The sequence below is a fragment of the Saccostrea cucullata genome, unplaced genomic scaffold, assembly GCF_032062105.1.
Source record: "Saccostrea cucullata isolate Sc308-1 unplaced genomic scaffold, CSIRO_AGI_Scuc_v1 ctg5148, whole genome shotgun sequence".
Classification (NCBI taxonomy): Eukaryota; Metazoa; Mollusca; class Bivalvia; order Ostreida; family Ostreidae; genus Saccostrea; species Saccostrea cuccullata.
Genome location: NW_026923811.1, coordinates 85941 through 223505, shown reverse-complemented (window position 1 = coordinate 223505; position 137565 = coordinate 85941). Strand labels below are relative to the sequence as shown.

Genomic DNA, 137565 nt, shown 5'->3' with positions numbered 1-137565 from the left:
CTGTATGCTAAAAATAGCTTTTTCCACTGTCTGTCATAACTTTTTAACCATAGGAGATAGGGACTCCATATTTGATATGCATACTCCACCAATAAAGTCTTTTCAAAGGACGACAAGGTCAATGATCTTGTGACCTTGACTGTGACCTATATGCTAAAAATAACTTTTTACACTTTTTGCCATAACTTTTGAACCATAGAAGACAGTGACTTCATATTTGGGATGCATACTCCACCGATTAAGTGCTTTCAAATGACACCATGGTCAATGACCTTGTGACCTTGACTGTGACCAATATGCTAAAAATAGATTTTTTGAACTTTGTTGCCGGCGGGCGCATAGTGTCTCACAAACACATCTTGTTTTTGGTTATGTAAAGGTGTATTTCTATTTCTACATTTACAATTATATGACTGACCAGTGTCCGATCACGGACCGATGAAAATCACTATACCTGTACTAATTTTTATGAATGTTTCTTTTTCAATTATCCATGCACTTCATTAGGTAAAACCCCCTCCAAATTCTCCACCCCAAGCTTTTTTTCCTCTACAGTAACAAATTGATTCTAGTATTCGACATTATATTCAATCAATGTTAGTTTTTTTATGCCCCCGTAAACGAAGTTTCGGGGGCATATAGTTTTTGTCGTGTCCGTCTGTCTGTCTCTCTGTCTCTCTGTCTGTCTCTCTGTTTGTCTGTTTGTCCGCAAAAACTTTAACCTTGCCCATAACTTTTGATTTAGTGGAGCTATGACTTTCATATTTCATATGTGTATTCCTTGTGACAAGACCTTTCTTTGGGTACCACCAAATTTGACCTTGTGACCTTGACCTTTGAGTTTGACCCACTTTTACATGAAAATTTAAAAATTCTACTTTAGCCATATCTTTTGAACAGTAGTCACCAGGACATTTATACTTCACATATGTAATGTTTGTTAAATGAATTTTCACTTGATAGCAACAACCTTGACCCTTTGACCTTGACCTTGGAGATTTTTGTACCTATAAAAAAACTTTAAGCTTGGCTATAACTTTTGAACAATAACTACTACGGCTTTTATTTTTCACATATATAATCCTGATAAAAGACCTTTCATTGGATACCAAGAACTTTGACCTTTTGACCTTGACCTTGGAGTTTGACCTACTTTAAAAATACAACATTGACCATATTTTTGAAGGGTTCGGGCTAGGGCATTCATACTTCACAAATTTAGACTTTCATATTTCATATGTGTATTCCGTGTGACAAGACCTTTCTTTGGGTACCAACAAATTTGACCTTTTGACCTTGGAGTTTGACCCACTTTTACATGAAAATTAAAAAAATTACTTTGGCCATATCTTTTGAACAGTAGATACCAGGACATTTTTACTTCACATATGTAATGTTTGTTAAAGACCTTTCATTTGATACAAACAATCTTGACCCTTTGACCTTGACCTTGGAGATTTTTGTACCTATAAAAAAACTTTAAGCTTGGCTATAACTTTTGAACAATAACTACTACGGCTTTTTTTCACATATATAATTCTGATAAAAAGACCTTTCATTGGATACAAAGAACTTTGACCTTTTGACCTTGATCTTGGAGTTTGACCTACTTTAAAAATACAACATTGACCATATTTTTGAAGGGTTCGGGAGAGGGCATTCATACTTCACAAATTTAATCCCTATTACAAGACCTTTCATTTGATATCAAGAACTTTGACCCTTTGACCTTGACCTTGCAGTTTGACTTACTTTTTACAAACTTTAACCTTGACCATAACTTTTGAACAGTAGGGGCTAGAGCTTTCATATTTCACATGTGTAATCCTTGTGACAAGACCTTTCATTGGATATCAAGAATCTTGACCCTTTGACCTTGACCTTAGAGTTTGACCTACCTTTTACAAACTTTAACCTTGGTCATAACTTTTGAACGGTAAGGGCCAGCACTTTCATACTTCCCATACGTAATCATTGAGACAAAGCCTTTCTTTAGAACCCAACAACCTTGACCCTTTCACCTTGAAATTTAGTTTGTCCTGTATTATAAAATGTTAACCTTGGTCATAACCCTGGAACAGGTGTAGCAAGCGTTTTATATTTCGCATTTTTTGTAAAAAGGCCTTAATTGATACCAACATATTTAATCTGCATTTGATAAAGCTTAACCTTCGCTATGTTGCCATACGGGGGCATCAGTGTTTCACAAACACATCTTGTTTTTATTTACAACTTTAATACTGGATGTAAGGTAAGTTAATCTTGTCTTTGTAAATACATGTATATTTAATAACGATCTTCTGACAGCCGTATTGATAATTTATATTTATATATTACTGGTATTATTACTTTTTGTTAAAGTTTAATGTCTTTATGTTTTATGTTTGTCCATGTCTGCTCGTCTGTATGAGTGTTGTGAGCGTGTTCTTAGATTTTCTTCTTTGACGAATAAAACATGTAACAGGTGAACTAACCAGAATTTTTGTATCGGGGGATTTTCTTTCCTCTTTCTTTAGACCAACAAAAGAAAAAAAAAGAACGTGTTTTGCGGTTGCGTCGCATGTTCAGGATATTATTTGCGGTAACATTTATAAATTATTTGAGGATTAACCCTATGCTTTTTTTATTTATTTTTTTTTTTGTACAAAGAAAATATTACATTGAATAAATATATTAATATGAACTGATGCACTTGAGTCAGTTTTAATTCCAGGCTCAGACCAACTAACTATTTGCTTTGTCCTTCTATAATCTCAGTACAGACCGGACACAACCATTAATACCAAAGCAAAACTCATAGGCGAACCTTTGGTTACGGATCCGTTTTGGGTGGGCTTAGTGTTCGTTGTTCTTCGCTCGTTGTTCGCTTTGGGTTCGCTAGAGCGACCAGGCGATTGCTTTCACTCAAGCATGAAGAGAACCCTCGTTTTATTTTACCGCGTGTTAGGTTTTTCAGATCAAGTATCTATACTGTAGCTGGAATCATTCATTGCTGTAAAGTGTCGATCGGAAGCATGAAATAGATTCTGCAAGCGACAAAAGTAGATTTTTAATAAAAAGAGCATAACATTATCACATTATATTGTTCTACGAATTATAATCCAACAGTAAAAATAGCATTTGGATGAATGCAATTTTGGTTTGTTTGCTATTGTTTTCATAAATATTTTGATGACTGAGTTAACAATATTTGCTGGAAAAAACATAGTCATATACAAGGAAATAAACATTTTCTATGGCAGACGATATCATTTATTAAACAAAGACAATTAAAATACTTCTTATTAATTTCATATGACCATTCATAATAGGACAATGTGATGCACCGTTTATACACGGTCTTACACTGTGCGTGGAAACCCTGGCTTCAAAGAAATTGACATGGATCCAGATCTACGCATAGGCGTGAACTTTCGGTGTACAGGATCCCTAATCCGTGATTCCTCTGACTCTAACTCCCACTTTTATATTATGACTTGTGCGGGGGAGAGTCAGAGAGGCCATATTGAAAACTGGGAATTTGGCGACACCAGTTGGTGTCGAAACTCTGTCCACCTTTTACAAACTTATTTCGCGGAGCTAACTCCCGAGACGCGAGAAACAGTAAAATAATTATTTTACTATTTGTTAATCGACATTAAAAGGATGCTTTCGCCGTTTAAACGGCCCTATCACCGACAAATGAAGAATCACTTCAGTTAGGTCGCCTACTCGCCATTCTACTTCTTTGCGCATGACGTCAGCACACAAATACTGCCTACATGTAGATATTGAAAATATTGAAAATATTGTTCAAAGATTGTAATTCATCAAGGAGTGGTTAGGGTTTTGTTCAGAGGATATTCGATGTCCCGAGTATAAAAGTTCTTTTTTATGGCTGTCTTACTAGCTATTGTCTTGCCACCTACACCAATACATAGTACTCTCCGTTGATCTTTGAACCCAACATTGCACGACCCTCCAATCAACGTATTCCTACATAAATATTATTTTATAGGCTCAGCCACTGTCTTTGCATTAATCGAGTTTTTAAGCGGTTAACTTCGCTAACCACTTTCAGCTAACACAAAAACATTTTAAAAATGTTTTTAAAACTTTTTAAAAATGTTGCAAAAACATTTTTAAAAATGTTTTAATCACGTGATTTTGTATGGTTCTTTAAACGTTTTTAAAACATTTTAGCGAAATATTTCAGCAAAATGTTGTCAGAGAATTTTCTTGAAATGTTGCAAAAACATTTTCAATAATGTTTTAATCACGTGAATTTGTATCGTTTTTTAAACGTTTTTAAAACATTTTAGTGAAATATTTCAGCAAATGTTTACGAAACATTTTCTTAAAATGTTACAAAAACATTTTTAAACAATGTTTTAATCATGTGATTTTGTATGGTTTTTTTTAAATGTTTTTAAAACATTTTACAAAATATTTCAACAAATGTTATCATAACATTGTTTTTAAATGTAACAAAACATTTTCAAAAATGTTTTATTCACGTTTAATTTGTTTGGTTTTTAAAATGTTTTCAAAACATTCAAGTCGAGGTTACAAAAGGATTTTTCCTCAATTTTTACTTTTTCTCATTAAATTATGATATATTTATATTTTAAAAGAAATTAACACAAATTATATTTAATTTTTGAACCTTTAACTCTTTGCCTATCACGCCATCTGTGACGTAATAGTAGCATTACATTTGTTACTTTTTGATGACGTTATCCTTTTCCCCACAACGCACTTGCGATTACGTGCTGAAACGACGTGTTTTTGAAGATGAATATTCACATGGTGTATGTGGCAATGGTTGTTCTATATAGATACATGTCGCCATGATATCCATGCAACCATCTTTAATGTTGAATTCAAGAATTAAGATGGTGATTTTATCCTGTTTATTTTGTTTAAATAACTCTTTCATGTGGAATGGTACAGACTTAATTTATTATCTTATCTTACAACTTACTTATTTTGAATATTTGTAAACCTAAAACTTCAATGAAAAAAATATTTGATTTTTCAGACAGGGTGTCATTTTATACTCGTGTTAAACAACGACCCCCCCCCCCCCCCCTATTTTTTCAGTCCATGCATATAACGATTTTATCTAAACTTCCAGAATCTTCAATTATAAATAAAAATCGAAATGAGGTCTTGAAGAGAATGATTGCAGCCCGGAGGACCGGGCTGCTCTATACATATAAGTTTAAGTGTTGGTGTATGGGGATTGGGGTGGGAGTAGTTATGTAGAATTAAAGGTTTTCTAAACATTGAAAAGATTGTTAATCAGAATATTCTTTCCTTTATAAATTAAGAGATACATAATATATTTACTTTCATAAGGTGAATCTGTAAAAATATGAATGTTTTTATCATATTTAATATATAAAGTTACTTATCATTTACTATCGAAACAACGACAGGTCCCTTTTTTTAGAACATCGAATTTTACTTCTCGGATAAAAACGTACTCTGCAAAGTTCGTGTTTTATATTCTAAAATTGAAAATTAATACATTTTTAAATATAAATGAAGGGTGTGTCTAACATCAATTTATATTTTATGCAGCCAACATTTACTTGAGGAATTAATCAAGTTTAAAATGGTATCGTTTTTGATTGATTTAATTCCGACTACCATTTTTTTTTTTTTTTTAAATATTTGCGACTTTCGTTTCCGTCATATTAGACGCATGCCTTTTTACACATATCGAAGCGGTTTGTTGATCAAGACTCATTTTCATTGTTTACTTTATATATTTCCCGGGCGACAATTGATGGTTACATCAATGTTTTCTTGTTATCACTTGTGAAGATTTTTATAAAAGTTATTGTACCGATTTTTTTAGGACAAAAAAGAAGTTATAGCTTTCAGCATATTTGATTTTTTTTTTTATCAAGAGTTATTTGTTTTTGCAAAACAAATATTGTTGGAATATATCACTTATTTTTATACTGAACAATAAAGAAGCGTATTGATTGTTGAAAGGAAACGTTTCATTTTTTAAGTTAAAATTTAACTGATCACATCTTCTTTTTAATGTTTTGACCAATATACGGATGAGATACCGCCTTCGGACTCGGCATTAAATTAATCAGTCTAAAATTAGCGTTATTGCCTGACGTCACGGCGTCAGGCTGTATAAGGATTGATATTTCCGAGGTGCGAAGAGAAAAGGTCACAGTTAGCCAGCAAAATTTTGTGCATGCTGATTATCACTGGAATTTCACTGGATGAAAAACCAGGTTTCCCAAATTTGGATACCCGATGGAAACATATGGGAATCGTGACATCAGTAGTTTCCATATAGTTTCCATTTTATGGAAACCACACAGTGGTTTCCACGTAGATTCCCGACATGGAAACAATCAACCTGTGGTTTCCCGTAAGTTTCCCAAGATAGGAAACCGTGGAAACATGCCTCCGTGGTTTCCATGTAGATTCCCGACATGGAAACAATCAACCTGTGGTTTCCCGTAAGTTTCCCAAGATAGGAAACCATGGAAACATGCCTCAGTGGTTTCCTTATAGATTCCCGACATGGAAGCCATCAATCTGTAGTTTCTCCCATGTTTCCCGGGTAGGGAAACTTTGAAATTATATCTCATTCTAATTTCCAACTACATGTACTTTTATTTTACAAAAAAGTTAAATATTTTCTGAGGTTACCATATTTTTTCCCGATTATAGATTTTTTTTTCAAACGTGTACACATACTGTATCAAATGAATTAACTCGGTCTCCCCCTTCAAACAGTTAAAATAACTTAAAGTGTATTTCAGTGTGATAAAATTTAATATTTCATGACCTTGAACGCAAATTAATTTTAAATTGGATTTATCACATGAGTCTTGGTAAACTCGTATAGAATGCGTGAAATGGAATAGAGAAGAATAAGTGCAGTACAGAGAGAAGTTGTGATTACTGATTAAAAGACATTGTTTAAGATATTATATTTATTTATTTATTTATTTTTTTTAACAATCATTTTTATTATTTGCTTGTCTTTTTTTTCTTGGGAAGCCCCCCCCCCCCCTAAAAAAAAGCATATTTGAAAACGTTGGTACGGCCTGTGTAACTACGAGCAACTTTCCTCACGTGCCATATCAGGTGGAGACACGTGCCGCGAAGACACCTGGAGACAGGAGACACCTGTCACTGTGTATTGTTTGTATATTCTATGTGATTTGAGAGGGTTTTTTACTTACAGGGAACAATGGGCTGTTGTCAAGCATGTATACACACAGTCTCCGCAAATTAAGATGATGATTTGTGTTATTTTTTATCATTAAAAATTATTGTAAATAATCAGTTATACAAGAGAAAATAGTTTATTCAAAAAATAACCTTCATTAATTTTAGAAGTTCAATGAAAGAACAAGCTATTTAGAATTTCGATTTCAATGTTCATAATTGATTTAAAATAAAATTATCCCGTTTAAAAATTAAATAATTTTCCATAGCTATAGAATAAATATAAATACTCGTCGTGTATAATTATATTAAATCATAATCACTTAATGTAGATCAATGAGATTAAAACGGTACTTAATAGTCTTGTTGATGTTTTGTGTTAAATTTGTAATCCAACTACAAAGACATCTATAAAATAATGATTAAAATATCAGAAAAATATTCATATAAAAACGTTTTTTTTTTCTTAATTTCTTTTGAATTTAAATATGTTCGCAGATCCCTGTGTAGTAAACATCTGCACTTTTCGCATGAAACAAAGGTCCTAAATGCACATGTATAATATTAACAAAACCATTTTCCCCCTCCAAAGGCCATTGCTCTACATGTACATGTAACTAAAGAAAAATCTATAAAATTTTACATTATTTTGTTTTTTCTTAAGAACAACGGCTTTTTGGTGTGTAGTGCATGCTAAGGCAATCTATTGAAAGAATTGAGTGTGTTTATTGTATTATTGTGCATTTTCTGTTGATGTCTTTATATAAAGATGAGAAGGTTTTTAATACAACTACAAACATTTCTTTATCTACGTTGTCCACTACTTTATTTTTTTTTCTACATGCTGTAAATTACTCTTTTATATATATAAAAAAAAAAAAAAAAAGAAAAAAAAAAATATGCGTGTTTTTAAATTTGACTAGACTAGGCCTGTAGGTAAGTAATTTCAGTTTGGGTAATAAACTAACCGGGAATCCTTTTTTTACTTGCATGCTTTACCAAATTTCCTGAACGAAAAAAAGTACATGAGAAGAGATACAGGGCGGGACCAGCTAAAGTTGTGTGCATAAACTCACAGCCCTTCAAATTAACAAGTATCTATCGACAGTATATGAATGTTGACAAAATCTTTCCAATGACCCAATTATACCAGTCACGACTAAAATACTGAATTAATATATATACTGTTAATTTTTCCTGCCTTTGATTAGATATTAGTTTTGTTCCACCTTGTGATGACCTGTATTATTTTGTCTTAATTTTCACAAGTGTATCGTATTCTATCATACCTCAGGGTGATCCTTTCTACTAAAAGCGTTTTTGATTAGCAATTAATTTTTAAACATGTTAAACACCGAACTTTTCAATTATCACAATTGTAGCTCATTTTGATGCCTTTTAGCACAATTTAAAAAATATACATCGTTTTGATGTGACATTATAAAATTCATAATTACAACCGTTAAAAGAAGCGAGGAGTGGGGGGGGGGGGATATTACTTTCAGCTAGGACGGCCACTATACTTACAACCAAGCCTCGAAACCCCCACCCCAAAATCAAATAATTTTAGTTGTTATTCCAGAAAGAATTTTTTTCTCTAGGTGGCACATGCATTTTTTTTTTTTTTTTTTTTTTTTTAAACGTTTTCTTTCTATACTAGGCCGACACATCGTATCGACAAAAATATTTAGGAGCCCCCTTTTTATTCCATGAACAGGAAAAACTTCATTAAATTCTAATGTAAGATGTCATAATCATACTTAATCATAATGAATTTTTCCCCCATCCTGCATCGCTCTGCAGGCGCTTTATTTTCATTGGTCAATTTACCGAGGCGCCATTTTTCGAGGATTGAGAGAGGAATGAGAGGGACGAAGAAGAAGGTGTAAGCAGCTGGTAAATGTGAAAAGTTAATGATGTTTTCACCACCCAGTGTCTTTGAGACTGTGATAAATGCAGGGAACAACAACCAAGGATTAGTGTACGTATATTTTTGTTAATTTATTACGGTAAATAATTGTAATATTTGGCAACAACAAATCTTCACTATCGGAGACAACTTTTGTTCTGACGCCATTTTGAAAAGTTGGAATATCTAAAATTCTTAGACTTTAGTACATATATTGCAAGACATGAAAGGGAAATTTGAGTGATATGACATACTTAATTTACTTCCATGCAATAAACAGACAACGTAGGCCTCAAAGCACCGTACATGTATGTGTTCCATACTGTATGTTGTAAAATGGCTACAGTACGTTTCGCCTTTTAATAAAATGAATGCTCAATATAAATAGTTCTCTGTGTGTGTGTACAAATGAGTTCTTTTAAAGCGGATTTTTTTTATTTATTTTTTAATTTTTACCACTTCTATTTATTCGGATGATAATATTTATACCGAGCACGGTTTCGTAGTTAAATACAGAATGCAGTATATCCGGTTTGAATTCATGTGTTCTCGATCTCGGATAGCGAACTCTTTTGATGTTTTGGAACTTATGACTTATGACAAGGTATAGATGAGCTATTTTTTTTTCAAAATTATGAAAAAAACATCAATATTTTTCGAAAAGTGTCTTCAATCGCAACTATCCGATTATTCATGAAGGATAACATTATCAGAACAGTTGAAATAGATTGTAGCTTAGCATAACCCTTAATCATATGCATGAGAATGATATGTAGGAAAACATACATTTAAAAAGTGGATGTAGGCGAAAGCCCCTCCACTTATCTGAAGAGAAAAAGTTAGTATATTGAAATACTTTACTGTTCAAAAGAAAAATTTTCTAATGTCTGACCTGCTGACAGTGGCTGAGATGAAGATGTTAAAAAAAGAAAAGCCTACATAGTGAATTAATATTGATAGTATATCAAGTAATGCAAATGAATCATCAGCTTGAATTATCAGTTATTTCACAATTATTGACCTGTGTAGGCCAACATGAAGTTATAAGGACCTATGTCAAGTGATACTGACCCGCAGTGAAGAATAGGAACCATGTGTGAGAGGTCATGTTCATTTTTTCCCCCTGTTTTACTGAATAGTCATTGAATAAGTGTTTTATTACCTAACTTACTATATAATAAATTAAATTGGAAAAAAAACACGCAGACAATCAATAAAGAGTTTTAAGAACTGTTTATTCACATACTTGTCTATGAATTAGCTGAACACATAACATAAAGATTAAATTAATATTTAATAATTCAGAGTAATACTTAATAAATTGATTGATTGATTGTTTGTGTGTTTTATTTCAATTTACAGGGTTCCAAATTAACTTTTTTTAGCACTAGTCCGCATGGACTAGTGACTTCTAGCTTCCACTAGTCCGCAACCTATTCCACTAGTCCGCCCTATAGTATGTAAAAAGAATAATACAAATCTTAAAATTTTATCAATTAATTCAATGAAATATGTGTCCACACATCAGTTGGAAGCATGTGGTGAAAGAAAGAGGGTTTTCAACTTTCAGAAATCTCCACATGGTCACGTCTTTGCCTATTGATCACAATGTAGAAAACGCTTTATTGTGGTTGTGTTTATCATTTATTTTCAAACATCTACGAGACTCGGAAATGAAATTAATAAAATGTGAACCAATTCAAGACTTACCGGTATATCTGGATTTGCACTAGTCCGTAAGGACTAGTACCTTAAAAAATCTGCTAGTCCGACACAATTTTTACTAGTCTCAGACTTACGGACATGAGTTAATTTCGAACCCTGATTATTTAATTAATTATAAAGTAGGTAAATACTAATAGTGATGTCGTGATCATAAAAAATCTTGAATATCACGATGATGCTTTGAACAGACAACAGTTTATTCGGTGACCCGTGAAAAGTTGAAAATGCCTAATTACAAATAATACAGTAGGTTAGGTATTAACGAATATTGTTTGTGGTCCCAACATTAGAAAAGTAGAATGGTACAAACAAGTCGATGCTTGAAATTTTGTTTATTACTCAGGTTTTTCTCCCATCCTGGTACATATGTAGGTGCTGACGCCTGATGCTAAATTACATACTTAGTTTAAATTAGAATGCGATAGTACATGAACATACTATATCCTTTCAGAGAGAAGAAAACTGACTTTAAAAGAAAACCAGTCATGAGTGAGATTAAATCATATGAATGTATGATGAATCAGGATGTGATCATTTGGTAAGTGGTAGTTAATTCAATCATGAATTGGAATGTATGAAAATTGCATGAAAAGAAAAGAAAAAAAAAAGATACCAAATTTATAAAAAAAAAATTAATTGAAATACTTAATTTTGGTTTACTGTATTAGCTACAAGTTTTATGTAAAAGCTAGGGCTGAATATGCCCCCTCAATGATATGTGTGTATTGTCGTGATTGACATACATCAGTAAACTAATACATACAGTCAAACTTTGTTTAACTCAAACCTGAATTGAACAGGAAAGAACTTCGATATCAATGAAAATAGGAAAATTAAATACATATTTACTGATTCTACATGTAGCTGGTCAGTATTTCGTTGACTTTAAGGAAGCTCTAAACACTGCGCACTAAAGAGCTTAGCCCTTAGATGTGAGATTTCTGCTCACAAATAGTCCAATGTCTTTTTGAACATTTTCCTGGGAAATGAGGCACATACAGTATCCTACTAACTTATATTTATTTTGATAAGTTTGTAAAAAAAGTCAAAATTGTCAAATTGAAAATATGACAAACAATTCATGTTTTAAGAAGGGGTACAATCGTACATTGGCCACTCTTGTCGCCTAGAGGAGATGCATCCAATTTCAATATTGCATGTTGAGCTATACCCGGTGATTTATCAGTTTTAAGTGAATTTGTCTAAGACAGAAACATATCAAAAAAGCATTTCAGAACAAAACAGGGCTTCAACTGGGAGTATGGCATGTTGTGACAACATAGAGAGTCCCCTAAGATTGATCATTGTGGTGTTTTTTTGTTTCTTTTTTTGTGTTTAGTTTGTTATATTTGAGTTTTTATATATTTTAGAGGCATTCACCAATGTCATTACTAATGACAAACATAAGAAATGGAGACGGGAGAATGGAAAGACTGATCTTCACAGACAGCAGTCAAAACAAAGCAAAAGAAAGCGTTCAGTAAGTCTAATTTACTAAAATCCTATATGAAAAAGTGATATTTTGGGATTTATTTTTAAATTAATTTGCCTACATTTCAAAGATATTTGTTAATTAACAGTCTTCTTTCATCATGTATAGCAGGGTTGTAGAGGAATTAAATATTCTTTGAAATTTATGTTTTGTGTCAATGGGTATTTCTACAAAAATAAGGTCACATAGTTCCTTATCATTGAGACTTGTACAGATATTTTTTTAAATAGTCTGTATGATTAACTATGCGCTTTTTCCCTCAGGAACTGGAAAGAAGAAAGAAGACCGTGGAACATCTTATCTAGACAAGTCATGCCTATCACGCCGTCTGTGACGTAATAGTAGCATTACATTTGTTACTTTTTGATGACGTTATCCTTTTCCCCACAACGCACTTGCGATTACGTGCTGAAACGACGTGTTTTTGAAGATGAATATTCACATGGTGTATGTGGCAATGGTTGTTCTATATAGATACATGTCGCCATGATATCCATGCAACCATCTTTAATGTTGAATTCAAGAATTAAGATGGTGATTTTATCCTGTTTATTTTGTTTAAATAACTCTTTCATGTGGAATGGTACAGACTTAATTTATTATCTTATCTTACAACTTACTTATTTTGAATATTTGTAAACCTAAAACTTCAATGAAAAAAATATTTGATTTTTCAGACAGGGTGTCATTTTATACTCGTGTTAAACAACGACCCCCCCCCCCCTATTTTTTCAGTCCATGCATATAACGATTTTATCTAAACTTCCAGAATCTTCAATTATAAATAAAAATCGAAATGAGGTCTTGAAGAGAATGATTGCAGCCCGGAGGACCGGGCTGCTCTATACATATAAGTTTAAGTGTTGGTGTATGGGGATTGGGGTGGGAGTAGTTATGTAGAATTAAAGGTTTTCTAAACATTGAAAAGATTGTTAATCAGAATATTCTTTCCGTTTATAAATTACGAGATACATAATATATTTACTTTCATAAGGTGAATCTGTAAAAATATGAATGTTTTTATCATATTTAATATATAAAGTTACTTAACATTTACTATCGAAACAACGACAGGTCCCTTTTTTAGAACATCGAATTTTACTTCTCGGATAAAAACGTACTCTGCAAAGTTCGTGTTTTATATTCTAAAATTGAAAATTAATACATTTTTAAATATAAATGAAGGGTGTGTCTAACATCAATTTATATTTTATGCAGCCAACATTTACTTGAGGAATTAATCAAGTTTAAAATGGTATCGTTTTTGATTGATTTAATTCCGACTACCATTTTTTTTTTTTTTAAATATTTGCGACTTTCGTTTCCGTCATATTAGACGCATGCCTTTTTACACATATCGAAGCGGTTTGTTGATCAAGACTCATTTTCATTGTTTACTTTATATATTTCCCGGGCGACAATTGATGGTTACATCAATGTTTTCTTGTTATCACTTGTGAAGATTTTTATAAAAGTTATTGTACCGATTTTTTTAGGACAAAAAAGAAGTTATAGCTTTCAGCATATTTGATTTTTTTTTTATCAAGAGTTATTTGTTTTTGCAAAACAAATATTGTTGGAATATATCACTTATTTTTATACTGAACAATAAAGAAGCGTATTGATTGTTGAAAGGAAACGTTTCATTTTTTAAGTTAAAATTTAACTGATCACATCTTCTTTTTAATGTTTTGACCAATATACGGATGAGATACCGCCTTCGGACTCGGCATTAAATTAATCAGTCTAAAATTAGCGTTATTGCCTGACGTCACGGCGTCAGGCTGTATAAGGATTGATATTTCCGAGGTGCGAAGAGAAAAGGTCACAGTTAGCCAGCAAAATTTTGTGCATGCTGATTATCATTGGAATTTAATTTGTTACCTCCGTTTCAACAAAACATTTAGCAGAAAAAAATAACCGTCTTACTGATACAACATATTGATGTGTTTATTTCCCTTAGTTTTTTTGCATGAAACTGTTTATTTCATGCGATTTCATATACGGACATGTCTGTTTGACCTTTTTTCTGCATTTCTGTACTATTGGATGAGTCCATTTGTCTTCGAGGTAAGGGGTGTCACAATCATTTTGCGCCAAATGTCACGTGTATATCTTCGCGCCCCTTTCCTGGATGATTCTACTGCACTGCGGTGAATGGAAATGAAAACTTCAAGTCTGTTCTTTTTATCGGAATTTCGAACTTTGGGGAAAAAAAAACATATCGGTGATATTGTGAAAGAAGTTAGAAGTTACATCAATTAAAGTAAATAAAACGACACGGAAAAAATGTTCTTCAGAGAAAAACTGGCCAAAAATACATAATATTTCTGATCATATCTCGCCTGCACTCGCACCCCCCCCCCCCCCCCCCCAAGTTTTGATCAGAGGTAAAATTCTTCCTCTTATGAAACACAGAAAATAGACTTAGGAAAAGTGTCCCTCCTATTTCAGGATTGAGGAATACTAGTATAAGGAATCAACGTCAAGTTCGTTGGGTCATTTATGCGTAGCGGGCTGTTTCCAACAATCGTTGATGCTCTGGCATACCAAAACAATCTAGTACTTAAACATATTCTGCATGTTAATCTTGAAGATTCATTTATTTCTTGTAGTTATCATATTCTCAGCTGTCTTCCCGGTAGTCTATGCAGTTGAATCTAATTCTAAATTTTAATTTTAAAATCGATATATAATCTTTACATAGGCACGGCTTTCCAGCATACATTAATTCATTAGTTCATTTCCCTTATTTAATTACTACATCTTCTAAAACCATTATAGAGTTGCGGAATGAGGAGCTGAGCTTTACCTCACGGGTTCGAATCCACTGCAGGACGGTGGAGATCGGTCCTTAGGATGAGACTGTTTAAAACCAAGCCCGAGTCGCAGTAGGTTTAGCACGAAAATATTACATGAAACTGCTCATTGGTCCTGAGTTCGAAGTATTTGTAACACTCCACATGCGTCCTTATACAACAAACGAAAAACAGATCAAAACCAATTTAACACATACAAAATATACCTTTTAAATAAAATATCACTGTTCCTTTTCCATCAGACACGTAGCAACAGGAAAGGGGGAGGAGGCTGTCCCCCCACTTTTTTTCTCAACCTTACTTTTACTATATATAGGAAATGTTAGTTGAAAGGTTGGACCACCCCACCCCCCTGTATATAACAGGAAATGTATTAAAGAGAAATGCAGTATTTAATGCTAAAAAAGTTATACAGGAAGAACTTTACACTGAAAAAAAGTTGGTCACGACCCCTACCCCCCCCCCCCCCCCCCCCCAAATAGGATTTTCAACTTTGGGCATATTCCTTTTTTTTCAGGTGAATGAAAAAAAATTCTCTAGCTGCCCCCCCCACTTTCAAAAACGAGGCTGTCCATTGCCTCATAAGTAGCAAACAACTTAAAATTAATGCATGATGTTTTGTTCGACGTCTTCATAATTTACTCTAATGAAATAATTACCCCTCACACCAATGTAAACGTTTATATAAATAACTTATCATGATTATAGGTTCTATAGATATTGATTGCATTAGTCAGGCAAGCTTTTTTGAAAAGCTATTACTTGTACCGGTTTATCTAATCCTTACTGGCCAATTTAAAGTTTTCCGATCCGAAATCTACTGTGGTGGATCGGAATCTTTACACCTACAGGTACATGTGGACTACTAAAAAAAATCACGTTTAAGAAGCCATGAAATAAACTTTTTATTGGCTAAAGGTGAATTTTCAAAAAAAAAAAAAAAAAAAAAAAAGAAGAAGAAATAAATAAAAAAATTCAAAATAAAAAATTCAATCGAATCGCAATATTTCATTTGCTAAGAATGGAATTTTAACACAATTCTAAAAACAATGCAAAAGTTTACAAGAGAGGCCAAGAACTTCTCGGACGTAGCGGTCAGTAGCGGACGTAGCGGTGCCCGAAGTATTCCGATTATTTGTGGGGCAAATCAAGAAGTACTCCTAAAAAGGTTTCTTTGAAAATGCATTTATTTAATTGTATCTGTAGTTACTGAGAAATTGTATTTCCACTATTTTTCCAGATGTTGTCAAAGGAATTAATACATTTTGCATTCATTATCATATTGAACGCGATGAATTTTATGATCATGCAGAGTCGATGCAGACGAAAACCTGTCCACGTTTAGAAAACGAATAGTGTATCTAAAAAACTTGCAGAAAATAAAGTCAGATTAAGAAATATGGTACACAATAAAATTTAATCACTCAGGATCTATCATGAGTTGGTGCGTAGTAGATACACATATTTTTCAATATATATCCATTACTTTTGTGATTGCTCGGTTATCCCTATGATCATCATATTATTAAAATATACAAGTTAACGGCATAAAAAATAATTGATTGTGTTTGTAAAAGATATGCAATTCTGACCGAAATAAATGTTCATATAAATCAAAATGGAGAATAAACAGATTATCTTAGCTTGTTATACCTTTAAAAAAAATTCCTATACAAATCTATACGAAAAAAAAATCAAAATTATCACTTCGCGGATTATAAAAAAAGATCTAACATTTTTAATGTTTTGCCGAGCGGGCATAAAAAAATCGATGTCGGAACGCTGAGTGAGATGTTGGACCACTCGGAGAGATGTTGGACTGCTTACGTCACAGAATGGGCGCAGCTTAATCTCATTCTTCGGGCAAAATGCGTTTTGTCGGACCCTCCAACCTAACGGCCTCAGGCAGACAGTTTGGGTCCGACAAAACGCATGTTGCCCTCGAACTAGTCAATAAATGTATAATATTTCAGTAAGGAAAAAATATATTCCTACTACTTTTTCTTTCCGATATTTCATAGTTTACTTGGCAATTTTTAGTAAACTTTTATTTTCCAACATTCATGAAAAAGTAAATTTCAGGTAATAAAACTGAAACTGAATCAAATTAAAATCGAATAATAAATCATCGACATCAAAATAATAAAGGTAAAAGCTTTGCTTCGTTTTTAAAGACAACCATGTTTAATTTGAGATCAATATCATGTGTCTCGGACAAAGTGCACTCACTGACATAATAAATTCAAGTGTACTTAATTTTTTTTACCTATCGATTATTCACAAACTTGGTAGACATAAACACCCCCCCCAAAAAAAAAAAAAAAAAAACGGAAATGCAAAAAAAAAAAAAAAATGTCAAACATGCTGAACATAATTACTGAAACTTTATAAATGAAGTACACAATTTCAAATCAGTCCTTCTATAAAACAAGCTGTTGATCGAAGAAAACAAATGCTAGAATGCTGAATATATCGGTAATTCCGGAGATTGATGTAGGAAATAATTTAGATCGCTGTTGGTCAAACCCCCCCCAAGAATGGAGTTTTTAGCGCCTAAATGCATTGCTCTTCATACAACACTTTACATGAATAAAGTGACGAGTTAACTGGCCATTCACAAGGTGGATGTCAAATGGATTTTTTTCTGTGTAGAACGTAAACATATAGCCGGTGGAAGAATCACATCAGACTAAATCATTGTCCTCGTATGGAAATATACTCCCCTATTCAGATTTTCTTAAACCTATCACTTCTAATGTATGCAGTGTTGACAAACTTGAATCTACAGAGTACACGCATATATATTCAAAAACTACATGCGAAAGCGGATAAGTGAATATTTCTAAATATACTGACAATACAAACGTACCCAAGGTAGGTTAAAAATATTCCTAAGGAACTATTTACCCCCTTATAAAACTAATTACGCTCCGAAGCCAAGGAGAGAGGAAGGGGGGAGGGGGATGGAGTATACTGTTTTACCCTTGTGTGTTTGTCCGTCTGTCTAGCTGTTTGTGTTTAGTTCGTAAGTTTTGATCACAGTTTTCGCAGCAACTACTCATCACAGATGTTTGAAATTTTCGCACATTCTCCACTAAGGCATGATACATGTTTATCGGTGGATCCATTTTTAAAAGAAAATCTTATGTCAACTGCCTGTTAATCCGTGCGTCTGTTTTACAATACATAACACATTTCTGTCGCAGTTTTTTTCTCAGCAACTACTTATATTGCAGATGCTTGAAATTTTAGCACATACTTTGTTGTGGCATGCCATATGATGGAATTTATTTTTGTATGAATCTGATGTCAACTTCCTATTTGTCTGTGCATATGCCCGTAACTGAACTTGTGTAAATTTTAATTAATATATCAGTGTATTTTCACATCAAAACATAGTAAGTGCAACATGCAATTTTTTACGAATATTAGAAACGTTGACTCGATAACGAAATCATTCAAATTTAAATTAAACTACATCTTCTTCAACACGATATTGCCGTTTCTTAAGTTTTTTTTTCCTTTCTAACTGTGTATATATCTATGTATTTTTTTTTATTGCTGTGTAAGGCGGAAACAATAAGGTTGTTTTTTTACGAATTTGAATTTAAATCGAACAAGAAATAAATTAAAACAAAGCTTTTTTATATGAACAAAACCTCTTTTCTCTTCAGTTGTATGAGCATGAATTAACTTTTTTTTTGTATTTTTATCCGTTCCTTCCGTCAATTTCTGCACACACTCTTATCAATTATTTACATAAAAAATTCATGTGTGGAATTTGATAAATTTTGGATCAAGGATCTCATCTCACACAAGATTGGGGGATATCTACATCACCAACCCAGTGGTTCAAGTGGTGAGCTTATTAAGTGTAAAAAAGACCTTCTTAATTTGTCTCGCATCCCAAGTTTTGTCTAATAAATCGAACGACTCGGGCATATTTAAACGAGAAAAAATATTCTTATTAGCAAAATATGTTAGAATGGAATTAAAAAAATATTTTATTTCTCATTTATTGTCATACAATCAAAACTTTACGCAATATCAGAGCAGAAAACGTTAAAAAACGCAATGTGCGTTAAAGTGCGTGATTGTGGGGTAAAGGTATATGCGTTAAAATGCGTGATTGTGGGGCAACGGTATATGCGTTAAAATGCGTGATTGTGGGGAAGGGGGTTAATACAAACCCATATTCAATATGTTTAAATTATCACATTTAAATTTCATTCTCGGTACAAGTTTTAATTTATTTTCTTTCAAGTCACCGGGTTTTTAAAGGTTGAAAACGGCGTCTAATCCATTCACTGAATTTTTGAAAGAACAGAATCACAAAAATCCTATGTTCCCTGTATAGGTAGAACAGAGCGGCGGATCTATAAGACTTAGTTAGAATCACATACACTGAAAAGGCTGATAAGGAATCTGCCCCTCGGAAAGAATAGCACAATCTGTAAAGATAAGGAAAATTGTGTTTGTATTAGCGTTCTACATCTAATGTATCTTAAGATGATCAATGAAAATATACAAAAAACATTTTAAATAATTATATCAAATTTAAGTTCTCTCCTCATTTGCATTGAAAAAAGCAGAAATATTATTACTATGACAATATTATTGAAGAGTAATAGTATTTACGTACACCTTTGCCTTCACCAAAGGCGGGTCTTTTGAATGTGGGAATTTGAAAATACGGATGATGAAACCAACACCATGCTGTAAAGAAATTTCATTTTTAAATCAACATATTGTTTGATGATTAACATTTCACAAAGACAACGAATACTTGAATCAAGGATATAATTGTGTTGCCTTAAGAATGAAGTATTCAAATTAAATACATGTATATAAATTAACGCCTTGTCATTTCTACATACTTTTGTACAAAGATATATAATTGATCATGCACTGGTAGTATAGAAGTCATTTTAAATGATCTTTTAAAGTCTATGATAAAGGAATAATTCTTACCATTCAAAGTTAATAAATCCCGAGGTTATTATTGTGGTTTATATGGTGCAACGTCTTCTCATTCAAATCGACACGGAGTAAGCGCGCACATCTTGTTTACCAGAATTCAAAATTTTGCCTAGATAAGCAGCAAACCACTATACTCTGTAACGCGCTGCCCAGCAGGAGAATTGCATAATAGGTTATCATGACACTGAACCTGACCAGTGTGCCAATCCCCATCTAATGCCACAGAGTAAAATTCTGGGAGTGGATCACAGATTTGATGAAGAACATTTTTTAAAAACAGACATTAAGAGTTTTATATAATGCTTATGATTTTATACATTTAATTATATTTTAAATTTTTTTGTTTGTCTATCCTTTCATTTATTGATTTTTTAATTTGTTTAATCAAAGGACTTTATATAAATTATGTCTGTTTAATCAATAAGCCAAAACTAGAAATCATTATGAAATACCGGAAAAAATCTTTCAATTAAAAAATTACAAAAATTCCTCATTTTAACACTATTCTTTCTATTTTTTTTTTTATTTTTCTCCATTAATTAAATTTAAGAAAAATCGCAATCATACATTATTTGAATGTTTTAAGATAATTTTGAAAATAACAGCAGCAATTTAATGAAAAATGAAGTCTTTAAAAAAAGAAAACTCATTAAATTGAATGTTCTAAAATCATTCTCACAACATACTGTAAAATCACATATTTTCGTGGGGTCAAATTTTCGTGTTTTGAGGAAAAAAATGTTGGTTTGTGGGGATTTGATTTCGTGGATGAAGAACTTAATTAGTAGTTGTGCATATGAAAATTTACATTTCGTGTTGGACATAAATTCGTGGGTCTCTTCATACCACGAAAATAACGAAAATTAAACCCCCACGAAAATAAGTGATTTCACAGTACTCTCAAGTTACTAAATGATTTGAATTTTGCCGCAATTACATAAATGTTTCAGAAACATCTTGAAAATATTTCCAAAAAATGATATTAAGAATGTTTTAAAAATAGTTTTAAAATGTTCCTTACAAATGTTTCAGAAATCTATATCTGCAATGTTTCCAATTTACAGAAAAAGAATGTTTCATTTCATGTTTTAAGAATGTTTTTAAAATGTTTTATAAGATCCTTAATATTTGGAAGCTATAAATACCCTTAAATGAATTAAGAATGTTTCAAAAACATGTTGACAATTTTCCTTCCAAATGTTTCAGAAACGTATTTATGCAATGTTTCAGATTTATGGAAAAGGAGAATTTCATTTCATGTTTTTAGAACGTTTTTAAAACGTAATATAAAAATCTTTGATATATGACAGCTAAACATACCTTTTGAAACATTTTTAAAACGTTTCAAAAATATTTTAGAAAAATGTTCCAAAAGGATTTCATCATAAGCTTCTTGAAAACATTTTAAAAATGTTTTTGAAATGTTATAATGAGAAAAGAAAATGTTTTAAAAACATTTTTAAAATGTTTAGTCTGAAATGTTTCGAAAAAACCTTTTTACAACACCAATAAAATGTTTTGAAAATGTTTTGTGCTACCTGGGATGGCATGTGTCCAACAATATTACGCAATTTTTATAGACACCGGAAACTTCCATAAGGCGCTACCTATCGACAACAGAAACTTCAACAAAGCATCTACCTATGATTTGTTTCTTGCATATATAACATATGTTAAATAAAATCAAGACTCTCAAAACAACATAATCTTTCGGTTTTTAATTTTTTTTTTCTGATTTTGTTTGTCAATTAAATAAATTTATAATTGTTGTATTAAAAAAAGTTTATGTATAGGAGCATTTGGTGTCGAGATTAAATTTCCGTGACGACAGCTGATTGTGATGGGGCTCTGTGACAAAATTCGAAGTCAGCATGAAGTTTAGCTGATAACATTATCAACGCGTTAGATTTAAACTTTAGGAAGAAATGTATAGAAATATCATATTTGAACCCAATGCTACACGATATCCAGAAGGCATATCCGTTTTATGTGTTAAATTGAAGCCTTAATCGAACAGGGGGTCAAAATTGCGTTTGTACATTTATATATAGAGGGGGTAAAATGTTTCGATATTTGGCTAATTTAGAGACTAATTGATAAAAATTCAGGTGCCTGTGATTAATTGTAAGGCACCCTTCATGAACAATAACTATTTGACCGAATTATGCTACTGGGCACAGGGAGGACGGGTTAATTACAGGCTAAAGGGATTGAAGGTTATTACTGACTGCAAAACATCGTAGAATCTCTCGATCGAGTTTCATTTTCGTTGCCAAAATATTAAGGCATCCCATTAATTGAATTAAGTAATACTAGTACACGAAGAAAGCCTTTTTATAAAAAGACTGAATACATCTGTAAATTGCACAGTTATGGAAACAATAGCATTACTTCCATTATGAAACGTTTGTTTTCTTCTTCTTTTTTTCTCAGTTGAAATTATTTAAAAGATGATAAAAGCTTTGTTTCCGGGGATAAATTCTGTACCCAGTCTAATTATTACAAACGATTATAAACGATCACATTTTTATATATAAAAAAAATAATAATGGGACTCTGAAAATACTAAAATTAATTTTAAAAAATTTAAAAAAAAAAAATAATCGGCATTCCATCCTCTTCTAAAAATCAATCGATATAAAGTATGCACAGAAAAAAGAGGAAAGAAAAAACTTGACAATTAGCACAAATTGAAAATTATATCTAATAAATGATAGAAGTCCTTTTCTAACACCCTGTTCGGATGCATCTTCAATTAAAATGTTCAATACTTTTAGATATAAAATAATTTTTTTCATCCTACTTATAGAATCTATTGATTCTAAATGATATCATACACAATGTAACTTGAAGGTCAATTTGATATAAATTAAAATATTTTAAGTAGTTCAATTTTTTCATAAGTTGTAAAAAACTTGTTTAATAAAGAAAAACATAGAGAAATCGTATGTTTTCAAAGGGAGAAAAATATAATATACATGACGCAATACTATCGGAATTGAAGAAATTTGATCAAATATCTAACTTTATTATCCTTTTTCAAACTGTATGTTTTAAAGTTTCAATGTAGAGATAAATTAGTACTTTTAAGTAAACGAAAAAGACCAAAAACTGTCCAATCTGTGAGAGAAAGAACTAATCTAGGCCCGAGATTAGTTATTTCTCTCACTGAAAGGACAGATTGACGCCTTTGTCCTGCGTAAAATATAGTTCTCTTTTTACTGAGAATAGTTTTTTCAATGTGCAAAACAGGTAGCAAACATACAAAAAATTCAATGTTTACAGAATGGACAGATACAGTTAAGCTTGGGGAGCACATCAATTTGTTGAATAGCCATTGTGTTTCCAGATGCGAATAACAAAGGGTTTTGTCTAAAGAATGGTCAGCTACGGGTGAATTTCGGGGGATGGTTGTATTTTATTCATATCGTAATGCAACCCCTTAAAATCAGTTAATATTTTGCGTTGTAAAGGAAAACATGTTTCCTTCCGCTGCAGAAAAAATGTGAACGAATTGAAATCAAATTGGAACCAAAAGATGCACAAATCTAATGATATTTTTACCTGGAAACAGACAATAGTTAGCGTAAAGAAAATATTCACCAAACTTTGATCCCCTTAAAACTTCTTAGACGACAAAACATGTAGAGATATTTCAAACTTTTTTTTTCAATTTGAACTCAGTTTTTGAGGATATATATATTAATTGCAGCCGTGTAATAGTGAAATGAAAATTGTGTTCTGAGTGTTGGATAGCTATGAGCCAAACTTCGACCTGAAAATGTATTTCAAATCAATCTAAAATGGTTCGATTTTCATTATTTTCTACCGAAATATTCACTACAGCAGTGTATTTTCATGGTGTTAACTGTTTTCTGGGTAATAGATTTAATAAAAGCCTACTTAAAGCTTAAAATGGTTTCTTCCCGGGGAAATGATGCATCCATACATTTAATCAAATGATTGTGAGATTGTGTTATTTTAATTCAAGTTTTGTGAAAAAAAAAGGTTTAGAGCATTAAACAAATGTGTATTATTTATTGATTTGATGTGTAAAATCGGACAGATCCGATACAAACACTATGTTCTGGATTAACTTCATTGTCCAAGTTTGTTATTTACATGTACATTAAATCGTATTTATGCATTTGTTGTTGTTTCCCTCTTTTGCACATGCCAAGGATTATCTGTGACTCTCCTTTCTGTTTGCTTTAACTGTCTATTCTTTTTGTAAATTGTCCATTCTTAAATACTATGGACACTACTATGGACAATACTTTTTTCCAAAAAGAATAGACACTTACGGGTGTGACTTAATGGATTGTTAGGAGAGTTAGTTCAAAACTCAGCCATAAAACGGACAATACAAAGGATTTACATCACAAATATGTTTTTAATAAATGTAGAGACATTCATCAATGTACACTATAGGTAAGTCGGTTGCAAGTTCAGCCCACAAACTATTAGATAACCAAGCACTTCTATTATCCATATGATGTCAAGCAACTTTTTGATTTCTTGATTGGATTCTTCTTAGAAAGTGCAATATTTCCCAATAAAAAAAATAATTTAAGAATTATCTGCTTCTCTTTATTCTTATCAAAGGACGAAGTGTTGTAACATTTTTACCTTTAACACCATCAAGTGGTCCCCATGCATGATTTTAAACATATTGATGATGGTTATAAATGAAGCATTATTAACATTCTTGGTTGCAAACTATCACCAATGAAACGATTCTCTACTTTTTAAATAGAAGAAAAGGGGTTCAGATTCGGATTTTACATACCAGGTCTCTTGTTGAAGTTAGATCATGTCGTACTATTGTATTTAATTGATAATTTAATTAGATTAATAATTAGATTATAGGTGTTAATGACAAAGTTGTAATTAAATTGTTTTATTACTACATAAATGTTGTGCATACTTATACGTATTGTATTCTGACTGGCGAGCAATACCAATCAAAGTTTTGCAGGCATGTGAGAGCCATGTGCGAGTGTTTAATTTTTTACAGGCAAATTTGTGTTTAACTTGACAATACGTATGACTGAATATACGTTTGCCATTATGTATGAGTGACTAATCATGGACCAATACATTGCACTGTACTAATTTTTATGCATGGTTTTATTTACTCTTGCACTATATAAAATAAGAATTCCTCATCCCAAGATTTTCTTCCTTTATGAGAATGAGATTGATTTTAATACATGACTTCAGATCGATTCAATCGATATTTGTTATTTTAATTGACAACTTAAATTACGCATGCATGGTAAGATGCATATTGATCTTGTATTTCATTTACTTGCTAGAAATATGTAATGACGATCCTCTGCCAGCTGTATCAATATCTTACCTACGCGGGTATGTTAAGGAAGCATATAAGTCATTTCTCTGGAAATTTAGACTTCTAAAGAAAATTAATTTTGATAATTTACCAAAACCTATGATAAACGTAAACTATTATAAACTATTGCATACAGATAAAAGATAAGTATAATGCAAAGACGTGCCACCACGGCATCATGTGACTTCTATTTATAGCGGAATTTTCCGTAATAAAAATACTAACAGAACAACAATACCCCGGAGATCAATAATTTCTTTGAGTATATTATATAAAAAAAAGTGCGTGCTGCTAGAATCTTACTGTCCTGTCAGTAAAATAATTATTCCAAACATTGGCACGGAACCTTACCCTATGTTTTGAATCTTATACATACGAATCGAGATTTCTCGTAAAACCATGCTTATCTCGGGACTCTAGAAGCATTTTTTAAGTTTGTCAGAAGGCAAACTTTCTATCGGTACAAATCTGATGCTTTGAAATCTCCAGCTTATTGTTGAACACAGTTATATGAATATTTACTTACAACATGTACATTGAGTAGACTCTTTTCTTGATCTTAATTACATTTCAAGAATTCAATCCCGATAATGATTAAACTACCATATTTACATATGTAAGTAATTATTTGTACTTGAACTGATCTGAATTCTCCTTGATTCAGCAAATAAATTATTGTTTAAAGTAAATCAATTAAATACAATTTAAACAGGATCTGTTTGTGAAACACTATACGCCCGACGGCGACAAAGTTCTAAAGATAAATTTTCAGCAAAGAGGCCACAGTCAAGTTAATCGATCATTGTCATTTGAAAGCACTTAATTAGTGGAGCATGCATACCAAATATATGTTGGTAAACGTTTCCCGAGTACCATGAGATTTGGTGCCGAGCGATGCGAGGGACCAAATCGAATGGCGAGGGAAAAGTTTAACAACATACTTAGTATATGCTTCACACGAGAATTTAAGCCCTTTGTGTCTCTGTTTATTTAATCACAAATCTTTGTGTGTTTCTTATTATTCAATTAAGATTAGTATAGTTTGACTCTGACTATTGCCATTCTGTACAGACCCAGATGTGATAATTATACCAGCGGGGTAAAATTTACCTGTCAAATGACGGTTTACAATGAGTAGTTTTCAAACACAATACAGGTTCGTATCAATAGATTCAAAAATCTCTGTATGAATTAAGATAGTCATGTCATTTTGATGGATTTAAGTCAGGGGCATTTTATTTTTGTGGGCATTATTAAACTTTTTTTTTAGGTAAAATTAATAAATTTCTCCTGAAAGCAAAGAATTCCACAGAAAACGAAAAACAGGAAAAGAAAGGTTTACGGTTGGACATACATGTACACTACTTAAGCAATATAGGATGGTTCCAACGTATTTGAACTTCAAAAAAGATCATATTTAGACTTTTTGCTGTTTCCCAATTAGCCCATATCTGTTTAATTGGAATTAAAGAAGAAATTGAATACAGTAAGTCAAATGTTATTGTTCTCTATATCACTACTCAATGCGATAATTCTGATTAAAGTAACAAGGTAAATGGAAAATCTCAAATAATTACTAGACATTTCTTAAATTTATCTTTTACTTTTGATTTTAATCAAATTTTCTCACGTTTTAATTTCGGCTAAAGCTGAATAATTCAGGAAGAAAGACAGGGGAACAGAAAGAGATTTTTTTTCCTGCATGTATTAATTTATGTTACTATGTAGTTTTTTTTTAGTGTTGTAGCACATCAGGTCCATTATTCATTGTCTGGTGACCTTGCCCAGTGTCCATGATTGTAACCTATCATTGGTAATGATTCGCTCAATAATTATGCACACAATGGCAGAGTCAACCAACCATGAAGCTTGGGCTTGGGGTGTACCAAGTGATTTGGTAGCAGCAAAATCCTTTGTTCGAGGTGTGAAACATGTACTAAATATAAAGTCTCTATCTCCTATGGTTCAAGAGTTATTGCGAAGATTCGGAAAAAAGCTATTTTTAGCAAATAGGTCACAGTCAAGGTCACAAGGTCATTGACCTTAGTGTTAATTTGAAGTGGTTAATTAGTGGTTAATTAGTGGAGTATGCGTAATAAATTTGAATCTCTTTCTCTCACGGTTCAAAAGTTATGGCGAGGGTAAAACAACAGACATACAAACAGACGAACAGACATACAAACAGACAGATAGAACAAAAACAAAATGCGCCTCGAATAAATTCAGGCGCATAAAAATATTTTGGTAATACTTGTAGGTTAATAGTAGTAAAATGTAACAAAAGACCAATTAATGTTATTACTTTCAAACAAAAGTAAAAAAAAAAAAGGTAAATTTTTCAATATATAGGTAAAACAATTCTTTATAATACAAAAATCAAGTAAAACATTTGAATTTAGTAATTGGCGTATATTTAAGCAATTGATTTAAAGTTTGAAGTAAATGCTTAGTAATTCTAGTATAAAAAATGACTACAAAGAAAAACTTTTTTAAGAGTGAGATAATTCAAGATATTTCTGGGTTGAATGTTTTTCTTTAATGGAGTGGACCCTTGGATCAGCACCTGTTCAATACTTTTACTCAGAGCCATTGAGCAGTGAGGGATCTTTTTCGTGCCAAAATACAGGGGACACCGATTTATACGATCTCATCCGAACAGTCTCAACGTCCCATAGTGGATTTAATCCCTAGAAATACATATAATGATTAGGTCTGAAGGGAGGGGGGGGGGTCTTCATCAACTCAAAAATATTGTAGTTATATGTTTATTAATAACATGAATTTTTAAAAAATCAATATACATTTAAAACAATTTATTTCGAGGTCCAATTTATAGAACTAGTTTAGGCCGCAGTAGTGGTCGATCTATTTGTGGTTGTGTTAGAAAATGCACATGAGGAAAAGAGACGTTATTTCATTTATATTATATTTATAAATGTTTTTTTATAACTATTCATTATTTTGCTTCAGAGACAGTCTGAAATAATAATGATCACTATTTCAACGTTGGATATCTTGTGCTTTCTTTGCTTGGATACTTTTAAAGTTGTGGAAAAACTTTTGGAAATGCTAAATTTTCTTTGCGGCCGATTTTATGCTTTGCAATAATTCTACTCAAGGTCATGAATGTGTGCATATTTACAAAATACACAAGGAGCGCAGACATCACTTATTCCCATTTAAATATATTTTTCGAATTATCAAAATAAAAAAAAGTTAAGTAAGTCCACACAATAATATTACATGTGTATGTAATTCAAAAGAATAACACGGACACTAGAATTAAGGCTGAACATCCCCTCGCAATTATATAGATCAAGGCAGCATTGGACATCGATCCCGATGCAAATTACATCACTTCCGATTTGGACAGATTCGCCCACATACAAACACACACAAATGCGTTGCTTATATCCCTTAAAATTCCATCGAAAGAAATAATTACATGACATGTACATCTTTTGATATACACAAAAATCCTAAATGAAGTTCAAAAGCCATTTTTTATTGACGGTATTATAAAAGATCTCTCCCCTTATAATGCATATATTTTTATTCATAAAAATTATAAATGTCATAAATTGATTTATATTTTAAACATTCGGAAAAGGACACCTGTATTTAGAATTTTATATTTATTTTTGAAATTTTATTACTGTGATTAGATTTTTCATTTTATGCATTATTTATATTTGTACCACCCTGTGTCATATTTTGATTTTATTACCTGAATAAATCTACTACTATTACTACTACTCATTTAGAAAAAAAAAATGTTTTCAATAGCGGGCGCAAAGACCGTCGCAAAGAGAAGCCTGTACGCAAGTACGTTAAAGCTAAATATGGGATTTTCTATGCAAACTAGCAAATTAAACTGCATACATTGTGTATTTTATGTACACATAAAGTTCAAATTGATTTTCTTATCCGTACGTAGTACCCACAGTATATTAATGCAAGTGTACATTATGACGTCATATTATGACGTCATTGTTCTTTCTTATTCAAGGTAATAAAACACCTCAACAAAATAATGTCGACGGAAGGGCATATCCTATTCACTTTTAGATAAATAATGTATATTATTAAGGAGAATATTATATTAAAGATTAATAAAATTGCTGCACAAATCCTTTGCTCTTCTTCAATCGATACAAATTTCACTAAACTTTCACTGGACTGTACATTTTTACCCTGTTTCAACTTAGAACTGTACGAATAGTAGCTAAACAATTGCAGTGTCGACATTTGTGCAGCATTATCTTAAATCTTTGGAATATTCTGTTTTTCTTTATATTTTGTTTTTGTAAAACAAGGTAAGGTATGCCCTTGCGCCGAAGCGATTTTGTTGATGTTTCTTAAAAATCTCTGTAGTAAAGGCTAATGACATGATAATATGACGTCACAATGAGTACTGGCAATCGCATATTTGCGGGTACCAAAAATGTATTAGAAAACAAGTCATACCATTTTCTTTGCGGTATGTATAGCAATTTTGGGTCTAAATTAATTATTTGGCATAAAAACCTACATACGTAGCCTTAACTCACTTGCATAACTGCGAGCTCTAACGAAAACGCCTATGCGAAGAGAAAATTCGGACTTCTGCACATTCATTCCATAGCAATTTTTGCCGCAGTATTTTTGACCCACAATACATCGCTTCGAATACAAACGCGGGAATAACGACAACAGTAAAAGGAAAAAATAAACTTGCCTATTAAATGAATAGTCATAAACTGATTGAAATCGGCCCTGTTCAGGCTTCGGTTTGGTAAAGCAACAATGCAAACAACGTCATGTGAAGTCAGAGTCTTATATGCACCTAATGTCACTTGCGGTTTGACAAGTCCGATCTAAATGAAAACTGGATAAGTATCTGCGCTCAAATTAAATACTGAACAGGATTCTTCATATTAATTTACTGATGACCTCTTCTTTGCAACAAAACACATCTACGTTTTGAAAATAGAAAAAAATCGTTTTTAAAAATTTTACCTTTCTGTTATTAATGCAGTCAGAGACATATTTATGAACATATGTCGTTGCTATGACAACCATTAGATTATCATCATTACACCTTGATAAAAGATTGATTTATTGATTGTATATTGTTTAACGTCCCTCTTGAGAATTTTTCACTGATATGGAGACGTCATCGTATGCCGGTGAAGGGCTTCAAATTTAGACCTATACTCGGCACTCAGGGCCATTGAGCAGTGAGGGTTCTTTATCGTGCCAGCGCCTACCGTGATACGCGACCTACGTTTTTAAGGTCATATCCGAAAGACCCATGACTTTCACTTTTAGTGCCGAGCGCTTGGCGAAGGAACAGTCACTACCTTTGTTTACGTCTTGGGTATGTCGCGGCGCCTGAAACGAGAATTGAACCCGGGCCTCCCGATCACGAAGCGAACGCTCTACCACTAGGCTACCGTGACCGGTACGTTGACAAAAGAAATTTAGCGGTTGTAACCTATCAAAAAGTTTTATTGCTGTTATCAAAATAAGTGAGTAGGTTTAACTCAATGACCTCAGAGGAAGGTAATGAGTAACTGTGTGTGTATTACGTAATGACGCTACTTTCTAACGTTTACGTCAACAAAATGGTGATTAATTAATTCTTTAGTTATCTTTTTAAATTAGGATTCTCGGACAAATTAATATTTCTAAAAAAAAAAAAGATATCCACAACATATAATCCAAAAAATAAAATTTATTTTTAAGCTGGGGCCGATTTTCCCCCATGGAGCCCCTATCTCTTTGTTTTTTACTTGAAAATACGTATGACAGAATATACGTATGACAATACGTATGAGTAAACAATCATGAAATGGACAAATGAATTGCTCTATACCAATTTTTATGAATGGTTTTAATTACTTTTGCACTGTATAATGTAAGATATCTGCTATATTCCTTATCCCAAGATTTTCTTCCTTTATGATATCAGATTGATTTAAAACTTGACTTCAGATCGATTAACTTTTTGGGGGGTTGTGTTTGCTCTACACCTAATTTGTATTGTATTATGGACTTTGATATTGAATACTATTCTTTATCTCCATATCCTTATTAAATGAATGAAGGGTATGGATATAACGAACAGCAAATATATTCCAGGTTAAAAATGTTTAAATAAAACACTTGTTCTAAGCCCTATAAGTTACACTTGTTTTAAAAGTACGTGTACTAAATCCAAGCAATACGTTAAGAAAAAAAAACAATTTGAGCAGTAATGTGTGGAAAATACTTTTATCCTTGTTTGAGTTTGAACTTATTAATGAAAAGACTTACTACAGAACTTCACTTGTCACTCCTCAAATATAAAAAAATCCCAATAAAACATTGTACATGATGTTTTGTATTTTAGTCAAATGAAACAATTGGAAGGAAGTAATTTCTTTCACCCTTGGCAGTAAACATTCAGGGCCCTTCATCATGAATTCTATAGAGTCAAATAACCAACTCATTATCTACTGGTTTTCTTTGTGTTCAGTACATGTGTCGACATGCAGAGACAACATCTATTGTCTTTTACTCACTCCACTGAATTTCCACATTTTTTTTTAAATGTTGTAAGCAAATTTTCTAATACATTAAATTTCGGAATTTGCTAATAAATTAAATTTCTTTCAATCTGACATATGAAAAAATTGATCAAAAACTTACAGTGTCTGTAAATTTGGCAATCCTTTAAAGGCATTTTCTGGAATGGTGGTTATCTGGTTGCTACGTAGAAATCTGAAAGTATATTTGTTCATTGATTTATTGAAATGTCTATTTTACAAATATAAGTTTATTTACATCTCTGTTTACCAACATTGTAAAAATTGAACTCTTTGCATTAGATTACAGAATTACATGAATTGAACCTATTTCGTCGAAAGGTATTTTTTCGACATTGATGATCTCAAAAATTTACTATAAACCATTAAACAAACAGTAAAAATCAATAGAAGAAATCATTGTTTAGTTCAAAAAAGTTGTTTTTCTTCGTTTGTGTAATTCTTTGAAGATGGATAAAAGTACTTTTCTAACACCCTGTTCGAATGCATCTTCAATTAAAAGGTTCAATATTTCTATATAAAATAAATTTTTTCATCTTTCTGATAGAATCTGTTAATTCTAAATGATATTATACACAAAGTAACCTGAAGGTCAATTTGATATAAATTAAAATATATTAATTAGTTCATTTTTTTCATAAGTTGTAAAAAACTTGTTTAATAAAGAAAAACAGAGAAATCGTATGTTTTCAATGGGAGAAAAATAGTATATACATGACGCAATACTATCGGAATTGAAGAAATTTGATCCAATATCTAACTTTAGAATCCTTTTTCAAACTATATGTTTTAAAGTTTAAATGTAGGGATAAATTAGTACGTTTAAGTAAACGAGAAAGACCAAAAACTGTCCAATCTGTGAGAGAAAGAACTAATCGATGCCCGAGATTAGTTATTTCTCTCACTGAAAGGACAGATTGACGCCTTTGTCCAACTAAAAACATAGTTCTCTTTGTTCTGAGAATAGTTTTTTTCAAATGTGCAAAACAGGTAGCAAACATACAACTAATTCAATGTTTACAGAATGGACAGATACAGGTAAGCTTTGGGAGTACATCAATTTGTTCAATAGCCATTGTGTTTCCAGATGAGAATAACAAAAGGTTTTTATCTTAAGACTGGTCAGTTACAGGTGAATTTCAGGGGAAGTTTGTGTTTTATTTATATCGTAATGCAACTTCTTAAAATCAGTTTATATTTTGCGTTGTAAAGGCAAACATGTTTCCCTCCGCTGCAGAGAAAATATGAAAGAATAGAAATCAAATTGAAACCAAAAGATGCACAAATCTATTGATATTTTTACCTGCAAACAGACAATTGTTAGCGTAAAGAAAATATTCTCCAAACTTTGATCCCCTTAAAACTTCGTTGACGACAAAACATGTAGAGATATTTCAAACTTTTTTTTTTTGAATCTATTTTTTGGGGATATATATTAATTGCAGTCGTGTAATGGTGAAATGCAAATTGTGTTCTGAGTGTTGGATAGCTATGAGCCAAACTTCGACCTGAAAATGTATTTCAAATCGATCTTATATGTTTCAATTTTAATTATTTTCTACCGAAATATTCACTACAGCAGTGTATTTTCATGGTGTCATAGTTTTAATAAAAGCATACTTCAAGCTTAAAATGGATTCTCTCCGAGGAAATGATGCTTCCAAACATTTAATCTAATGATTGTGAAATTGTGTTATTTTAATTCAAGTTTTGTGAAAAAAATATATTTAGAGCATTTAACAAATGTGTATTATTTATGGATTTAAATTTGTAAAATCGGACAGAACCGATACAGACACTATGTTCTGGATTAACTTCAATATCCAAGTTTGTTATTTACATGTCCATTAAATCGTACTTAATGTATTTGTATTTGTTTCCCTCTTTTGCACATGCCGAGGTCTACCTGTAACTCTCCATTCTGTTTGCTTTAATTCTCCATTCATTTTGGAAATTGTCCATTCGTAAAAATTATGGACAGTTTTCCGAAAAGAATGGACACTTACGGGTGTGACTTAATGGAATATTGGGAGAGTTAGTTCAACATTTAGCTATAAAATGGACAACTCAAACAAAGGGTTTCGTCATAATCCTGTTTTAATAAATGTAGAAACATTCATCAATGTACACTATAGATAAGTCGGTTGCAAGTTCAGCCCACATACTATAATATAACCAAGCACTTCTTTTATCCATATGATGTCAGGCAACTTTTTGATTTCTTGATTGGATTCATCTTAAAAAGTGCAATACTTCATAATAAAAAAAATAATTAACAATTATCAGTTTCTCGTTATTCTTATCAAATGACGAATTGTTGTAAATTTTTTAACTTTAACACCATCAAGTGGTCCCCATGCATGGTTTTAAACATATTGATGATGGCTATAAATCAAGCATTATAAACATTCTTGGTTGAAAACTATCACCAATGAAACGAGTCTCTACTTTTTAAATAGACGAAAAGGGGTTCAAATTCGGAATTTACATTCCTGGTCTCTTGTTGCAGTTAGATCATGTCGTACTATTGTATTTTATTGATAATTAGATTATAGGTGTTCATGCCAAAGTTGTAATTAAATTGTATTATTACTAGATAAATGTTATGCATACTTTTACTTATTGTATTCTGATCGAGGAGCATAATCAATCAAATACAACAAGATTTCCAATCATGGACCAATAAATTGCACTGTACTAATTTTATGCATGCATATATGGTTTTGATTACTCTTGCACTATATAAAGTAAAAATTCCTCATCCCAAGATTTTCTTTCTTAATAGAATCAGATTGATTTTAATGCTTGACTTCAGATCGATTCAATAGATATTTGTTATATTAATTGACAACTTTAATACTGAATGCATGGTAAAATGTATATTGGTCTTGTATTTCATTTACTTGCTAGAATTATGTAATAACGATCTTCTGTCAGCTGTATCATTATCTTGCCTACCATTATTGTTTTCGTTTATGTTTTATGTTTTTATGTTTTGTGTTTGTTTTTGTTTGCCGTTTTATATTAATATTGGTTTTCTTTCCATTTTTCCATAACAAATAAATATATAAAATGAGAACGAACCAGGTATGTCTTTTTTTCAACAAATAAGACCGTTATTCTGTGACATTCATATCAGGAGGATTCTTTTTTTTTTCTTTAGACCTACTATAGAAATAGGTAATATTTTGCGGTTGCGTTACAGGGTCAGAAAATTGCTTGGAGAGATTAATATAATTCATTCGAGAACTAGTGCTAATTGTAACGGGGACCGTTACAGATGTTCCCCAAACGCTCCCCAACTTCCTTTTGGTGCCATATTCCCTGTAATCTCTATTAAATAAAAAATACTTTATGGAATTTAGACTTAATCAAGGTCTTCCCAGAAAAATACAAAATATAGTTAAAAATAGGCATTGCACGCGTGTTCATGTGCGTAACGACCATATTATCTTGTCTACACCATCTAAAATTTTAATATACTTAATATCAAAGCATTTAATCCAAAAGTATAAAAAAAAAAATACACTCATTCGAGTGTATTTTTAATTTTAGTCATTGTACGTGCACGCACGTGCAAGCACGTGCATAATGACTACACCTTCTTGTAGGAGTCCCTTATATTTATCTATGTTCTAAATCCCATCCTGTTTGGTGGAAAAACAAGGGAGTTATAGCCATTTGAAGTTTCAGCCAATCAGATTGCAGCACACATACATGCGCGTGATTTCATTAATTTTAATCTCTATCGGATTGAAGGATATCTATATGAATGACTATATTTTAAAATTCCAAACATTGCGTCAAAAAACAAAGGAGATATAGCCATATAAAGTTTCAGCCAATCAGACCCAGCACACGTGCATGCGCGTGGTTTTATGAATTTTTTCCTATATCGTATTTTAGGATATCCTAATGCATGACTATGTTTTAAATTTCAAAGCATTTCGTCAAAAAACAAAGGAGATATAGCCATTTAAAGTTTCAGCCAATCAGATTGCAGCACGCGCGCATGCGCATGCTTTCATGAAAATTTTTATATATCATCCAGTAGATCTTCATAATGTAGGACTATGTTCAAAATTTCAAAAGATTATGACAAGAAACAAGAAAGATATTGAGACTTTAGTTTCAGCCAATCAGAGCGAAGCGCACGTGCATGCGCGTGAGATCTTGCTATTTTGACCATGCCATCTTGTCAATACTACTAATGTATCCTTACATTATGAGTTTCAAAAAAAATCATCCAAAAAAAGAAAAGTTACAGCAATATCAATTATATTGGTCATATCACGTGTTGCACGTGCGCGCTCTTGCAAGTACGTGCGAGCAAAATGACCTTCGTTCGGCAAATCTGCATAACATGTCTACTGACCCTAAAAACATTTTACCTTAGTGGGATGTGTAGTTTACAAGATCATTCGTGGACAAAATTTTCCCAGGAAGAAGAAAAATAATAATAACTAGAGCCGAGCTCGTTGCAAAGCAACGAGTAGGTCTTCCGTCCTGTTCTACCGGAAGTAACTTTCATTTTAAAAAATAAAGAGTAATGAAGTCAAAAAATGGTTTAATCCTCTAAATCTAACTTAATTATTGCAAAATTAAGCCATTTCTGGCTACTTCCGGTTTGACTGGAAGCGAAGTCGACGGACGGAAAATTAAGATTTAAGCTTCCATTGACATATGATATCCAAAAACCTGTCAAGAACAGCAAAAATATGCAATTTTTGACTACTTCCGGTTTGACCGGAAGTGACGTCGACGGACGTTTTTTGACGACGCTTTTAGATAAAGCTTGATATTTTGAACAACTTTGCTTCTTTGACGTATTACAAATTCTTAATTCTTTTTGAGATATAAAGAAAATACTTTTGGCCCCTCTAGGCCCTTAATGTTAGGGGCCAGCCCTTTTTTCGAGATGTCATTTGAAAGATCTTGTAATTCTACACTTCTTTTGTTCTACATGTCTTAACAAAATATTTCTAGGTAAAAAGTTATCTTTGAAAAGGTGTCAAAATTTTTGAAATTCTTCATAGGACAATTTTCGCGCCATAGCGAGCGTCAGCGCTTCGTATTTCCGGAAGTTGTAATATACTCAATTCACTTTTCCAAAGGTTGCTCTATCATCACTGAAAATTTCATACTTCTATCTTCAACGGTTTTTGAGAACATTGCCGGACAAAGTGACCCTCTAAAAATGACAAAATCGCGAAAATCTCCGAACCGGAAGTGACGTCATCAAAATAAAAAAATTTATTTCTAGATTTTTTAATGTTCTATCAGACCTGAAAGTTTCATGAAAATCCATCCAGCCGTTTCCGAGAACTCGCGTGCACAAAATCGGTAAGAAAAAAAATAATAACTAGGAGACTTATTGTTCACAGAACAATAAGAGGTCTTTCCACCTTCTTTGAATTTTAAATTTGTTTTAAACCTGACTCCTAAAAATTAAATTCCATGAAAAAGAAACCAGAACTCTCTTAAAGCATAGAAAAATTGAAAATTTAAAAAAAAAAAAGAAGAATGACCTTGACCTTTGACCTTGAAAAAATATTCAAGGTCAAAGGTCAAGGATCACAATGCAGTTGACCCCATGCTTCTATGACTTATATTTTTCAAGTTATAAGGTTTAATAGTAAGTACAAAGAACTTAAAGGGCAATAACTCATATAAGGGGTCATCAGATCCATTTGCACTTATACAGTGAAGTAAGGCCTAAAGACCCTTAAGATATTAGTGAAGGTTTGGTGTCTCTACAGTCTATGGTTTCGGAGAAGTAGCGATAACAAGGTTTTTCGCACAAGGGGCAATAACTTTTAAAAGGGTTAATATTAGGGTACAAGAGTGAAATCTTTGAAATAATTTTAAGAGTACATATTAATGATGCATAGACAATAAGTATATGTTAAAAGACAAAAGAGATATGAAAAGACCTTAATTTCTCATTTTTGGAATGACCTTGACCTTTGACCTTTACATGAATTTGAAGGTCAAAGGTCAATGAATCATATGCAGTTAGTCCCATGTCTCTACAACTTATTGTTTTCAAAATTTTTAATTATTTGTTAAATTCAAAAAGTTTCAGGGGCAATAACTCATTGAAGGGAGCACCGAATGCTTTCGCAATGAATAGATTGAAGAGTCCCCTTAATTAGTCAAAGACATTTGTGAAGGTTTCATACCTCTACGGTTTACGGTTTCAGAGGAGTAGCGATAACAAGCATTTCTTGCGAAAGGGGCAATAACTTCGAAAGGGGTCAAGGTTCATTTACGCAGGGTGAACTGCAATAATCATTTAAAGAGTACATTCTTATGGACTATAAATCTTTTCGATAAATCTTCCAACAAAAAAACATGCGGCGGAAAAATAACTAGGAGACTTATTGTTCACAGAACAATAAGAGGTCTTTCCACCTTTTGAATTTCAATTTCATTTAATATTTATCTATTTAAAATTAAATTTCATAAAAAAGAAACCAGGAATGGCTTAAAAGAAAAAAATGAAAATGAAAATTTTTTTAGGTGACCTTGACCTTTGACCTTCAGATCATATTCAAGGTCAAAGGTCAAGGGTCACATTGTAATTAACCCCATGTCTCTATGACTTATAGTTTTTAAGTTATAAGGTTTAATAGTAAGCACAAAAGCATTTAAGAGCAGTAACTCATTCAAGGAGTCACCAGATCCTTTTGCACTTGAACATAAAAGTTTTGCCTAAAGTTCCTTAAGACATTAGAGAAGGTTTCATGTCTTTGCGGATTACAGTTTTGGAGCAATAGCAATAAAAATGTTTTTCGCACAAGAGGCAATAACTTTTAATAGGGTCAATCTTAAGGGACAATAATGAAATCTTTGACACAGTTTTAAGAGTACATATTAATGATGAATAGACATTCAGCATATGTTGAAAGACAAAAGATATATAAAAAGAGCTAAATTTCTCAGTTTTGGAATGACCTTGACCTTTGACCTTTACATGAATTTTAAACTCAAAGGTCAATGAATTCCTATGCAGTTGGGTTTATGTCTCTACACCATCTTGTTTTGAAAATTTTTAATTATTTCTAAAATTCAAAGACTTTCAGGGGCAATAACTCATTGAAGGAGTCACTGAAGACTTTCGCAATGAATACATTCCAGAATCCTCTCAATTAGGCAAAGACTTTAGTGAAGGTTTCATATTAGTACGGTGTACGGTTACGAAGTAGTAAAGATAGCAAGGTTTTCCGCAAAAAGGGTGATAACTTTCAATAGGATCAATCTTATGGAATACGAATTGAATCTTTAAAATAGTTTAAAGAGTACATATTAATGATGCTAAGACAATTTGTATAAGTTAAGAGATAAAAAAGATATAAAAAGAGCTTAATTTCTCAATTTTGGAATGACCTTGACCTTTGACCTTTACATGAATTTTAAGCTCAAAGGTCAACGAATCTTATGCAGTTGGTCTCATGTCTCTACACCTTCTCATTTTGAAAATTTTTAATTATTTGTAAAATTCAAAGATTTTCAGGGGCAATAACTCATTGAAGAAGTCACTGAAGACTTTAGCAATGAATAGATTCCAGAATCCTCTCAATTAGTCGAAGACTTTAGTGAAGGTTTCATATTTGTACGGTTAACGGTTATGAAGTAGTAGCAATAACAAGGTTTTCGGCACAAAGGGCGATAACTTTGAATAGGGTCAATCTTACGGAATATGAATTGAATCTTTAAAATAATTTTAAGAGTACATATTAATGATGCTAAGACAATTTGTATATGTTAAGAGACAAAATAGATATAAAAGAGCTTAATTTCTCAATTTTGGAATGACCTTGACCTTTGACCTTTACATGAATTTTAAGCTCAAAGGTCAATTAATCTTATGCAGTTGGTCCCATATCTCTATCACTTCTCGTTTTAAAAATTTTTAATTTTTTCTAAAATTAAACAAGTTTCAGGGGAAATAACTCATTGAAAGGGTCACCGAATACTTTCGCAATGAATAGATTCCAGAGTCCTCTCAATTAGTTGAAGACAATAGTGAAGATTTTATATTTCTATGGTTTACGGTTTCGAAGGAGTAGCGATAACAAGCATTTCTTGCGAAAGGGGCAATAACTTCGAAAGTGGTCATAGTTCATACGCGTTGGGTCAAATTTGTTCCTAACTTTTAATGACCTTTACGATGAACAAAAAGTCTTTTCGATTAATATCGAAACAAAAAATCAGCGGAAGAAAAATAAGAAGAAGCGGAATAATAAGAAACAGAAGAAAATCAATAGGTCTTTCCACAGAAAGGTGGAAAGACCTAATAAAAAAACATAACTAGGAGACTTATTGTTCACAGAACAATAAGAGGTCTTTCCACCTTTTGAATTTCAATTTCATTTAATATTTATCTATTTAAAATGAAATTTCATAAAAAAGAAAACAGGAATGGCTTAAAAGAAGAAAAAAAATGAAAATGAAATTTTTTTTTAAGGTGACCTTGACCTTTGACCTTCAAGTCATGTTCAAGGTCAAAGGTCAAGGGTCACATTGTAATTAACCCCATGTCTCTATGACTTAAAGTTTTAAAGTTATAATGTTTAATAGTAAGCACAAAAGCATTTAAGGGCAGTAACTCATTCAAGGAGTCACCAGATCCTTTTGCACTTGAACATAAAAGTTTTGCCTAAAGTCCCATAAGACATTAGAGAAGGTTTCATGTCTTTGCGGTTTACAGTTTTGAAGCAATAGCAATGAAAAAAATTTTTGCACAAGGGGCAATAACTTTTAATAGGGTCAATCTTAAGGGACAAGAATGAAATCTTTGACACAATTTTAAGAGTACATATTAATGATGCATAGACATTAAGCATATGTTGAAAGACAAAAGATATATAAAAAGAGCTAAATTTCTCAGTTTTGGAATGACCTTGACCTTTGACCTTTACATGAATTTTAAGCTCAATGGTCAATGAATTTTATGCAGTTTGGCTCATGTCTCTACACTATCTCGTTTTGAAAATTTTTAATTATTTCTAAAATTCAAAGACTTTCAGGGGCAATAACTCATTGAAGGAGTCACCGAAGACTTTCGCAATGAAAAGATTCCAGAATCCTCTCAATTAGTCGAAGACTTTAGTAAAGGTTTCATATTTGTACGGTTTATGGTTTTGAAATAGTAGCGATAACAAAGTTTTTCGCAAAAAGGGCGATAACTTTTAATAGGGTCAATCTTACGGAATACGAATTAAATCTTTAAAATAGTTTTAAGAGTACATATTAATGATGCTTAGACAGTTTGTATATGTTAAGAGACAAAAAAGATATAAAAAGAGCTTAATTTCTCAATTTTGGAATGACCTTGACCTTTGACCTTTACATGAATTTTAAGCTCAAAGCTCAATGAATCTTATGCAGTTGGTCTCATGTCTCTACACCTTCTCGTTTTGAAAATTTTTGATTATTTCTAAAATTCAAAGACTTTCAGGGGCAATAACTCATTGAAGGAGTCACCGAATACTTTCGCAATGAATAGATTCCAGAGTCCTCTCAATTAGTCGAAGACTTTAGTGAAGGTTTCATATTTGTACGGTTTACAGTTTCGAAGGAGTAGCGATAACAAGGTTTTACATAAAAGGGGCAAGAACTCCGTAAGGGGTCATAGATCATATACGTTGGGTTGTTTTTCGAAATAACTTTTGATGTCGAGTATCATGAACACAAAAGTTTTTCGATAAGTCTTTCGGATCAAAAGTCCATAGCGGAAAAATAATAATAATAATAACTAGGAGACTTATTGTTCAAAGAACAATAAGAGGTCTTTCCACCTTTTGAATTTCAATTTCATTTATAATTTATCTCTAAAATTAAATTTCATAAAAAAAAGAAACCAGGAATGGCTTAAAAGAAGAAAATGAAAATTTAGAATTTTTCAGGTGACCTTGACCTTTGACCTTCAAATCATATTCAAGGTCAAAGGTCAAGGGTCACATTGTAATTAATCTCATGTCTCTATGACTTATAGTTTTAAAGTTATAAGGTTTAATAGTAAGCACAAAAGCATTAAAGGGTAGCAACTCATTCAAGGAGTCACCAGAACTTATTGCGCTTGAACATAAAAGTTTTGCCTAAAGTCCCATCAGACATTAGAGAAGTTCTCATGTCTTTTCGGTTTAAGGTTTTGGAGCAATAGCAAATAAAATGTTTTTTGCACAAGGGGCAATAACTTTTAATAGGGTCAATCTTAAGGGACACGAATGAAATCTTTGAAACAGTTTTAAGAGTACATATTAATGATTCTAAGACAGTTTGTATATGTTAAGAGACAAAAAAGATATAAAAAGAGCTTAATTTCTCAATTTTGGAATGACCTTGACCTTTCACCTTTACCTGACTTTTAAGCTCAAAGCTCAATGAATCTTATGCAATTGGTCTCATGTCTCTACACTTTCTCATTTTGAAAATTTTTAATTATTGCTTAAATTCAAAGACTTTCAGGGGCAATAACTCATTGAAGGGGTCACCGAATACTTTCGCAATGAATAGATTCCAGAGTCCTCTCATTGAGTCGAAGACTTTAGTGAAGGTTTCATATTTCTACGGTTTACGGTTTCGAAGGAGTAGCGATAACAAGCATTTCTTGCGAAAGGGGCAATAACTTTTAATAGGGTCAATCTTACGGAATACGAATTGAATCTTTAATATAGTTTTAAGAGTACACATTAATGATGCTAAGACAGTTTGTATATGTTAAGAGACAAAAAAGATATAAAAAGAGCTAAATTTCTCAATTTTTGAATGACCTTGACCTTTGACCTTTACATGAATTTTAAGCTCAAAGGTCAATGAATCTTATGCAGTTGGTCCCATGTCTCTTTCACTTCTCGTTTCAAAAATTTTTAATTATTTGTAAAATTCAAAAAGTTTCAGGGGCAATAACTCATTGAAGGAGTCACCGAATACTTTCGCAATGAATAGATTCCAGAGTCCTCTCATTGAGTCAAAGACTTTAGTGAAAGTTTCATATTTCTACGGTTTACGGTTTCGAAGGAGTAGCGATAACAAGCATTTCTTGCGAAAGGGGCAATAACTTTTAATAGGGTCAATCTTACGGAATACGAATTGAATCTTTAATATAGTTTTAAGAGTACATATTAATGATGCTAAGACAGTTTGTATATGTTAAGAGACAAAAAAGATATAAAAAGAGCTAAATTTCTCAATTTTCGAATGACCTTGACCTTTGACCTTTACATGAATTTTAAGCTCAAAGGTCAATGAATCTTATGCAGTTGGTCCCATGTCTCTTTCACTTCTCGTTTCAAAAATTTTTAATTATTTGTAAAATTCAAAAAGTTTCAGGGGCAATAACTCATTGAAGGAGTCACCGAATACTTTCGCAATGAAAAGATTCCAGAGTCCTCTCATTGAGTCAAAGACTTTAGTGAAGGTTTCATATTTCTACGGTTTACGGTTTCGAAGGAGTAGCAATAACAAGCATTTCTTGCGAAAGGGGCAATAACTTTTAATAGGGTCAATCTTACGGAATACGAATTGAATCTTTAATATAGTTTTAAGAGTACATATTAATGATGCTAAGACAGTTTGTATATGTTAAGAGACAAAAGAGATATAAAAAGAGCTAAATTTCTCAATTTTCGAATGACCTTGACCTTTGACCTTTACATGAATTTTAAGCTCAAAGCTCAATGAATCTTATGCAGTTGGTCCCATGTCTCTTTCACTTCTCGTTTCAAAAATTTTTAATTATTTGTAAAATTCAAAATGTTTCAGGGGCAATAACTCATTGAAGGAGTCACCGAATACTTTCGCAATGAATAGATTCCAGAGTCCTCTCATTGAGTCGAAGACTTTGGTGAAGGTTTCATATTTCTACGGTTTACGGTTTCGAAGGAGTAGCGATAACAAATAATTGAATGCAAGGGGCGAGAACTCCGAAAGGGGTGATAGGTCATATGCGTTGGGTATTTTTTCGAAATAACTTTTAATGGCGAGTATCATGAACTGCGAAGTTCTTCGATAAGTCTTTCGGTTCAGTTTTTGATAACGGAAAAATAATAATAATAAACAGAAGAATTTCAATAGGTCTTTCCACAGAAAGGTGGAAAGACCTAATAATAAACAGAAGCATTTCAAGAGGTCTTTCCACAGAAAGGTGGAAAGACCTAATAAAAAAGAATAATAAACAGAAGAATTTCAATAGGTCTTTCCACAGAAAGGTGGAAAGACCTAATAAGAAAAATAGTGGAAAAGAAACCTAAGAAAAACAATAAGGTCTTCCGCTGAAGACGGAAGACCTTAATAATAATAATAAGAAACAGAGTAAAAACAACATGTTCCCCAACTTCGTTTGGGAAACATAATAACCCCTATGTTTTATATTTTTTTCTGTACAAGGAAAATATTACGTTGAACTGGAATACCATTGCTTGTTTAATTCATTAGAAGTACGAGATCCATCATGGTTATAGATATATTTTTATGTGTTAAAATGCAATAAACACATTTAAAATGAATTAAATTGAGAAGAATATGAAGTTTGAAATAAAGCATTCGCTTGTCCTGTTGGTTGATAAAATTATTATGTTGTTTAATAAGGAGGGTATCTTTCAGCCAAATATGAACTAAGCTCCTAATGCATGATAATAATATACCAGGTATAGCCTGATTTATGTTCAGCATAACCCTTACAACTTACAATATTTGCATTTTTCCTGTTAATCAACAAAGCTGGAACTGGTATAACTTTGCTTCCGAGCCCCCTCCCCCTTTTTGGTGAACAAATCAAAATTAATGCCTTCTATTGCAAAAGCATTTTTAAAATGCCTTTGTTGTATAAATTGAGAATGTTCAATTGAATAAAGGCTGTGAAAATTGATAAAAACCGATTATAATGGTTTTGAACAGTTTTACTGCTATTACCCCCCCCCCCCCCCCCCCCCCCCCCCTTATATAGGATTATTTTTCTTTTTTAATTAATGCACAATTTGTAATTTTTAAAAACACAATTAGAAAAATATTCCTCATTCTGATATATGTCTATGTTTGCTTGTAAAACTAAAACGTAACTAACCAAGTTTTGATACAAATTACGCAACATGTATACCGACATGTAAAATTTCAATCCAAACCAATCTCAAATTATTTTCGAAAAAGAATAATCCATCCAAGCAACTAATCATCAAATTAGATATTTGTCGATAATATTTTATGAAATTATTTAAAAACAATGGTGATTGAAAGCTTATTTTTTAAAATGTCTGTCTGCTACAAAATTCGTATACCTTTCGTTTTAGTATCCAGTGCAAAGAGGTTTTTTTTAAGATATCCCGATCCCGATCTAATTTATATTCTAGCTAACCCAACTCAAATAGCAGCAACAGTTTTCCTCATACAATAAGTGCATCTATTCTTTAAATTAATAGATGCTAATATTAAAGATGTCTGAACACCTAGAAAATATTATTTTACTTTTGAAATTATATAATATGTATAAGGTCACGTAAAAAAAACGTTTAAATTTACAAGTATATATCACTATATGTTTAAGCTGTCAATTTCAAAGAGAAATAGCCGTCTTTTTCTTTCATAATGTGATTAAAACATTAGCTTGCGTTATGAAGGTATTTATGCAAAAAATTTCTACGCATCACATCGAATAATCATACCGATTTTGATTCAATGTTACCCCATATAAATCATTATTCAAAGTAAAATGCATCTATAGAAAATTTCTCGGTACACTGAACTTTTCAATGAAAACACCTAATTTATGTTTAATTACTGAAAAAAAAATTTGTTTTAACTTTAACATGTTCAACATGTTTGTGCTCGACAGTGTTGACCCTACAGCACCTGACCTCTGTACTTCCCAGTGTCTGATTAACAGGTAAATGTTAATTAAGCTGTGTCGAAGCAAACATATTATAAATACTTACAAAGAAGTTGCAAATATTTAAGATATCAGTCTGATCACGCTCGTTTCAGATTAAAAATGGCGCGGATATTACAAGTAGCCCGGATGTTGTCTACCCATGATGCTCAGCCAGATTCATGCTATATAGAGTCGTTGCCAATTCTCCAACAAATATATTTTCTCCTGATAATAGTTATATGATATAACACCAACGGTTAGTCCAACATTGGCCCGATTATACATAACCAACTATCAATATTCCGTGGACCACCGTTGGCCTTATAATAACCCAACAGCGATAATACAACCATAATGTAAGATGGGGCCAACGATGTTCTGCTATTTGGGTTATAGAGCCTCGGCTCTTGAATAATGTTATCATTGAAAGTCAAACACAACATTATATCGAAGCCATTTAACTGATGCTAATAAATTGCTTAAAATTTGCAACAAGTACCAGGAACTCTTAACACTATTTTAAAATTCTTAAGTTTTTTTGTAATTCGATTAATTTTTTCAAGACATTTGGCTAATAAGCAAAGCTAATTAACTTTCAGAAATGTTACGTATAGTTTAAGAGTATCGACCAGAATTGCGTATGCTCTATACATGTAGAACATGTGTATTTGTTTAACTATATGTACGGCCATACCATTTGTGTAAAGAATAAAAACGGAATTTTTAAAGTGTGTGCATGTATTCTTGTGTACATATAAAGAATATTGATTCAGTTGGGATGTTGATCGCGAAAATATCGTGAAATTTTAGTGCTTTGCGTAAACTCTGCAACAAAGTAAAATTTTAAGTGATGGATAACCCTGTTTTATCGATCAGAAACTCAAGATGATTATGGAGATAACGAACGGTATTCAATATTAAAGCCCATAAAACAATACAAAAAGGAGCAGAGCTAGCACGGACCTCCAAAACATCAGAGGTGGGATCAGGTGCCCTGGAGGAGCAACTTTTTCATGTCAATTTCAGAGTACTTGTGTGTGCAATCAGAATGTGTATCAAAAAAAATAATAATAATGCAAATGACCCATGACGAGGTTATTGAATTTACAAGTTTATATTTTTATTGAAAACGCAGCTGTCAATGATATCCTAAGAAAGCATGGACTTTTATTTATCGTGGGGGATGGTTTTGTAAAAAGTTGAAAAGTCGTGTTTTTAAGCTGAATATTCTGGTAAACTCTTGTTATTTCAAATTGTCCAAAAGTTCTTTGGAATTTTTGAGAATCCACATCTGATTCACATCACAAATATACTGTTGCTCTCAATACTCTCAATATCTTGGTGAGCAGTAATGAACTTTATGCTTAGGTCACATTTAAGCCGATGGTCGGGCAACTGAATTTTTTGGTCTTGTTGCCGACATGAGTATTGAGACTCACGGAGCAGTCACATTAATTCATAGGAACACCGATAACTCGGATAAATGACACAAAAATATCTTTTTTTAGAAATAGGCAATATTTTCATAGATTTCATACTCATATAAGTGACGTGAGTAATATTTGCCAGGCAAAGTGGCAGAATTTTTTTAAAACTGCAACTCAATGTTGAAAATGTGTGCAAAATTTTGTATAGAATTGCACAGGAAAAAAGATAAATGGTGCACAGCTAAGCAGCAAGGAATACTCAAGATTTCTTTCATCTTACGGATTAATTATTTATGTTATTTTCTTTCAAAAAATGTATATTAATCCATTCATCAAAATTTTGCTTGTGTTATGCATCCTTAAAAGTTTAAATATTCACAAATCGTCCAACCGTCGCCCAATCTTCGAGCTACACTTTGATTTAAACCGTCGGCCGCAATTTTGGACATCCTTATTGTCAAACGACGTACGACCAACTTAGTAAACTGACAGCCGATGGTTGGAGGATGATCGAAGGTTGGTCGATGGGTAACATTAATTGAAGAAATCGGCCACTGATGCAGAAAAAAATATTACTTCAACCGAGGAACACAAAAGAGAGGTCAAAGTCGGGCAAGACAAGGCTTTGATTGGAATGTTGTTATCTTGTTGTAATATGGGGATTTCTAAATGTTTTAAAAAATAAATTCATACAAATTGAAATTAGACAAACAGTCAATTTATTCCCATCGAACTGAGTTTCCGGATTTTATATATATTAGACTCTTGAAAGGAGATTATTAGCATATAATCATATGATTGAACCATAATATAAAATCATTAAATGTATTTCTTCGAAATGTATTTCCAGGACATTGAAAACCTAAAAATTTTGTTCAAAATAATTTCGTTTAATTGTTTGTGTAGTATTAGAGCTAATATTTTAAATGATACATTGGAAGTATTATAAGATAAGTGACAAAGGAAATTCCAAATATTGAAAATATACTATAAAGATTACAATCAATCAAGCAGGGGTTAGGGTTATGCTTAAAGGTATTCGATGTACCGGGTGTACAAGTTCCTTTTTTACTAGCTATTGTCTTGCACCTACACCAATACGTAGTACTGTCCGTTGATCTTTGAACCCAACATTGCACGACCCTCCAATCAACGTATTCCTACATTAATATTCTTATATAAGCTCAGCCACCGTTTTTGCATTATTCGAGTTTTTAAATTATCTACTTTAAAGTTTCAAATTTAATTACTATTATAGTGTTCCTTGTAATCATCGGGAAATGACGGGAAAATCTATGAAAAATATTCAGTTTGTGGATAATGGCCTAACAATTATGTATTATGAAGCATGAAATAAGTTAGTCAGCATTTGACGTAATGAAAATTTATTTTTGTTGAAAATGTCATTGTATGGATTATAGGACTCATAAAATTATGATTTGAAACGAGACTGCTTGTTTCATCACTTGCTTATCTCGTAATCTAGTCATAGAAATTGTTCATACGTAGAGCATGCTTTGGAGTTTTGAATCAACTGAGAGATATAAACTAATAATTTAATTGTGTTTGTATTCTTGCCTCTCATTGGTTGATTTCCAAAAAGGAATGCAAACTATTTTTCATATGGTTTGGTATGAAGACAAACCCCCTTGACGACCAGCTTAATCATCTTATCCATGCAATCCCCTCGGAATCTATGGAAAACTCTATATTTAATAAATGTATCTCTTAATCCAAGCAGTTACTCGTTCTAATATCATGAAAAAAAAACCTCATAGCTGCTAGATCTATGTATCAGTTATTACTTCCCTTCGCTTCAAATCACTCCCCTTAATATACTTTTATTATTGCGCGGTAAATTTGAACTCATAAAAAGCTTCATAATTTTATATCCAAAGTTGTTTGATTATCTTAAAATTAAATAATAAGGAATTACTCTAATTCTTGGACATATTATCGAGTATAATCTGGTTTGGGTCAATTTACGCTTTTTTATAATCCGATTCGCGGATTATAATGGGTAAACTGACCCAAACCAAAAACGGATTATAAAAAGCGTAGACAGAAATAAACCAGATTATACACGATAAAATGGCCAAGAATTAAAGTCATTCCTGAATGATTGCAGGTGATGAGGGTATAATCCTGCATAAGTAAGAAAATTTGACAATTGAAAAGCTAAAGGGTCAATACGCTTATTATAATGCTTTGTTGGTAGATATTAATATATTCCAAGCTTAAAATATTCTAATAAAACATTTGTTCTAAACCCTATAGGTTAACACTTGTTTCATAAGTACGTGCACTAAATCCAAGCATTAAATTCAGGAAAACAAGTTGAACCGTAAAGTAAGGAAAATAATATTATGTTTGAGTTTGAACATGTTACTGAAAAACTAACTACAGCACTTCACCTGTAACTCCTCAAATATTAAATGACCAAAAAACCATTGTACCTGATGTTTTATTTAAGTCTGACGTAACATTAAGTAGGAAGGAGTTTTTTCACCCTTGGCAGTAAACATTCAGGGCACTTCATCGTTCATTCTTAAGAGTCAAATAACCAACTCATTATTTACTGGTTTTATTTATGTTCAGCACATGCGTCGACATGAGAGAAACATCCAGCTGGATAAGCACTAAATCGCAATATATCAAATCTAAGTTGAAACTATTCATTATTGGCCCTTATCCTAGCCCAGTTATAATTTACAAGAGTGTGTGTAATTGTATATTTATGTGCTTTTGTTCACTTTCGTCATTTATCTGGTCAATAAATGACATGTTAACTCTATTCAAGTTCTCATGTCTTCTCTAGTGGTTCAAGCAACAAGAAAAAAACTACGGAAAGGATTTTTTTTATTTTATATGATTTATTATTATAAGTGGAAAAGTTGTGGATATAAAAAAATACCTCATACGTATTTATAAAACAGCCCGTTTGATAAACCTATGCATTATCTAGATGGCTAGATGCTTTATCAATAGCATTTCCGGTTTTGACACGAACCCTCGCTTCGAGATTTTAATATATTGAAACTTTTGTTGTTTTTTTAAATGACTTGAACTTTCAATATGAATGATGAAAGTGATATTGCCGTTAAATGCAAAAGAAAAACTCGTATATTTAAAAGAAGAGTCTTCTTTTATCAAAGTACCTTTACTTGCTACTTCAAGACGGATGTTATCCCCCACCCTTCCTTAAAACCGTTTTTGGATAAAGTAAAGCATATAAGTTAAGTTGTTGATATAAGACTCCTTTAACATCTCCAACAATGTTTTCTTACATTAAACTATGTTTGCCAGACAAGTAATGTAGGTATAACTTACCATGGTTCAACAATGAATCTACAAGTTGCCTTGCCTAGCACGTTTTGTACTGGCATCGTACAATGAATTTATTTTCACGATCCCATGGTCCTTAAAAATTTCAGTCAGAACAGTATTTGATAAAAGCTCCAGTAATTGTCAAATAATGTTTTCATTTTTTTTTTTCAAAGACGCAGATAGCAAAATTTCTTAAATTTTAACACGATCTATTTTTTTCGAGGCATGTCAACATCAACAGTGCTACGTCATCAAGTTATACGGCATCAATTTGAATAAGAAATACTTCATGCAGTTTCACAGGGAAAGTAACAAAGTTTTGTAAAAACGAAAGTCGTATGAGATAGACAGAACATCTATAATTTTGTGATTTGATATTGGCTTTATCCAACGAGTTGATATGGTATATATTCGCTCGGCAAGGTTCGCAAATATATTCACCATTTCAAATCGTTGGACAAAGATAATATCAAAAAATACAATACAGATATCCTGTATATATCTTTTTTATCCTTCCTATCAAATGAATTATTCTGAAAGATAATTATAATGAATAAAGGTAGAAACATTCATCACTGTAAGTTACATGTAGTATATTGTAACTTTTGGCGTCAGCATACAAATTATTCGATAAGCATTTCTAATAAGATAAAATAACTATATCCATATGCTTTCTGGAACCTGTTCGACTGCTTGATAGTATATTTGTTACAAAGTGCCATCCTCTCACAAAAATCAGAAAAAAATCTTTTATCCCATCATTGGCATAAAATAGGATTTGATTCTCTGCGATGTCTTATACGATGTCCGAAAAAGCTGAAATTGATGAAAATACGAATATCCTCATTTTTGTTATTTATTCCTCAGGTTTAAAACATTTTTTTTTCCAAAAATAATAGGAAAAGGCATTCAAAGCTACCAAACGCTTGACTATATTCCAAAATTTACTTATTTCATGGATCAGTATGAAGTACGCCTTGTGTATATAAAATCTTAGATACCCAGCTAACACAAAAACATTTTTAAAATGTTTTAAAAACATTTTCAAAATGTTGCAAAAACATTTTTAAAAATGTTTTAATCACGTGGTTTTGTATGGTTTTTTAAACGTTTTTAAAACATTTTAGTGAAATATTTCAGCAAAATGTTATCAGAACATTTTCTTAAAATGTTGCGAAAACATTTTCAATAATGTTTTAATCACGTGAATTTGTATGGTTTTTTAAACGTTTTTAAAACATTTTAGTGAAATATTTCAGCAAATGTTTCCGGAACATTTTCTTAAAATGTTAAAAAAAACATTTTAAAATAATGTTTTAATCACGTGATTTTGTATGGTTTTTTAAATGTTTTTAAAACATTTTACAAAACATTTCAACATATGTTATCATAACATTGTTTTAAAATGTAACAAAAACATTTTCAAAAACGTTTTATTCACGTTTAATTTGTTTGGTTTTTAAAACGTTTTCGAAACATTCAAGTCGAGGTTACAAAAGTATTTTTCCTAAATTTTTACTTGTTCTCATTAAATAATGATATATTTATATTTTAAAAGAAATAAACACAAATTATATTTAGTATTTGAACCTTTAATACAAACCCATATTCAATATGTTAATCACATTTAAATTCCATTCTCGGTACAAGTTTTAATTAATTTTCTATCAACATGATCAAGTCACCGGGTTTTTAAAAGTTGAAAACGGCGTCTAATCCATTAGAACAGAATCACAGAAATCCTATGTTCACTGTATAGGTAGAACAGAGCGGCGGATCTATAAGACTTAGTTAGAATCACATACAATAAAAAGGCTGATAAGGAATCTGCCCCTCGGAAAGAATAGCACAATCTGTAAAGATAAGGAAAATTGTGTTTGTATCAGCGTTCTACATCTAATGTACATGTATCTTGAGATAATCAATGAAAATATGCAAAAAATATTTTAAATAATTATATGAAATTTAAGTTCTTTTCTCATTTGTATGAAAAAAGCAGAAAAATAATTACTTTGACAATATTATTGAAGAGTAATAGTATTTACGTACACCTTTGCCTTCACCAAAGGCGGGTCTTTTGAATGTGGGAATTTGAAAATACGGATGATGCAACCAACACCATGCTGTAAAGAAATTTCATTTTTAAATCAACATATTGTTTGACAAAGACAACGAATACTTGAATCAAGTATATAATTGTGTTGCCTTAACAATGAAATATTCAAATCAAATACATGTATATAACTTAACGCTTTGTCATTGCTACATACATTTGTACAAAGTTATTGATCATGCACTGGTAGTACAAAAGTAATTTTAAATGATCTTTTAAAGACTATTATAAAGGAATAATTCTTACCATTCAAAGTTAATAAATCCCGAGGTTATTTTTATGGTTTAAATGGTGCAAAGTCTTCTCATTCAAATCGGCACGGAGTAAGCGCGCACATCTTGTTTACCAGAATTCAAAATTTGGCCTAGATAAGCAGCAAACCACTATACTCTGTAACGCGCTGCCCAGCAGGAGAATTGCATAATAGGTTATGATGACACTGAAACTGACCAGCGTGCCAATCCCTATCTAATGCCTCAGAGTAAAATTCTGGGAATGGATCACAGATTTGATGAAGAACATTTTTTTAAAAGACATTAAGAGTTTTATTTAATGCTTATAATTTTATACATTTATTTATATTTTCTTTCATTTATTGATTTTTTGATTTGTTTAATCAAAGGATTTTATATAAATTATGTCTGTTTAATCAATAAGCTAAAACTAGAAATCATTATCAAATACCGGAAAAAATCTTTCAATTAAAAAATTACTACATTTCCTCATTTAAAAACTATTCTTTCTAAATTTTCTTTATTATACATTATTTGAATGTTTTAAGATCATTTTGAAAATAACACAAGCTAGCAATGAAAAATGAAGTCTTTATAAAAAGAAAACACATTAAATTGAATGTTCTTAAATCATTCTCACAACATACTCTCAAGTTACTAAATGAATTAAATTGTGCCGCAATTACATAAATATTTCAGAAACATTTTGAAAATGTTTCCAAAAAATGTTACAAAAACTATAATTGAAATGTTTCAATTGCAGTGAAAATAATTATTTTAGTTTAACTTAATGTTTTAAATAAACATTTCCACTACTTAGGCCGAAAAATATTCGGAATTGAATGTTTCTAACTAACAGCTAGCGATATTAAGAATATTTTAAAAATATTTTTAAAATGTTCCTTACAAATGTTTTAGAAATGTATATGCAATGTTTCCGATTTACAGAAAAAAGAATGTTTCATTTCATGTTTTAAGAATGTTTTTAAAATGTTTTATAAGATCTTTAATATTAAGCTATAAATACCCTTAAATGAATGAAGAATGTTTTAAAAACATTTTGAAAACGTTCCTTCTAAATGTTTTAGAAACGTATTTATGCAATGTTTCAGATTTATGGAAAAGGAATGTTTCATTTCATGTTTTTAGAACGTTTTTAAAACGTAATATAAAAATCTTTGATATTTGAAAGCTAAACATACCTTTTGAAACATTTTTAAAACGTTTCAAAAATATTTTAGAAAAATGTTCCAAAAGGATTTAATCATAAGCTTCTTGAAAACATTTTAAAAATGTTTTTAAAATGTTATAATGAGAAGAGGAAATGTTTTAAAAACATTTTTAAAATGTTTAATCTGAAATGTTTCGAAAAAACCTTTTTACAACACCAATAAAATGTTTTGAAAATGTTTTGTGCTACCTGGGTATGTCATCTTGTGCCTAATGTTTTCAAAGGGAAAATTAAAATAAACAAAATGTTATATCATTAAAACTGAGGAGTTCCTGTAGAATTTAACTTTAAAACCATTTGGTGGGGCCCGTGTATGCTAACAAACAAAATTAATGCTGGATAAAAACCAAGTATTATTTTTTTGGTTGCAAACTATTACCGGTGAATTTTGTTTATATTTTCAATATTATAAAACGGAAAGGGTCAAATTCGGCATGAAAATACCTTTTGTTTCGTTGCAGTAAAATCAATTTGCACTTTTGAATTGAATTGCGAAATGTATGATAAGTGTTTTATTCTAACTAAATTGTTTTATTATTATTATATACATGTATATGCTTTGCACAATATTACGTATCGTATTCCGATTAGTGCGCATTTCCAGTCGATGTTTGTGAGCCAAGTTCGGGTGGTTTTTTTGTACAGGTGAATTTGTAGTTTTAACTTTACTTTACGTATATGTATGACTGAAGAGTAAATAAATATTGATCAATGCATTTCACTATGCCTATTTTATGCACGTTTTTCATTACTCGTGTAATATTTGTAATAACCTGACAAAATAATTATATTGTGTATATTACACATTATTTAGTAAACGTTATTATTGTTTATTTTCGTGATATAATGCTGTCAACATTTCTTTCGTGACCATTTAAAGGGGGCGAAAGTGAAGTTTGAAGTATCATGGAAGTGAATATTTTTTTTGAAAAAATAAGACAACATTGTAATATTGTTCAAGTGTTTTATAACACAACTGTGGTACGTGTCGCTTTTCCGAGAGGCAAGGTGACAAAGTTAGGGTATATTAATCATTGACAAGGTGACAAAGTAACGGCATATTAATCAGTGAAAAGGTGACAAAGTTACGGCATATTAATCAGTGAAAAGGTGACAAAGTTACGGCATATTAATCAGTGACAAGGTGACACAATTACGGCATATTAATCAGAGACAAGGTGACAAAGTTACGGTATATTAACCAGTTATAAGGTGACAAAGTTAGTATATTAATCAGTGACAAGGTGACAAAGTTATGGTATATTAACTAGTGACAAGGTGAAAAAGTTACAGTATATAAATAAGTGACAAGGTGAAAAAGTTACGGTATATAAATCAATGAAAAGGTGACAAAGTTACGTTATATTAATCAGTGATAAGTTGACAAAGTTACGGTATATTTACCAATGACAAGGTGACAAATTTACGGTACATTAAGAAGTGACAAGGTTACAAAGTTTCGGTATATTAACCAGTGAAAAGGAGACAAAGTTACTGTATATTAACCAGAGACAAGGTGACAAAGTTACGGTATATTAATCAGTGACAAGGTGACAAAGTTACAGTTTAATGATCAGTGCCAAGATGACAAAGTAACGGTATATTAATCAGTGACAATGTGACAAAGTTACGGTATATTAACCAGTGACAAAGTTACAACATTAAAGTATATTAACCAGTTACAAGGTGACAAAGTAACGGTACATTAACCAGTGACAAGGTGACAAAGCTATATTATATTAACCAGCGACAAAGTGACAAAGTTACGGTATATTAAACAGTGACAAGGTGACAAAGTTATGGTACTTTATCAATGATAAGGTGAGAATGTTTCGGTATATTAATCAGTGACAAGGTGACAAAGTTATGGTAAATTTATCAGAGCCAAGGTGACAAAATTATAATATATCAACTAGTGACAAGGTGACAAAGTTACGGTATATTAACCAGTTATAAGGTGACAAAGTTACGGTATATTAATCAGTGACAAGGTGACAAAGTTATGGTATATTAACTAGTGACAAGGTGAAAAAGTTACAGTATATAAATAAGTGACAAGGTGAAAAAGTTACGGTATATAAATCAATGAAAAGGTGACAAAGTTACGTTATATTAATCAGTGATAAGTTGACAAAGTAACGGTATTTTTCAATGACAAGGTGACAAATTTACGGTATATTAAGAAGTGACAAGATTACAAAGTTTCGGTATATTAACCAGTGAAAAGGAGACAAAGTTTCGGTATATTAATCAGTGACAAGGTGACAAAGTTACGGTATTTTAACTAGTGACAAGGTAACAAAGTTATATTATATTAACCAGAGACAAATTGACAAAGTTAAGGTACATTAATCAGTGACAAGGTGACAAAGTTACAGTTTAATGATCAGTGCCAAGATGACAAAGTAACGGTATATTAATCAGTGACAATGTGACAAAGTTACGGTATATTAACCAGTGACAAAGTTACAACATTACAGTATGTTAACTAGTTACAAGGTGACAAAGTAACGGTACATTAACCAGTGACAAGGTGACAAAGCTATATTATATTAACCAGCGACAAAGTGACAAAGTTACGGTATATTAAACAGTGACAAGGTGACAAAGTTATTTTTTTGCGCTCTTTTGGGGAGAATTTCTCCACTTTCCAGCATCGGTCAATTAACTAACTTTCGCTCCTTTATTCTATGTATTTTATTTAACTATAATCTGTATATTTTATTCATATTCCAACCCTTTGTCATGTTTATCGTCGTCTCTACAAGTGATAAACTCGCTTGATTAAAATTATTTGTTTGATTGCTGAAAATTCACTTCAAGCGAGTTTATTGCCTATAGAGCCAACAATAAAATGTTGGGATGTGTATACAAATACTGGCTACAGAATGTGTCTGGAATTAGGGAGTGAAAGTTAGTTAATTGACCGATGCTGGAAAGTGGAGAAATTCTCCCTTAAAAGAGCGCAAAATAGATTGCGCCGTAAATTGCACCTTTTTGCATTACGGGATCTGTAGCGTTATGGTCAAATATATAAAACCCTAACGCTACATATCTGCAGCTATATCAAATGAAGCTTCCAAACAGCATGTCTAAGTTTTATTTTTACTTAGAGACTTTTATATGACCCACTGTCTGCTTTTTTGCGAACACGACGTGCAATTTAAATTACTTCCCCCTGTGTCACCAGCTTACACCGGCAGATTTTGGTCCTTTATCCGCTATAACATTTGATATTTATTAACAAACATACAGTATGATTGAAATTGTTAAATTATTTAAAAAAAAATATTAATGTTGCAAGAAAAAAATTATGTGGGATTTGTTCGCAGCAAAAATATTTTGCAAGCTTTATTTCAAAATTTTACGGTCAACATTTTAATTAATTTTCACATGAAAAACAATGACTTTGTTTTACTATATCGTTAAAAATCGTACACATGTAATACATTCAGGTTATATTCTGTATATATAAAGGGTGTTAAGAAAGTCATTCCACATATTTCATTCCTTTTCGAAAAGAAATACGATGATAAGATAATAATTCTTGCTTCTGATAAGGTTTTATTTGTCTTATCTTACTCAGGACCTTTGAGCAGTGAGGGATCTTTTTCGTGCCAGCACCTACTGCAACACGGGGCCTCGGTCTATACGGTCTTATTCGAAGGACCGGTCTCAATGTCCCACAATGGGATTCGAAACTGCGACGTAAGGATTGACTCCTTACTTCGCGACTCTAGAGCAGACGCTCTAACCACTGCTCCACGCGGGCGACTGAACGAGATTAAAAAAAATAACAAAGAAAAGGTAACATTAGGTAGCACTTCAAATACTCAACATTAAGATCAAAGGTTTAATTCCAGTTTAATGATCATTATCTTTTTTTGTTGTCAAGACACCAAGTCAGATTGGTTTAGGAAGAAGGCATTGATGTCTTTCCTGTAAGGAAAAGAGATTTTCAGGAGAAAATTTTAAAAGCTTGTTATCAGAGAGAAGATGACTGGGTGTTAGAGGAAGGATCGAGTCCATCAATGACTTGCATGCTGCGAATGCATTGTCTCACCAAATGTGCAGCGTTAACTTCAGAACCGGTAAAGACATGTTGATAATGTTGGGAGGAAAAGAGGACGGCCAGTGAGTTGCATAGATGCTTTTCTAGAAATTGTTGAGTATTTGAAACAACATGTGGATGAGCAAATCACAGTAATTGATCTTGTGAATAAAATGAAAGGCATATGTGGAGAAGAAGCATATTCTTCAGTAAATATGAAGAAAAAATTGAAAGAACATTTTGAAAATGAAATCATAGTCACTGATGTAGGCGGACAGTCAAGTGTGATTACTTTGAGAGATACAGCCACATCCATACTTCATGATTTCTATAATCGACCAAAATTTCAAGATTCAGAAGCTGAGAAAAGGTCAGTTATCAGAGCTGCCGCAAAACTTCTCAAGAATGACATTAGAGCATTGCCGGTAAATAAAAAATATTGTTATACCTTTAAAAAATTATTCCTATACAAATCTATACGTAAAAAAGTCTAACATTTTAAATGTTTTGCTGAGCGGGCATAAAAAATTCGATGTTGGACCGCTGAGTAAGATGTTGGACCGCTCGGAGAGATGTTGGACCGCTTACGTCACAGAGTGGGCGGAGCTTTATTTCATTTTCATTCGTTGGTGTTAAAGAGTGACAAACCTGATGTTACATGACGGAATAAATTACAAAATACATGTATGTCAAAAAATATAAAATAAAATGAAAGGTATAACAAAACATTTATTGACAGAGTTCTCGGGCAAAATGCGTTTTGTCGGACCCTCGAACCAAACTGTCTGCCTTCGGCCTAACGGCCTCAGGCAGACAGTTTGGTTCTTGGGTCCGACAAAACGCATGTTGCCCTCGAACTCAGTCAATAAATGTATATTATCACCATTCAGATTACTCTTGGAGTACAATTACACCACTGTTTTGCATCACGCTTTCTTATTGAAACTCTTTCCAACTTAATATTTTGTTCTTCATATCCTGAAGTTCAAAAATTTGAAACCTCCGCAGTATTAACTAAAGGCATTGATATTCCAGGTTGTACTGATCAATGCTTCATTCAATTTGCTGCATGATAATGTCGATCACAAATATCAGAACTTTAGATTGAAATGACACATTTCATGGGATGGGGATGATAGCAGGAATCACACCTGCAACAATCCATCATGAACAAATTTCTAGATGTGTTGTTTTTGGAGAGGAACTGAAGCAACTAGCAAAAATATACGTAACATACTACAGACCTCCATTAAATTTAATGTCGAGTCTTTATAACAAGGAACTCGATGACTTGAATGTCACGGACACAGCCAGACTGCTAGACTTTCTATCAGTTATCACTTGGCCATTAAAGGCTCCCTCAACTGGATGGCCTGGGTTCATGCAAATGATTCAGGATGGTGACTTTCCTGGAAAATCTGATGTTATCTTCCTACCCATGATTGACATGAGTGCAAGTGATATTTCTTGTGTTTATTCGATGTTGAACTTCATTTGTTCCAAGGCAAGACGTTATGATGTAACACCAGTAGTTACATTTGACCAGCCTCTTTATTGGAAATCATACACAATTATAGCCAATGAAATGCCTGATAGTTCCCTCAAATCACTTGTTTTTGCGTTTAGGTGGTTTTCACACTTAAATGAGTTTTCTTGGTTGCATAGGGCAAATCATGAGTGGGACTGGCCTCCAAGAAATTTTGGAAATTGTCTATGAATCCAATCAGATCCTCATCTGTTGAGCGAAAAGGCTGTTGCCAGAGCGATGAGAGGTCACATAATTGTAGCACAGCAGTCCATGCTTTACTTATGAGAAAAAAAATTAAAGTTTATTTAGATACAAGTATGTTGGATACCAAAGCACAGACTACAGTAGAGAACACTGATTTTAAAAATATAGTCAATAAGCAAGAATATGTTGAAAATGTGTCTGCAGAAAAAATGGAAAGCAGAATGTACCATCAGAGGAACAGTCTATTAGCTAGCGCAACTGACATTTATGACAAGTTATCAAATGGGGATATGAGTATTGAGGAAGAATGCCAAAATCAGATTCTGTTGGAAACAAGACAGACATTTGAAGAAGAAGTCAAGGCTTTAAGAGACAATCGTACAGCTCAGATTTGGATTCCATATTCTGAAATGGTACAGATTTTGAGTACATTTATAAAGGCAGAGAGAACAAAAGATTGGTATATTCATCTTTAAACCATGTACAATATCTTACCATTCAATTGCCGCAGATGGACATAACCTTTACACAAAATCTGCTTATGTCTTTCTGACATCAATGCACATCTTACCGTCTGAACATCCTAAAATATTTAGTGGTTTTCAAGGTGGGCAACATGTTCTGAGAAGGAGTGAAAGATATTGGGCTGGACTTTCAATAGATTTAATGATTTTTGGTTTTAATGCGAACCATAAAAACATCTGGTGGAATGACCCGGGGTCGAGGGATGGGTGAAAACCAGCGTGCTCAGTGGATCATGTCAATGCCAGCCTGTGCAAAGATAAATGAAGCATTGCAAGATTTAACTGGTACAGGATTCCAAACATCTGACATACATGAAGAAGCATCACCAGCAAGAATGTCGAGAGACAAGAATGACATCTCCGCAGTTTTAGAGTTACATAGACTACGCAATCCATTTGAAGGTGACAACAAACTGAGAAATATTCACACAGGGGAAATAGCTCACAAATCTGTCAATGCTGACACTGCAAAAGATGTTGGATAGAAAATCATTATAACTTTACCAAGACAAAATATAAACACCGATTATGGAGCTGCTGCTGTGGTTGTGTTTGATGGCTATCAAAACAAGCCATCTACCAAAGACATCACGCAGATCCAGAATGATGAAAAATAACCAAGCAATAGACTTCGTGGAAGACATGCCATTTATGTCGAAGAAGGGTATATTTCTTTCAAAGGAAAAAAACAAACAGAAGTTCATTGATATGTTTCGGAAGAATTGAAGAAGACTGGAACAACAGTCCTTAATAAGCCGGGGGATGCAGGCCTCCTTATTGTAAAAACTGCTATCAATCATGCTAAAGAAAATGAAACAGTGGTAATTGGTGAAGACAAAGATCTTCTAGTTCTCCTCCTTCATCGTTCTGACATTGAGATGAAGCACATTTACTTAAATCAGAACAAAGACAAACATCACTTCGTAAAGTAAAGGTATGGAACATCATAGAAGGAAAGAGAAGTCTTGGGGAGGTCATCTGTCAAATTCTTCCATCAATCCATGCACTGGGTGGGTGTGACACGACATCAAGATTTTACGGTATTGGAAAAGGGACTCTTCTCAAAAACACGAAATATCCAGACTTCCAGACACTACTAATGCAGTTTGTCAATAGCACATAGCATGACGACATTGTGAAAGCTGGAGAAGTAATTCTAGTTCTACTGTATGGTGGCATTCAGTATGAAGATCTAAACCTTCTGCGCTACAGAAGGTTCACAGCAAGAGTATTAGAGGGGAATTTGTATGTTCAGGTTCACTTCCTGCCCCCAACATCGGATTCAGCTAGGTTACATGTTTTACGGGCTTATTTGCAGAACAAGGTTTGGATGGATAAGGGGAGTCAACTTGACCCACTTGATTTTGGCTTCTTTATATCCGACAACAAATTAATACCTATTAAAGCCACACTCCCCCCAGCTCCAGAGAAGTTACGTCAAATAATCCACTGTTCGTGTAAAGTCAATTGTGATTCAAAACGGTTACCTGTAAGAAGCATGGAATTGATTGTTCTAGAAATTGTTGAGAGTGTCGAGGTATATATTGTTCCAACTCTTCTTCTCCTACTCTGGATGACATACAAAATTAACTGTAGATCAAAAACTGATGTCTCTAACATTCAATTGATCAACTTCATGCAAAATGTACATTGTATTTTACATGTGATTAAAGTATTAAGAATAATTGGTAAGAAATAGGTTGTCACTTTTTAGACAAAATCTTGTGGGTGGGGGTTGAAAGCAAAAAAAAAACTGTTTGGACAAATATATTTTTGTAGAGTTTTGATAATTCAATGGAAGCATTACAATTTATAAAAATCAGCTGTATAATTTCTGTTGTAATATGTTTAAGGTTGGGGTAATTTATAAATAGATTGAATGCATGCATTAATCGCTATGGGGAAGATATGTCACGGAGGGGGCTGAAACCCCCCCCCACCCCCCCACCCCACAACAAAATTCCTTGAATGTGTGTGTTTAATTGTGCCCTACATTTCTTTCTTTTAAAAATTTCTTAACAAACTTGTTATTCCTATTATGGCTACATATTCTTTGTCGTTGCTCAAAGCAATACAAAGGAATTGAAATAGATTTATTTTTCAATTATGTCCGTCACCATGGGAACAGCAATCATAGTAATGAATATAATGAACTAATCATCAGTTTTAGTTTGCAGGCACTTTTTTGCATGGCATGTTAAGAGAATTTAAGATTATAGATGGTAAAACTACCCGTAAATCTGGAAATTTTTACGTCGATTTTATTTTGCGAATTCGGGTCAAAATGGTGTTGATTAATTTTTACGTTTCAAAATTTTGCGAATTACCACTGCTTTGTTTACATTTTCTTATTGGTAATTTATTTTTAAGAAAAATATTTTTGCAAATGCAATGAACTCGCTAATTTTCTAAAAATTTATCTACAGCAAAAATTTCCAGATTTACGGTAATTTTATGCATTAACAGATTTTATCTTTAAACAGTGATTTATCGAATTTTTAAAGAAAAAGGGGATATTTTTAAAATTGAAAAAAAAAGATGTTTGGACAAATATAATTTTCTAGAGTTTTGATATATCAAAAGGCATATTCTAAATAACTAAATTCCACTGGAATTATTTCTGTTGCAATTTGTTTGAGGTTGTGTTGTTTTTTAGCTAGATTGACTGGACTTTAAACATCCGATTTAATACACGAAAATGTACCCTAGGACATAAAGATTCAAATGCCTCCAGGGTCGAAATATTTTTTTTACATATATAGGAAAATATTTTACGCACTACGGAATGAACTAGGGCACTTCATTAAGTATTCCTAGTACGTGATAAGTCTCTGTACTTTACACACCAATAACTTCCACAAAACTTTAAACCCTCCTTAATTATATTTGGAAAACACTAGCTTTCTCTTATTAGTCTCCAACTGGTGAAACAAGGCAGTCTAATATATGTTTTATACTTCTCTGTATTTCTGTCTTTCTGTCTGTTTGTCCCACTGTCTAGCTCTCCCTTGTCTGTCTGTCAGTCTGCTAATTTGTTTTTTTTTTCACTTCTTTTCTAAACGCTTTAATATGTTTTGCTGATTTTTGATACATAAGGGTATCTTGATGTATTACTGATCACATTTGGATTTTGTTCTCCTTTAATGATTTTCGAAGAAAAGATTGCCCTTTTAATTTTTTTTTTTACGATGTTCAGTTTTTTAAACGTTAACTTTGCAAATATTGAGCTATTCTTGTTTTTTCACAAGTTTGTATACCTTGTTGTGCTATAGATCCAGTTTGTATTGCGTTCTCGTTCAATGATTGTAAACTAAATTACGGAATTGTCAAGTTTTAATGGGAACCAGATAACACAGTGTTACCGGAAGGGGACTGTATGAGTAATGCAATGCTCTCGAAATGTTTGTTATATTTTCCCACTGAGAGGTAAGTTAAAGATATATATGCCGTATTAGTGTTTTATTGCCAAAGAAATAAATATATGTGGTGTCTCATCAAGTTACATAAGTTATGTGATTTCTGCAATTAAGACAATTCCACTCCATCACTTTTAAAAGTTATGAAATATTATTTTGTAAAAATTATTTCTCTCCGAATCGGATATTAAACAGCCTCTTATTGAAATATTCATGAACACGCGGTCTCGCATGCTCACAGCAAACAATGGTCCAATCTCGTGAATGAGCCGAAAAGCATGATGGTCTACTACGTTTTCACTACAAACACGTGGGTTAGGGAATTGTACGCTGCGATTTCAAATGACGGCTGGAAAGCCAATTTGCATTTTTTTTAAACTTGTTTTAGAAAAATAGGAAAAAATAGTTACCAATTGAGAATTCCCATGCTCACATTAACAAACAAATGCAGTTTTTCTTGTTAGCATACTGTATGTTTCGAAGTTGTACACACTGTAAACATTGTCAATACGTGAGCACACCTCAGAGCTAGTTGCTTTTTGTACCGAGGAATATATAGTCACGTGAAATTGTCTTTTCACTGTCAGTAGAGCACGGGGAAATTGTAAACGAATGGACCTGTACTATAGAGTGGGAAAAACTCTTATTTTTATAATTGTTCATTTGTATGCAAATGTTAGCTTGGGATTTGTAGATGATAATGTACATAATGCGTTAAGCGTGTAAATGCTTGGGAAATATACCACGTCTTTCTGAGAGCGATTTAAAAAACTAGCCTGTTCGAAAAACACATGTAGTATTTGTGTACTGAGTAGTGTAACCCATAAATGCATTAAATACAACTCATTGAGCTGATTTGTCGATTTGTCAGTCTTATGTTGGTTCCTCGCTGAACAGACGTCACAAAAAATAGTTTCCTCGACCTGATGATTCTCGTGATGCTTTTCCCGCGCACATGCGCAGATCCAACATAAACGTCAGTCCTTTATAAATATGCATGCGAATATCGTGTTCCTTCCCCGACCAGTATTTTGTTAATATCGAATAATATTTCGTCGAATTTGCGAGAATGCTTCATTTTTGATAGCTTATCATACTTCAGAAATTTTCGTTTGGTTTCAGCTGTGAAAAAATACTGTTGAATACAGGCATACATAGCTTTAAACAGTTTTAATAATATTCCTACTACCTTGTGTTTAAGGCTAACACCTGCTTCTAAAAATTCTCATGACCATCGTTACTTGCATTTATTTCGTTACTATTTGGCAATTCTTGCGTTAAGGCGATAAAGTGTTCGAATATAAATTGGATTATGCAGGTTTTTTTTTTTTTAGATTTGAATGTTGCATGAACATGTTTCAGAATATTTAAACTTTTTAAATCACGTGATTCGTTGGAAAAAAAATATAATACGGAATTAATGTATTAGGAGTAAAACGATTTTTTTTTAATATTTCACCACAATATCAAAAAACAGAATATAAGATCTTTCCTTCTAAAATAGATCTTAGAAATTATTTAATAGTATAGTTACATAGTATATATATATATTTTTTTCAATATCATAGCTCAAAATCTTCAATATAGGCCGAACAAATAAACGTTATTTTGATCAGTACTGACAGTAGGATCGAACAGGTAGAATAGTTCCCGATGTGCATGTCAATGGTGGGGCACACCTGGCTACATGTAATGTCGCGATGAATTGACCGCAGTTCTTTGTCACACTAGTACATAAACTAGTGGGAGGGAGTTACATGTAATTCATAGTCCTTACGGAAAGTTTAATTATAAGCTTAACTATTACATGAATTTTATTGCATCGATGTAAAGAATAAAATGTATTCGTAAAAACGTATGCAAAAATACATTTACTGCTTTGTTTTGTTTTCAGACATACATTTAGGCATTTACTTACAAGAAACATGTATCTGTGGGGATGTTGGTAGGAACTTCAGTTAACCCTTTATATTCACAGTTTACATATTTCCCATTACAGGAGTTACTCCTCTCACAGCTACAGCCACTAGGACAGGCCTCAGTCACAGGTCCGTACAATAAAACACAGAGAAATAACGTCCACACAATCAGAGTCATTCTTATCAATCAAGGATATTCACATCTAGGAAATCTATATCATACAACAAATCTACAAATCAGTCCCACAAAACATATTTTCTCAGTGTTGGCATGTAGTACAGTGAAATTAGGAAGCAGATCAGATTGGGCACATCTTCACACATGCACAAGGAGAAGCCCCTCCCCTTTTCCTTTTAAAGAAGAGGTCATGAACATAAAAAGTCTTTTTTATGAGAGAACATAAGCAATCTGCATACATTTCTTTTGTTGAATATGAAATAAAAATCTGCATATATTCATGACTGGTTTCCTTAACTTTTCATTGAAAATGACCGTTTAAAATATTGTGTTTTATCCTGCTTACCCCTAAAAATTATTCATTGTATCACTTATTTGGCCAAGCTTAAATAATAAAGGATCATTAAAGGGATTTATCTAAATAAATCTGAAGACATCTCTCATCTAATAGATCTTGACCTTTGGTTATGTTTTAGATAAATATACAAATCAATCTCGCAAAGTTTAAGCGAGGCCGACAAGGAATAAAATTAAAGAGTTGCATTCATTCTCTCTCAGACTAAGATGCAGGTTCCACGTTCCTTTCTCTTTCAGACACTACTACAGTGGTTTTTCCTAAGATTTTTAAAATTGGGTAAAATATAAATATCCCAAAAATTGATTGTATTTTCTTTGTCCTTATTAGAGAATTTAAAACTCATATAGAAACGACGCCAATTACCGGTTCCGGGCTTCTATTTTAACCTTTAATCTTAATGAGGTCGATTGATCATTGACTGATCCCTATCATGCATCCGCCAGTGGTGACACAGGACCTGATCACATCCGCATATTCCACTTTAAATTGCCGAGCGCACTGTAAAGAAATAGCTGCTACGTATTTCTTTTAATCAGGTCAGTCGCAGCAGGGGTTAATAACCGACAACTTTCTGTTTACGAAGTCGCACTCTATTGGCCGAGCTACCGAGTAAATTATTACATGATTTCTCCAAAATAAACGAAGATCAAGAATAACTTTTAGTAAAAACATATCACGTTTAAAAGAAAAATGTTTGGGCAATCATTTTATTGGAATAATGTAAACACGCGTACTGTTTATCGTGCAAATTACAGTAATTTTGTGCGAGCCATGGACAGAGATGGATATCAGAACCTGTAGTAAGGGGTAATGAAGCAGTCAAAACGAGACGTATTTTTACAGCTAAAACAAAGGAAGAAGACTTAATAATCATATTTAAATATACTAAAAAGGGAGCAAAAACGCGTCTATTCCACTGGCAGATATAAAGAGAAAAAAAAAATCAGCAACAGTAGGGTATTTTTACATCATTACGTAAGCTCGTTCATTATTTATTCAAATAAGCTCGTTCATTATTTATTCAAATAACGGAAGACTTGGTGTGCCAAGAAAAAAACATACTTAAAACAAGATGTGTTTGTGAAACACTATGCGCCCGGCGTTCTATAAAGCACTTTTTAGAAAAGAGGTAACATCAAGGTCACACGATCATTGTCCTTGGGGTCATTTGAAAGCACTAAATTACTGTAGTATGCATACTAAATATAAAGTTTATATCTCCTATGCTTCAAAAGTTATGGCAAAAATAAAAAAAAAACTATTTTTAGTATATAGGTCAAGTCAAAGTCACAAGGTCATTGACCTTGGTGTTATTTATAACTGCTTAAGTAGTGGAGTATGCATACTAAATATGAAGTCACTATCTCTTACGGTTCAAAAGTTATGGCTATGGTAAAAGTTGACAACAGACAGACAAACCGACAAATAGATCAATAGACAAACAGAAAGACAGGAAAAAACAATATGCGTCCCGAAAAAATTCGGGCGCATAAATATAACAATGAGTGGTTTGATTATAAATTATATGTATAAAATAGAATTAATAAAGATGGCTATAATTGCATTTAAAAATTTCATACTTAATAAGATTCTTTTCTTCGAAGTAACAAAGTATATTGGTACTAAAATAATATTCCAGGCGTTTGTTGACGCTTCTTATAACCTTTGTATGTTAGAATATTAATTGTCCTTTTATATCTCACTATGTGCTTTAAGGCGCAAGGGGAGGGGGGGCTTATTTATCTAAATCTCCGTGCGAAATATGTACATGAAATAATCAATAATTAATGCAAACAGATATTTGAAATACAACCCTTGTTTAATAATTAAATTGTATCTCGACTGCGACCTATTTTGTACTAAATTTCAATTCCACTCTATTTTAATTGAAAGCAGGATATGGCACAAATCAGAACATATCCCAAGTAGATGTAAAAATAAAAGGATATTTTAAGTTCAAAAAAGTTTTTATTGTGACACATAATCAAACAATATTTTAACCATCTCTAACATTATCATGTTAATTCTCTCTTCTGTCAAATTAATGTGTATCTCCTTTCAAGAGCTTTTTGATTTTTCACAAAATCGGACAGAAAATCAAAAGTATTTTTTTTTATGAACGTTTTTAGAAAATCCAAAAACAGTTCAAATCTTATTTGAAAAAATTATAAAACGGTTAGGAAATGATTAAAACCGCAAATAATTATTAAAAAAATATGATTTTATTTGTTCAGATTTACGAAAGAAAAAAGGCACAAAATATAAAATCATAATGTCGCACTTCGTTGATCAATAAATCCTAACTGCGACGGCGATGTTGTCAGTGCGTTAGACTAAATGAGGGAGTATTCAATGAGTACAACATGTTAGAAAGGTGAAAGGTAATATATGATATTTAAATTTGCTGTGTTTTCCCAGTAAGCCAACTGTGAAAATGATTTGAAAACCATTCTCGTGTAAACTCACGCGTAAAGATATACATGGAGAAACGTGCGTTAAAGTGACGTCACAATAAGGATACAGCGACGTTTGGAAAAATGCAACGATATAGGGCAGAGAGAAATTCAAATATTGAGAATATTTTAGTTGCTTTCAGTCATGTAAAATGTAAATATAAGTAATGTTTTTAAGTTTAGTGTGATTTATTGGTGTGTGAATCACACAGACTTGCACGTAGGCATATTTTTCATGAAGCGCTAGCGCGCTTCATGAAATATGCGTACGTGACAAGTGTGTGTGATTCACACACCAATAACTCACTCAAAACTTAAAAACATTCCTTAATTACAACCCATCTGAGCTGTGAACCTCGGATTGAACAGGTATAAGAATTCTGTATTCAGGACAAGTTCACACCTAACAATTATCAATTAGAGAACTTGAGTTAATGAATTAAATTGTACCTCGAACCCGACATCTTTTATACTATAAAACTGACGCGGCTTTCCTTAGGAGTTCAAGAGAGCATAAGTTTATCTGGCAAAACTCTGGCGATCCATCCTTCCAGAATTTTCTTTTAAAAGTGCATTTTTTTTTGCTCTTCTTCAATACGATAATGTAAATGAACATTTGATTCTGAAATGATGGGGAGGGAGTTGTGAAGTCAAATATTTTGACTCCGGACCGTGGAAAGATAAAAAAAAATATATTAAAAGTTTTTATCTGTATTAATCGTATTCTATTGAAATTAAAATGTTTCGTCTTCTAGATTAATCTTAAACAATGTGCGCGTGAAAAACATTTAGGTGGTTTGAGTATCAATTTCAGAAAAACCCTGTGGTTTCACAGACGTCTACAACGATCATCAGTTGCTCATTAACGTTAACGTTTACCTAACGGTAATTATTGTAGTACAAACAGAAAGAAATAGGCCTAAATCATACGTCAAAGTCGGCATATAATGCCACTGTTACCTTGTCTATCTGGCTACGAAAGTTTTTACGAAGCAATTTTATGCACCTGGATCGATAGATTTGAGGTGCATAGTTTTTCTGCTGTCTGTTTGTCTGCAAAAATTTTACCTTCGCCATTACTTTTGAACCATGTCAGATAGAGATCTAATATTTAGTATGCATACTTCACTAATAAAGCTCTTCTAGATGACACCAGGGTTAATGACCTTTTGACCTTGACTGTCACTATATACTAAAAATAGTTTTTTTTCTGTAAACTTTATCTTCGCCGTAACTTTTGAACCATAAAAGACAGGGACTGTATGTTTGGTATGCATACTTCTCTAATTAAGCCCTGTAGCAACCTCTAATGATTAAACGCCGTTTAATGATACAAATAGCATTAAGCGTTGCAATTGCACGCTTAATGCCATAAATCATTGCATTTATAGCTGACATTATCGACCGCTATTGCTAAATCGCCGCTTAATGACAGAATTATATCATTAAGCGTCACAAATGCAGTGCAACACCGACGCTTAATGAAAAAAGCAAATATCGACATATTCGAAGCTTAATGACACACACAAGTGTATCATGTAAGCGTTGCAGTTGCAACCCTTAATGATATAAAATTTAGAAATCGCTTGTTATATCTAAGAGAAACACACATCCACCTTTCCTGAACAATGAGATATCACTTGTCAAAATATTTATATATGCCCTTGTGCTATATAAATGATAAGTATTGAAGTTTACTGTGTTTTCTATCTAGTCAAGGGAACGTCTTTAAGTCCCGTATGTTTAAGAGACAGACAGTCAGATAGCTGGAAGAAAGAGATACAAACAAAGGGATGAATAAAATGAAATTCAAATCCTTTACAATAACCATTTTTTTTTTTACTGAAAATACAAAAGCAAACAAGCAATCAAATTCCTTTTAATTGATACAATGATTTTAATAGTCAACCTGAAATATAGATATATATATTATATTTGAATATTTTCATCGAAACTTTGTATTTTAGATTTGATACAGCTTAACACATATCACTGTTAACGTTTCAGATATACGTATCGAGATTTTCACTATTGTATTTTAAATCTGCTCCGTTTCTCCAAATTCCGAAAAAGAGAGACATCAATATTGACAACTTACGTGAAAGGATATATAACAAAGAATACAAGTACATGTAATACGTAGAATAATATATATTGTGTTGAGGTTTATTTATGCTTTATTTGTGAGCAGTGTAACTTGAATACATCACAATTGCATAATTATTTTAGAATCAATTTTGAATTCTAGTATATATCAAATTACAGTATACATATTGACTGAGGCTGAGGTTGAAGAGGCTGTTTTCTTTTTAATTTTAAATGACGCATATTTCATTTGTAGTATATTTTTTTTTCTTTCGATATATAAGACTAACTTTACATCTGACTAATATTAAAATGAAATAGATTTAAATGAATAGTTTCTTTTTCGGTACAAGAGAGACCTTCTCTATTAATACTAGTATTCATTAGAAGTATTTCGTTCACTGTGAATGGGTATTGAAAGGTCGCATGAAAGGTCCGACTATGCTTTACTTGCATTGGTTAATACTTTAATGAGCTACAAAATATTCTCGTCTCATGCAACTACGGCCAGAATTGGAGAGGATCGAACATCTTTAACCGTGGTTTGCGGCGTTCCAAAGTTTTCACTATAGCAAATCAAAGTTTTAAAGTCTTTACTTTGCTTCTCTAGTTTAAAATTATATTAAACTATAGTAAACTATATAGTTTTTTATAGTATTATTTTGTTAGGGACATGTCCGCTATTTTACGTCAGCCGTGAGTGAAAAACACTGTCTGAATTTCAGACATAAGCAAAACCAGATAACAGACGAGTATAAATTGTACATGTATACCGAAATAGATCATTTTTACTGACAATTGCAGTGGAGACAGACTGAAATCTTTCTAGTAAGGAATAGAATTAACCACCTTTGAATAATATAAGAAATTATCGTTTCTAATTATTCTAAACTTAAAGTACGACGCTTAGATATGCTTAGACTTTTTGTATGTAAGGCATGGTATTCTTGGCGCTACACAATTAGATGTTAAATCGGTTCCACTTGGTCCCTAGCTCATCTGATTCTATACATATAAAGTAGCACAAATGCAAGAAAGAAAGAAACACAGAAGTTTTTCTATGTGCTGTCTAGTTGGCAAAAATAAGCACGAGTTAGAGTTTTTACTTTAAGACCCTGGGTAGCACATGTAAATTAGTTGATAAAAAGAAACGTAGGTTGCATATAAAGCAAGTCTGTGGCAACATTTTCCAAGTAAAGGGGAATAAAAAATCCCTAATCTTCCCAAAAACATTTTTGAAAAAAAATTAAGGATTCTTCTCTGGTTTCTGACTAGATGGAATATTCAAAGTATATTTGTTGATATGTCTTATGTATTTAGATGTAAGAGGTTTAAAAGACCATATTTTTCTTTCCTCATCACAATTATACAACTTGAAATAGAAATAGTAAACTGCGTTTGAAAATTAGCAGGGACTATATTTTTGGCGGAATGGTGGCGTATGAAAATATCTTTTTCCTGCCTGTAAAAATTATTATAGAACATTGAATTTAGTTATAACTTTTACGCAATCAAAGACAAGACAAAATTTTCACATGTAAATTAAATTGATAATAAGGGACTAAAGTTTCAATATTAATCAAGTAAATAAGGTTTTTCAAACATATTAGAACTATGTTTACTTTTAAATGTTTCAAATCTATGTACAGATTTGAGCCAAAAATCCGTACAAAGTGTTATTTCTCTCTAAGTAAACGATCAAAACTATTAGTGTTTGTATCATTGTGTACCTTTATGTGACATTTTTACTATATGTCAAAATTGGAAAAATTTAAATATAGGAAGCATATAAAAATAACTAATAAATCCTAAAAAAAGAAATCAGAGAAATAGAGGAAATTCAGATTAGCAAATATCCATTTTATTTAAATTATCCATGTCAATTTGGTAATATCATCTTATAGGCCCTGTATGGTAGAATCTTTTTTATGCAAAAATTAAAAAAAAAATAATCTTTTAAACTACAAGTAGGGATCGAACTTTTGAACACAGTAATTTTTAGCGCTACAGGTCAGAGACCAGAAGAGCTTTTGCCATAGTAATGCGTCCGTCGTCCGTCCGTCTGTCTGTCCACAATTTTTTTAAACGCTACTCCTCCTACAGTTTTGGACTGATTTTAATATAACTCGGCACACAAGAAGACTACACTAAGGTACATAAAACATTGCATCGTTTTTTTTATTTCTTTGCACGGTGTTGCCACGGTTACTAAAAATAGTAATTTCTGTGAAATTTCTTTAAAATGCTACTCCTCCTACAGTTTTGATCTGATTTCAATATAACTTGGCACACAAGTAGACTACACTAAAATACATAAAATAAATCATCGGTTTTTCATTTCAATACCATGTTGCCATGGTGACTAAAAATAGAATTTTCTGTGAAATTCCTTTAAAACACTACTTGTCCTACAATTTTTGTCTGATTTCAATATAACTTGGCACACAAGTAGACTACACTAAGAAACATAAAATAGTGCATTGGTTTTTGATTTTGATGAACAAGGTTGCCATTATTAGTAAAAATAGAAATGTATGTGAAATTCCTTTAAAACGCTACTTTTTCTACAGTTTTGGTCTGATAGCAATGGTTTCTTTTTTCATCCTTTGTTATAAGTACAAATCAGTAGAGCTACAATCTTGATGTTAAGATCAGACGACACGTTCCTCAAAAATATACAATGTTTCTTAAGAGATTGTCATTGAAGTATAGGTACTTAAACAAGATTCCTCGCAAAAAATAATGGTACCTTACCAGTCATTTGGACCAGATACCAAAGGTTCATATTCCTTATATATAACCCTTATGGGTAATCTTCTGAACGACCTATCTCACCAATTTTGGTGTACCTTTATTTCAAAACATTTTTAAAACAATATAGAAATCATAAGAGAATGCCAAATATGAATATTTTTTTTTATCATATTCCAAGAGATACAAAACATATTATTAAGGAACGTGTCGTCTGACCTTAATGTCCAGGAAAAGGTAATGAACTTAACCTGACTTTGCCTCTACTATTAAACGGTCAAATTTAATCTCACTGATACCATTACTGAGTGATACTGTACTCTTGATTCTGTGAAAATTTCATTGATTTTTGAATACAGGAAATGTGAGAAGAATCCTACCTTAACCAACGTAAAATATTTACTAATGTAAATAACCCCCACCCCATCCCATCCCGACGCTTACAAACATACTTTGTCGCATTACTTCTCCTTAAATTGAAAACTTCCATTAAACTACAGCGTAGTTTGATCGGCTATTTTTTTATTTTGATGAGAAAGTCGGTGATGTTACATTGGACGACAAACTGAAATTTAGAGGATTTTTTTTCAAGGCTAGTGTAAAAAAAAGAAAACATCCTTAAAAAATACTACAGTAAATTATAGTTCACTTTAGTTAACAATAGTACCAAAGTAAACATTTAGAAACTTAAATTTACTATTAATAGTGAAAACTTTGGAACTTTTAAGTACTACAGTGAAAACTTTGGAACTTAATTAACAAGAGGTCCATGGGTCACAACTCTCACCTGAGCACTGTGACTAGGAAAAAGTAGTAATTGGTTTATTATTCAGAAGTTTAAATCCCAGAATAGTCCCATGATCAATCATGCATTTGTTATTTTTGAGAAGATTTTTAAAAGAATTTTCCTATATATTTCTATGTAAAACTTTGGTCAACCAATTTGGCCCCGCCCTACCCCCGTGGGTCATGATTTGAATAAACTTGAATGTACACTACCTGATGTTGCTTCAATATAATATGATGAATTATGGCTTTCTTGAGAAGAATATTTTTAAGGAATGTTCCTATATATTTCTATGTAAAACTTTGTTTGTCCATTTTGGCCCCGCCCTACCCAAGGAGGGCATGATTTGGAAACTTGAACCTACACTACCTGAGGATGCTTCCATGTATATATGAGGCATTATAACTTGTCATTCTTGAGGAAAAATGTAAAGAATTTTCCTATATGTTTGTATGTTAAACTTTGGTCGGCCATTTTGGCCCTGCCCTACCCCCCGGGGGTCATGATTTGAATAAACTTGAATCTACACTACCTGAGGATGCTTCCATATAAATATGATGAATTATGGCTTTGTCCTTCTTGAGAAGAAGACACTGAGGAATTTTCCAATATATTTCTATGTAAAATTTTGATCGGCCCTTTTGAAATCAGACAAAAAATGATAGATAAGTAGCATTTTATTATGTCATTTCTATTTTTAGTAACTAAGGCAACACCGTTCACAGAAATCAAAAACCGATACAGAAATTAAGTATCTTAGTGTAGTCTACTTGTATGCCAAGTTACATTGAAATCAGACCAAAACTGCAGGAGGAGTAGCATTTTGAAAAAAAAATTACAGACAGACGGACAGACAGGCAAATATACTACAAAATGAAGTATGCGTCATTTAGAATTATCATCAACTTTATTGGACATGTTTTTTTTTATTATTTGATAATTATATACATGTACTAGTTTACAAAATTGATTCTGAAATAATCATGCCACAGTCATGTATTCAAGTAGAACTGATAACAAATAAAGGATAAATGAACCTTATTCTCAAAATAATATATTACTACTATTCAATGAATTGCATTCATTTGTATTCCTTGTGTTTTATATACTTACACATAAATTGTCAATATTGATGTCTCTCTTTTTCAAAATTTGGAGAAACGAAGATGATTAAAAAAAATTACATGTATAGTGAAAATTATAAATTTATTTCTCGATACGTATATCTGAAACGTTAACAGTGACATGTGTTAAGCTGTGTCGAATCTAAAATACAAAGTTTGGAATATCTAAATATATTCTATATATATTTCAGGTTGACTATTAAAAGCATTGTATCAAATTAAAAGGAATTTAATTGCTTGTTTGCTTCTGTATTTCAGTAAAAAAATGATTCTTTTGAAAGGAATTGATTGATTGTATACTGTTTAACGTCCCTCTCCAGAATATTTCACTGATATGGAGACGTCACCATTTCCGGTGAAGGGCTGCAAATCTAGGCCTATGCTCGGCACCTAGGGCCCTTGAGCAGGAAGGGATCTTTATCGTGCCACACCTGCTGTGACACGGGGCCTCGGTTTATACGGTCTCATCCGAAGGACCTCCATTTAGTCGCCTTTTACGACAAGCACGGGGGTACTGAGGACCTATTCTAAACCGGATCCCAGCGGGACAAAAGGAGTTGAATATATTTGAATAATTCCTTTGTATCTCTTTCTTCTAACTATCTGACTGTCTGTCTCTTAAATATCCATGGTCTTAAAGACGTTCCCTTGACTAGATAGAAAACACAGTAAAACTTCAATAATTACTATTTATATAGCAGAAGGAAATATATTATTTTGACAAGTTATATCTCATTGTTCAGGAAAGAAGGATGTGTGTTTTTCTTAGATATTACAAGCTATTTCTAAATTTTATATCATTAAGGGTTGCAACTGCAACTGCACTTGTGTGTATCATTAAGCGTCCAATATGTCGATATTTGCTTGTTTCATTAAGCGTCGCTGTTGCACTGCATTTGTGACGGTTAATGATTTAATTCTGTCATTAAGCGGCGATTAAGCATTAGCGGCTGATAATGTCAGCTATTAATGCAATGATTTATGGCATTAAGCGTTGCAATTGCAACGCTTAATGCTATTTGTATCATTAAGCGGCATTTTATCATTAGAGGTTGCTACAAAGCCCTTTTTGAAGACAGTAAAGTAATTATAAATGACCTTGTGACCTTGACTGTGACCTACATGTATATGCTAAAAGTAGATTTTTGTTAGCAAACTTTAACCTTTGCAGTAACGTTTGATTCATGAAAGACTTCATAGAGACTTCATATTTGGTTTGCATATTCAACTATTTAGGTATTTTTCAATGATATCAAAGTCATTAACCTTGTGATATTGATTGTAACCCTTCTGCTAAAAATACATTTTTTGAACCTTCACAATTACTTTTGAACCACGAAAGATAAAGACTTTATAATTGGTATGCTTACTCCACTAATGAAGTTCTTAAAAATGACACCAAGGTTAATGACCTTGTGACCTTGATTGTGACCTATGTGCTAAAAATTTTTTTCTTCTATTTTTTTTTCTGTCGCCTTGTGCATACTGTTTCACAAACACATCTTGCTAAAATATAATATGACTTTTAAATTGCCTTTCGATATTTGTTATACTGTTTCACAAACACATCTTGTTAAAATGTGACTTAAAAATTGCCTTTTGATGTTTGTTATTCTAATTGATGGTGATGATATAGAAACTACAGCAAGGACCGGTGCTGAATGAGATATTTGTTTTGTTTTAATTGACTAAAGTACATTTACACTATTAAGGCAAAGTTTTCACTATCAATCCAAATCAGTTGTGTTTACGCCTTAAATGCGAGTAAGTGTACCAATGTTTCAATTTGTGAAATCTTGGATCCACACCATGGCTTATCTACTCGATGTCATGTTTATAGTGTAGAACCCACTTTAGATGCACATATACGCGCTGAACAACGTTTACGCAATAGCACATATGACTATATTGTACAGATGCACCACGTACCCTGAAGCTCTTCTCTATTTGACTTTCACAATTCCTATGCAGATTATTTTTTGTTTAAGATGACCTGTTTGTTTGATGAAAAGACAGATCGGTTATTCTTTCGGCAGTTAATTAAATGATCAACGGCAGCATGCTCTGAAATCTCGCAGAGAGAAATGACAAAAAAGCATTAGTGTTGTTTTAAAAAAAGGAGACGAAAGTGTACGTCCTACTTTACAGCTGCTGAGCTGTAGCTCCCTGGTCTGCATGACGGCGGAACAAATTAAAACGTTACAGGGCCGCCTATATATCAAAACTGCATATTTAATGCACAGAAATTGCGCTGCTTCTCTGTTTATTTCCCAATATAATTAAACGCATTCAAATTCACAATTTTCATTCAGATAATTAAAAAAAGTTACGAAAACAAGTCTTTTTGACAATTCACAAACTAATTTTCTCCATTATTTTCTAAGAATACTTATATATTGGAAAGAAGATATCTAATTTCGTACATGTACCTGCTTGGTAGATGAATCCGATCTGCATCGTTGCTAGTTGTGCTGCTCTAAAAGTTTTCGTTTATCAAACGACAAGAAAACATATTGACGCAAGCGTCAAAAATCGGCCGCAAACCAAATTGTTCCTTTCTTGAAATTAAGTACTAAATAATTAACGTAGAAACTGAAATTTGCGTGACCTGTTATTACAATTTCTTTTATTTATCTGTTAAAATATTCTCGTGACATGAAACACTTCCATGCGACATTGCTAAATTTCTTTATGCATAATACATGTACAATATTCCATGTATAAGCAAACTGTCGATAATCATCTGCGTCTCCAATCTGATTAAAATCAGCTGTTCTGATACGCTACCGCTTACGAACGTAAGCGGTAGCGTATCAGAACAGCTGATTTTAATCAGATTGCTGCGTCTCTACACTCAGTTTGGTACAAAAGAACTCTGACGGAAGGTTTGATTTCTTTTAACTTTGATAAAAACAAAACAAATATTGGTGGGTCCTCGCCCCGCTCTCTCTGAGAGGATGTTACCCCCTCCCCCCCTCCAAGTCCCTCTAGATTCACCACTACTCTTCTTCTTTTTCTGTCTCTTTGTTTTGGTATTGAAATGTGGCGGGAAAATGCTTGGTACATTGTAAACCACGCTTTATCCTAGTCTCCTGGACCAAAATCTCGTAAGATTCTGTGCTTTTAAGAAATAGATATTTCATCATATTTTTGAAACTTTTCCATGAAAAATGTATAAATGCACACATCATTTTACAATAAATACAACAAATTTTGTTTTATAAAAAGAGAAAATAAAATTGTTGATATACAACGAGGTCTTTGTTTTAGACTATGCCTAACACTCGTGCTAATTTTCTCTGAACTTCAGTAATGTCAATCAGGATTGGATGAATCATCCATTATTTATAAAATTTTAATTTTGCTTTTAGACAATCTGTCTTCAATATTTTATAACATAGATGTTAAATTTAATATTTTTATTTAAATTTTTTTAAACTCCTGCCGCAGAAATGCACGACGACTTCAAACTTTCATATCAAATAACCGACCACCTCCTGGCGGCCGGTAAAAATTATTGCGGAAAAAGCAAGAGGTTTTAGAAGAGATTGAACATGATGGATAGTATGACGACGGAGGGAAATATGACGTTTTATGGTGCTGTCAAGTGACTGTGTTCTACCAGGGGAATAGCTAAACTGCATAGACTCGTCATATTAAAACAAAAGTTTTATCTACTACTTCTTTTACAACTTTGAAAAGGAATAAAATACAAACACTATTCAACTTGATATTAGTATAAAAATTAGACATGAAGAATATCATTTTCATTTTTCCTTTTTTATGTAATAATGAGACTTATTTGCTATCTTTGAATTGTAAACTAATTAAAGGATTTTTAAGCATAAAATGATATTATTATATAATATGAATATAAATAAATCAGGGATGGGGTCAATTACATAGGAAAGTAATTAATTAAATTACAATTACTTTCCCAAAACCTTCAATTAAATTTCCATTACCATTTCATGGATTTTGAAATGTAATTAATTAAATTACAATTACATTGCAAATGTTATTAATTAAATTACAAATTACATTTAAGAATACACGTATAAAAGTACATAGTCATTTATATCTCTTTACATTTATAACAGATTATTTTACAACATTTTTTACAATAATATTATTAAAAGCTTCATACATTTTTCAAATACTGTGTCCCCTAACCTAATATATCTTCGATTAATTTGAAGATTTTCCTGCCATGCTGAAGATTCTTTCCACTGGGGTATTTGTGAGAAAAATTCAGACATGTACATACTGACTTGTAGAAAGTTTACAGATGGTTTTACCTTAATTCATGTGTTTAAATTTTGGAATAATTTTTAAGCTTTCCCATAAACAAGTGATGAATTTATGCTAAATGTACTTTTAAAGCTTTGCCTTTATATTTCCTTATTTCAGCATTATAGGTTTACCTCAAAATGTGGGTATTTGACTTATTCTGTACCAAACTAAAATTTAAAGTCAAAGAGTATGTATTAAAACACCAACAGACAAAGTCAAAGGTGTGAAAAATGTTTATTTAGGAATAAGTATACGACCATGATGACCCCATTAGACACTAATTATTACCTGTTAATAACTTCCAACACAAGCTGAAGATATGGCCAACAAAAGGATTAGAAGCCATTGGACTTCTTATTTTCATATGGATTAATTAATTAAAAAATCAAAATATGAATTTTATTTGTAAACTTTACAAAAATTAATTTGATTTAAAAGTTTTTTTTTAAATGAAAAGGGGCATTGTATTTAAACAACAATTAACATAAAAAGGAAAGTTCTTCTCAAGAAATTTTACTAGTACAATGTAAAATTTTTGGTCCAAAATATAAGTTATTAACCTTTCATAAATAATGTTTATGAAATTGAGGGAGAGGAGACTATTTTTTCATTTAATTAAAATCAGTGTAATTGAATGTAATTGAAAAGTAATTGTGAATAACATGCCTTTTTGGAAAGTAATTAATTAAATTACCATTACTTGTAATTGAAAATTTGGTCAATTACACATTACTTTCAATTACATCGAAATTTGTAATTAATTACAGTCAATTACCATTACACATTACCATTACCCCATCTCTGAAATAAATCACCACAATTGTCACAATATTGTAAATAGTTAAAGTTAATGTGTCTGTCACGAGACAGTGTACTATATACCTACCAACCGAAATAGCTAAATTGTAATAAAACATAACAGTTTTATTAACTGCTTCTTTTACAACTTTGTTAACCTCGATTTGTTTAGAAAAAGGGGATAAAAAGCACAAAATACCATTCAGCTTTTATTAGTTTAAACAGGACACATGACTACCGTTTTTTCCTGCTTTTACTCCATAACTACATAACTAAGACTGGCGAAAATTAGAATAATTTTCTTGTATGAACAATGCGGACTTCAAAGGAAAACGCGCTTGGAAATTACATGTAACAGATCTTTTAAATTAATTATTTTCTACAGTACAAAAAATAGACAATTTTACACACCATGGCGTGTTGGAATGTTTTTTTTTCCTTTTAAAATTCATCAGTAATTTAGAGAATACATGAGATTTCATTTTGGGTTGGATCTCTGTCTTTTTAATTTTATTAAAGCACAGGCACCTTGAGTATTTTATTTATTGAGCTAGAATATCAAAGATAATATATTCTATTGCATTACAAGTCAAATATGATAAGATTACTTAATGCAGAATAGCAAAAGTACAACATGTACAAGTCAGAATAGATATTTCCGACTGGATAAACTCACAATCCTAGATGCTGTCTAAACCAAGTCCCTACTTCCCTTGTTGAATAGTACTTAGCAGGATTAACCCCGTGGACGAAACACTTAAAATAACAAAGGCATCTTCCTTTCAGGGTGTATATATTGACAATGTAGTACTTTGGAAAAAGAAATTAAGTATTTTTCAAGTTCATATAAGTTATCTATTTGTTTAAATAGTTTTGAGTCTACAAAATATATAAATTAAAATTCAATCAGTTCATGCTTATGCGTATATGAAAAAGACATAATCCAAGTATGGAAAAATTACATAACAAACGATCAGTTCATTACCAACTGAAAAGTTTTATCTACACCATGCAATCAGGTCATTGTGTACTGTACATATTGTAGCTGGAAAACCACAAAAATAACCAGCCCAGTGTCTGCTCAGTATTCAAAATTACGGCATACAAGCAGTCATTGTTGGTTTACAGAGAAGAGCATGGTCGAAAAAGTACGAATTAATCCTATTTTAAGCACAATGACAATTTCAAGGAAAACCCGGCTGGCGCTTCTTCTTTCCAAGTAAATGTAATATTGTGAAAGCTTATAAAACTGTAGGATTTTGTTAAATAAATTGTGTATAAGGTTAAGATTTGCATAACATCTTATGTCATCAACATGTTTCAAGAATTTATGAAAAGGACAAACGATTAAACAACCAAGAATAACAACCCTTTGAACACAAGAAAAAATAACTTTATTTATCAAATGCTTTAAAAAAAGCAAACTAAAAAAAAAATCGCCTTTCCTCTAAGGGATGTTTGTGGGAGAAAAGACAAATTTGCTGAACTGCGTGGCCACAATTGTATTTTTTTTAGATTTTGATTGGTCAATCTCTGCTTGTTCTTAAAAAAGATACAATATGACCATTATAAAACATCACTATACACAATTTGAAAAACTGAAGGACGATCCTTATTGATAATAATTTTAACAAAATTACATAAAATAAAATTTGTGATATATAAAAATATAACTACAACTGTAATATTTAAATGAAGACAGTGACGTAGCATCGTTTTTGAAAGTGGGAGGGGGAGCCTTTAAAGTAATGCTGGGAAAAAAGTGTAGGAACCCTTCCCCTTTTTGCTACGTGCCTCGAGATTTGTAAAGTAATTACCACCTTTGTATGCATCATTTAGAATGAATATTGCTGCGAAGCCCGTTATTCATAATTTATCTAATATTTCGAACATTCGTTGATGTCCCTGACACACCCAACTAACTAGACATTGAATACTTCTTCACTGAATGACAAGATTTTTTTGGAATATCTGATAAATGATTAATGTTTTAAAGATTTTTAGGTAAAACCTAAAACTTTTTTTTCATTATTATTCTAGATAATTTTTAAATTTATAACTATTCGAAATATTGATTTCATATTCTAAATGCAATGTTAAATGTTTGTATTTTACATTTAAGGTGACGACATGCAGACAAAGGTAAAGTTTTTAGGTCCTGTGTCGCGTGACGCTGTACTACCAGCCAAGTAGACAAATTGTATAGAATAATCGATTATAATAAAACATAATAATTTTATTTACTGCTTCTTTTACTGCTTTGTTGACCGTGATTTTTGTAATACATTACTTTTAAAAAAAGGATTAAAACATATACACTATTCAGCTTGTATTAGTTTAAAAGTAACACATGGCTTCCGTTTTTCCTGTTTTTACTCCATAACTTAGGCTGCCGAAAAAGAGAATTGTATGAAAAATGGAGACTTATTTAAATTTTTCAGCATATTTCAAGAAAAACGCGCTCGGAAAAAGACAAAGGATCTTTCAAATTTTCATTTTTTAAAAATACAAAAAATGAGGAAATTTTACACCCCATTTAATGTGTCTGAATGTTTTCCCTCATTAGAATTCATCATTGATTCAGAGAATGCATGTTTCTTTTTTTTTTTTTTTTGGGGGGGGGGAGGGGGGAGGGTTGAATCTCCAATTTGTTTTTTATAGTTTTTTTCTAATTCGCAGATGCTTTAAGTATTTTATTTATTGAGCTAGAATATCAAATACAATACGTTTTATTGAGTAAAAATGTCAAATATGATACTAATGCCCAGTGCAGAATTTCAGAGGTAAGTGTATAATATTTTCGACTGGAAATACTAGCAATCCGTTTCTAGATGCTGTCTACACCAAGCCCTAACTTCCCTTTTCGAGGAATAACAGGATTTGCCCTAGGGACGGAAAGCTTAAAGAATAGTTGAATCTTTATTTCAGGGTATATATTGACAGTTTAGCATACTAGAAGCAGAAATCAAATATTTCAAATTTACATATCTATTTATTCGATAAGCTTTAAATCTGATAAAAAAAAATCAATAAATATTCAATTAGTGCATTGCCCTTTCCTTATATAATGAAATTACATAACAATCAGTTCTTTGCTTATATAAGTATAGAGAAATTACATAACAAAGGATCAGTTCATAACCAACTTTAAAAGTTTTATCTACACCATGCAAGCAGTTTATTGTGTATTGTAGCAGGGATGCCACGAAAAAAAACTCTGTGTCTTCTCATTGTTCAGAAGCACAGCATGTATACAATCAAGTCAGTGTTTGTTTACAGAGAAGAACATGGTAGAAGGAGTACGAATTAATCCTATTTATAGCACGATGATCATTTCAAAGAAACCCCGGTTGATGCTTCTTCTTTCCAAGTAAATATACAGTAATACAATGTTAAACCATTAAGCGTAAAATTAAGCTTTGTGAGGGCTTATGAACACTTTATAGCACTCTGTGAAATAAATTTTGTAAAAGATTTGCAAATATCTTATATCATAACGCTATGCTACAAACAATATAAGAAAATGTTGCATAATGATTGAACAAGAAAATCAACCAGACTTTTGCCCAGTAATGACAAGGAAAAAAATACTCATCAAATCTTTGATAAAAAAGAAACCAAACTTCCTCTAAGGTTGTATGAAGAAGGATACGGAGATAATGAACATTATTCAATATCAAAGTCCATGTGGGAAAATAGGCAGAGGACTAACTGCATGACCGGAATTTTAATTGTAGACCTTGAATTGTCAACATCTGCTTCTCTTAAAAAATGAAACAAAATGGCCTTTACAATACACCACTATACAATATTTCAAACTTTAACATACAAGAAGGACGCTGTTGTTTATAATGAAAAGAAACTGAGTAAAATTAAATATATCGATGAACAAAAAAAAATTAACATAAACTTATACAAAATTCTATTCGAGATTTGCAAAGTAATTCCCTCATTTTTATGCATTATGTATACTTTTTTGGAATTGTTCCCTGAAATCCCCTTTATGTATCTTACAGATAGCCCCTTTATTATCTGTAAATAATTTAATTTTAGTTGTAACACATCATTTGATTGGTTTTATCCATTTTGTATAACATAACTTGCCTACGTCAAATTGAGATACGTCAAAACGTGTTATATTGCTTGACGTTAACTTTTAAAATATGCGGTATTTGAAGCCTTTTTTTCGAAGGAAAAATGGAAAAAATAAATTATAAGGAATAAAGCTTATTTCAACAAGCGTAAACTGCCCCAAATAATGAAATAAGCTTCATACCATTAATAATACCACGTTTTAACCTTCTGTCATGATGATTGAAGATAGTAGGAACAGAAACATGAAAGAATAACATGATATTTTTGTCTCTGTGAAGAATTTTTATATACGTTTGAATGCCTTTGTGAAAAATTTGATATATTGAATCTAAACCATGATAACACTAAATATTTTTTTCTCTGCTTTACAAACTATAGAGAATAGAGTAAAAAATGAAAAAAAAAAGGTTTGTTTGAGTTAAATAAATGTACTTATAAAGTCAGAAGCATGATGATTTTAAATTTTACTTTTAAAAATAATGCTGATGTTATTTTTTTCAAAACGAGTTACCCTTCTTTGCTTGGAACCTCTCAAATGAAAATGAAAATTTGTTTAAATTGTTTTTTAGCATTTGCAACTAGACAAAAATGTTTAGTTTATATTATGTGTTTATTGTAATGCTTGTGTAATCTAGCAAAAAGTGTTTGTTAAAAGTGTTTTGAAAAGTGGGCAAAATTGTTAAAATGATGATAAACGCTTGACCCAAAAAGTAAATAACACGTTAAATATATGTAAATGTTATTTATCTCCTCCTCCTCACATATCCCCCACTGGTGTCTGTGCACCGCATGTTGTGCATTTGTTAGTCTTTATAAAAAGGCCTAGGAAAGGCCAATTTTTGATTTCTCGACTCCAGAATTTGCTTAGCTCTGTGATTATGAATATGGCAAATCAAAGGCTTTTTAAACCCGCACGTTTTACGGAAGAAAATGCAGATAAAACAATCTGTTTTTTTCCTTTAACTTCAATATGCCAATAAAGGAATTGATGTGGTTAATATAAATAAAATTTGTAATCACAGAACGGTCCAGTTCTTGTATTCCACCATATTTCAAGTTTAAAACGACATGGACACGCTTTTACAGGTAAAGTAATTAAAGTTAAAAATGAGGACCTAAGATCACTTAGTTAAAGAGGTCCTAAATATACGGATTCCCTATCCTTCAACTGACGTCGGAATTTTGAAATAACCCTCTTTGAAATTAATAAAAAAAGAATCAATTTTACACTTCTGCAGTCTCCCTGAGAGCAAGAACGATAGGGACAGTACATATTAGTTAATGCCAGCACTTTTCAACAGGGATAGTAAACGGGTCAGTAATTGTCTAAGTTTTTAATCACTGACTACGATTGTCAGCATTTTTCTAAGTTTATCAGCACCGGCAGGAAAAAGATCAGTAATTGTCTAAGTTTTGCAGTAAAGACAGCGTATTGTCAATGATTTCTAAGTTTGTCGGTAAAAATGGGGATGTCAGTACAATTTGGACTTGGTGGTAATGCATGCAAAACTAAACATACAACAGACAAAAAAAAAACATTCGACTAGTATTTCATTAATCAAGAAACGCAGTGCTTTTTTAAAAAGTATTTTAATAATTATATGATTGTTAACCAACTGTCTGTTGATATCAAAGAAAATTTATATGAAAAGTAAAGATAACTCACAGTGATCATTGGAGATTCTCAAAACATACAAAACAAATATCTGAAGAGGCCATATAAAACTAAGCCCCGGAGAATCTCAAAACATACAAAACAAATATCTGAAAAGGCCATAAAAAAAACCAAGCCCTGGAGATTCTCAAAACATACAAAACAAATATCTGAAGAGGCCATAGAAAACTAAGCCCTGGAGAATCTCAAAACATACAAAACAAATATATGAAGGGGCCATAGAAAACTAAGCCCTGGAGAATCTCAAAACATACAAAACAAATATCTGAAGAGGCCATAGAAAACTAAGCCCTGGAGAATCTCAAAACATACAAAACAAATATCTGAAGAGGCCATAGAAAACTAGGCCCTGGAGAATCTCAAAACATACAAAACAAATATATGAAGAGGTCATAGAAAACTAAGCCCTGGAGATTCTCAAAACATACAAAACAGATTTCTGAAAAGGCCATAGAAAACTGGGCCCTGGAGATTCTCAAAACATACAAAACAGATATCTGAAAAGGCCATAGAAAACTAAGCCCTGGAGAATTTCAAAACATACAAAACAAATATCTGAAGAGGCCATAGAAAACTAAGCCCTGGAGATTCTGGAGATGGGATCAGCTGCCAGCTGAGAAGAGGAAACACCCCCTGTTATATATATATCCAAAGTATATGGAGGGAAGGCTTACTAGCATAGTCACATTTAAGAACCTTTGATTTTATTTACTTATTATTATCATTCCATATAAAAAAAATTATCTCGCATATCCACACAATCTTTAGAAACGTGTATCTATGCAGGAAAATGCCACTATATTACATGATATTGTCAATTCTTCCTCCTGTGCTCAAGAGTGAATATAATTTTCCACGCTGTTTCTCATTGAAATGCAATGACCATAAAAAAGAATTAAATTAATCAGATAAATGTAGAATTTAAAAGGAAAGGAAATTATCTTTGAAATTCCCTTGTCATTGTAACAAATTGACTTTTTTTTTGATTTATCAAAAAACTTTTTTTCAGAGGAATCCACTCATTTTGCTCACTAGAGATTCATAAAGTTGTTATTATTTAGACAAAATTCGTTCGGATGAATCATGTTCTAAAATCATATAAAATGGCTTTTTTAAGAATTATTTTTGAGAATGTTATATATTGACTTTACTACGGAAGCGTACTGCTGCCACTTGAAAAAAAAATATTGTAAGTCGTACGTACGACATAGTAATCGTATATATATCGTACGTACGAGATACTAAGTCGTACGAACGAGATACTATGTCGTACGTACGACATACTAAGTCGTACGTACGACATAATAAGTCGTAATTACGACATAATAAGTCGTACATACGACATAATAAGTCGTACGTACGACATAATATTAAGTCGTACGAACGACATAATAAGTCGTACGTACGAGATAATAAGTCGTACATACGACATAATAAGTCGTATGTACGACATAATAAGTCGTACGTACGAGATACTATGTCGTACGTACGACATAATAAGTCGTACGTACGAGATACTAAGTCGTACGAGCGAGATAGTATGTCGTACGTACGACATAATAAGTCGTAATTACGACATAATAAGTCGTACGAACGAGATAATAAGTCGTACGTACGACATAATAAGTCGTACGAACGAGATACTATGTCGTTCGTACGACATAATAAGTCGTACAAACGAGATTCGTACGTACGACATAATAAGTCGTACAAACGAGATACTAAGTCGTACGTACGACATAATAAGTCGTACGAACGAGATAATATGTCGTACGTACGAGATACTCAGAACGTAGCTGCAGAGCTGTAGCTTTATGGTATTGTATTTTAGTCTTTGATCTCATCATATATTCAATGCAAATAATAGGCAATCTACGGCGCAAGATTTGAACGCACTTTTGGGAAGAATTTTCACGCTTTCCAGCATTGGTCTATCCCTAATTCTAAACACATTTTTTTAACCAATATGTTTATTTTATCAACCTTCTTGCCCTTTATATTCGTTTCTACAGGCTATAAACTCGCTTGATTTGAATTGCCTGTTGGATTGCAGAAAATTCAAATCAAGCAAGTTTATCACCTCTGCCCGATTCGAACTTGGGATTTTACATAGTTTATTTCATATTTATCTGCAAAACTGCTTATTACAATTCATAAATTATAGACTAGGAAGGATACAGATTTTATTCAATAAGATATATTTATTCTACCCGTGACCCTGCATATTTTCAAAGCCTTATTAATTTCGGGCTTAAAATGGTATGATCAAGAGTAAATGGCTATTTAGGATATCGTCTAGAAAGTCTGAAAGAGTGTTTAAATGTAGAGAGAAATTATAAATTACTTTTATAACAAGTTGCGAGTGGTATAATGTCTTTGGGACGTCAGTTAGTCCGTCAGTCCTTTTTTTATTTCTTTATTTTTTATAAGCATAATTATTCTTAAACAGCTGCATAAAATTTCATGAAAAATTGTAGATAATTAGGACACAATGTATAGATATGAAAATTACTAAAACAGGCACGTATTATTGTAAAAAAAAATTTCATTGAAAGGCCGGTTGCCCCTTCCCCCGCTTTGTGATACAGTAAAGTGAAATAAGGGTAATGTACATGTAGTATTATACAGTGTATGGGGAAAAATTGTACTGAAAGAAGTTGGAACTTTAAAAAGACCCCCCCCCTCCCCAAAATCATGTTTTCTTGTTAGGGCAATTTTTTACTTGTCAACTTTTTCAGGTAAGTTTTTTTTTTCTCTGGCTGCCCCCTTTCCCCTTTCAAAAACGGTGCTACGTCACTGCAAGAAATCTTAATTTCTTTATTTTTCTGGGTGAGCACTTTGTATGTGCAACCCTGCTTAACAGGGCGAGGGGGGGTCGTGGCCATTTTAGACAATATTGCTCTCCTTTAGAAGAAGAGCTCCATATGAAAATGATCAAATTTAACAGCTGAAATAAATCATTTTTTTCTTATCATATTATAGTTTACGGCTTATTTATTTGATAAAGAAACATTTCATGTATACATGCAATGTATATATTAATTTTAGGGTGGCAACTTTGCTTAAAGTCATTTAAAATCTAAATAGCATGCTTTCTGTTACGGCCCCCAGGTCTTCAAGCTGATCATATACGTAAAACTTGTCAGAAAAATGTTATCTTCGCTTAATTAAATATATTAGATTATTCACGCATTTATTTATTTTTTTTTGAGGGGGGGGGTGTATACTATAGGATCAACCGCATGTCATTCATGTTTTGTGTTTTTTCTTTTTTTTTTGGGGGGGGGTGTGTTTGTGTGTGACTTCTTCATCGTGAGGATGAATGAATAATTCTTATCCTCAAACAATGAATGCTTACACTGTGGGATAATTTTTAGAGAATAATATTTCTGGTCTACATTTTCATAAAAGTCGTTTATCTCTAAAGAAATAGAAATCATTTATAGAGGAAAATGAAGTGAAATATACAAGTCTCTTTTTATAGAAGTAAACCTGTGCCACCAGGTGATTCGAACCAGGCCACAGTAAAAATGTTGAATGTCAGTCTCAAAACATCTGAGCTTTTCTAATTAAAAGGACATTAAACATAGATATGAACCATATATAATATTTTTCATTTTCGGGATTTTTGTACTTTTCACCCACATCGGTACCCCCTGAAAAGCTTAATTTATAATATTCTTTCGATAAAAACGTATCAAAATATCATATTCTTTGAGGGGTGGACGGGGGCTGCTTTGGATTGGACTTCTAAGTCAATATGTTAAATTGACTTTTTTCAATTCACTTTATTACGTAAGACATACATCTTATTGTATACATCTTATTTTTTTAACTGTTTAATAGATTGAAGTTACATATATGAAATTTAGGTTCTTCCGTTTTAGTAATCAAAAGCACAACTATTGGCACGCCCGTCTATTCATGATATTATAAAGAAAACCGAATAACTACATATTATATCGTATTAGTAACATAAACACATGACTACAAGGGGTTAATGTTATCTCGTTCGTACAACTTATTATGTTGTACGTACGACTTATTATCTCGTACGTACGACTTAGTATCTCGTTCGTACGACTTATTTTGTCGTACATACGACTTATTATCTCGTACGTACGACTTATTATCTCGTTCGTACGACTTATTATGTCGTAATTACGACTTATTATGTCGTACGTACGACATAGTATCTCGTTCGTATGACTTAGTATCTCGTACGTACGACTTATTATGTCTTACCTACGACTTAGTATCTCCTTCGTACGACTTATTATGTCGTACGTACGACTTATTATGTCGTACGTTATTATGTCGTACGTACAACTTATTATGTCGTACGTACGACTTAGTATCTCGTTCGTACGACTTATTATGTCGTACATACGACATAGTATCTCGTTCGTACAACTAATTATCTTGTAAGTACGACTTATTATGTCGTACGTACGACATAGTATTTCGTACGTATGACTTAGTATCTCGTTCGTACGACTTATTATGTCGTATGTACGACATAGTATCTCGTTCGTACGACTTATTATCTCGTACGTACGACTTATTATCTCGTTCATACGACTTATTATGTCGTTCGTACGACTTAATATTATGTCGTACGTACGACTTATTATGTCGTTCGTACGACTTATTATGTCGTATGTACGACTTATTATGTCATAGTTTCTCGTTCGTACGACTTAGCCTCTCGTTCGTACGACTTAGTATCTCGTACGTACGACTTAGTATCTCGTTCGTACGACTTACTATGTCGTACGTACGACTTACAATATTTTTTTTTCAAGTGGCAGCAATACGCTTCCGTACTTTACTGCATGCAGTTTCTAACTGAAAAAAAACAACTTAATTTACCCTATTGAAACGTAGTAATCTAGAATATTAATGTTTCACAGTTGCATCGAATTTATCAACAAACTAACCTATACACTAGAGCTGCAGAAAGAGCAAACAAGGTTTCCTATATCCTTACAATGTGCTCTGCTTGTAGACTTTGTTGCTTTTCGTCCGTATTAATAGAAAATTGACACCCTTCCCCTCACATGTCTTGATCAACACCTTGTCTTTCTTTTTAAGTGTATGTCCAGTTTTACTGCATGTAACATAATAGATGTTCCGATGAAATGAAGGACACTAAATAAAAAAAAATAATCAACAGGATTCTCAACGTTGTGAATTCTGTATTATTATTATTTTTAAGGGAAAAAATAAATAATTCATATTCTGCAGGTATTTCTCTTATCAAACTCTGACAAATGGGAAAATACAGTCATTTCGAAGAGGGTTTCATATTTAGCATTTTTTTTAATGGTTTCAACATTTTGATTGATTGATTGATTTTTTTTTTTTGGGGGGGGGGGGTTTACACTTGTCAAGATTGAGAAAGGCTAACAATATGTACATTTAGGTACACTGTGTCTTGAGTAAAAAAAAACACTGTTTTTATTCAGCTGCCTCAACAACTTTTCTTATGTTTCTAATTACAGAGTACATGATATATATTCAAACTGTAACAGAAATTTTGTTGCAGCTATCCTTCTTTTTATAATAATTGATCATGATCTCCCGAGAGAAGACATATTGAGATTTCCGGATGTGAAGTCCCTGTGTAAAGTGCCATTTATCAATCGACAATTCTCGGACGACTTCTATTCGCTCCATACAAAAAGTGGCCACCAGAGGAGCATCGATTGGTCAGTTTGACAATGATGCGCGGTTTTTAAAATACAGATATGTAAACAACGAGGCATCTACAAGTACTTTATTATTGACGAAGAAAACACGTTGAACAGAAATCATAGAGAGTAAGACAGACAATCGCCTGGGTTGTTGGGGTTCTTTAAAAAATACACTGTATATTCTTATATATATTATTCTTTACTTAAATGATGGGCAACATATGTGTAAAGATATTCTGCAGTTGAGACGTGGATCCAAGAATTCACAGAAAAACAATATCAAAGTTAAAATATTTACATATGTTATCATATTAATTGATATGAATTGAAGGTGAAAACTTTAATTTTTTTGGTACTTTAAACAATCTATAACTTCCTGTCATTTTTAGCCGGTGTTGAGAATTAAACTGAAAGAGAAATTGGATATTTGCTTTATTTGGATATGTGTGATATAAATAAATTTGTGCACATGCACTGCTGAATACATATTGTAAGCGAACTATTTTTATTCGCGCGGGCTTTTCGAAATGTTGAAATTGTTAAAGAGTTTCATGTTTTATATCGTTTTCATCGATGTTATGTTAAGGATTAAATTCTGTTTTTATTTTTAGGAAATCAACAGTAAAGTGAAAAGGAATTTTAAGAATTAACATGCGTGAAGTGGCTTGATAATGTACATATATGTATCAGTGTTTCTACATGTAGTTGGCGATAAAAATACTGTTTGTTTAAAACTAAAATTAAAATATATGTGTGCATTATTTTACCTATTCCAAAACTGAATTTTAATATTATGAGAAAAAATGCTTGTTGTATAGAAAATATTATTCATCAAATTTCAAAATCATAACGTATTTATCTTGGGGTCTGGACTGTTAATTTCAATTACTGGTATTATGGGATATTGTTTTAAATCGTATTCATACAAACTCTACCTGTTAAAAATGAATGGCCAAAAGGAAAAAAAAAATAAACAAGTATTAATTCCGGTTCAAACAGTATACTCTAGCAATTAAAGCCAGTTCTTTCAATACTTTTGTCGGAGTAGACCTGATACAAGTCTCATTAAGCCAATGTATTAGGAGTAAAAAAAATCAGAAGTGAAAATCACGAGTTCACGTTGTTATATTAAACGGATGCATAAATGTGTTTAAGAACTTACAGATATTGTAAAAAGAATAACCAAGAATCATTATGAGTACTTTCTTTTTAAGAATTTATCATGTTAATAATATAAGGAACTTGCACTTCTTTTACATTTTTGAAATGAAGCCACAATTATTAAATGTATTTTTTAGTATGCAGATAAAGTTCACCAAAACACAAAAAATATATGCATTGCACGTGCATTTGGACGATCATTAACAGCACAATACTGTATATTCCTAATGTAGTCCTAAGTTCAGAATCGGCAAATTACAACTCTGATTATTTGTAAATGCTTAATTTTAGCTTAAAGCATTTCCATGTTATTACTGGCGTATATTTAAAGTACTTGGGCGTTATTTCTTTGAATTAACTCTGTAAAAGTCTGTAAAATAAGGTTAAATTTTGTATGTGGTTTGCAAGTTAATTAAATTACGTTCATGGCGGTTTTCATTCTCCTATGCTATATTTAGACAGTATCGTCAGCATTTGTTTATATTTAATCAATCATTAACAGTGGCAGATCCTGGTTTCTTGAAAGAGGGGGGAGTTGTTAAAGCTTATGTATATTTTGGAAACAAAAAGGGGGAACCAACCCCCCACCCCACCCCCGCGCCCACCTCTAAATCCGCCAGCGTTGTTAAAAGTTTCATTTTCCAAATTTCATTTTTAACCCAAGGGGTTCGATGGTCATGTCAATTTTGGAAAGGGTTGAAATTAAGTTATCGTTTTTGTCCGCTGTCAGAGTAAACTACATGTAAAGTCAAAAGGAATGCTAAGATTCTATCAAACTTCTTTTTAAAAAAAAGATTAACAAATTTTACAAATACAGCTTTATTGATACATTGACAATTTTTCCATGGCATATTTTAACATAGATTTAATTAGAATTAGGGGCACGTGTCATCAGAGAGGACGCAGCTCCATTTACTTAGAATAGAGGCAGTTGCATTATTTACATTTTAGTAAAGATGGTGAATATTCTTAAAATTGTATTACAGCGACAATCTTCATTACATCACATCAGACACATGTTTTTGCTTTCTACCATTTCTACTATGAACTTTTATGATTTTGGTTTTCATAATTTTGTGGCTGTGCTTTCTTTCCTTTAACCCACCTTTTTTGATAGCAGGCAGCAATATAGCGTATTTTCATGTATGTTTAGAATTTTTTATGCTTTGTATTGGGTTAAATTGAATATATATGTATACTATACATAACAAGTTTTGTCCATGTTTTGAATTTTATTTAGTCTGCTGGTTGATCCCCCTTTATATATGTATATATATATATATATATATATATATATATATATATATATATATATATATATATATATCATGCTTTCTATATTAATATTTCTTCACTTAGGGCAGTTATGTTAGTTTAAGAGTTGTTGTAAAATGTGCTTTATAAATAATCATTAATTTCATTACAACATGTATTTTTAACAATCCTCTGTTAAAACTAATGTCCAAATAACTGTATCTCACTTCTATTCTCAATGACCGTGTAGTGTAGGGCAGCGCCGCGAGAATTCCATCGGCATCGAAAGCAAGTTTTTTGACTTGCCTAGATAGCCGAGCGGTCTAGCGCGCTGTTCCTGCACTGCTAGGAGACAGATTCCGAAGGTCGAGAGTTCAACCCCGGGCTGGGGCGGAAGTGGGTATCCATGTACAAGTGAATTTCTTTGTGCTTTCTATATTAATATTTCTTCACTTAGGGCAGTTATGTTAGTTTAAGAGTTGTTGTAAAATGTGCTTTATAAATAATCATTAATTTCATTACAACATGTATTGGTAACAATCCTCTGTTAAAACTAATGTCCAAATAACTGTATCTCACTTCTATTCTCAATGACCGTGTAGTGTAGGGCAGCGCCGCGAGTTCCATCGGCATCGAAAGCAAGTTTTTTGACTTGCCTAGATAGCCGAGCGGTCTAGCGCGCTGTTCCTGCACTGCTAGGAGACAGATTCCGAAGGTCGAGAGTTCAACCCCGGGCTGGGGCGGAAGTGGGTATCCATGTACAAGTGAATTTCTTTGTGCTTTCTATATTAATATTTCTTCACTTAGGGCAGTTATGTTAGTTTAAGAGTTGTTGTAAAATGTGCTTTATAAATAATCATTAATTTCATTACAACATGTATTGGTAACAATCCTCTGTTAAAACTAATGTCCAAATAACTGTATCTCACTTCTATTCTCAATGACCGTGTAGTGTAGGGCAGCGCCGCGAGAATTCCATCGGCATCGAAAGCAAGTTTTTTGACTTGCCTAGATAGCCGAGCGGTCTAGCGCGCTGTTCCTGCACTGCTAGGAGACAGATTCCGAAGGTCGAGAGTTCAACCCCGGGCTGGGGCGGAAGTGGGTATCCATGTACAAGTGAATTTCTTTGTGCTTTCTATATTAATATTTCTTCACTTAGGGCAGTTATGTTAGTTTAAGAGTTGTTGTAAAATGTGCTTTATAAATAATCATTAATTTCATTACAACATGTATTGGTAACAATCCTCTGTTAAAACTAATGTCCAAATAACTGTATCTCACTTCTATTCTCAATGACCGTGTAGTGTAGGGCAGCGCCGCGACCATCGGCATCGAAAGCAAGTTTTTTGACTTGCCTAGATAGCCGAGCGGTCTAGCGCGCTGTTCCTGCACTGCTAGGAGACAGATTCCGAAGGTCGAGAGTTCAACCCCGGGCTGGGGCGGAAGTGGGTATCCATGTACAAGTGAATTTCTTTGTGCTTTCTATATTAATATTTCTTCACTTAGGGCAGTTATGTTAGTTTAAGAGTTGTTGTAAAATGTGCTTTATAAATAATCATTAATTTCATTACAACATGTATTGGTAACAATCCTCTGTTAAAACTAATGTCCAAATAACTGTATCTCACTTCTATTCTCAATGACCGTGTAGTGTAGGGCAGCGCCGCGAGAATTCCATCGGCATCGAAAGCAAGTTTTTTGACTTGCCTAGATAGCCGAGCGGTTAGCGCGCTGTTCCTGCACTGCTAGGAGACAGATTCCGAAGGTCGAGAGTTCAACCCCGGGCTGGGGCGGAAGTGGGTATCCATGTACAAGTGAATTTCTTTGTGCTTTCTATATTAATATTTCTTCACTTAGGGCAGTTATGTTAGTTTAAGAGTTGTTGTAAAATGTGCTTTATAAATAATAATTAATTTCATTACAACATGTATTGGTAACAATCCTCTGTTAAAACTAATGTCCAAATAACTGTATCTCACTTTTTCTCAATGACCGTGTAGTGTAGGGCAGCGCCGCGAAATTCCATCGGCATCGAAAGCAAGTTTTTTGACTTGCCTAGATAGCCGAGCGGTTTGTTCCTGCACTGCTAGGAGACAGATTCCGAAGGTCGAGAGTATATATGGGGCGGAAGTGGGTATCCATGTACAAGTGAATTTCTTTGTGCTTTCTATATATATATATATATATATATATATATATATATATATATATATATATATATATATAATATAGTTACAATGACATTATGGCATTTGTGGTCAGATTATGCGATATTGTGATTAAGATATGTAATATTTTATATTCAAGTCCACTTTCCTGACACCCTCTCTTGTATTGTAAATAAGTTTTACTACTTTTACGTCATTTACTTCAATTAATGACTTTTTTCATTTCAATAATATTGTTTGATTTTGCCTGCTTTAACAAAAAACAACCTCAGTTGTCTGGCAGGAGAACTAATTTCTAATTTTCTTAAGGTTCAAAAACCCTTTGCTCACTCATATAAAATGTTTCTTCAACTCTTATGATTATCCAAAGGGAATGAATTTGCTAATTAAAATTCAAACAATTATAGCACGGCTTGTGGGGCAAAATCAGACAAAAAAGACTTTTCATCTTGACAAATTTATAAAGGGATAATGAACACATTTGTCGTTCAGAGTTATTTCTCTCATAAGAATATCGATGTACCTTAAGTATTATGGATGAAGGATGTAGAGATAACGAACAGTATTCAATATCAAAGTCCATTAAACAATACAAAACAGGAGTAGAGCAATCACGGACCTCCAAAACATCAGAGGTGGGATCAGGTGTCATGGAGGAGTGAACATCCCCTGCCGACCGGTCATAACCGCCCTCTGCTCCTTGTCATGATCGAGAAATAACTGGAAAATCCGTTGTCAATTCAGTGTATAAATAATGGACTCACAATAAGTATGAAAAACTTCATTTTGCATTTGACTTAACAATAAATTGTATTTGATAAAAAGTGCATTGTATCGACCATAGAGTTATATCCATTTTTATGTCCATAAGATATACATCTGTATCCCGGTGAGCTTGAAATTAAAGAAACTACAGAGTCTGATACAGTTGTTTTATATTTGAATATAAAATTAGAAAAAGACGTTAATGGTAATCTAACAACCAAGTTGTATAATAATAAGCATATGAAATCACTTAAGTTGGATTTCCTCTTTTTCTACAAGAAAAAATGGCTACATTCTTATTTTGGGTAATACTTGCATTCTCTTATCATTCACTGTTTATCGATGATTTCAGTCAAAGCACATTACATGTATGTAACCTACAAATTTTGTATGTTCAGTGTATTTATTCTATTTCTGTTACATAAAAGTTGTTCCCATGTATATTTTATGTAATATAAAGTGAGTGAAACAAATTCTACAGAAGTACAACTTATCAGAGATTGGAAATCGGAAAAGAATATAATGTTTTGATATTTACAATGGTATTATTTTGACAAAGAAATGTCATCCTTAAAATAAAATGTATTACTTTTAGTAATAAAATATAGTAATAAATAATTATATCTTTTAAAGTTGTACATATTATGTTTGTACATTCGATAAGTAATATTTTTATATGAAAAAAGAAATTTAGCAAGAGTGAATTAAGCATACTTTTGAAAGCCATTTTCTATCTAATTCAATGTTAAAGCGATCTTATTACGCTTGGATGGAGAAAAACTTAACAATCTAATATATGCACACATAATTTCTATTATAACTTTGTAATTGAAAATGTATCTTGTGCGAAAGTACTTGGTGTTTACATCGATAGGTGTCTTACATGGTCTGAACACGTTGAAAATTTAACGAAAAAACTTGCTTCCAAAATAGGTGTTTTGTCTAGATTAAGATCATCCATGTTTTCTGAGTTATCGTTTAAAATTTTTAATACAATTGTTTTTTCCTCATTTCAATTATTGTTGTACTGTCTGTGGCAATATGAAAAGCAAAGAAGGTCTTAGCAAACTATGTAAACTCCAAAAGCGAGCTGCTAGAGTGATTTTAAATACTACATCAGCATATATAAGAAATTATTTCCAGTCTTCAAACTAAAATGTTAATCACATAGATTGTTTTTACCCTTAGGAAACCATCTGTAAATATTGATTTTTATATTCTATTCGCTCTATATTTATATGTTTCTGTACATAATCTCCTGTCAGTACAAATGTTTTTAGGACCACAATGTGAACTAGTTCTTAACTAATTGTGCCATCCTGTATAAATAAAGGATATTATTATTATTATTATAATATATGCACACATAATTTCTATAATAACTTGTAAAATTACGTAATGTCAATACTGATTTGATTTAAAAGTTATGTTCATATACGACTATTGTTTTTTTCATAATAAACATAACTTTCGTTGACCCAGGAATTTGATACACTTTTGAAAATTTTGAAACTATCTATCTGTGTTCACTAATTCAGAAGTGAAAAAAGAATTACATAGATTACGTACATGATCAGTATGTACGGGTTCCTCTGACAAAGCAGGTAACAGCATTGTCTTTGGTTGTAAGGCTCATTATTTAAATCGTATTTTAGAGGAACTGGATTTAATTCTACAAGTGGTAATCCAACTTATATCCATAGCTCCCTATCTAAGGAGGAAATTCTTCAAAATCATGTCATGATCAGTTTTGAATATTGTAAATATTTCAAACAACCAAAATGGATTTGAATTACTATATCTATACTGGATTCCAAAACTTCATGAAAATCCTTACAAAGAAACATAACGGGTTTCAGTTAATTTTCTAACCAAGTCTCTTTCTTTAATTCACACTAGGATATTAACAGTAAAAAGGAAAAAAACATATTATATTTACAACATTTCAACTTGATATACAAACAATTCCTATGATAAATTAAGATAGGTCACGGGTTTGCTTTTGTCATCAATTTTGGTACACAATTTCGACAATCCAGCGGTTCTTTTGTGCACATTTGATTTCGACGTCAGTTACGTCACAAAGTGTAAAAGCTAAATGCAAGTGTTTTCCATTTTGCGTATTGAGATTTGATTCAGAGAATTCGAAATTAACAAATGTTTGAACTTTAGGGGCATATACTACTCGTATAGCTTGCGACTAGTATGAAAAAACATTGCCCCCCCCCCCCTTTGCGCTTATTTCCTCAGTATTTGGATGTTTTTCTTACCGTTTTTGAAATAAAGAGATCAAATTTTTGTATTATCCCTGAAATCCTTTTTTTCTTCTCCTATATTTTAACATAAGTACTATTATAAAAAAAAGTAGAAATAACTTTGTTAATTTGTAAGCAGTAGAACTATTTTACGGACCTTTTCAATCATCAACTTCCCTTACTCATGCAGCAGTATACTTTTATCACCTGCATTCGGAGTTTATACCTCTCAGTTGATTCCATACGCAAGGGCATGCTCTACGTATAAACAATTTCTATCTAAGTAAATATTGATAAACTAGTTATTGAAACAATATTATAAATAGTATTGTTGAAAGTCATCATTTCGTATGTTCTATGGAAGATACAATGACCTTGCCAGAAGGATATGGAGATAACGAACAGTATTCAATCTCAAAGTCTATAAAACAATACAAAATTAAAGCAGAGCAAATACGGACCCCCAAAACATCGAAGGTGGGATCAGGTGCCATGGAGGAGGAGCATTCGCCGCCGACCGGTCACACCGGCCGTGTGCTCCTTGTCATGATCAGGAAATAACGGAAAAAATCCGTCGTCAACTCAGTGTATAAATAATGGACTAACAATTAGTATGAAAAACGTTAGTCAGCATTTGACTCAATGATAAACTGTATTTGCTGACAAGGTCATTGTATCGACCATAGAACTTACGAAATAATGACTTTAAACAAGACAGCTGATATTCTTGTTTCGTCAACTTGCTTGTCAATAATTTACCTCGTTTTAGAAATTTTTCATACGTAGAGCATCCTCTGCGTATCGAATCAACTGAGATATGTATACTCCGTATGCAGGTGATGAATGCAATTTGATGCATAAGTAAGGGAAATTGACGATAGAAAAGTTAAAGTCATCACGTTTATCATATAACTTGGTTGTTAGATTACCATTATCAAGTAAAATATCCAACAATGCCAGCAAATACAGTCTATCATAAGATGTAAGTTAAATGCTTACTGACGTTTTTTCATACTAATTTTAGGCCATTATTTACCCACTGTATCTCGAAAGATTTTTTCTGTTATTTCCCGATTATGACAACGAGCACACAACGGGCGTGACCGGTCTGCAGGGGATGCTCACTCCTCCATGGCACCTGATACCACCATTGCTTGATACATGTCTGTGTTTGCTCTACTCTCAAAAAAGTTATTTGTATTGTTTTGTTTAATGGACTTTTAAGCTTTAATACATTAATTTCATTTTACCTTGTGTTAACCCCTTTATCCAATGGATATCACTCATTGGATATTTTTTGATATCCAACATGGCATAAAACATTGGATAAAAGAATCTCCCATTATTTGTCAGTGGATATGATTTTACCCAATCGTTGTGTGTTTTTATCCCTTCGCAAAGGCTAAATATATTTTTTTAAAAACAAGCAACTCAAAGTATACAATTATATTCCACCACAAATCAAGAGAGATCCTATGTTGCTTACTAGAAATTTCCGACATAAATTCTATTTGATAGTCCAAAGGCATCGAGATAAACCGAAGTCTAAACTGAAAAAAAATATCTTCATCAAGGTATGAGTAAGTGTTCATAGAACTAACATACTAAATCCTGTGTTGAAATATATTGATATTTTAAATTTAACAAACTCAACCAGGAAAGTTTTCGTATTTTGATATTCTTTCTTCTACTTAGTGCAACAATTGTATAATCTAAATAAAAATTTTACAAAGAATTGTTCCTACAGTGTATAAAAATCACACTCTGACGTGTGCCAAACTACCAATGCTAAGGGGCGTTTACCTTACGCAACTCTTTGTCTTCTTGAGGGAAAAACATGGACAAAACAAAGGTTTAATCATTGCTAACAAAGGTGTAAGAGGAGTCACTATTTAATTATCCTTTTAGTATTTTACCAACTTTTCATTCATAGAGTACCGAGTCATACTGTTGTTAAAATTTCACTGCAGTTATCTTTCTTCCCATAATTAATAGAAAGCTGACATTAAAAGCTAGGGTAGTGTTTGCAATCTGGGATGAATAAATACACGTAGACCGTTGTCCCTATTTGCTTTTTATTTCTTTATATGGGCGTTGGCCTAGCATGTATTTTGTCTACCATGAAGCCCGTATTTCAAAGCATAATGATTCTTTGTCACACCACCTATTCTTAGAGGTGTGAAAAAACGTTGACGTTAACTGATATTACGAATATATTGATAATATTCACTGGTATTTATTTTTCATCATGCAATATCTACCAATTTAAATATTTATGAATGATTAATGGTAAGGAAAAAACAGGTTTGTGGTTAAACATCGAATGTATGTGACAATCCAAAATTAAAAATTCTCATAAAATCTCAAGTTTAATATCTATTATTATTTATTATCATTGAATTAGACATATTTAATTATTTTAAGCCTGATTGAATGAAATCATCATCGATGCCTAGAAATTTTGGGAAAGCGATATACAATTGTGATAATTATACTAAGTATTTTCCACACTGTGGAATATAATCTCTTAAAGCGGTGTGAGAGTTCTAAAATAATAAATATCTCATGCATATTTTTAATAATAATTTTGGAGGAAGGGTATAAGCACAAAATTTGAAATATACGGTGTTTTATATTGCCAAAGTGAAAAATATTGTTGGCTTTTTAACCAAGTGTTATATTTTATTAGATATTGTGTGGCTTTTTAAGGACTCTCACTTCAAATTCTATATCCTTGTTGGTTCGAACTTAACCATTTTATCTAAATTCAGTATTTTTAAAAGTTACATAATTTTTTTGTTCTATTCATGAATGTCTTCTTTGGGGAATATCAGATTTAAAAACAGATCTCCGACATGAGGTAAAAGGTGTAGACCTAGGATATAGATAAAATTGACTAATGTGATTGTTTTTTGTGATTTATAATTCTAGTCTGACAGTCTATCCATCAAAAAACCGTGCCCAAGTTTGACTATCTTCTCATACAGCAAGATAACAATAATGCGTGTTTCTGAATAACAAAAATTAAAAATCTTATGATCAATATTGTGTATACAGGCTATGATTTAATGAAATATTTTTTATTCCATGGCAGTGAACTTTCGAAGATTGTCAATTCTGACAAAGTTAATTCTGCTACCTTTATGTTTTTAATTAATACAGATTACAACTGGACATTCTTTGGACTACATGTACAACATTTTTCCTCCCGAAAAAACACAACATACTTTTAACGCTGATATTAATCATAATTAAGCTGGAATACTTGAAATATGAAGAATATTTTTTTAACTAAAGCGACAGTCTAAAAGGGTTGTTCATTATATTGCCTTCTGTTATAGATGATGGTGCTATTCAGTGACACGGACGAGAGGGGATTTTTTTGTCTGTGAATGATCTTTACGGTAAATGCACAGTTCACAGGCACGTAGTACTGTTTTCTTTTTTAGTTGGGGGTAGGAGGGCAAAGGAAAAATTACGTGAAGAAAAATGGAAAAATTGTTTAAAACTCGAAAATCCTTTTTCGTGTGTGTGCTGGGGTTTGGGGGGAAATGTTTCAACTTCTTTTGGATTTTTTTTTACACATTAGTACAAGGTAATATTTGTATAAAAAGAAATATATATATAATATATTTGTCCATTTCTTTCAAGATTATAGTTTGCTTTGGTAACTGTGAAAAATACTGTAATAAAAAAACTATGATTAAATCTAAAATAAACGTGAGTACCCAGATGACCAGTCGACATACGGGGAATAATGGGATATTAGAGGCGGTCTTTTTCGATTCCTTAGCCCAAGAACAACTGTGGGCTTGACAAGTAAAGGCGAAACTATAACGAAATCTCATCATACCCAAATTTAATTCTAATGTTGTCCATATCGTTGAATTGTTGATTTCATCCGTTAATCTATACTCTTAAATCTTCTGCTTCAGTGATACTTTAAAATCTGTATCTGATTGTTTTCTTCTTTCAACCTTATTTTCATTATCATCCCAAAATCGGCTATAATTGTCATTTGCTATAAAGCGCTACAAGAGAGTACTTTAATACATCACACTACAAAATAGATTATCAATGAAACTTGACCCTGTCTATTTGGTTCTTTTCACATCTCTAGTTTCTGGTCAAACTTTTATGGGTGGTCAAATAAATTCCTTTGTACTTAAATATTGAAAAGTCTTTGCGTTTTCTTTTTTTCTAATTTAAAGATGATTTTTTTTTATTTTCGTAAACGACAAAAAACAAAAATCCCAAAACTCTAGTTTCACTAACATGTTTGTTGATTTTTTATACTAATCGCTCTCATGCTCCGATTTTGTATTATTTTATTGACTTTTGAGCGTGAATACTATATTATACTTTCATGTAAATTACTTGAATGAAGGATATGGAAATAACGAACAGTATTCATCTAAAATAAACAAATATACAAAATAAGATGACCAGTTGACAACATCAGAGGGAATAATGGAGATATCCCCTGCCGAGTCGGTCACACCCGCCGTGTGCTCGTTGTCATAATCAGGAAATAACGGGAAAAAAATCTGTCAATTCAGGTATAAATAATGACTAACAATTGGTATGAAGAACGTCAAACCATTCAATGATAAATTGTATTTGCTGACAAGGTCATTGTACCCAAATTTACGATTCTAATGTTGTCCATATTGTTGAATTGTTGATTTCATCCGTTGTCAATCTTTACCTCGTTTAAGAAATTGTTCTGCTGCTCTAGCGATACAACTTATAAATACTGTATGCAGGTGATGAAGGTTAGTAAGGGAAGTTGACGACTGCTAAGTTAAAGTCATCACGTTTATCATATAGCTTGGCTATAATTGTCTTTTTCAAGTAAAATATCCAAGTATGAAGCAGAAGTGTCGGTCTTATCTTTTAGAGATATATCTTTAATGGGATCAAATTATCATTTTAATTGACAATCTCCTCATATATCTAAATGTCGAGTTGAAGGCCACAACAAGTGTTTTTTTCTTTTCACGCAAAAGATTTTGCATAAATTCTGCTTCATATAAATATAAAAATAAGTCTGCTAATAACGGAGCGCAAATTGAATCTGATTCGTCGAGAAACATTTGATAAAAAACACTACTCCCCGCTGAATAATGAATCCACGCCCTCCTGCGTTTTGCTTGACGACGGGTGGTATTAAAAAAAATAGATGATTTTTTTTATGAGCGCACGTTTCACTGTAATATCTGTAAAAATTCAGTATAATATAACTAAATATTCGCCAACTGTAGTTGAGTTTATATAACATTTTTTTCACCTTCTAAAACCATTAACCTCGTGCGCCTCGGTTGAATATTTTCTTGGGGTGACACACTGCAATTTTATATAATATTTCATTACAGTGTGAACTCTCGGAAGATTTTCCGTTATTTCACTACTGTGAAAGGGAGCACACGGAAGGTGTTACCAGTAACCTTGTCCCACCTATTATGTTTTGGAGATCTTTGTTACCTTTGCTCCTAATTTGTATTGCTTGATAGACTTTTGAGCTTGCGTACTGTTCGTAATCTTCATTTATACATTGCTTACACATCAACTACTAGTATTTCTATCCCTTTGTATTCAATAATTCACAAGTGAAAAAGTGGATAGAAGACAGAATCAGTATGTATACTTGTCCCTGCTGACAAGGCAGGTAACAACCTTGTCTCTGACTGTAAGGCTCATTTAATAAATTGAATTGATGAGGAAGTAGGAACAAATTCTACAAGTAACACTCCAACCCATAGCTTCCATGATTAATTACCACTTGTAGAATTAAATCTAAGTTCTTCTTAAATACAATTGAAAAAAATGAGCTTTACAAACAAAGACAATGTTGTTACCTGCTTTGTCAGCAGGGACCAGTAGGTACTGATCATGTAATCTACTGTGAAATCACGTATATAATCGTGGAGGTTTAATTTTCGTGGTTTTCAAGATATAATAAGACCCACGGATTGATTTCCTCCACGAAATATAATTTTTCATAGATATTACTACTCAACAATTCATTTTCCACGAAATGAAATCCCCGCGAACCCTTATTTTTCCTCAAACCACGAAAACTTAATCCATCGAAAATATGTAATTTTACAGTATTTAATTCTTTTTTCACTTCTGATTATTCAATACAGATGGTTTTCATACTGCACCTCAATCTTTTATTACGCGATTTTAACATAGATCTAATTCATTTAATCCATTAAAACAAAGTGTCAGCGTTTTCCTTTTTATATCCGGTCCATCGCCTGGCGTAATAATCAACAGAATCCATAATATTTCTGAAATTCCGACGCCAGTTGAAGGATCGGGATTCCCTATATTTAGGACCTTTTAAAGTAAGTGATCTGAGGTCCTCATAATTAACTATATTTACGTCATCTGTAATAACGTGTCCAGCAAGACTATAGTTATAAGGTGAAGAAAAACATGAACACTATGGATGATTATGCGTCAGATACTCAAAATCCAGGCCATGTAAAGTTTTCTTGTAATTAAAAAGACTGGAAGCAATAGTTATGTATAATTACATTTGGCTGTGTATTCTTTTTAGCGGCTTTGGCGGAAAGCAGCAACCTCTAAATCAAGTACAACGCTAAATGTCTTGTACACATAAATAAGGAAAATGAAGCAATGCGCTAAATCAAATCTACGCTATATTATTCAAAAGTCAATTTCCGCTAAATATTGTATACGCTAAATATAATACATTTACAGTATTTGTAGGTAAAAAAAAGGTGTAGTGATGGAATACAGATGGAACCTTTTGTGATTGATATTGGTGTTGGGGACTTGATTTCGTGGTTAAAGAATGTTAATTAGTAATGCGTATGAAATTTTATATTTCTAGGTGGTAATGAATTTGTGGGTCTCTCCAAGCTTTGAAAACAACCAAAAAATATTTCCAAACGAAAATAAGTGAATTCACATTTGAATTGTTATTTTTGATAAAAATTTGTGATTTGAAATCTTTACCAAAAGTTTCTTGGATTTTTTATGCATCCATATCTTATTTACACCACCTCTCGAAGTTTCTCCTTCAGTACTACTCTAAATATTTTATTAAAAAGTAAAGAAATAAGCTTGGTAGTACATTTTTAATAGAACACGCTATGAATCTTTGTAAGGATTTTTTAAATCAAGTTTTGGAATGCAATGTAAATGGGTAATTCAAATCACTTTGGTTGTTTGGAATATAATAAATATTCAAAACTGACACATGACTGTGAAGACTTTCCTCCTACAAATTCTACAAATGACACGCCAACCCATACCTATAGCTTCCTTTCTAAGGAGGAAATTCTTCACAACTTTACATGGCCTGGATTTTGAGTATCTGACGCATAATCATCCATAGTGTTCATGTTTTTCCTCACCTTATAACTATAGTCTTGCTGGACACGTTATTACAGGTGACGTAAATATAGTTAATTATGAGGACCTCAGATCACTTACTTTAGAAGATCCTAAATATAGGGAATCCCGATCCTTCAACTGGCGTCGGAATTTCAGAAATATTATGGATTCTGTTGATTATTACGCCAGGCGATGGACCGGATATAAAAAGGAAAACGCTGACACTTTGTTGAATCAGATCCATGTTAAAATCGCGTAATAAAAGATTGAGGTGCAGTATGAAAACCATCTGTATTGAATAATCAGAAGTGAAAAAAGAATTAAATACTGTAAAATTACATATTTTCGATGGATTAAGTTTTCGTGGTTTGAGGAAAAATAAGGGTTCGCGGGGATTTCATTTCGTGGAAAATGAATTGTTGAGTAGTAATATCTATGAAAAATTATATTTCGTGGAGGACATCAATCCGTGGGTCTTATTATATCTTGAAAACCACGAAAATTAAACCTCCACGATTATATACGTGATTTCACAGTAGATTACATGATCAGTACCTAATGGTCCCTGCTGACAAAGCAGGTAACAACATTGTCTTCGTTTGTAAAGCTCATTTTTTTCAATTGTATTTAAGAAGAACTTAGATTTAATTCTACAAGTGGTAATCTACAAGTGGTAATCAAACTTATACTCATAGTTATCTTTCTAAGGAAGAAATTCTTGAAAAATCATGCAGTTTTTAATATTCCAAAGAACCAAAATGACTTTGAACTACTATCAATATATTTGATTCCGAAACTTCATAAGAATCCTAACAAACAAAGATACATAGCGGGTTCCAGTAATATTCAACCAAGACTCTCTCTTCACTCCTCACTAAGATATTAACAGTAGTGAAGGAGAAACTTCAAGAGTATTATGCAACATTATTTTCAAGAAGTGGTGTTAATCAGATGTAGATACGTATAAATCTATTTCATATTTGGATTTTTTACTTGAAAAAAGTTAATGGTAATCTAACAAGCAAGCTCTATGATAAACGTAATGACTTATGTGGCAATAAACCTTCATCAACTGCACACGGAGTTTATCTACCTCAGTTGATTCGATACGCAAGAGCATGCTTTTCGTATGAACAATTTTTAAAACGAGGTAAATTATTGACAAGCAAGTTGATAAAACAAGGATATCTGCAGTCTTGTTTTAAGTCATTTTTTGTAAAGCCTATGTTCGATACAATGACCTCTTCAACAAATCCAATTTAACATTAAGTAAAATGCTGATGAGTGACGTTTTTGCGTGGACCCTGCGGTCCACGCAGTAAATATATAAGCGAGGCTAAACAGGATGCCCTGGGCATACGCCAGCCTACGCATGCGCGAGAATTCTAGAGAAGTTCCAATCGGCAATCTTCGGCTGACTCCGCTTCACCTATCGCAACTTCTCGGGCCGTTTCGACTAGCTTTCCGACATTTGACAGAAAGACCCGAGATGATGCGATTGAGAGTTCATTGGCGGATCGAAATTTTAATCTTGTACACATACTTTTAAACACGAAATAAACATTGAATCTATGGCACAAACATTTTAAAAAGTATGAAGAACTTACATTTAGCTAGTCGTTGAATCTTTTAAGTGTTTAATTCAAGTTCTTAAGTTATCTATTAGTCGTTGAATTAAGTCTTTAACTTGAATTAATAACTTCATACATACTAGTTGTAGGTTTTAATAGATAAAACAAGTTTTCACCAGCATTAATTTTGTGCATCAAGGCTCGCAAAAAAAAAGATATATATGGATTCAAATACAGCTTGATACAAGCCTTTAGCAACGGTATTCTATGTGGGGGAGAGGAGGGGGTGCTCCAGAAAAAAAATCTGCGTATAACAGACCTGAACTGAATTTTGAAACTGAAAAAAAAATTCAGTTCAGTTCCATTCAGTTCAGGTATATGTTAATTACCAGCCATTATGGGTTATATATATATCAAAATAGCCTGGATTTGAAAATAACAAAACTATATGCCAATCGGAGATTAAATTTATTAATTTTGCTATGAAAGTACTATCGGTCAAAGTAGAGAGATCGCTGTAGAAAATGCGAACGTACCTACATTAATATCCAATGATCATAACACATTTTCTTTGATTGAATTTCGGTTAAAAGAAAACGTGCATATGGTCCACGTATTGTAGTCCTCTTTTTAAAGGACAGCAACTTGTTCATACATAATGTTAGTTCAATATTCACACACGGAATTGACGTCGAATTTTTCCTAGATCATAACAATGAGTACATGGCGGGCGTGACCGGTCAGCAAGAAATGCTTACTCCGCCATGGCATCTGATCCCATCTCTGATGTCTTGGAGGTCTGTGTTTGTTCTGTTCCTATTTCGTACATGTATTGCGTTATGGACTTTTGATCTTGAATACTGTTTGTTACATGTATCTCCATAATGTTTCATTTATAAGAAATAAAGGTAATTAATTCCACTTTATATTGATATTTGAAATCGAACATTGGGTCAATTAAAGGGTATATGGACGTAGTCATTTTATGAATAAGCTAAACTTAACTCTTTTGACATAACACAGAATTTTCAACTCTTGATTTATCGTGGGAAAGAATATTACTGTCTAGTTGGCAAATTTAATATAACATAATTAATTATCATTTGTTGTCATGAAGGATTAATAACTAAGAGGTTGCATCTCTTACAGTATTCACAAATTACCCAAACAAATTAGACGATCTGAATCCAACAAATGCAGTTTATTCATACGAATTAGTCCTTCATCTGTTTTTTTCTGAATGTAGTTAAAATAGTCCTCATTTAAATTTAAATTATATTGCATATCCCACTTTGTGTACATTGAAACGTCCTTTAATTAGATGAGCGTGATAGTTGATATGCCGTCCATGGCCCTGAAATCACCTGCCAGTTTCATGGGATATGGCCACAAACTAACCCACACAAAACTTTTCTGATTTAACCTACCTTATAATATCTTAAAATATCTTGTTTCCTTTTTAGGCGGAAGCCGCCTTTTTAACTTTTGCATGCTTTGTTGACCTTTCGACCTCTCAAGATGTTTGCCCCGTTTCATGGTACTCCAAACGGATGTATTTTAAACTAAGGGCAGACAACCCGCTAAATTATAATCGACCCTTTTCCCAATCTTTTACGTTATTATCATAACAAAAAGCTTGTGTTAAGCGTAATTTTTTTGAAAAAATTATTTTGATTAATGTAAAAAAAAAGTCCAATAAAATAAAAGCCTAATAATAGAACGATTAGTTATTTTAGTACTCCTGAAACGTTTCACATTTGAGAGAACACAGTACGTTAAACAAATCGGGTTCAGCATTTGATTAGCACGGGATCCTGACGCGATCTTTAGAAATACTACGAGGGACAAAATAGTTCAAGTAGGTAATTATGTTTCAGAATTAATGACAGGTACATTGCTACTGAGGAACTAATCTTTTCAATAATCTTGTATAAATAGAAGAAAAGAGGTATGTAACTCCTTTTATCAATTGTTAATTTATATATAAGTACTACATTCGCGTAATAATATGACATAAGACGATTCAGCGTGAAATTACTGTCAACAAACCCACGTGGAGCACAAATGATTTACAATGGTTGAATGGAAGTGACAGGTCCTCTTTTCAAAATAAGCAAGGTAACTCACGCTGTGTGATTAGCCTATCTTTTATTGTCACCCTTATCTTTTATTGTTTTAACTTGTCGCCTCCCTATGCAGGCATGCATGCATTAGCTATCGTAATATGATAGCTGTTATGGTCGGGTCTTATCGAAGATGAACAAACTGGAGAGTGTACTCTATAATTACCATGATTACATGTCTGGGAGAAATTATTTGAGTAATTATCATGCCGAGTTTGTGTTTGCATTTATATGTCCCATCTCATTTAATGTAAATACATGTGTGTTGAAGGATGGGTCTAAACTGTAAAATTTGGACGGAAAGCAAGCATAAGAACTACATTGTTTTTTAGCCTGAATAGATGTGTCCCTACGGAGGCAGCTAACAGAAAGTGGGATATAATTAAGATTGAATCGTGAATTTGCTCTGTGTCACCTTTAAATAGCAGCAGAAAACTCAACTCTGCACAACCAGAAAAACTTTTCTGAAGGTGAGTACATCAATTTATTATATTTCTTGTGGAAAAATTTTTCATAAGTTTTGATACATATTTTTGATAGCATAACATAATTAATGTTGTTGTTATGTTATTATGGCAAAAATGAACCGAATACTATTTTTGAAAGTATATTTTGACATTTCTTATTTTTGTTGACATGGGAATTTTCTTTTCATTTTTTTTTTTTATAAAATACATGCAAATACATGATGAATAGTAGGCGAAAGAAAAAAAATACAACAAAAATATTAGGGAAGTCAAATCGGTCAATATTTAATTATCGCTTACTCTGATTTTTTTCCCAACTGAATACACAGTTACATGGTAAAATGTAGATAAAAGTTTGATCTTGAGCCTAGTTAGATTAAGCTCTGTTAACCCACAAATTTATCATGTTTATCAATGTAAGACATGTACAAATAATTATCAATTCCATCGGACATAATTTTTGGTACTTAAATTAGTTATCAAATAAAAATGCACATTACACCCAAAATTACAAAAGGTTGTTTTAAATTGATCTATTTGACAAACTGCTGTGTACACATGTAGGTTATATAACTAGAGAAAGAGAGGGGAAGAATGTTATTGGTCATGATCGCTAGTCTTATATTCTATCATTCGTTGGTTATGTCCAGTATACATACACTTAACAAACTACACAAGTTGACTTTCAGCAGTTTTGAATCTTTCGTTATTTCTAGATAACCACTTCACTCTTGAAGTGAGTATATAGTGACATTGATTTCTATGCATGTCTGATTTCACTGAATGAATTACCATTTGCATGTTTTAGTTATAATTGATAAGTTTTTGATAAAAATGTGTACCTTGAAATAAGAAATAATATATTTCTGAGTAAGCGAGTAATTTTTGTTAAATAAACGTACATTATGAGATATCATTCTTAAATTTTTTTGTAGAAAATTCTGCCAAGAGACAGTTGGGAGGGAAATGACGTAGGTAATTTCCAGAAAAGAAATCAACACTGATATTGGGATGTATGTACCAATATTTTACAAGGACTTTCCATGGTAGAAGCTCTCCTGAAAAAATATTCAATTTATTGTGGACATCATGACACAGGGTTCACCTGTCATCAGCATTAGAGACTTGTGATTTGTTCCACCTGGGCCATACGTGTATTAAATGAAAACAATTCATAGAACCACAAGCACATTGTAAATCTATGTAAGGTCTTCTATGTATGTTGCATCCTTATTTAATTTGCTGTTATATAACAAGACTTTGTTTCATTGGTACTAAAACTCAATACAAAAAAGCAGTTGTGATATTTATTGTTTACTATTACTCATTAGTACTCATTTTTGTGTGAAATTTTATAATTATCCATTTCTTGTTCCCCAAAACCATATCTAACAAATTTTATGTTTTGCAACTTTCATTTCAATTTTAACTTGTTATAATTGACAAAAACTAAAGGTACTGTGAGCAATGCAGAGCTCACTAAATGATACCCCCATTGCCCATATGATTACAGTTTATAATGGAAAAGTCCATGTTTTGCTGTGGCCGGGAAACCCAAAATATGTGTCGGATCACAAAGTAAAATAGAAGTTGTACAATGGCAATATGTAATAACTTAAGATTCTGTGAAGGTTTCATTAAATTTCACTCAGAGGTATAAGAGGAGTTGCGGATAAGAGATGAGTACCCCAAAGCGTAACAGACGGACGGATGGACATACCGATTACTGTATAGCCTCCTGATGTTCAAGCGGGGGGTATAATAAATGTTAAAAAGTTCATACTGCTATTGAGGTCACTTATTCTCATGTCTCCGCTTCAAAAAAGACATATTGTTCATTCTTGTTCTTTGGTTTCAATACTACAATCCATCAAAATATTTATTAACCCCCCCCCCCCCCTTTAAAACAGATTATGCTTCAAATATGTGTCATTAAAGTTAAGCACCTGAGAACTTGCAAACATGCTTCCGCCTATCAGTACTCTCAGTACTTTGATTTTATTACTTTTTGTTAAAATTAATGCTTTGAGAGCAAATTTTTTTTCTAAATTTGAGCTGAAAAATTGTAATACAATTTTAAATAATAATTAATTTTAACAAGAGGCCCATGGGCCAGATTGCTCACCTAAGCAAAAGGGCTAGTTAAAAAACACAGATCAGCTTATTCATGAAAAACTTATTTGTTCGGGAAGGGGGATTTGTTTTCTTTTACTTACTTGAGAGGTTCAATATATCAATAAAGCATACAAATGTCATGTATAATTTTGCCATACTTGAAAAGAACATTTTTAATTCAATCTCCTATTGTGACCCCCACCCTTCTATACATTTTTTAAATAAATTTAAATTTTCACTACTTGCAGATGCTTACATGTCAATTTGACAAAACTTTTCTGTTCTGGAGAAGATTTTCCCTATATATTCCTATGTAAAATTTTGATCGGCCATTGTGACCCCGTCCTATCCCCGGGGTCCTGATTTAAACAAACTTGAATCTACACTAACTGAGATTTTAAAAAAAAAATTCCAAATATATATTTAACTATGTAAAGCTTTGATCAGCCATTGTGGCCCCGCCCTACCCCCGGGGGTCAGGATTTGAACAATCTTGATTCTACACTTCTTGAGGATGCTTCCACATGAGTTACATCTTTCCTGGCCCAGTGGGTCTGGAGAAGAAGATTTTCCCTATGCTTTCCTATGTAAAACTTTTATCGGCCATTGTGGCCCCGCCCTACCCCCGGGGTCATGATTTGAACAAATTTGAATCTACACTACCTGAGGATGCTTCCAGATGAGTTTCATCTTTCCTTGCTCAATGGTTCTGGAGAAGAAAATTTTTAAAAGATGTTCCCTATATATTCCAATGTAAAATTTTGATTGGCCATTGTGACCTCGCCCTACACCTGGGGGTCATGATTTGAAAAAAGCTTAAATGTACTCTACCTGAAGATGCTTCAACATGAGTTTCATCTTTCCCGGCCCAATTGTTCTGGAGAAGATTTTTTTAAGATATTATAATTTTTTCATTGATTTATAATTATATCCCCTTTGAAGAGGGCTTGGTCCTTCATTTGAACAAACTTGAATCCCCTTCACCCAAGGATGCTTTGTGGAAAGTTTGGTTGAAATTGACCCAGTGGTTCTTGAGAAGAAGTCGAAAATGTGAAAAATTTACAGACACACAGACGGATAGACGGACTCATCAAAATGTGATCAGAATAGCTCACTTGAGCTTTCACCTCAAGTGAGGTAAAAAACGTTTCATTATTAAAAGTTTCTTTGTCTTACATACTTATCTAAATTTTTAATACAATATCGCCTAGTTGCAATGCAATGTCTTACAGCTCGTTATATGATATTCTATGAGAAATTAATTCACAACGCCATCATTTAAAACAAGAGGCCCAGGGGCCACAGCGCTCACCTGAGTACATCGGGCTTGAATTTATCCCCCCCCCCCTCCAGACGTTCATCATTTGAACAAATTAGAATCTACACTACCTGAGGATGATTCCATATAAAAACATGTATCACTAATCATAGCTTTGAAGAACTTGAAAAGAAGATATTTAAAGATTTTTCCTATATATTCCAATGTAAAACTTGGGTCGGCCATTTTGGCCCCACCCTTGCGCCAGGGGTCATGATTTGAACAAATTTGAATCTACACTTCCTGAGGATGATTCCACTTGAGTTTCATCTTTCCTGGCCCTGTGGTTCTCGAGAAGAAGCTTTAAGATTTTTAAAGATTTTTCCTATATATTCCTATGTAAAACAAGGGTCGGCCATTTTGGCCCCGCCCTTGCCCCTGGGGTCATGATTTGAAAAAATTTGAATTAACACTACCTGAGGATGATTCCACATGAGTTTCATCTTTCCTGGCCCAGTGGTTCTCGAGAAGAAGATTTTTAAAGATTTTTCCTATATATTCCTATGTAAAACAAGGGTCGGCCATTTTGGCCCCACCCTTGCCCCAGGGGTCATGATATAAACAAACTTGAATCTACACTACCTGAGGATGATTCCACATGAGTTTCATCTTTCCTGGCCCAGTGGTTATCGAGAAGAAGATTTTTAAAGATTTTTCCTATATATTCCTATGTAATACTTGGGTCGGTCATTTTGGCCCCACCCTAGCCCTGGGGGTCATGATTTGAACAAACTTGAATCTACACTTCCTGAGGATGATTCCACATGAGTTTCATCTTTCCTGGCCCAGTGGTTCTAGAGAAGAAGATTTTTAAAGATTTTTCCTATAAATTCCTATGTAAAACTTGGGTCGGCCATTTTGGCCCCACCCTTGCCCCGGGGGTCATGATTTGAACAAATTTGAATCCACACTACCTGAGGATGATTCCACACGAGTTTCATCTTTCCTGGCCCAGTGGTACTGGAGAAGAAGATTTTTAAAGATTTTTCCTATATATTCCTATGTAAAACTTGGGTCGGCCATTTTGGCACCACCCTTGCCCCGGGGGTCATGATTTGAACAAACTTGAATCTACGCTACCTGAAGATGCTTCCACATGAGTTTCATCTTTCCTGGCCCAGCGCTTCTGGAGAAGAAGATTTTTTTAAAATGCCATTAATTTTTCACAAATTCATAATTATCTCCCCTTGGAAGTGGGCATGGCCCTTCATTTGAACAAACTTGATTCCCCTTTACCCAAGGATACTTTGTACCAAGTTTGGTTGAAATTGGCCCAGTGGTTCTTGAGAAGAAGATGAAAATGTGAAAAGTTTACGACGACAACAACAACGACGACAGACGACGGACAAATTTTGATCAGAAAAGCTCACTTGAGCCTTCGGCTCAGGTGAGCTAAAAATACACAAAGACAATTGTTCTAATTAAAAAGAATCGTTAATATATGAGCTCTGTTATTGATAAGATATACTTGTAATATACCTAATAAAGTTTTCTTTTTAGCCTTTTTTATTCTTCCACTCATATTCTAAATTTTCCAATTTATATTGCAATTAGATTTTAAAATATTGAAAAAAATTAACACAGAGGTGTTTTTGTTTGTTTTGTTATAATGTGCATTTCATTTCAATACACCAGAATATAGCAGTTTCATTTCACAGGTGATGTATACTTTTTGCATGATATTGGCTCGGCTTTTCGTGAGAAATAGGAAAATGTGTCAAAATTTATAACAATATGCATAAAAGTTTTATTGTATTTAAAGGAAATCTGGTGTAGAAATATATACCATTTCATCCTGTGCTTCAACCGAGTTTATATTCTATACATTCTTTAAAATGCAAAGATGACTTTGGGTAAAACTTTGTGATAAATATGCGTTTTGGCATTAACAAATTCAACCTTGACGTTATATGCGTGTATTTTTTTATAGTACAGAAATCTTCAAGGTCAAGGTCATTGGTATCAAATGAACTTATTCTTGGTCTTGCCACAAAAAAAATATGTTAAGTATGGAAGCTCTAGCCCTTACTGTTCAAAAAATATGGCCAAGGTTAAAATTTTAAAAAATAGGTAAAACTCCAAAGATAAGGTCAAAGGTCTTGCTATCAAATGAAAGGTCTTGTCACAGTGATTAAATATGAAAAGTATGAAAGCAGTAGCCCTAAACATTTAAAAGGAATGGTCAAGGTTTTCTTTTTAAAAGTAGATCAAACTCCAAGGTCAAGGTCAAAGGGTCAAATATCTTGGTATCCAACGAAGGGTCTTCTCAGAAGGATTACATAAGTGAAGTATGAGATCACTAGCCCTTATCATTCAAAAGTTATGGCCAAGGTTAAAGTTTTTTCATAATTACTAAATTCCCAAGTTCAGTCACGATATTTGGTATTCAAATGAAAGATCTTGCCACATAGAATACATATATAAAGTATGGAATCCCTAGCCCTAACCGTTCGGAAGTTATGGCCATGGTTAATTTCTTTTAAAGAAGGTCAAACTCCAAGATCAAAGTCAAAGAGTCAAAAGTCTTGCTATCAAATTAAAGGCTTTGTCACAAGAATTAAATGTATAAAATAGGAAAGCATTAGCAATAACCCTTTAAAAGTTATGGTCAATGTTTACTTTTTAAAAGTAGGTCAGTATCCAGGGCCAAGATCAAAGGGTCAAAGTTCTTGGTATCAAATGAAAGGTTTTTTTTCACAAGGAATACATATGTGAAGTATGAAAGTCCTGTCCTTTCCCATTTAAAAGTTATTGCCAAGGTTAAAGTTTTTTCACAAGTATAAAAATCTCCAAGGTCAAAAGGTCAAGGTTGTTGGTATCCAATGAAAGGTCTTGTCAAAAAGAATACATTTTTGAAGTATGAAAGTCTTAGTATCTACGGTTCAAAAGATATGGCCAAAGTAAAAGTTTGGAATTTTTGTATAAAGACAGATGATATTTTGTGGATTCAAACAAAACGCTGATTTAAAAAAAAAATAGACAGATTGGGATTTAAACAGTCCAAAACATAAACCCATCTATGTATGTCCAGAAAAATGTGCAACAATGTTAAACATGTAATTTGTTTTAATCTTAAAACTTAAAGACGGACTTTTAATTTAAATTTTTTTAGAAATACCGAGACAATTTTTTTCCCTTAAGAAACAAAGAAATTATACTTGCTAACCCTCCAATTATATTTCAAACAGTTTTAAAGGAAATGTGAAAATATGACAGATCGGGGAAAAATTGACTGATGAATCTACGAATATATACATGCACATGTAATGTATTTTATAAATGATTTATAGAGCTTAACTTTAGAATAAAGGAACATATGCTGGTAGATAATATGTAGAATAATGTCAGGATACCTTGGTTCCTTGAACTTGAAAATTTATCATTCATAACTACCCTAAATTACGAGCGTTAAGAAGGCGGGGGGGGGTCAACAAGTTAACCGCCAGATTTAACTCATTTTGCTTTTTAGATATGATATTTTAAGCTCTCAACTATCATTTGGCAAAGAAAAATTTCATACATTTTAATAGTTTTAAAAATTTTATCATATTTGTAAATCGTTATATTAAGCTATTCTTCTAAAGGATACCAAAATAGCCTGAAAATGGCCACAACCACCCAGCCCCTTTAAGTGTGTCGTCTTCCTTCCTCTAATAAAAAAAAATGAAAAATATAAGCAAAATGTAAATTCTTATATTTTAGCATCACCTGCGACTAAAGAATAAAACATTAAACTGTTGTAAGTCAGAGATCTTCCCAATACATTTTTAGCTCACTGAAATTGGCTTTTTATTGCGAGTCTTTAAAATGTCCAAAGACGATGGAATTATAAAAATTTTTAAGAAAAATATCATAGACAATTAAATATGAAAATAAACACTATTTTTTTTTTATTTCTTACCAAAATATACTTGCATTTTTCATCCCCAATGAAATTGAAATAAAAGATACCGCAGGGTCTGACACATTAGTGTCACATTTAAATATTTGAATATAAAAACGTTATTTCCCAACAAAGATATGACAAATGTAATTTCTGTAACTCCTCATCTTTTTCTAAGCAATATCCCCTTATCACCTTCATTTAGACATATATATATATCTAAAACGAGTAAAATTATCGCCAAAAAATTGATTAAACATGAAATTCAACAGCCCCGTTTCAAATCAACATTTTGCAAGTTTCTATGCATGGTCCTTGTCAGCAAATACAACATGTGCAGTAGGGACAAAACATATACACACTTTATTTAAAATTGTAAAAATGACAATTAAAAGTCATTTTTATATAAGTAAAATCAAAAAGGTGTACCACATAGATTATTTTTATGTCCCCGTAAACGAAGTTTTGGGGTATATAGTTTTTGTCGTGTTTGAAATATAATTGGAGGGTTAGCAAGTATGATTTCTTTGTTTCCTAAGGGAAAAAAAATTGTCTCGGTATTTCTAAAAAAATTTTAATTAAAAATTCGTCTTTAAGTTTTAAGATTAAAACAAATTACATGTTTAACATTGTTGCACGTTTTTCTGGACATACAGAGATGGGTTTATGTTTTGGACTGTTTAAGTCCCAACCCAGGTAGCACAAAACATTTTCAAAACATTTTATTGGTGTTGTAAAAAGGTTTTTTCAAAACATTTCAGACTAAGCATTTTCAAAATGTTTTTAAAACATTTCCTTTTCTCATTATAACATTTTAAAAACATTTTTAAAATGTTTTCAAAAAGCTTATGATTAAATCCTTTTGGAACATTTTTCTAAAATATTTTTGAAACGTTTTAAAAATGTTTCAAAAGGTATGTTTAGCTTTCAAATATCAAAGATTTTTATATTACGTTTTAAAAACGTTCTTAAAACATATGAAATGAAACATTCCTTTTCCATAAATCTGAAGCATTGTATAAATACGTCTCTGAAACATTTGGAAGGAACGTTGTCAAAATGTTTTTGAAACATTCTTAATTCATTTAAGGATTTTTATAGCTTCCAAATATCAAAGATCTTATAAAACGTTTAAAAACGTTCTTAAAACATAAAATGAAACATTCTCTTTTCTGTGAATCGGAAACATTGCATATACGTTTCTAAAACATTTGAAAGGAGCATTTTAAAAATATTTTTTAAAACATTCTTGATATTGCTGTTGGTTAAAAACATTCAATTCCGGATATTTTTCGGCCTAGTTAGTGAAAATGTTTATTTAAAACATTAACTAAAATAATTATTTTCACTACAATTGAAACATTTTAATTATAGTTTTGACATTTTTTGGAAACATTTTCAAAGTGTTTCTGAAACATTTATATAATTGCAGCACAATTTAATTCGTTTAGTAACTTTAAGAGTATGTTGTTAGAATGATTTAAGAACATTCAATTTAATGTGTTTTCTTTTTTTAAAGACTCCATTTTTCATTGCTGTTGTTATTTTCAAAATGTTTTAAAACATTCAAATAATGTATTATTGTGATTTTTCTAAAATTTAGTTTATGAAGAAAAAAAAGAATATACAGAAAGAATAGTGTTAAAATGAGGAATTGTAGTTATTTTTTAATTGAAAGATTTTTTCCAGTATTTTATAATGATTTCTAGTTTTGGCTTATTGATAAAACAGACATAATTTATATTAAGTCCTTTGATTAAACAAATAAAAAAATCAATAAATGAAAGGATAGGCAAACAAAAAACTTTAAAATATAAATAAATGTATAAAATCATAAGCATTAAATGAAACTCTTAATGTCTTTTTTTTAAAAAAATGTTCTTCATCAAATCTGTGATCCACTCCCAGAATTTTACTCCGAGGCATTAGATAGGAATTGGCACACTGGTCAGTTTCAGTGTCATGATAACCTCTTATGCAATTCTCCTGCTGGGCAGCGCGTTACAGAGTAGCTTATCTAGGCCAAATTTTGAATTCTGGTAAACAAGATGTGCGCGCTTACTTCGTGCCGATTTGAATGAGAAGACTGCACCATATAAACCACAATAATAACATCGGGATTTATTAACTTAGATTGGTAAGAATTATTACTTTATCATGGACTTTAAAAGATCATTTAAAATTACAGAGTGTACTTTTATACTACCAGTGTGTGATCAACTGTATATAACTTTGTACAAATGTATACAATGTAGCAATGACAAAGCGTTAAGGTTATATACACATGTACATGCATTTGATTTGATTATTTCATTCTTAAAGCAACACAATTATATCCTTGATTCAAGTATTCGTTGTCTTTGTGAAATGTTAATCATCATACAATATGCTGATTTGAAAATGAAATTTCTTTACAGCATGGTGTTGGTTGCATCATCCGTATTTTCAAATTCCCACATTCAAAAGACCCGCCTTTGGCGAAGGCAAAGGATATTGTCATAGTAATTATTTTTCTGCTTTTTTCAATGCAAATAGGGAAAGAACTTAAATTTGATATAATTATATATTTAAAGTATTTTTTGTATATTTTCATTGATTATCTTTAGATATATTAGATGTAGAACGCTGATACAAACACAATTTTCATTATATCTTTACAGATTGTGCTATTCTCTCCGAGGGGCAGTATCTTATCAGCCTTGTCAGTGTATGTGATTCTAACTAAGTCTTATAGATCCGCCACTTTGTTTCTATCTATACCATGTTTACCAGTGTACCAGTGAACATAGGATTTCTGTGATTCTGTTCTTTTAAAATTCAGTGAAAGGATTAAACGCCGTTTTCAACCTTTAAAAACCCGGAGACTTGAAATAAAATAAATTAAAACTTGTACCGAGAATGGAATTTAAATGTGATTAACATATTGAATATGGGTTTGTATTAAAGATTCAAAAATTAAATATAATTTGTGTTTTTTTCTTTTAAAATATAAATATTTCATTATTTAATGAGATAAAGTAAAAATTCAGGAAAAATACTTTCGTAACCTCGACTTTAATGTTCTGAAAACGTTTTAAAAACCATAAAAATTAAACATGAATAAAACATTTTTGAAAATGTTTTTCTTACATTTCAAAAATAATGTTATGGTAACATTTGTTGAAATGTTTTGTAAAATGTTTTAAAAACATTTAAAAAACCATACAAAATCACGTGATTAAAACATTGTTGTAAACTGTTTTTGTGACATTTTAAGAAAATGTTCCGGATACATTTGCTGAAATATTTCAATAAAATGTTTTAAAAACGTTTAAAAAACCATACAAATTCACGTGATTAAAACATTATTGAAAATGTTTTTGTAACATTTTAAGAAAATGTTCTGACAACATTTTGCTGAAATATTTCACTAAAATGTTTTAAAAACGTTTAAAAAACCATACAAAATCACGTGATTAAAACATTTTTTAAAAATGTTTTCGCAACATTTTGAAAATGTTTTAAAAACGTTTTTAAAATGTTTTTGTGTTAGCTGGGAATCTGTCTATTTTTTTTTTAAATCAGCGTTTTGTTTAAATCCACAAAATATCATCTGTCTTTATATTTTTATAACTAATATTTTATAGGATAACACTTATCTAAAGTTAAATATCCCCTAGGAGCGCGTCTCGCTTTGTTCTGGCTGTTACATCTAAATTCTCCCCCATGCAACTAGGTTAGAAAAATATTTACAAACCTATTTGATTTTTTTTTCACAAGATCTGATCTGAGACGGTTTGTTCAGAAAATATAAATGATGAGTGATATTTCAAACACATTTTTAATGCGTGGAAATTCGTGGTCTCGTTTTCACCTATAAAATTTGAAGACGTGTTGAAGGATAAACACTATCGGCGATTGATTGATTGATTGTTGTTTTCTGTCGCATTTGAGAATTATTCACTTGACGTCACCATATATACTGGTAATCCTTAATAATTGATAAATAAATAAAAACTTTAGGGTAATTTTGAGGATTTATTTTTCGTGATGAAGTGTTTGTACAAAGAGTTTTAAAGAAAATAAAAAATATAAAATAAGCAAAATGGTGAGAAAGTCTATTAATCACATGTAACACATATTGACATTGTTGAAATACTAGTATTCCGAATCATGAGTTCATAACAAATATTTTTTTTCATCTTTTTTTTTATTATTTTCCAGCCCCTCGTGAAATATGCTATAAGGACGGGGAAAAATGTTTTATATGAATCAATTAATATATCGATAACTAAAGAATTTTATTGAAACTGAGACAATCTGTGACTTATGACCTATACAAACTTAAGACAAACATACAAATATTTTAATATATCAAGCCAGTAAAATAATTTTAAACACTGGAACATAAATATATCAATACTAATATATAAAGGACTGCATGAAATTTCTTTTGTAATGTACTTTTCCTCTTTATTTTTAAATGTGTTATGCTTCTTACGATTCATAAAAATCTCCAAAAAAGTAAAACTTTCACAGCTGACGGGGCACATCTTTTTGTTTTAACTGCATCCAATGTGTTATAGATAGTCATGTCTCTATATAAGTCTGTATACATGTATACAGATGATAGTGTTCTGTAGTGATCCGACTCACAGAAAGTTAGGATTTATGATCGTAGCTCTTCATGAACAGTTATCTACTCCTTGTTGTTCTGACCATCCTTGTCAATCATCTGCACTGTCCTTATGTAAGATTCACAAACTAGAATGTGTGACAGAGCATCTGTACAAATTCAATATGCTTTAAATTCTGATGTTTACTGTGAAGGAGAAGCTATGTATTCCAATAAAGTCTTTCACCACACTAACATAAGATATTTGTTTAAGACATTTTTAAGTATGTCAGGAATAATCTTATCTCTATTGTAGTTTTCTGTTAAATATGTAGGATTAACATATAGTTCATGACCTAGATCGTGTTACAGTTCTTGTCCTACACTGTTGTACCGAGCAACCTTTGCTTCATATGTGTCTTATAATTCAAGGTAAGGGAGAGCAGTCGAGAAAGAATTCCAAGGTTCATCGAACCTTATCAATTTTTAAGACATATTTTATTGTTCAATGAGAGTTTCTTGATGTTATAATCCCTATCTATGTATACAAGATCGTAAACAAGATTGTCAGCCATCGTATATGTAAAGATTAAGTTGTACCTACTGCTGACAAAAGCAATACCGTATAACGGGTAATTTAACTTCTGTAATTTTTTTTTAAATTTCGATTGAGATAAGGTGATTTTATTCCTTTACGCATTATTTTGTACGAATTCAGCAAGTCCGTAGAAATCAAAATCATCGGAAGTCAAATTCCTGATCAATTTTTTAACATTTTGAACATGTTTTACAAGCGTCTGGATGAATCGATATTAAAGTAAAAACAATTTATCTATTCATTTATATACTTTTAAATTTCAAATGTCCCAATGGTATACCTGTTTTCAATTAATAAACATGTCTGTAATAATTATTGCTGTGCACCACGTGTCCGTCTTCATTTTAATGGAAACAAAGAGAGACAACTCAAACCATCATGCTTCAGGTGACAGAATTACAGAGGTACGGATTACAGTGTATTAAATGTCAAGGTCTATACTGGAAGGAAAGAAAAAAAAAGAAAGGATCAAAGTCTTGAAAAACGGATATAATTCTAAGACATAAGTCGGCAATGATTAAACCATTATCAGAATTTATGCGACACGTAAGAGTAACTAGTTAATTGACGATGTTTGTATAATATGTGCATTGAAATTTTTTGATCCTGATTGTTGATCAATTAGACTAATTAAATACCCTCCAAGTACTTAGCTAAATGGAAGTGACAACTTTGAAATACTTTCATAATACAATGTTGAAAATTTAGGCGAGACGTTTTTTACTTCTGTGAAAAACGTTAACAAATTTATGTTTTGTATCTCTCTGTATTATATAAAAAATTATTCTTATTTTTCATTCCCTTCTGATTCATACATTGTTTTCAAAATGTTTTTTAATATAAGTACACCAAAAATTGTTATAAAGGCCATTCAGAATATTACCCATGAGGATCACATAAGAAATATGGCCTTGCAGTTTATTGTTTCAATGCCTGGTAAGGTATCCTAATTTTTTTAAGATACTTGTTAAAATATTTTTCCGGAAAAGAAAAATTCTTAGGAAAAAGTATATAAATTTGATGACACGTCTGACCTTAAAGTATAAAAGAAACTGTATCGTTTTGTTTGCTAACTGTTCACATACACGTGTTTGTATGGATCTTATATGTCTCCTTTGCTTTTTTCAGGGCTTAGTAACATTTTTTTTTTTGTTTTACTCTGATGTCCTTTTTGACATATTGAAGTACTAAATTTATGTGATTTTTCAGCCTTTTGTCTTTCATAAACATATTTTCCTTGACTTTGGAGATTTTATTTTGACATGATTTTGAAATTATGTTTGATTTCTGCCTTGATACCATGGTAATATAGCATAATCTCACTTTTGACATGAAAAGCCTCTCCTGATTTAGGTCTTTCTGATTTTTTTACATAGACTTTATATAGCGATTTTCATGTCTTGCTCTACACAGTCAGATTAAAAAGGAAATTTACACTTCAGAAAGCACACAATTCATGTACTTATGTTTCTTACAAGTCTCTAGATTTATAATGCCCCATATTTTAATTGATCAATCCTAACATTGTGGTGGTTTGTGTCAAAGTCAATCACATGTTCCGCCTTACAGAAAATACACATATCTTATATCTTATGTACATATCTTGCAGTTGTGTTCCGCATTGCTCAGACACCGAGAACATTCTGATCGTTCTGTGTTGGAAATTGTTTTTTCATAGTGATATGTTTACATTATCAATAATGAATAATTTTTATTTTCTGACTCTTTATATCGCTGAGCAAACTACAACGTAACAACAGACGATACATCATAAAAATCAACCCGGCTACGTGTTTTCTTTATTTAAGATATTTAATATCTAAGTTCATTAATATTTATACAATTTGACAGGAAAATTAATTAGGTAACAGACGATACATCATAAAAATCAACCCGGCTACGTGTTTTCTTTATTTAAGATATTTAATATTTAAGTTCATTAATATTTATACAATTTGACAGGAAAATTAATTAGGTCACACCTCATTCAGTCCTATACGCTCTATAAACGATTACATTTTAGTTTTACTTCTACGTGAATGATATATCCCATAAACGATATGTACATGAATTAATCTGATACAGACACATTATACCTTTTATCAGCACGTACCTGGTTATGAAAGATGATGAATTCTAGTTCTTTAAATTGACAACTTTTGCATACATGTAACAGGGTAACAAAATATATCTTAAAAGTGAATTGTAATTTAATTTCAATTTTTTTTATTACCTACTTAAGGCATAATTTACACAAATTAATTTGTACGATTTTGATATGCTCTTGACTTATAGATCTTGATAGTATCCAAGTGTTTTTTTTTTCATGGTTTCTCGTCAATGAAACCGTCTTTGTATCCCTTCTCTTGAAAGCGGTTCTTTACAAAATGATAATAGGTCTCATCTGTTTGACTGCTTAACTTGTTAAAAAGCCGGCATTTTTGAGTAATTTTCTGAAATTAAGCATATTAATAAAGATATTGTCAACCAAAATTGGAAAGTTTTAGACCCTATATATTAAAAATATGGTCCCGCCTCTGATGTTTCGGGGGTCCGTGTTTGCTCTTCTCTTATTTTGTATATTGTTTGTTGGACGTGGAGAATGAATACTGTTCGTTATTTCCATATCCTTATTCTAATTCATGGCAACAGTTGTACCATCAAAGGATTTATTTATAAAGTCCACTTTAACTTAAAACCTCGACTTAGACAACTTGAGGTTGTGAATTTAAGGAACAGATACCTTTACTACGTGATATTTTATACAGATAAACGTAATGTCTAGTAATAAATTCCGAAAATGTTAGGTTTCATTGCAAGAAGAACGTGACCTTAATTTGTGCGAAAAGCCACGTGAGCTTAAACAGTGTTCGAATCTGAATAAAATCCATATGCAGGTGATAAAGGTATATTGTTGTATAAGTAAGGGAAATTGCTACAGAAAAGAAAAGTTCATCAAGATTTTCAGAGAAAGTGATTGCTAGATCACCGTCTTTTTCAAGTGAAATGTCCAAAAACGAAACAGATGTGACTGACTTTGTGGTATCTTTTATTTCAAGCTCACTGGGATATATCGCATCGACATAAGAATTGAAACTACAAATTGGCGATACGTTGTCGATATATAATGTCGAGTTGAAGGCCAAACCCTGTGTTTCTTCTTTTCACATAAAAGATTATAAGATGGACACTCAACACAGAGGTTTGACTGGTTGACAGAAGAAGATAACTCTTCCAAAGAGCCATAGTTCTCTACAGTTTTCTTTCAGTCCATATGGTGATCGGAAAATATCTAACACCGTGCATGATTTGGTTTTATTATTTTTGTAAAGAAAATGATATAAATCTTACTGAGTTTTACTAGCATTCAAATTATTGATAAACAGTGCCATCTATTTAGTTTTTAAGCTCACCTGAGCCGAAGGCTCAAGTGAGCTTTTCTGATCAAAATTTTCCGTCGTCTGTCGTTGTCGTTGTCGTCGTTGTATACTTTTCACATTTTCATCTTCTTCTCAAGAACCACTGGGCCAATTTCAACCAAACTTGGCACAAAGTATCCTTGGGTAAAGGGGATTCAAGTTTGTTCAAATGAAGGGCCACGCCCTTTTCCAAGGGGAGATAATCATGAATTTGTTAAAAATAATTGGCATTTTAAAAAAAAACTTCATCTCAAGAACTGCTGGGCCAGGAAAGATGAAACTCATGTTGAAGCATCCTCAGGTAGTGTTGATTCAAGTTTGTTCAAATCGTAACCCCTGGGGCAAGGATGGGGCCAAAATGGTCGATCCAAGTTTTACATAGGAATATATCGGAAAAATCTTTAAAAAATCTTCTCCTACAGTACCACTGGGCCAGGAAAGATGAAAGTCGTGTGGAATCATCCTCAGGTAGTGTAGAATTAAGTTTGTTCAAACCATGATCCCCGGGGCAAGGTTGGGGCCAAAATGGCCGACCCAAGTTTTACATAGGAATATATAGGAAAAATCTTTAAAAATCTTTTTCTCCAGAACCACTGGCCAAAGAAAGATGAAACTCATGTGGAATTTCCTCAGGTAGTGTAGATTCAAGTTTGTTCAAATCATGACCCCCGGGGCAAGGGTGGGGCCAAAATGGCCGACCCAAGTTTTACATAGGGATATATAGGGAAACCTTTTAAAATCTTCTTTTCAAGTACTTCAAAAGTATGATTAGTGATATTTATATGGAATCATCCTCAGGTAGTGTAGATTCTAGTTTGTTCAAATGATGAATGCCTGGAGGGGGTGGTGGAGTAAATTCAAGCCTGATGTGCTCAGGTGAGCGCTGTGGCCCCTGGCCCTCTTTATTATTTACTGATCACATATAACATCAAACCTGTCATTTAAAGCCGTATTTTTTTTAATTCAAAAACTTAAAAAGTGTTCATAACCAACGTATTAAGGGAATCTCTGCAACATCAAAAATCAACGATTATAGATGTTTAAAACATTTTAAATGTTAAAAAAAATACCAGATATTTTCTATTTCAACTGATAATGTAATGAATTATGATATACTTGTTTGGAGGTATGAACAGTATTCAATCTCAGAAGTTTATTCAAACAATACAAAACCAAAGCAGAGCATAGACAGATCTGTAAAACACCAGAGGTGGAGCATACACAGACCTGTAAAACACCAGAGGTAGAGCATACACAGAGATGTTAAAAACCAGAGGTGGAGCATACACAGATCTGTAAAACACCAGAGGTGGAGCATACACAGACCTGTAAAACACCAGAGGTGGAGCATACACAGACCTGTAAAACACCAGAGGTGGAGCATACACAGACCTGTAAAACACCAGAGGTGGAGCATACACAAAGCTGTAAAACTCCAGAGGCGGAGCATAGACAGAGCTGTAAAACACCAGAGGCGGATCCAGAGGTCATAAAGGTGAGATCATTCACTGCAGATCTATCATACCCGCTGAGTGCCCCTTGTCATATGATTGGGAAATAACGGACAAATCCTTAGACAATTCATTGTGAAACAATGCCTTTACAATAAGTGAGAAAAACTTTCATAAGCATTTGACTTAATCGGTAATTAGCTTTTATGACAAGGTCATTGTTACGACCATAATACCAGCAAAACAACGCCTTTAAACGAGATGTTGATAACCTTGTCTCATTACCATGTTAGTGAGTAACTTTTTCGTACGTCAAAACAGACTAGCGTTTCAAATCTACTGAGAGGAATAAATCTAAAATACATGTGAAAAGGATATATTGCCAAGTAAGCAAAGTAGGTTGACGGTTAAAAAGATAATTAATCACCTTTATCATAAAGCTTTCTTTTTGGAATAACATTAACGCGTTTTTCTATGGAAAAACTCCAAACATGAAAAAGATCTGTCAAAATCTCTAGTATGACTTATTTCAAGTCGACAAAAGGATAGAAATGACCATTGTGAATTGTTCATACGTCGACGATATATTGAAATTGGAAATTAGAGCATATCCAGTGTACTCTGTGCATGCACTTCTTCACTTCTTTGAACTACAAATGTATGACGTCATTTTTATAAATGAAGTCAAGTCAATGCAAACTTGAACTGTTATGATGAGGAGAGAGTCGTGAACCTTACATTATATTTCAATTAGCATATAAAGATTCAGAAAGCTGGACTAAAATAAATGTGTCTTAATCATTCTTTTTTTAAACATAATATAATAGAATAAATTAGATACCTTTGCTTTATATCACTCTTGTGTAAATGTCAGCGTTGTTCAAAATACATACGAAAATATAAGCATGACATTTACCATTTTTATACCCGTGGATACAGGCATACTTCATAATATGTGTATAAATGAGCTTGGTGCAGGTGAATAATGAGGATTTATTTGAAATCTTTTGTGGAAATATATAAGAGAGGTTTTCCCTATAATTGAATCTTTCTTAAAAAAATGTATGATGGCTTTATTTTAAAACAGATGGCGATATTGGGTGAAAAATCGCATTTGTCGGTAAGGTGAAGTTAATTTGGAATAATTTGTACCAGAGTTACAGTATAACTTTTTACATGCACATTTCTAGTTCAGAAGGATTCAACGAGCTTATTACGTGACATGAAGATACCAAAATTGGGTTAATCGGCAGCGCCAGAGTGAAACTCTTCAATAAAGAAGAAAGAACCGTCACATGATCAATGATATCAACCTCAGAGAATTTGATATTATAATAAGAATGTCTTTTTTAACAAATTAATATTTGCGAATTACAAATTGCATAGCTCTTAAATTTACAAGTTCCATTTTTATGTCAAGAAAAATAGCTGTCAATAACGTTAAAAATGTTTTTTTTAAAGAAAAATCCAGACTTATCGTGGGGAATGGTTGTATAAAAAATTCAAAAGTAATAAATTTTGAAGAAATAGTTTTGGTTAAGTTTTGTGAATTCAAATCTTCACAAATTGTCTGTGAAATTATTGGTATTTATATCTCATTTATACCAGTTCTCGAAGATATAATCGCACTCTGATTTTTTTTCTTTAACTGTTGCTATTATTTAAATGAGAAGGAAATATATGCTTGGTAGAACATTACTGGAACTCGCTTTGTGTCTTTTGAAGGATGTTTATGAAGTTTTGGAAGCCAGTTTAGATACGGTAATTCAAAACCATGTTTGCTGTTGGAAATATTTAAAATGTTAAAAATGAAATGATGTTGAAGAAGATTGCATGATGAGAATGAACTGATCCTTGCTGACAAAGCAGGTAACAACAATGTCTTCGTTTGTAAGCTCATTAAATTAATTGTAATTTAGAAGAATATAATTATACTCATACTTCCCTTTCTAAGGAGGAATTTCTTCAAAATCATATGTCAGTTTTAACTATTTTTAATATTCCAAATAACCAAAAATGAATTTGATATACCCTATATATTGGATTCTGAAATTATACTTCATGTCAATCCTTAAAAAAGAGATGCATATCAGGTTCCACATTAAATGTTCAACGAAGCCTCTTTCTTAACTAGTCACTAAGATGTTTACAGTAGTGAAGGAGAAACATTTTGAATACTGCACAAGAAGGATATGCAGACAACGAACAGTATTCAAAATCAAATCCACTTAACAATTTAAAATAGGATCAGAGCAAACACAAACCTTAGAAACATCAAAGGTGCGAACAGCTGCTATGGAGGAGTGAGCATCCCCCAATTACCGGTCAGACATTTCCTATGGCCGATACAATGACCTTGTCAGCAAATACAATTTATCATTATTTCAAATGCTGACTGACGTGTTTCATACTTATTGTTAGTCCATTATTTATACACTTTAGTGTCGAAGGATTTCTTCCATTATTTGCCAATTATGACAAGGAGCACACAGCAGGTGTGACCAGTCGGCAAAGGATGTTTACTCTTCCATGTCACTTGATCCCACCTCTGATGTTTCGGAGGTCCGTGTTTGTTCTGCCTCTATTTGGATTTAAATGGACATTTGATCTTGAATACTGTTCGTTATCTCCACATGTTCATCTTCTTAGAAAGTTAGGTGTGAGTAAAAGTTAAATCACCAAGATAAATATTTATTTTTTTATGTTTTTCCTCAATCGCTCAACATGAGATTTCAACGTTCATTGATATATTTAATATACTGTAAACAAACTTTTATTCACGGCGACTTTATTACGCGATTTCTCTGTTGTAAAGACGTTCGCGAGGATATATTTTCGCGAACAAGCCTTTTTTTTGATCTTTTGAAAATAGACATAAAGACTTGAATGATCATTTTGCGGCGAGAAATACTCGCGATGACAAGGCTCTCGCGAACTACGCGAAAAATTTCTTGCACGCAAATAAAAGTTGATTTACAGTTATCTGACAATATGTCGAAGTTTTATGTATGGCCTATTGCCTGGCACAATCTCCTGCTTTATGTAAAATGGACAAAAATGCAATTTCGTCCAGAAACAAACATGTTAAACACAGACAGATTGGCATACATACGAAAATTAATATCCCTCGCTTTCAGTGAAAAGAAAAGACAAATATATCAATTCAGATACTCCTAAGACCTTTTATTGTATTATATATTTGAATAAAAGTTGTACAAAATTAACAATTGAATTTATTTGTATAATAGAGTTGCATAAAATGGAAATGTATATATAACAAGAGGCTTATCAGCCACATCGCTCATCCGAGCACATGTGCTAGTTACAAACGCACATCAGCTCAGTATTGAAAGTTTACTTGTTGAGGGAGTTGGGGGTTAGATTTTTTTACTTGAGAAATTGTTGCTATATCAATAAAGCAAACATGTATAATTTTACCATACTTAAGAAGAATTTAAAAGACTTTTTCCTACAAATTTGTATACAAAGATTTGATTGCCCATTATCGCCCCACCCTACCCATAAAAGTCATGACATAAATGAACTCTATCTGAAGATGTTTCCATATTAATATAACTAATCATTGCTTTTCTGTTCATGAAAAGATTTTTAAAAGATTATTCCTATGTATTCCTATGTAAAATTTTGGTCAGCCATTGTGACCCCGCCCTATCATCGGTGATCATGATTTGAACAAAATTGAATTAACACTACCCGAGGATCCTTCCACGTTAGTTTCATCTTTCCTGGTCCTATGGTTTGCAGAAAAGAGATTTTAAAGTAAGAGATTTCTCCTATTAAAGAGAAGGATACTTTTAAAGGATGCAATTAATGTTTCATTAATTCATTGGCCCAGAGGTTCTTAAGAAGAAGATGAAAACGTAAAATGTTTACGACGATAACAACAACAACAACAACGACGACGACAACAGTCAACGGAAAAAATTTCATAAAAAAACTCATTTGATCTTTGGACTTAGGTGAGCTAAATATACATGAATATTCAAAATATATGTCCATCGTAATTTTCTATTGTCTTGAGCTATCAATTTACACGTATAAACGAGTGTTTTTCGAAAAATGCGCATGTCTCTGTCATATTGTTGAATTTTGTTGACAAGTTCTGCTTTGAATTGTTTTCATTTGAAATTTCTAATAATATATTCCATGATAAAACTGCCCCTTGATATCAAAACATTTAGTTAAGATTTGTTTAACGTAACTTCCATTGAAAAATTATTAAATGAACAACACCGTCAAAGTCTATATTTTAACATTTAATTATGTGTTATTATACATCTTGATTGTCTTGAATTTAAAATAACAAATATTCCTACTTTTTTTGCAAACTTTTAAAACAGTCCTTGTATTTTAAAAATATCGAAGCATTCCAGTTGTGATGATCGGATGTTTGTATGTTTTAAAGGTGACTAAAATGAAATAAATAAATTGTGAGGGACAGTGTTATAGAACTTAGATGAACTGCATACAAGTAAACTAAAGATTACAGAAAAAAAAATAATGGAAGATAACATTGAAAAAATATGAACTATAATTAAATCTAAATAAAATGAAATAAAACAATAAGTAAAGAAATACGCAATTAATGTATATAAACATATATTCAATATATACACATGAATAGAGAAAATAGGATAGATTAAAAGGTTTTAGAATTTTTTTCACGCATGGTCTAAAAAAATCACACTGATAATAATTCTTGATAGAAAATAGGATACAGATTTAAAGCACACACGTTTTTCTCATATGCATCCATTTTTTCACGCATGGTCTAGAATAAAATGTTGCGTCACTGATCAAGCGGTATTCATCCATTTCTTTATCATGTAAGGTCTAGAATAATGTTGCATCACTCATCAAGCTTTAAAAGGATGCGTTGAGAGAATTTTTAACAAAATTTAATTTGAAATTAAGAAACAAAGAAGACACAATAGTATTTAATAAGGTCAAGAACAAAACTAATACAGAAGTACAAGTAGATTAAATGTCCAGTCAGGATTACTGAGATGTGTCTCTGCGTCGCTAAAGTACAACTCTGTATGTCTGGTAGATGTACCTCAATCTTAAACGGCTGAATTTCATCAAAGCTGAAAGTAAATATGATGCCTGATATCTATACATGTATTTCCAGATGGCGGTCAGGATTCTATACAATGGGATATTTCAGCTGGGAAAAGAGACAGAGACCTTTGGCCAAAATAAATATTTCTTAATCAACTCATCCTAAATTTAACTAATTGAACATTAGTTAAAATGGAACAAAAAAGTTTCATAAAATACCTGACATGTTTATATGCCCTCTTTCCTGGTAGAGTATGGCAAATGAACAAGTCTGTCCCTCACCATTTTCCTAGATTTAATAATGAATTTGTTTTTTTAAGCTGACGTGGGACATATTTTGTTAAGAAAAATTAAAATATTTCGCTTGTTTCATGATGTCAAATACTGATCATTTCCTTATATGTGTACACGCATTTCTAGAGGGCATTCAGGATACTATACAAAATGTAATTTCAGCGGAGAAGAGAGACAAAGACCCTTGGCAAAATAGATATTTAAAAAACTACTCGTAAATTTAGCCTATTAAACATTAGTGAAAATGGTACAAGAAAAAGGTTTATTAAAATACCTTATATGTTTCTGTGTCCTGTTCACTGGTAGAATAAAGCAAACAAACAAGTCAGTCTCTCACTGATTCCTAGATTTCAGGACGAAGAAAATCTCTATGCAACTTTCATTTACTTTATCTTAAACTAAACGTATTTTTGAATGAAAAAGATGTTTCATTAATTTTTAAATCAAATTTCAATTTACTTTTGCATCATATTCACTTTTCTATTTATTATGAATTTATAATTATGATATAATGGATGACTCATTTATTTGATACATACTAAAAAATAAAGCCTAAGACACAATACTCATTCCACTTAATTTACATTATAATATTAAATTTAATATTTATTATAAATTATATATTGATATAATGGACAAATACCCTGTAAATGTCATCTTTCTGTTGAACCATTCATTCTATATTTAAAATGAGATGAACACTGTAAAAAAAATTAAAATTAATGATATCTTGACAGAATTTAAAAAAAAATTAATTTTGAAATTAAGGAGTTGAACCTTTCAAACAAAGAAGACAAAATTGTATTTAAAGAAGTCAAGAACAAACCTAAAACAGATGAACATGTAGATTAAAGGCCCAGTCAGGATTACTGAGGTGTGTCTCTGGGCTGCTTAAGTTCCACTCTGTATGTCTGGTAGATGTACCTCAATTTTAAATGGTTGAATTTCATCACAGCTGAAAGTAAATATGATGCCTGATATCTATACATGTATTTCTAGATAGAGTTTAGGACTCTATACAATATGAAATTACAGCGAAGAAGAAAGGAAATGACCCTTGGTGAAAATAAATATACCTGAAACTCCTCGGAAATTAAACCAATTAAACACCAGTGAAAAAAGAACAAAAAAGGTTTATAAAGTACGTGACATGTTTCTATGCCCTTTTCCTTGGTAGATTAAAGCAAACAAACAAGTCTGTCCCTCACTAATTTCCTAGGTTAAAGCATAAGCTGTTTTTAAAAATCTAAAGCTGGGCATATTTTGGTAAGAAGAATTTAACTATTTTCGCTTGTTTCATGATGTCAGATATTGACCATTTCCTAATATTTGTACAGTACATGTATTTCTAAATGGCGTTCAGGATTCTATATAAAATGAAATTTTAGCAGAGAAGAAAGGCAAAGACCCTTGGTAAAAATAGACGTATTTGAAACAACTCCTCATATAAACCAAATAAACATTAGTAAAGCTGGTGCGAGAAAAAAGGTTTATAAAATACATGATGTGTTTCTATGTCCCGTTCATTGTTAGAATACGGCAAATGAACAAGTTTGTCCCTCACCATTTTCCTAGATTTAAGCATAAATTTATTTTTTTTAAAGCTGAGACGGGACATATTTTGGTCAGAAGAATTAAAGTATTTTTGTTTGTTTCATGATGTCATCAGATTTATACACATATTTCCAGATGGCATTCAGGATACTATACAATATGTAATTTCAGCTGAGAAGAGAGACAAATACCCTTGGAAAAAATAGATATATTTGAAACAAATCCTCGTAAAATTAACAAATTAAACATTAGTAAAAATGGTAAAAAAGGTTTATAAAATACCTGATATGTTTCTATGTCCTGTTCCTTGGTAAAATAAAGCAAATGAACTAGTCTGTCCCTCACCATTTCCCTAGATTAAAGGAAGAAGAAAATCTCTAAGCAACTTTCATTTACATTTTAACATCTTAACCTAAGAATATTTTTGAATGGAAAACGGATTTTTATTATTTTTTAATCAAATTGCAATTCGGTTTTGCATCATATTCATTTTGCTATTTATTATGAATATATTATTATTATATAATGGATAACCCATTTATTTAATACATATTTCAAGAAAAGTAAGCCTTAGACACTAAACTCACTCCACTTAAATTTTACCTTGCTCACCCATTACTTTTTCTCAAATAAATCCTATAAACAAATTATATGTTGTCATATAACGTCTTAATCTGTTATTTGATATCATAAAAAACTAGACTGTTCGAACACCCTGTAAATTCCATCTTCGTGATAAAACAATGTGGATACATTTTGAATAGTGATTGTGTAGTTCCGCGGGATAGTAAATAGATTAAGAACGGATTATTTCATTAACATTATCAGTAGTACCAAATTCTAAGTCTAGAATTTTGTTTAATACATTTATTCTGAAAGCGCTTCAAGTGTCTATATTTCAAATGATGTACACCCTAAAAAGACTTTAAAACAACAAATTTCTATGATTTTGTCCCTTCTTTCATTGTTTTCAAAGGGCGTTGAAACATTGGTGACGTTGATATAAGTGTTTTTTTAATGGGATGATAAACAACATACAATAAAATACAAATTATATACATACCTCACGGGAATCGAGATGGCTGAAAACATCGAAAAAACATATGTGAGAACAGCACTGAACATATGATCATGGTGTCTAAAATACAAGTTTATTATAGATAATGAAAAAAAGGATTCTGCAGTTTTCAATAATCCCTGTATTAAAAAAAGTTCCCGACAGCTAAATCTTTCAAAATTGAAATCAACATTTTAAAGATGCATTGTATCATTATACTGACAATAAAACAATACTCACATAGCAAGGAATCTTCGATTAAAAAAAATTCCTTATCAATAACCATATGATTGCCATTGACAAAGAATCAAATAAAATTTGTAAAGCAAACATTACTATTTTGCGTAATACATTATATATCAGATAAGTTATTGTAAAAAAAAAAAACAAATTTCTTTAATGGTAAAAGTCTTACAAGGGAATGGTACATTGAATATTGGTAAAAAGTTTATTCTGTGCAAATTTAATATATGTATATATATATATATATATATATATATATATATATATATATATATATATATATATATATATATATATATATATATATATATATATATATATATATATGCATGAATCTTTTTAGAATAAAAAGCATCCAAAAAGTAAATTAGAACTGTTTAAAATTAATCATGCAAAACGAAAGCTACTGCTCGCATGCAAGACACCATGCATTTGTATATACTAGTCAATATTGCAAAGTTATTTATATGAGACAAAATTATTAAGGCAGGAAAACAAAATATTTTACTTTTTCAATGTTATATTTGATGAATTTAATAAAACTGTTACTAAACTAAAAAGCAATTCATTTGAATGTGTTTTAGATCATTTGAATGTTTATACCATGAAAAACGAATTGAAATTAATTTCAATTTTATACATGTAACT

General features: G+C 32.1%; 1 protein-coding gene and 3 long non-coding RNA genes across 5 annotated transcripts; 2 read left to right on the top strand and 2 right to left on the bottom strand.

The window, feature by feature from the left end:
* Positions 1 to 9627: 9627 nt before the first annotated feature.
* LOC134264943 (uncharacterized) lies at positions 9628 to 12632 on the top strand. Its single transcript, XR_009991655.1, has 4 exons — positions 9628 to 9704; positions 11277 to 11363; positions 12196 to 12305; positions 12581 to 12632. It is a non-coding gene; the product is annotated as an uncharacterized LOC134264943 (long non-coding RNA).
* Positions 12633 to 19320: 6688 nt separating this feature from the next.
* LOC134264942 (uncharacterized) lies at positions 19321 to 20376 on the bottom strand. Its single transcript, XR_009991654.1, has 3 exons — positions 20108 to 20376; positions 19779 to 19852; positions 19321 to 19587 (listed from the first exon to the last, which is right to left on the bottom strand). It is a non-coding gene; the product is annotated as an uncharacterized LOC134264942 (long non-coding RNA).
* Positions 20377 to 31801: 11425 nt separating this feature from the next.
* On the bottom strand, positions 31802 to 66059 carry LOC134264939 (leucine-rich repeat-containing protein 3-like). The gene is made up of 2 exons (XM_062747185.1): positions 65881 to 66059; positions 31802 to 32213 (listed from the first exon to the last, which is right to left on the bottom strand). Exons 1-2 carry the CDS (start codon positions 66057 to 66059, stop codon positions 32138 to 32140), a joined length of 255 nt encoding a protein of 84 aa, XP_062603169.1. The 3' UTR covers positions 31802 to 32137.
* Positions 66060 to 110537: 44478 nt separating this feature from the next.
* LOC134264938 (uncharacterized) lies at positions 110538 to 112596 on the top strand. Of its 2 annotated transcripts, none has more exons than XR_009991653.1 (3): positions 110538 to 110577; positions 111175 to 111312; positions 112245 to 112596. It is a non-coding gene; the product is annotated as an uncharacterized LOC134264938 (long non-coding RNA). The 2 variants fall into 2 exon arrangements; XR_009991652.1 differs by lacking the exon at positions 110538 to 110577 and adding an exon at positions 110739 to 110837.
* Positions 112597 to 137565: the final 24969 nt, after the last annotated feature.

Excerpts from the sequence above, each read along its gene's own strand:
- LOC134264939 (XM_062747185.1), bottom strand. The coding sequence starts at position 66,059 with ATGACTCTGATTGTGTGGACGTTATTTCTCTGTGTTTTATTGTACGGA. Across the intron at positions 32,214-65,880 it reads CCCACAGATACATGTTTCTT|ATTTCTACGTAGCAACCAGA; the intron begins GTAAGTAAATGC and ends ATATACTTTCAG.